This window comes from Anabrus simplex, chromosome 1 (genome assembly GCF_040414725.1).
Source record: "Anabrus simplex isolate iqAnaSimp1 chromosome 1, ASM4041472v1, whole genome shotgun sequence".
NCBI lineage: Eukaryota > Metazoa > Arthropoda > Insecta > Orthoptera > Tettigoniidae > Anabrus > Anabrus simplex.
Window position 1 is genome coordinate 502,685,052 of NC_090265.1, and position 133,993 is coordinate 502,819,044.

Below are 133,993 nucleotides of genomic sequence, written 5' to 3' on the forward strand. Positions count from 1 at the left end.
AGAAGAAGAAGAAGAAGAAGGAGAAAGAGAAGAAGACGAAGAAGAAGAAGTGTTTGGTCACACAATTATAGATGTATATTTATTAATACAGTTATCAATTTATATTTGAACGCACAGTTATGAGGTGTATTGACTCACGAAAGTTGACAGAAGATTTGTATTCTCTCAAAATAATATTTTGTTGAAGTAAGATAATGATCTGTAGTATTTTGTAGTAATTTGTCGCGTTCGTAAATTCAGAATGTAGACAGGAATGCTTGGAGACCAGCACAAATAATGAGACTTGCTATTATTTATTCAAAGGTACTTTTATTTTGTAAAGAACCTGAACTCAAATTATCACTGGGCTCAGCCACGGGCGAGTGCTTCTCGGAGCGCCGGTGAAATAGAACGTCTAGGGGGTTTGGGTAGTCCTTTTGAACCCTTCACTTTGGTGGCAGCTGCTTCTGTCATCGTAGCTGTTGTTTCCTTCCGGCTACCTCCTCCGCATGTGCCGACTACGTCATGGAAACCTTTACTGAAAGAAACAGAACGGATTTTTTTTAGCTAAGAGTAGGAAAGATCATGCTTGGGTACCAACACAAGGAGTGAGACTTCGAGTTAGATATTCAAAGATAATTTTATTAGAGGAAGAAGAAGAAGAAGAAGAAGAAGAAGTATTTGGTCACACAATTATAGAATATCAAATAATCTTTACCCACAAATCTCAAAATAATTGACTAGCATAAAATCTATATATTAAAATAGTGTGTTAAAAGAGTTTACTAAAAACAGCTTTGGCAAATCTGTCCGTCCGTTCTACTGGAGCGATTTCCTTCATTTTTGTTTTCTCTCTCTCCGGAATTACCTGACGATGAATCACGAGACATTGACAGGGCATTAATTTCAGCCAACTTGGAGTAATCTATACCAATATTATAAAGAGGAAAAATTTGTATATTTGTTTGCAACGGGTAGACTCAAAATCTACCGAACCGATTTTAAAAATTTCATCACCTCTAGAAAGCTACATTGCCAGTGAATAACATGGGCTGTATTTTATTTTCAAAACTTTTCGAAGGGGGTGACGGGAGGAGGTATAAAATTATTAAAATAATAGGCTAATGTAGGCGAAATCGAATTTGTCGTACAAGGACGAGACAAAGCTTATTTTAAGCCCCTTGGCGCAAGGAACAAAACTTGGTAAGCCTTACGGGCCCGAAAATCATGTTTTAAGGCCGTAAAACCAACCGTTATGGAGATATTGGCACCACACTATCCCTGCTCTAGGAATCGGATAAAGAAATGAACTGCCGTAACCATGGCAACGACAGCCCTAAGATGTTAACCTAGAAAAAAGGAATATTTACTTACCAATAATTCCTTACTATAGGGAGAAATACCAGATAGAGGAAATAAACATAGTAGGACTAATGATTGGAGCGAGGGGAACGATTCCCGCTTTTGCCGCTAATTTCTGGAAAAAGATATGTCTGTCAGTTACAACGTTACGGGAGATTGCCATCATAGCCTTAAGGGGCTCACTGATAATTCTAAGAAATCACTGTTACAATTAGGTTACCTTCAACATTTCTCAAGTACAGTATATCGATTTCTCTTCTAAAAATAAATGTAAAAGTATACTTTGTCGCAAGGCAGCCTCTGCATGAGAGGAAGTATTTCATAAAATAAAATACATCAGCGTGATTATCTACAATATATCACAAAAACCTAACATGTTACAGACATGAAAATTGGTATTTGGAATCTCCTTTAAAAATAAAAAGACACACATATTTGTTTCCAGAAAATCCAGTTAAGGGGCGAGGAGGGGGTGTGAAAAGAAGTGAGGAAGGAGTTGAATTCTTTATATAAGGATACATATATATCTCAGAAACTGAATATTTTACAGACGTTAAAACAGGTACTTGGAATCTCTTTTTAAAATAAATGCACACACGTTTTTGGAAAATCGGCTTAAGGGGGTGAAATAATAAAAAGCGGGTGAATTATTAAAATGATTATCTTCTTCTACCGATTTTCCCACACCTGTGCAGTTGCGGGTGCGAACTGTGTCGCACATGTGGATTTTACCCTGTTTTACGGCAGGATGCTCTTCCTGACGCCAACCCCGTATGTAGGGATGTAATTACTACTGCACGTTCATGTTGTGGTTGGTAATGTGGTGTGTTGAATGAATATGTGAAGAGGAGAGTCCCCGAGCCAGATTAATTAATCACAGGCGATTCAAATCCCCGTCCCATCCCGGAGTCGAACCCGGAACCCTGTGAGCCGAAGGCCTCAACGCTGACCACTCACTGTTTTAAAAATGAGTATATCTACAGCATATCTCATAAACTTAACATGTTACAGACGTGAAAACTGTTATTCGTAATCCCCTTTAAAAATAAAGAAACACGTACTTTTGTTTTCGGAAAATCAACTTAAGCTGGAGATCGAAAATAAGTGAAGACGGAGTTGAATTCTCTTTATGAGGATACTTATATCTAAAAAAACTGAGATGTTACAGGCGTGAAAATCGGTATTTGGAATCTCCTTTAGAAATAAAGAAACCCTTTATTTTTTCGACTTAAAACAGGACTGTTTCTCACATGTAGAATTCCATGTCGCACGTTCCAGATTTAGCTCTGTCAGTAGCCTGGTCATCTTAGCCCCAAAATTCAATGCCACAATGGTTTACAAGAGGCTCTGGGGTAAATGAAATGCAATTTTTCGATGAGTTTTTATTCTTTAGGGATTTTAAGATAATGTCTTAGTGCAGTAACGAGGAACAATTATTTTTTATCAACTTACGCAATCATGGCGAGCGAAGCGGTGGGTAACAGCTAATTATAAAATAAATCATTAAATGCTCACTCCAATAATTGCAGGTGAAAGCTTACCCTAACCTGCTACATTCTGTACTTATCTGGTTGCTAAGCGACTAACACTTTCATTAATATTCTGATATATGTGATTTTCACCCTTAGCAATCTTATTGTAAGCAAATATGTTTGATTACTACCCGTCAAACCAGAAAGTATACACTTCCTCTGATCACTGAAGAATACTATACCCTGCTAGATACTCTTTCATTCTCTAACCTTCCCAGCTTCCACCTAAATTCAACAGACGGCAGAGCGTTATGCTGTTAAGTGAAAAAAGTCTACGTACAAACAGACCCCATCATGGCATACACCTAAGACATTATCTGGGAACACCTATCGAAGGATAACCTAGCGACACTAGAAAGAGTGAAGGCCATGTATCTTTAAACAATTCTCTGTCTGAAAAAAGAAAAAAAAAAGAAAACCACTCCTTTGAGACTAACCTATGAGCTCACAAGACAACCGTTCTATATAGAAGAACTTCCTTCAACGACACAATACCAAGCTTTACATCAAGAACGGAGGGATAAAAAGAGCGAATACGTGGATAGATTTTTACCAGACAAATGGCATGATGACGTCAGAATGGATGAATTTTGACTAGGGACTGCGGCCTACCATAAAGCGCTTCTTATTAAATATTGATAAAACCATTGAAAAGGGCAGGCAAAACACTATGGCTACGAGTGGCATATAAAGGCGAGTTATCTGACCTGTTTATAACGGATGCTGGGAATTAGAACGGGTCCTATAGTTATTCATTAAAAGAGGAAAAGTATGTGGAAAATCTAGATCTGTGATGTGCTATTTCATCATGTCTTAATATTAAGTCAGTTAATTAATTAATTCATTTATTTGCGCCCATAACAGTTACACCTACCCTATTACAACAGCCGGTGACAGACTAATTTCTACTACACAATATTTAAAGAAATAGTAATATTAATAATTATATATACATACAATATTTACAATTATACAAAAACTCTACGAATAAATACCCTAAAACTATGAACATTTAGAACTATATGAATTAGGTACAGGCATTTGACGATTATTACTTACAGAAATTGCCATAATAATAATAATAATGATAATAAAATAATAATAAATACGTAATGATAACAATATTAATTAATAATTATCTATCGAAGGAACCGTGCTTTTTAAGGATAAATTTCTGAACCATATGAAATCAAAACAGGAGTCAGGCAAGGAGTTGGAATATCTCCGTTACTGTTTAATTTAGTTTTGGAAAAAGTTATTCGAATATGGTAAAAAGATACTAAAGGTACTGGTAGATGTCTCCAAAGTAAAATTCATCTTAATTGCCCAGCATTTGCTGATGATACTGCTATCCTATTCAACAATAGACAGTAAGCAGTCTGTAGAAAATCTCCATCAAAGAAAAAAAACCCCTCACATTTCTTATGAAAAGACAAAATATATGGAAGGGACTAGATCAGGTTTCAACAGTTAACCAACCGTTGATAACCAAATATGGAAATATCACTCAAGTAGACAAATTTAAGTATCTATGTGAAATTATAGAACCAGCAGGGTTAAATTAGCAAGTTAACGAAGAAATAACTGAAAAACTTCAAAGAGCATACAAAATTAGGCTGCTTGGAACAGATACAATAAAAAAAATATATCAAAAGAGGCAAATCATGACATTATAACACAGTAGTTGAAACAGAAACACTTTATGCATCTGAAACTATTCCATTTTTACATTCTGGTTCTAATATTTTTTTAAAAGGATTTTCCGTTTTTGGTTTTTCGATCATCTTTATTCCAGATTTGCCTTTAATATGGATTTGACCCTATTTTACGACCGGACGCCAACTATCTACGGCGTGATATATTCACTATTGCGTGTTCCTGTGGTGGTTTGTAGAGCGGTGTGTTGTATGCATAACAAGGGATATGCTGCTGTACACGAAGACAAAGACAAGCATCCAGTCCCCGTCAAATCTTATGGACTTTTGGATCACCCTGTACGCGTGTATTCTGGAATCCTCACTTCCTGAGTTCAGTTAATAAAATTGACAAAAAATATTTCTACGGCATTTGCATTATAAATATGAGCGTTCACCATTATATCGAAATCATTTCTTATAAACGTCTATTAACTTATTTTTGTTTGCGAAATTAACATTTCGTAGAGTTATAGCCCAACAGATGTTCATATATAAAATTGTCAACGGGGTGGTTGATTATCCACAGTTTCTTCAGTACATACACTTCAATGTCTAAAGCATCGACCCTTCTACAGCTTGCTTCCTCATCATTACAACATAAAAGTTCATCTGTTATAAAAATGTGTGAGCAATTTAATAAAGTGGCATTGAATTTGATTTTGGGATACCATTTTCTAAATATCATGTTCGCTTCAGAGCCTCCGTGGCTCAGGTGGCAGAGCACCGGCCCCTCACTGGTGGTTTCCATGGTTCAAATCCCAGGCACTCCATGTGAGATTTGTGCTGGACAAAGCGGAGGCAGGAGAGGTTTATCACCGAGTACTCCGGTATTCGCGTCATCTTTCATTCCAGCAGCACTCTCCAATATCATTTTATCTCATCTGCCATTCATTAAGCATTGCCCCAGAGGAGTGCGACAGGCTTCGGCAGCCGGCACAATTCCTATTCTCGCCGCTAGATGGGGGCTTCATTCATTCCATTCCTGACCCTGTCAAATGACTGGAAACAGGCTGTGGATTTTCATTTTCATGTTCATTTCAAAGAATTGTTTTCAAAAATAATGGACGGCATGAGAGACTGCGCATGACAGCACAGACTGTATATAGAACCTTAGATATACCTAGTGACTCTGAAATGTTTCTGTAACCAAAAATCCTAAAATTCGTAGCTCATATCCGTAGGATGTTTTCAACGTTGAGCTGCTTGCCAGAACGGCTAGAACTGTGCATTTTTAATACTTTTCTTGTTTCACTGCTAATTGACAGATAATATTTTTTATTCGTTATGCCCACTTTTTTTCTTCTCTTCCCATTATCTCTTCATCCTCTCGATATATTTCTCTTTAAGTTGTTCAGTCCATCCTGAATTTAGTCGGGTGGGCTTTACAGAAAATTTGTGTTTGTGAATTATGCTCCTGAATGTTATTTTATCTTGATTTGTTTCTTCAATAATGCCAATGTCCGGCTCCATGGCTAAATGGTTAGCGTGCTGGCCTTTGGTCACAGGGGTCCCAGGTTCGATTCCCGGCAGGGTCGGGAATTTTAACCATCATTGGTTAATTGCCCTGGCACGGGGGCTGGGAATATGTGTTGTCTTCATCATCATTTCATCCTCATCAGGTCGCCTACGGTAGTCAAATCAAATGACCCGTCCTGGCATCTCACGGCACTAAAAGCCATAGTCATTTCATTTCATTTTTACTAATGCCAATTTCATTTAGGTCTTCTCTGATTTCTTTTAGCCAATTATTGTGATTTTTCATTGATAAGGCTAAGTTTAAAATTTTCTTTGTGAGCCTCTTATTATCGATTCTATATGTGACCATAAAATTGTAATCGCCGTTTTCTACTCATTTAAATCCGTTTACCTCCATAAGTTTCACAAGCCGCTCCGTTTACAGCAGATGTTCGAAATGGCGTCCCCCTGTGTCACTGCAGGCATGGCATCCTCGCACAAAGTTCTGTCGTACCCGTTCGAATATCCTCGGTGAGGTCGATGGCGCTGGACAGCAACTCGTCAGTGATGCCGAATGATACCCGTGTACGGTATAAAATGAGTTGTCATAAGAGAGGACGTTAAATGCGCCTGCAATCACGGCATGTCATGCTTGGCCTCTTCGGTTCCTCCGACCTCAATTCGTGTGATTATTATTTGTGAATTTGCAAGTCTACGCGATCATCCGACCTCGTTAGGGATGCTAAAAGACAACATCCTACGGCAATTTCTCACCATATTAGGGATATGCTGTACAGTGCCGTTCACAACATTGTCTCTTGACTACAGGTATTGTTGATGAATGACGGACGACATGTTGAGTATGTGTTATAAAGAACATCGTCTTTGCTAAACCTCTATTGTTATGCTAATTATTGCTTGTGTATCGAAAGAAGCGCCATCTCTTGGTCATTTTGTGTATTTTATTTTGGTGTCAACAAAACCCCACGCCATGTGTGACAGTTATTACCTCTCTACCTCCAATATTCCGTGAGATATTGCCTCGTCAAATGTTAACGGACTTTTGATTCAACCTGTATATAGGTATAATGAATGTCTTCAAATATATCTGAAAAAAAACGGGGTTCGAACCTGGTTCTATTTTTGGCCTGAAAGACCTTACCGATTCATCCACAATGATGACGCATTCCTGGGTCACAGGAGATGCACTACTAATGTATGCCCCTTTAGACATTTAATTTCCATATCATATATCTAATTCATAAGCCTCCGTAGCTCAGATTGCAGCGCGCCGGTCTCTCACCGTCTGGTCCCGTGGTTCAAAATCCGATTATTCCTTGTGAGAATTTTGCTGGACAAAGCGGAGGAGGGACAGGTTTTTCTTCGGCTACTCCAGTTTTCCCTGTCATCTTTTACATCAACAACTCTCTCCAGTAGCATTTTATTTCATCTGTCAGGTATTTTTCATTGCCCCAGAGGAGTGTGACAGTCTTCAGCAGATGGCAGAATTCCTATCCTCGCCGCTAGATGGGGTCTTCATTCATTCCATTCCTGACCCGGTCGAATGACTGGAAACAGGCTGTGGATTTTTATATCTAATTAATGTTTACAACATTAATTTAAGTTCCACCACAACAGATCGTATTAAGCGGTACATGTTTCATAACAGTACCGTACGTAATAAACAGAATGTTTGTGGACGGGTAGCCTACTTCTATTTCCGCACAGAGATTGCATAATATTGTCCTTTGTCCTGTGCAAGTTCGGCTCGTTTTGCATTTCTGACATGCAGGTAATATAAGTAGAGCAATATCGATCTTAAAGGACTAAGAGTGTTAGGTTGGTTGCGAATCTTGATGAATGCTAAGGGGCTATTGGACTACACATTGTGCTACTAAAGATTTTATTATCATCATTTCTGTGTAACCTCAGTTACACTCTCGACTCCCATTTGCTACTACATATATTATGCCAATTTTGGTTGTACAGGGAGGGCCATAAGTCGCTTGATAAAAAAGCAGATGCATGCAGCGCGATAAAAGGGTCAGCACATAAACATTAGGGGGCTTTAAGTGTCCTTCATTCACGATGCACAAAGAACATCGTTTCAGTACAGGTAAACATATAGAGTCAGTAATCTCTTGTGATGTTACTTCGATGAATTCAGACTTAATAATTATTTTCACGTGATCCAGATCCCGTTTTGTTTTCTAAATAAACTCCATATTCCTTTATTCCCTACATTGAAAAGTCAATTGTGATTCGAAAAAGGGACGGCGCAGTTCAATATGTGGTTCTGCGTCTGTGGTTGTAGTCCGTGTACTAATTGTGTCATTTAAAAAGTCTCTCGTAATGGTACTGTAGTCATGGCATGCACCATCTTGTTTCCATACTAAGTTTCCTCAAATTTGTTGCAGACATCCCAACATTAGTCTGTTTTCCAGGTCAACCATCACTACATCCAGCATATCAAGGGTAATTTCAAAGTGAACAGTCTGGGAAGAATGTAAGGTCCCATAAGACCTGCAGCAAAAACATAGATAATATTAACTTTTAGTGTAAGTGTCAACTGACTTATAGCCCACTCTGTATTGCGGACTTTTCTACATTGTTTCTTTACATATGTTGGGAGATTTAAGATACGAGAATGTTCTCTAGTTAACAGGAAGAATTACCAACGTCATTACAAAGTACACACAGCACATCAACCCATAAATGTTTTAAATTTAATTTTTATAGTCATAACAATTTCAGATATAGTTATCGATTTCTCCCATGTATTTGAGAATGGTGCTTTACTTACTTCACAGCTCCAGTGGAGGAACCAAACAATCCACCTTTATTTTCCTCCTTCTCTGGAGTGGATGGAGCTGAAGAAGCTGCTGGAGCTGATGGACGAGACAGTACTGCTGTCCACAACAGGGCTATCACCAGGAACACCTGAAAGTTAAAGCATATGTTGGACGACTTTTCTTGGTGAAAATATTCCAAATCCGATTGAAAAGATAGGAAAATCTAGTCTGTAGTTAAAATTTGCTTGTAAAAAGTTCATATTTTTCTTAAACTACCATCTTCTCTTGTCATAGAAACACATACCATGTCGTAATCAACAGATTTTCCTCATTTTATTTACACAATCCTTCTCTCCTTGAACTTATTTTATCATCCGTTTTACCAGCTTGAAAATAACCTGTGGTAGAACTTCGTTCTAGAAGCCGTGTAGACACCATTTATTTATTTATGTATTTATTTATTTACTGTATTGATTTATATGGTGGGACTCAGGCTATGAAGCCTGCTATTCTGTCCGACCATCGCACTGGCTTTTGTATGTCTTCCAATGTCTCGCAGGGTCGGTCCTGCACAGAACTGGAAAGGGTACTATGTAGGGACTGTAAGCGGGGTGCGACAAAACTTCCCACCCCATTTTGCCAATGTCCCCCTTCGTGAACGGAACAGAGTGACGGTGTGCATCACCGTGTCGAGGGTTAACCTTCATTCTAGGACTTCTTTTTCGCAATACAGGATGGAATATGGGAAGTGTTTGGACGTAATGATGAGCATTTATGGTTTACTCAGGTTCAAGAATTCAACTAGAACGCATCTCAGCGGGTGATATCCATAACTTTCGCAGCGAAACAAAAATTTCTCTTTCTTCTCTGCAGCAAATTCCGATAGTGCTATTCAGTACTCTGCCGTTTTTTTTTCGGTGCATAACGATGAAGCCGGCTTTCATCACCTGTCAGAATACTCAGTAACACACCTCCTTAATTTCGATATTTCTCAAGAAAGTCTTGAGTGATCGTTCTTCTGTAAAGTGTGTGGTCGTCCGTCAATAAATACAGAGAACAGTGGTTTAAAATTTTTCGATATGTTGGACTTGAAGTAATTTTTGCACTTTTTCGTACTTCAGACGTGATAATTTCTATACAATCAGGCTACATACGTTCGAACAATAGTTTAACGCAATCGTATGTTCACATTATTGGGCTAAAAAATGTGTAACTACTTTAATGGTTTTCGGAGACGCCAGGGTGCCGGAGGAGTTCTTTAACATGCTAAAAGATCTTCGGACACGCGGCTGACATAATTGAGCACCTTCAAATACCACCGGAATGAGCCGGGATTGAACCGCCAATTTGAGTTCAGAGGGCTACTGTTCTTCGCCTGAGATACTTAGCCCCGCTTGGAAATGTTTGTGGGAAGAAAGATTGTAGAAGAGTTCCCACTCGATGGTGGAACTTTATCAAGTACGACTGTGTCTGGGATGAAACTGTTTGGTGTTGCCGAGGACACCAAGAGGTGTACAGAACTGAGCAACGGTCCCTTCGGGTACCATGGTCTGTAGAACTGAGGGAACAATAAGAGAGAAAGGCCGAGAGAGAATTGATCACGGTGATCGTTGAAGCGGACGTGATGCCTGTGTTACGTCACCACTAGTTTCTTACCAAGATGGCTGATGTTTGAAACCCAGGTTGCGTGTTGATTCCGGACAGTTTCTATTGCGGACACCCCATTAGTAGTCTCGATTGGGAACATAAAATATTTGGGAAGAGTGCCAGCTCGTTCCAGGGTTTTCTTTTCTACCCCTCTTTCTCCCACCCCCCGTGGGTGGGGGACGCAGATGAAGAATACACTCACGGTATCCCCTGCCTGTCGTAAGAGGCGACTAAAAGGGGACCAGGGGCTCTCAACATGGGAGCGTGGATTGGTGACCACGGGGCCCTTAATTGAGTCCTGGAATTGCTTCAACTTACTTATGCCAAGCTCCTCACTTTCATCTCTCCTGTTCGACCTCGCTTGATCAACTCTTGTTCTTCTCCGACCCCGACGCTATTAGATAGTTCGAGGCCTAGGGAGTCTTTCAATTTCACGCCCTTCGTGGCCCTTGCCTTTCTTCATCCGTTACTTCATTTTTCGAAGTGACGGATTCCTTCTTTTTCTTGTTTCTCTATCTCTCTCCCCTGTGGTTGGGGGACGCAGATGAAGAATACACTCTGGCTGTCGTAAAAGGCGACTAAAAGGGGCAACCAAGGGGTGACTGAATTAGAACCATGATACTACTTGTGATTAGTACAATGACGCCATTGGGTCACCTTTACTTGCGAGTAGTACCACTATGTTAGGTACACAATAGGTTTGTGATTAGTAGCAGCAGAGAGCGGTTCACTGTAGGTTTCCAGTACCTGCGATTAGTACCTCTATACGCGGAACATCACGGCCTTTCGATGCCCGTGATTTGTATCATTAAGTGAGAAACACGACGAGACTGGGCGTTGCCTATGGTTAGTACCATTATATGAGCGACTTTGTTGGTCTGCGTTGCCTGTGATTTGTACCCACTATGTGAGGAACACCAGGGGATAGTGCGAGTCCGTGTGATTTGGATTGACTACGAGTGGCGCCATTATGTGAGAAACACCATGGGTCTGCGTTACCTGTACAAAGTACAATACTTGTGAGTAGTACCATAATGTTTAGAACACCGTGAGTTTACGCTACCTTTGATTAGTTCCGCAACTTGAGAAGTACCATGGTCCTACTATACTAGCGATAAGTGCCATTATGAGGGACCGTTGACGTGGATATTGAAGCATCATCGATTCATGATTATGCTTTGGAAGCAGTCCCTTAGACAGTCACATAGTTTCTGGGAAGGCGAGGCATTGCGGGTCGGATCCACTGATTGTTTTAAATTTACATTCATCTGTTCATTCATCGTCACGCTTTGAATTCTGGTCAGTGTATGAATTTTGTACTTTTAAACTGTAGTTGCATTTCGTCTCATTTAGTACCATTAGGGGACGATGACCTACATGTTTTTTGGTATTTTTATAAATGGAATTTGTTTGTGGAGAGCCTTCGTGGCTCAGACGGCAGCGCATCCGCCTCTCACCGCTGGATACCGTGTTTCAAATCCCGGTCACTCTATGTGAGATTTGTTCTGGACAAAGCGGAGGCGGGACAGGTTTTTCTCCGGGTACTCCGGTTTTCCCTGTCATCCTTCATTCCAGCAACACTTCCATTATCATTTGATAGCATGTATTAGTCATTAATATCAACTTCGGTTTGGCGACTCCATTGTAATAACTGCCTATATGTGGTTCATTCATTACATCTCTGTAATGGACTGGAAAACAGGTTGTAGGTTTTCGTTTGCTCGTGGCGTCAACCTCTGTAGATCTTTTGCCATTACTTGCACCATATGATATGAACCTGCGTGTAGTTTTAATTGCGGAAGTGTAGAATGTTCAGTGTGAGGATGGAAACGTTAAGGACGAAACAAACACCCAGTTCCCAGGCCAGGGATATTAAGCACTTACAATTAAAACCCCCTGAACCGGCCGGGAATCTAACCCGGTGCCGCCGGGTGACAGGCAGAGGCTTTGCCCCCGACACCGCGGGGCCGGACGATCTAGATGTTAGGCCCGTTTAAACAACAAGCGTCACCACCCCTTCCACCCGTCTTACCAATCCAGTTCTCTTCTAGTTGTCATAAAGAACGTTTGCTCTACCATAGAGTTTTTTAGTTTGTTTATCTTTGTTCATTAATCATTTTTGTGCTATTATGGAATTTACCGAGACCGAGAAAGGTAAGCAAATGTACTTTATTGCATGGTTATAGTTACAGACAATTAAGAATGAGTAAAAGTCGTATTACCACACGGATTTTTTTGAAGGAGAAAACGAAATGCAAAGAAAAATTATTTAGTGAAGAAAAAAAAGGGCACGCGGTCCGGTTGATACTAACATTCAGCCTTTATACACTTGCGCTGGTAATAAAGGTACAATACAGATGCTTTATTTCACGAAGGCTTATCTGTATGAAACAGTGTCTGCGATCTAGGGGCATCCAGACTATTATGGAGTGTCGGCAATAGAGACTGTTCTTTGTAAAGAAGGAACCGGACAGGGAAAATCCTGAAAAGAGCTGGCTCTCTTCCCAAATATTTTGTGTCCGCAATAGAGACTGTTCTTTGTAAAGAGGGAACCGGAAAGGGAAAACCCTGAAAAGAGCTGGCACTCTTCCCAAATATTTTGTGTCCGCAATAGAGACTGTTCTTTGTAAAGAGGGAACCGGAAAGGGAAAACCCTGAAAAGAGCTGGCACTCTTCCCAAATATTTTCTTTCGCAATAGAGACTGTCCGCAGTAAGGAAGGAACCGGAAAGAGAAAACTCTGAAACGGACTGGTACTCTTCCCAAATATTTTGTGTCCGCAATAGAGACTGTCCGCAGTAAGGAAGGAACCGGAAAGAGAAAACTCTAAAACGGACTGGTACTCTTCCCAAATATTTTGTGTCCGCAATAGAGACTGTCCGCAGTAAGGAAGGAACCGGAAAGAGAAAACTCTGAAACGGACTGGTACTCTTCCCAAATATTTTGTGTCCGCAATAGAGACTGTCCGCAATCGGGACGACACCGAAACCAGGAGGTAAAGTAATTTTTTCCTTACCTTCTTTTAATTTTGCTATTTGCTTTACGTCGCATCGACACAGATATGTCTTAAGGCGACGATGGGATAGGAAAGGCCTATGAATCGGAAGGAAGCGGCCGTGGCCTTAATTAAGGTACAGCCCCAGCATTTACCTGGTGTGAAAATGGCAAATCATGGAAAACCATCTTCAGGGCTGGCGACATCGGGGCTCGAACCCTCTATCTCCCGATTACTGGATACTGGCCGCACTTAAGCGACTGCAGCTATCGAACTCGGTTCCTTACTTTCTAACTCCAACTTTTAGTTATTTCCTTGAATTTTCGAGCTTAATATTACTGTTAAGTAACAAGCGCTCTTACCTGCGTCTTCATGTCTGTGCTTTCCACCTAGAATTGCACAAGTGCTGTCGCAGCCTGGCTTTACATAGTCTTCCTCTCTAAGGGCCACGGGTGGTAATGATGTCATGGCGCTTTGTTTTATCTCTAGTAAGCAGCGGGTAGTTCCTTGAAAATTCTAGTGTGCTTTCAAGCCATTGCTTGGAAATGCTGGTTGTTAGAGTATCTTCTGTGGTTATCGTCTTCGGAAATTACCGCAACAGCCTTGAAAGGGCGGTAGTAAAACCTGTTCTGGTCGTAAACAACCAGAAATTGCGGTTGTGTCTTGATTGCGAACAGTCCAGATTTCGAACAAGGCAATAACCGTCCAGATTCAGAACACATAAATATACAGTGACTCGCATAATTATTCGGACAGACATGATTTATTACAGTTTCCTTTGTATTAGTGGTTTCAGTAATAATAAAGCAATAATATAAATTATATACAAGTTTCTGTATGGATAAAAACTAAACATCCATCATTCTTCTAATGAACACGTTCAGTGAATATATAATCATTAAAATCAAAATGAAAACCGATATTGCACAAAATTATTCGGACACTTTCCGTTTTACTTAAGCTTTAGTATCTGGTGGGCTTTCCTTTCATTTTAATTACTTCCTTGAGCCGACTTCGCATGCTCTCCACTGATTTCCGGATGTAATCGGGAGATATCTTCTGCCACTCTTCTTGAAGTCGATTTTTCAGTTGTTCTCTAGATGTGATTGTTGTTTTCCTTATTTCTTCATCCAGTTTGTCTCAAAGATTCTCAATCACATTCAAGTCTGGTGATTGAGGGGGAGGATGAAGTACATTTGGGCATTTAAACATTAACCACATCCTTACATTCCAGGCCATATGCTTTGGATCGTTATGTTGATAAAAGTTAAAATGTTCACCAATCCCCATCTTTTCGGCACTCTTTTTCATATTGTCCCTCAGTATTCTAAGGTATTGAAAGTGGTCCATTTTACCCTCAATAAAAACCAATTCACCAACTTCATTCGCCGACATGCACCCCCACACCATTACATGTCCATCACCATGCTTCACAGTTGCTTAAAGATTTTTCTCTTGAAGCTCAGTATTAGGACGCCGCCAAACAGTTACCCTCCCATCAGATTAAAATATATTAAATTTACTCTCATCAGCAAATATAACGTCATTCCACCACTCATTGTCTTCTTTAATATGCTCTTTGGCAAACAGCATTCTCTTTCTTTGATTTACTTGATTTATGAAGAGCTTCCTTCTTGCTGTACGGCCGTGGAAGTTACCTCTTCTGAGCACTCTGCGTATTGTTTCGGGATGCACTTTCTTTCCGATGTCTGCGACGATCTCCGTAGCGAGTTTTGGAGCACAAACTTGGGTTCCTTTTTCGTTTTTCTGATGATATAACACTCTTCCCTCACAGAAAATGTTCTTGGACGTCCCGTATGCGGTAGATATTCAATCCTATCTTCCTCCCGGAATCTTGTGATAATATCAGAGACTGTACTTTTCTTCATTTGTAAAATTTCAGCAATTTTACGACAAATTTACCTTTAGCATGGTGAAAAATTACTAGCTTCCGCTGTTCGATTGTGCTCTCTCTTCCTCTGCGGCCCATTTTCACTTACGTTGTACACAGCACTCTAACACACTGAATGTTTACGTTCACACTGTCCGTGGCTCTTCTACACACGACCTCTGCACGGCAACTGACTTGTGTCCGAATAATTTTGTTGGAGCTCGTTAACTGCGTTCTGAGGTTCCGAGGTCACTGGTTCTCTCCTGTTTTCTAAAAGTACACATTTGAACGTCGTGTTGAATCTGTCAAACTGGGTTCTGTCAGAAACTAGTTTGCGTGTACGATATTACTAACGTGTCCGAATAATTATGTGAGTCTATGTACCTTGTCCAGATTGCGAACAAGAGATTAGTGTTGACGCGAGATACATAAAACAGATACAATTTTCAAAAGTCTCATGTGTAATTTTTGTTCTAATAGTATTAAGTCAATATTAACTGGTACATTGGGATGTTTTAGATAATCTAACCATATTAAAAAAATATTTTTCGTATTGAAAATGTTTAATAATTTAGTTTGAGGTAATCTTACCATTTAGAAGATTATTTTTTATTGTATAACATAACTAGAGGACTAGTTTTTTATGGTGGATTAGTGAGAGTTGTATTATTAATAGGTTATTATTTTTATTTATATTTCATTTTTGCTAGTGGAAAGCCTCCGTGGCTCAAACGGCAGCGCGTCGGCCTCTCACCGCTGGATAGCGTGGTTCAAATCCCGGTCACTCCATGTGCGATTTGTGCTGGACAAAGCGGAGGCGGGACAGGTTTTTCTCCGGGTACTCCGGTTTTCCCTGTCATCTTTCATTCCAGCAACACTCTCCATTCTCATTTCATAGCATCTATCATTCATTAATAAATCACTTTGGGAGTGGCGACCCCATCGTACTAACAGCTTATATATGATTCATTCATTCCATCCCTGACCCGGTCAATGACTGGAAAACAGGTTGTAGGTTTTCATTTTCATTTTCATTTTGCTAGTGGCTTTACGCCGCACCGACACAGGTAGGTCCTATGGGGACGATGGGATAGGAAGGGAAGTTGGATGGAAGCGGCCGTGGCCTTAATTAAGGTATGAAAATGTGAAAATGGGAAACCACGGACTACCATCTTTAGGGCTGCCGACAGTGGGATTCGAACCCACTATCTCCCGGATGCAAGCTCACAGCCGCGCGCCCTTAACTTCACGGCCAACTCGCCCGATGTTATAATTAGGCTATGTCAATGAAGGTAGTGAGTAGTTGCATCGACAAGGTATTAGCCTTTAGAATATTTATTATTATTATTATTATTATTATTATTATTATTATTATCATTATTATTTAAAATAATACATAAGAAGTGAAATACTGTAGTCAATTAATTTGGAAACAAGTGGGTTTTTTCTTACATGCTTTTAACTTTTTCTTGTGTATTACCCAGTATTCCAATTGTGTGTACCAGAACTTGGTGTACCAACTGAGGGTTAATTTTTCTTCAGCCCGTCAAATTAGAATTTTGTTCATATCCAAGTCAACATTTCTAGTCAAGTGGGTTGGGCAGCTTGGTATTTCCCACTTGTTCGCAATGTAGGCTCATTAATGTGTGTCAAACCCAAATCATCCCCTTCATTTACCCACTTGTTCACAATCTGGACTGTTCGCAATCACGACGACACCGAAATTGCTTCTCGAGAAAGGTTTAATATGATGAAGTTGAAAAGCGTTACTCAGCAATAATTTCCTTATATTCTGGATCTTCATTTAACTTGTTGCTCTTCATGATAGAGAAGCAATTTATTTGAATTCTAATGGGAATTACGACCGAATAGTTTACACAACTACTTGTTTCCTGCTGAAGATTCAATTGTATCATGTTTTAATGTTCAGACAGAAGATCAGTAATTTTACACTCGTGCCTATACTGATATTGTCCGACTCGTTGGTAGAATGGTCAGCGTTGAGGCCTTCGATTCAGAGGTCCCGGGTTCGATTCCATACCGGGTCGGGGATTTTAAAGTGCATGTAATTCTTCTGGCTCGGGGCCTGGGTATTTGTGTTTGTTCCAACACTCCTATCTTCACCCTTGTGCGAAGCACTTCGCAACCGCGACTCAACAGCTGTAGGAAAAACGTTAAAGAAGCAGAAGCAGAAGAAGAATCTAGCCTGATCTTGTAGTTACAGTTCGTATGCAGGGTGTTGCGATACTTCTTCTTAGGCTTTTCCCAATTTATTGAGGTCTTCACTTCACGACGATTTGGCCCAGTGTTACGACCGGATACTCTTCCTGACGTCAACCCTGTTTCTGTAGTTGTTGGTAGTGTGGTGTGTTGTGTGCAGATGCAGATATGTATATTAAGACAAACACAAACAAACGTAGCTGTGGACTCTGCATTCGGGAGATAGTGGGTTCGAACCCCACTGTCGGCAGCCCTGAAGATTGTTTTTGTTGTTCGTGTTTTCCATTTTCACACGAGGCAAATGTTGGGGATGTAGGTCGTTAATTAAAGCCACGTTCGCTTCGTCGTCAGTTGTAGTCCTGTTCTATCCTTTCGCTGCCGTAAGACCTGTCTGTGTCGGTCCGACGTAACATATGATGCGAACATAAACACTCCGTGCTCGAGTCAGGTCAGCAGGGATCGAATGGTGGGCCCTCTGAACTTAAGGCATTTACACTGATCATTCAGTCAAGGTGAAGGGCTTAGGGTGCTTTAAAACTATCTGTGCAAATTGATACAGGAGCTAGAGAACAATAGGACAATATTATTTTAGATCGGAATTAGTGTCCGTTGAAGTCAGCAGTTGGCGCTAGAAAATACAAAGCTTACCTCGACTGCTGTTGACCTGAGTGCTATGCCTCCATTTCTTCCTTGGAAATATTTCAGTATGAGTATTAATTTTCAAAATTTTGACCAATTTTGTAATGTGTAGTGTTTACTAGTACCTTAAATAATTCATTTGGGATAAAATACTGCTGGTGACAATCTGGTGCCTCTTAAAACCGATAGTTATTGAAGAAATATTAAACAAAGAACGTTTCTGGCCAGCCCCGGGGTTTAGGGGAGGCCAGAAAGCCTCTCATCCAGAGGCCTCGAGTTCGATTTCCGGCCAGGACAGGAACTTTAACCTGGATATGAGGGCTGCTCAACGTAAATAATTGATAAAAATTGAGGAGCTGTCTGCAGGCAAGATTGTGGTCGTGCTCTGGAAAGCTATGAATAATGATTGAGAGGATTCGTCCCCCTGACCACGTGTCACCTCGAAATCTGCAGAACATGGGGCTGAGTAGCGGTCGCTTTGTAGACCAAGGCCCATCGGGGATGTACTATCCTGGGTGGGGATTGCAATTATTTTCGTTATTGTATTTCTTTATCATCTCAAGATACCACTATACTGAGCCGGTGTCAAACCACCCCTTATCTTGGGCAAAGAAAATCAGTGACTGAGTCACTTATCCCACCATTATTATTATTATTATTATTATTATTATTATTATTATTATTATTATTATTATAATTTCTATTAGCTAGTTTAAAGGGGGATTGCTAGCCGAGATGGTGAAAACATGTTCGAATCCCTGTCAGGAAATCCCCTCATAAAGCAAACAAAAACAGCAACAACAACAACAACAACTTCCACTTCTGGAGGGGCATATGGGCCTGAGGTTTTCTCAGCCTACACCATCAATGAGTACCAGGTTGATTCCTGGGAGCAAGGATAATCGGACTTCGAGCTAACAACTCCATTCCATTTTGTGACGAGTTCAAGAATAGTGAAAGCTTTCACCTTCCACTCCTCCAAGGGCCTTCATGCCCGTACGGAGATGACTACAGTAGTAGCTAGCAGAAACTATTGTGACGATTATAAAAAATTTAAGAAATAATTCCATCCGCAGTGTGATGTGAAAAATAAAGGCTTTTGAAAATTGAAACTCGAATAGTTTTTTAAAAGTCTTTTACTAAGTAGTTCCAGCCTGCCGACTGTTTATACCAGCCTTGCTTTTGCCGTTGCAGAGTGAATGAATGCAACTTTTTAATTCCATCTTCCTTCTTCATACTCGAAAATAATTATGGGAGGAATACCACGTGGAACCAGCTCATTAACGACAGATATACAAAGACGTTATAATGCACTTAACAGTGAGAGACGGAGAGCACAGAAAATACGCCTTTTCACACAGATTTTTAAAAGTTGCTGCTGGTTTAACGTAGAATTAAACCAGAAAGAAGGGCTAGGACTGGGAAGGCAGCTGCGAAGTTCTTAATTACAGCACTGTCCCACATTTCGCCCGATGTGAAAATGGGAAACCACATAAACTATCTCTAATCAATCAATCAATCAATCAATCAATCAATCAATCAATCAATCAATCAATCAATCACTGGGCCACGGCCGCTTCCTTCCAACTCCTAGGCCTATCCTATCCCATCGTCGCAATAAGACCTATCTGTGTCGGTGCGACGTAAAGCCGCGAGAAAAAAAATCAATGAATTAAGTAATGAATGAATGAATGAATGAATATTTTATTCGTATTCCATTCAGCTACGTAACCTGTACAGTGTAAAGAATACACTGACTGACAGAGCAAATGCAACACCAAGGAGGAGTGGTTCGAAAGGGATGAAAGTTGGGGAAAAACAGAGACGGCACGGAAGAATAATTGATGTTTACTTCAAACTGATATGCAGGTTACACAATGCGCACGGCATCGACTCAGTAGGATGTAGGACCTCCGCGAGCGGCGATGCACGCAGAAACACGTCGAGGTACAGAGTCAATAAGAGTGCGGATGGTGTCCTGAGGGATGGTTCTCCATTCTCTGCCAACCATTTGCCACAGTTGGTCGTCCGTACGAGGCTGGGGCAGAGTTTGCAAACGGCGTCCAATGAGATCCCACACGTGTTCGATTGGTGAGAGATCCGGAGAGTACGCTGGCCACGGAAGCATCTGTACACCTCGTACAGCCTGTTGGGAGATGCGAGCAGTGTGTGGGCGGGCATTATCCTGCTGAAACAGAGCATTGGGAAGCCCCTGAAGGTACGGGAGTGCCACCGGCCGCAGCACATGCTGCACGTAGCGGTGGGCATTTAACGTGCCTTGAATACGCACTAGAGGTGACGTGGAATCATACGCAATAGCGCCCCAAACCATGATGCCGCGTTGTCTAGCGGTAGGGCGCTCCACAGTTACTGCCGGATTTGACCTTTCTCCACGCCGACGCCACACTCGTCTGCTGTGACTATCACTGACAGAACAGAAGCGTGACTCATCGGAGAACACGACGTTCCGCCATTCCCTCATCCAAGTCGCTCTAGCCCGGCACCATGCCAGGCGTGCACGTCTATGCTGTGGAGTCAATGGTAGTCTTCTGAGCGGACGCCGGGAGTGCAGGCCTCCTTCAACCAATCGACGGGAAATTGTTCTGGTCGATATTGGAACAGCCAGGGTGTCTTGCACATGCTGAAGAATGGCGGTTGACGTGGCGTGCAGGGCTGCCACTGCCACCGCTTGGCGGCGGATGCGCCGATCCTCGCGTGCTGACGTCACTCGGGCTGCGCCTGGACCCCTCGCACGTGCCACATGTCCCTGCGCCAACCATCTTCGCCACAGGCGCTGCACCGTGGACACATCCCTATGGGTATCGGCTGCGATTTGACGAAGCGACCAACCTGCCCTTCTCAGCCCGATCACCATACCCCTCGTAAAGTCGTCTGTCTGCTGGAAATGCGTCCGTTGACGGCGGCCTGGCATTCTTAGCTATACACGTGTCCTGTGGCACACGACAACACGTTCTACAATGACTGTCGGCTGAGAAATCACGGTACGAAGTGGGCCATTCGCCAACGCCGTGTCCCATTTATCGTTCGCTACGTGCGCAGCACAGCGGCGCATTTCACATCATGAGCATACCTCAGTGACGTCAGTCTACCCTGCAATTGGCATAACGTTCTGACCACTCCTTCTTGGTGTTGCATTTGCTCTGTCAGTCAGTGTATTTTTCTAACATGTGTTGGTTGTAACTAGTAGATTATATTTCAATGTTAACTGGAACAGTCCAGAAAGTTTGTGACGCGAACTTTTAGAACTGGGTGTGTTGGCGTTTGTTAGTTGTATTCTAGAAATATGTTCTTACTGTTCTGGAAATGGAAGATTCGCGATCGTTGTTTTCGAGAAAGTGGTTCGAAGATCGCGACCACAGAAATAGTTGTGATTGGTGAATCTGGGCAAGCTCCTGTGTTCTGATTGGCTACTCCAGGGCCAGATTTCCCTTTGTTTCGTTGTCTGTATTTAGTCTTCGAGCCGTCTTGGTCTTGGCCTGCCGAAGTTTTGACGTCGTCAGCGTCTCCTCGCTACCAGCATGGGCTGCCTTAGGGAGGGCGCTGTTGTTTTCTGTCCGGTTTTAATTTGCATTTAGTTTTCGTGGGAGTATCACACAGGAGATTGCCTGATCGCCACTATTATGTTGCTCAGGTGTTTTGAAAGGTTATTTTAACTTCATTCTAAATTGTAATAGCACATTGCGTTTCCTCTTACCTTCAAGATTGTATTGCCAACTTGGTTTTGAAATTAGATGTACGGTATTTGCTTGACTCTTAGAACTTATAGGAAGCTCTTGTCAAGGAAGAACTAATTTGTGTATCTCAAAGAACATGTCATTATATTTTACAAACTGAGTAGCGGTATTTTCCTCATTGCTGAATTTGTATAAAGTCCATTTGGTTAAATACTATTTTTGAAAATCAAAGATCACCATTGATTTTTCCGAAAACCGCGACCTAAGCATCTCCAAGCCCTTGGTAGGTTCCCAGCTCCGTTCCATGTTCTTTGTTTGTTATCATCAAGTTGTCCTCACTGATATTTACTTGTGCTGTTTTTGCCGCAGTTCACTACATGGTTACGGTGTGTATACTGTTTAAGGTACCTTGTAATTTGATTTACTTTCCCCCCTTTAACTGTGTTCGTGTAACCGCTGAAGTAATGGTTACAAGTACCATGACCGGGCGAGTTGGCCGTGCGTGTAGAGGCGCGCGGCTGTGAGCTTGCATCCGGGAGATAGTAGGTTCGAATCCCACTATCGGCAGCCCTGAAGATGGTTTTCCGTGGTTTCCCATTTTCACACCAGGCAAATGCTGGGGCTGTACCTTAATTAAGGCCACGGCCGCTTCCTTCCAACTCCTAGGCCTTTCCTATCCCATCGTCGCCATAAGACCTATCTGTGTCGGTGCGACGTAAAGCCCCTAGCAAAAAAAAAAAACAAGTACCATGGGGCTATGTTATCTAGGAGCAGTGCGATTATGTGCGGCACACCACGGATCTGGGCGTTGCCTGTGAATAGTGCCATCGTGTGCATTCTACCAAGGCGGGGGCATGGGCGCTCGGTGGCATAGGCTAGTGTCTACCGAGTGCTGTGCTCGAATCGGTTGGTTCCACTATGCTTTCTTTTTGCTAGTTGTTTAACGTCGCTCCGACACAAGGGCGACGATGGGAAAGGAAAGGCCTAGGTGTTGGAAGTGGCCGTGGCCTTAATTAAGGTACAGCCCTATCATTTACCTGGTGTAAAAATGGAAAACCACGGAAAACCATCTTCAGGGCTTCGAACCTACTATCACTCGGATGCAAGCTCACAGCCGCGTGCCCCTGACCACACGGCCAACTCGTCCGGTGGTTCCACTACTTTTAAAATGAGTTTGCGTTACCTAGGAGTAGCACCACTATATGAGGAACACCATGGGTCTATGTTGCCTGTGATTAGTACCACTATGTGAAGAACACCACGGGTTTATGCATCGCCTGTGATTAGTCCACTATGTGAGGAACACCATGGCTCTACGTTGCTCGCACCCTTATGTGCGGGACACCATGTGTCTGTGTTGCCTGTGGGTGGTACCATAATGTGTGATTCACCGTGGGTCTACATTGCCTATGAATTTTAATTTTAATTTTGTAAAATGCTGTTTGTTCGTGGCGTCGACCTATAGAGATCTTTTGCCCCATGTTATATGAACCTGCGTGTAATTGGAATGGAGGAAGTGTACATTGTTGAATGTGAGGAAAGGAACGTTAAGGACGACACAAACACCCAGTCCCCAGGCCAGGGATAATAATCATTTACAATTCAAAACCCTTGACTCAGTCGGGAATCGAACCCAGGGCCGCCTGGTGACAGGCGGGCGCGTTGCCCCCTACACCGCGGGGCTAGACTTGCCTATGATAAGCACCGTTATGTGAGCAACACCACGAGTATATATGGCCTGTGCTTTGTACTTCTATGAGAGGAACATTACAGATACAGCCGGCGCCCGGGATTAGTCCTACGATGTAAGGAATACCATGGGCCTACGTTGCTTGTGAGTGGTGTCCACATGTGAGGAACACTATGGGTCTTTGTTACCTGTGAGCGGTGCCATTATGTGTGACATATCATGAATCTGCGTTACCCATGATTAGTACCACCCTGCAAGGAACACAATGAGTCTGCGTTACCTGTGATTAGTACCGCAATAGGAGGAACATCATGGTTCTAGTTTCCTGGTTTACCCACGGTATCCCCTGTTTGTCATAAGGGGGTTATGACATTAGAACCATGAGACTACTTGTCATTATGAGCGGCCGGTGACCTGGATTTTGGACCCCTTTACATAATAAGCATCGTCCCAGTAATTAATGAAATGGATCCACAGATAGTTTTGGTTTCACGATCATTTTTCATCATTCAGTCAGTGGATACCTTTTGAAGTTTTGATTTTCATTTCATTGCACTTCGTAACATTAGGGGCCGGTGACCTAGTTGTTAGGGCCCTTTGAACAACACACACCATCATCTTACCAATAATTGCGCCAAGTTTTCATGACATCGGGTGGCGAAGACTCGAACTGCAGCGTAACTTAGTTTGTTAAGAAGACCCACAGGTAGCGCAAGAAGTCAAAATAGAATTGCAGTGTTTACACTAGATATTTTTATTCACCTTTTCCGTAAAATTTCCGTCTCCGACTTTGGGTTCTTCCGCACAGCGGGTCACATTTTTGCTGTGAATTTCTCTCTATTTCATTACTGTAAGTTGGCGACACAGATACCTTTCCATACCAGAACGCAGGCAAAAAATATCAAAATTGCTAACTTTGCTGCGTTCATGAATAGCGTCGTCAAAATATTTGTGTGTGATTCTGACTCGGTGAGGAAAGCAACGGAAATCTACCTCACTCCTCATTTCCCTAGTACGCCTCTTCAGTGATGCCTAGGCCATCTATGACAGCTGATGGCAGACCTGTTGAGGATCCCACCAGCGGCATCGCTGACGGACTGAACATACATACGTAATCATATAGAGTGTAGCGGAATTCCAACCCAAATTTATATATGTGTGTAAAGTTCTCTTGACGTGGAAGGTTTGGCATTTTGTAAATTTCGGCTTCGCGGCAACCGAAATTGTGACCGAGTGTTTGTGCGCATGCGTTTGTAGGTGACAGTTATTTCTATGTGAGACAAGCACATATTACTTTCAGTAAAGTTCTTATTAGTTCATTTGCAGGTGTTGTTCGCGGTTTTGGAACAAATAGTTTCGGTGAGGAGGTCCCATAGATGTTTCTTTCATAAATCTTTTCTCTGAGAGGTTGTTAAGAAATGGAAAATGCATGTGGATTGAAGTATATATGTATAATAGTTTCTCAATTTGTAAATTTACTTCAATTGATAGGAAAATAAAATCTGTGGTGTAGTGGTTAGCACGATTAGTTGCCACCCCCGGAGGCCCGGGTTCTCGGCTCTGGAACGAAATTTGAAAAGTGGTACGAGGGCTGAAACGGGGTACACTCAGCCTCGGAAGGTCAGCTGAGTAGAGGGGTTTCGATTCCCGCCTCAGCCAAGTTCGAAGTGGTTTTCCGTGGTTTACCTCTTCTCCTCCAGGCGAATGCCGGGATGGTACCCAACATAAGGCTACGGCCGCTTCCTTCCCTCTTCTTTGCCTATCCCTTCCAATCTTCCCATCCCTCCACAAGACCACTGTTCAGTATAGCATGTGAGGGCCGCCTGGGCGAGGTACTGCTCCTGCTTCCCATTGTATCCCCCGACCCAAAGTCTCACGCTCCAGAACACTGTCCTTGAGGCGGTAGAGGTGGGAACACTCGCTGCGTGCGAAGGAAAACCTATCCTGGAAGGTAAACGGACTAAGAAAGGAAATAGGAAAATAAATGCACTCTCTTTACTTGCAACCTCGAAAGATTTGCTTACAAATTTTGAATTCGCTGGCACCACCGATATAATAATCACCAGCCACCACTGCTTATATCATCCCTAGAAGTTGTTGAATTTTGATAGAGCCAGTGTAACAGAGTATGAGCTGTATTATCTTAACAGCTGCCTCCGAGGATCAGAGTAAATTTCAGGGTGGTCTAATGGATCTAAGTTTCAGACTCAGAGAAGAGCGGGTTTTGCTAACCCGTCTCCCTTTACAGTGAAAGTGACTAGGCCTGCAACGTTTAGCCGCCCTCTGTGGTGCAGTCGGTTAGTCGTTGCATACCTTAGTGCCCAAAGACTAAGAAAGGTAATAGCCTTCATCTTCCACGCCTCAAGGATCCTGTGTGGAGACTGCTTTCCGATTTGCTTTGAATTTATCAATTCAGTTCACCTTCATCCCCTTCAAGGTGAATTTCTTTTCAGGCTTGTGGGTGTAGTAAGGATCTAAACGTTTGAGTTTCTTTCTAAAATTCGGATACACTTATTTGGAAAAAATTCCCAAGTAAACGCATGCTTTAGCGGGTAGGGAAGTGGATAAAACGGGTGTTCTGTAAATTATTGTTTCAGGAGACGCCAAATTAACAGACAATGGGGCATATGAGTTTCTTCAGAATTTAATAATAATGACATAAAAGTATACATTCATCATCATTGTTTTGTGCCTTTCAGCCTTTTCATTTTTTCTATTTGTTTTACATCGCACCGACACAGACAGTTCTTATGGCGACCATGGAATGGGAAGGTGGTGGTGGGTATTATTCTTTTAAGAGAAAGTACAACTGAACAACCATAATGCATTAACACCAGCCGGAGGGAAATATGGAGGGGGTCCAACACTTCGAAACATAATGGTATCGGCCAAAGAAAGACAAGGGCGACGAACGGAGTGGAAATGAAAGACTCGAACTCTAATGCCGGCGGGATTGGTAAAGAACAAGAGTTCATCAAGAGAGGTAGGATAGGATATATGAAAGTGAGGAGTCTGGTACAAGTAAGTGGAAGCAATACCATGACTCAGCTAAGCGTCCCGTGGTTGCTAACCCACACTCCCAAGTTAAGCGACCCATGGGCCCCTTATAGTCAAATCTTATGACGGCGAGGGTACACCGTGGGTGTTATTCTACCGCCCCCAGCCACAAGGGGAATTGTAAAAGGAAAGAGCTAAGATTTGGAAGAAAGCGACCGTGGACTTAATTATTATGGTACAGCCCCAGTATTTGCCTAGTGTCAAAATGGGAAACCAGCGGTAAACACAAAATTTAAACGCTGACACCTACCCCTGTTAACCTGCGGTGCTGAAACGCGGACTCTGATTAACAAGCGGGGATGAGTGGTCAGACGCTAGAAGCGAAGCCCAGCTCAGACACGCCAATCTCGTGTTGGTAGATTTACCAGCAGGTAAAAAGAACACCGCTGGACAAAGTTCTGGTACCTTGGCGCCTCTAAAAACAGTAAATTAGTGCTGCTTATAGCTATTGTTATTAGTTTTTAAGGGGCTTGAACCAGTAGGACTTGTAAAGGAAAAGACAGATATAAATACTTAATTTCATTAAAGAAGCCAGTTCATAGCAAATTACACTATATTCTACAATCGAAGAGTGTGAATTTGTTAACCGCAGGCAAGTGACGCTAAGGCCGCACTGCTGCACAACGGGGAATCCATTGCTAAGATCGGCCGCGGAACGATCTTTAATAGCGCTTTGAAGCCGTCCTTATTTCCAGTATATTCCACTTTGTAGTTAACACCGTCCGGTGCTGTCCACGAGTAGCTCCCAGTCACCTCTTGGGCTTCCTCCGGTGTACCCTCATCTCTGAGAACTCCACTTTCATCACGGACGATGCCATTGCTGGTTCGAAACCTGAAAAAGGAACATGTTGGTGTTTATTGACACTGTTAAAAATGCTCTAAAAATAAAAACATCTGAACATCTGTAGGAGAAGAAGGAATTACAGATAGCATATTATAGAAAAGCGTCACATCCCTCCATATGGGATTGTCGTCAGGAAGGGTATGCAGCCATAAAACATGTGGTGCCGACCTCAAATATTTAGGAAAAGGCCAGGAAGAAGAGAAAAATTGTTCTTGGCTTTGTTGAGACTATTGTGCTGCTCTTATTTTTCACGATTCTACTCATAAAACTCGTACTATGGCTGACGAAAACACAGACGACATCGACTACTTTCAGAATTTTGCGAGCACAGGACACATTTATTCAAGTTTATTCACATTTACAATAACAGGCAATTAGTGGCCTAGTTACATGAATGTACATCTCGATCACAGCATGTTGGGTTCCTATTTACCCATAACAGGCAATGAGAAGAAAGGTCATGCATAAAACATGGCGGTGTTCCCATCCTCGTATATAGCCTACAGCAATTATTACCTACTATAATGTTATAACGTAAGTCGTTGTCACGTAGCGACAATCCGTCCGTCAAGGACGATCCAATCTTGGTGCGGCTTTGTAATTAAATTAATTCCATAAAATTACTCATTATAAAAAGCTACCTATCCGATTTCGTTGAAACCACTTCCTAAATACGCTCGTGTTTGAACGAAACGCTGTGTCAAAACTTCAAGTCAATCGACCGACTACTTTTACAGTTTTGCGATCACAAACGTATGCATGCTGAATTTTTATATATAAAGACTAGCAAATGTACGGTATTCTACATTCTATACGATATCGAAGTAAATTACTGTGCACGAAGTGAATAACAATTCTTAAATTGCATGTCGCTTGGCGTTGTCCGAGAAACAGCATCGGGAGGTCCACAGACGTTGTTTCCAATGAAAAGTGCGAGTTGCGGAGTTGTGATGATAACGGCAGGTCCACTTGTCAAGGTAAGATTGTTTTAGAAACGTTGAATAGGTTAAAATTTGTGTAAGGCTTTCACACAGTGAGTTACTTTTCAGATACTTATGTGACAGCTTCAAACATAGAATTTGGCTCACATATGGCTACTGGGTGGGCCAACATTCAATAAGAATTTGATGATACTATCTTTTCTATAAGTGATTAAAACTAATTATTATACGTGTTCAAAGTGAAAAATGTAGGCAAAATCGAGAAATACAGCCAAGACGAACATATAAGAAAGAGAGAGAGAGAGAGAGAGAGAGAGAGAGAGAGAGAGAGAGAGAGAGCTACGACAAAATCCATAGGATTAAGGTTGTAGATCATTCCAAATTGAACAAAGATTGTGCCATTCGTTTTGTGATTCGACTAACTGTTTAGACACTAAACGCAGTATCTCGAAAGGAAGGTCTGCACAGTCATTAAAATTGCCTCCATATTTGGATAATTTTCGGGGGGTAAAAAGTAAAATTTTTAAACATCACGTAATTTTTCTGACGGTTACAGGCTAAAACGTATAATTTTGCCGATTTTCAATTTTCTATCTCGTCTGGCAGATTGTGCCGCCGTCTTGATGTGGGAGAGCGGGTTACAAATTAGGACTTTCAGGAAACTTTTAAGCCCATGAAACCTATAGGTTACCGTATTGTTTTGGATAAATATCCGGCTGCATTCTTATGCAAATTTGAAACTCCCAGCGTGTCCCCTTCAGAGAATTTTCGATTCTTCTATTGATCCTGAAGTCATCAGCTTTTCTGGTACCAAGTTTTATATTTCTAAGATTCCTGAAAGTGTCTCATAAATTCACGTCTGTTTTCATTTTTATACCTTAATTTGTATATGTAGTATATCTAGATCGCTCCAAACTGACTTCCGTTTATTAATATGGATTATATTTCACCCCCTTCTCTAGTGTTTCTAGGGGCGCCTTACTCCCACGGTATATTTTCAAGGTAGTAAGTCATACGTGTAACAATTTTGGTTGATAGCCACACTGGAACATACATACCTCCAATTTCTCGGTCATTTTCGACAATTTTCTTTTCACCTATTCTCAACCACTATGCTAATGAGGGCCTGTACATAGACTAAAATATCCGGAATACTACTATTCATCTCATCGACCCAGAAAACTATGGATTCAACACTATTTTCGATTATATTTTCATCTCAATCCCCCCTCCCCACTCAAGGAGACTAAACTTTGAGTTTAAAAAAATCGGGAGTGTTACTGTTCATCTCAGTGACCTCGTAAACTATGGATTCGACACTATTTTAGATTATTTTAATATCTCAATTCAGTCTCGCCCCCGCCCCAAAAGTTGCTGAACTTTGCCTTTTTTAAATCGGGAGTGTCACTATTCATCACAGCGACCCCGAAAACTATGGGTTCGACAATATTTCCGATTATTTTCTACCTAAATCCCCTGACCCTTCACCCTGAGTGTGCTACGGATGGATTACCCCCACTATGCTGGTCTCCAGAGAGTAAGTCATAAGTGTGTCAAGTTTGGTTGAAATTGCTCCAGTGGTTTAGGAGAAGATGTGTCTTTTACCCACACGATACATCCATTTTTATATATAGTAACTCGCTTTCGCTCGTTGGGGGCTCCGCCACCAAACCCCCGGGTACTCCACATTACAAATGGACATTTCGAAATAGACTGTGGCGAAACGGTATGTCACATCGACAAACGGACTGCGCCAACGGACGGACCTTTCACTGGCGGGCATGTTTGGTGCTAATATATTTTCTCGTATATTGGCGATTTATTGTATGGATAGGAGTAACCTTTTCGATCTGGGGCAAACTTCATAAGTAGAAAAATTATTTTATTCACTTAATAGTCAGATACAGTCTTGAAATTTTCATAGGACTAAATTTATAGATCTCTTCATTCCAGGGACAGAAAGTGCTATCAAGTTTTGGAACTACTGCTTAGGCAGAAATTACTTCGAAACGAAGGTCTGCATCGACATGCAATTAGCCTGAATATTTCGTAATTTTTCAGAGGTAAAAGTTAAAGGTTACAGTGTAACAACTATAATTTTGCCAGACTTCAATTTTCTGGTGCACCCGGAAATTGCGTCCGCCGTTTTGTTTGGCGGGGAGGGGTAAAAGTAAAAAATTAAACTTATTCGAATTTTTCACTGGGTTACAGCCTAATAGTTATTTGATTGCCGATAGGGCCAGAGAATGTGCACGCTAAATAGGGAAGACTTTCATTTGGAAATTTATTGCTGCAAACGGTAGGTCGTATCGAGAAACGGATTGAGGTATCAGACGACCCTTTTAGTCGCCTATATAATTGTCTTATACATGTTGTTGTACCTATGCTATTTATACCATAGAAAGAAGGGAACGTTTCGTTCCATGTCAAATTTCGTCCGCTTTTCACAAGTTGAACAATTATTTTTCCAACTTAGAAGACAGTTACATGTCTTGAAACTTGGCAGGCAGATCTACGATGAAACGACCTAGAATTCTGGTTATTTGAGTTTTTACCGTATCTTCATGTGCTTCACCAGAAATTGCTTAAGAAACATAAATTAGGCTGAAATTTGATTAGTGTTTCCACATGTTCCTTCCATTTTCCAATACATTCAAGGCAGCTAGAATGAAGAAAGTCGTTCTACGGATGGCCAATGATCGTGCAACGGACGGTGCTGAATTTCTGTCTTATGAGTGTGCGATTCAGTAAAATAAATTATGAAAATTTAACAAAATTGACCGAAACCGGAAAAATGAAGCTCAATCTGAGGTAGAAGGGGTCGAGATACGACAAAAAGTCGTAGGACCAAAGTTGTAGATCTCTTCATTTTACGAAACGAAAGTACAGTCCGTTTATTTATATCTAGTTGCTTTAGTTGCTTTACGTCCCACCGACACAGATAGGTCTTATTGCGACCATGGGACAGGAAAGGGCTAGGAGTGGGAAGGAAGCCTACGTGGCCTTAATTAAGGTACATCCCCAACATTTGCCTGGTGTGAAAATGGGAAACCACTGAGAACCATTTTCAGGGCTGCCGATAGTGGGGTTCGAACTTACTATCTTCCGAATACTGGATACTGGCCGCACTTAAGCGACTGCAGCTATCGAGCTCGGTACTTTATTGATAGCAATTACCGTTCAGTCACAAGATATCTCGTAACGAAAGTCTGCACCGTCATTAAATTTGGCTTTATATTTCGAATTTTTTTAATGGGTAAAATATCAAATATTTGGACTCCTTGCAATTTCTACGTGAGTTACGGGCTAGGAGCTAGAACTTTATCAAATTTTAAATTTTGCAGGGCACTGCATCATGGCGTCCACCATTTTGTTTGGAGGAGGGGCAAAATATATTTAAAAAGTATTTTTTTTTTGAATTTTTCCCTAGGTTGCAGTCTAATAGATACCACATTGCCAAATTTCAGGTTTCTAGCTGATGCCGAAGTGGGTAAATATTAATGCCAGTCAGTTAGCCTTTTGGCTTTGTACTTGAAGGCTAGTAGCTATAATGTTGCCACATTTCAAGTTCCAAGCCTATCTGGAATGGTCTAACCCGAAATTTGAGTCCGATAATTTGATTCGGTAGGTGGGGGTTAAATATGACAAATTTTAATTTTTTGGAACTTTTGCTGGGTTTACAGCCTAATAGCTATCACACTGCCGAATTTCAAGTTCCTAGCTCATCTGGAAGCTTCAAACCCAAAATTTGAGACGGCCAATTTTTGTTTTTAACTTTTTGGAATTTTTCCTTGGGTTGCACCCTAATAGCTATCAGATTGCCGAATTTCAAGTTCCTAGCTCACGTGAAAGTGGGCGAACGATAATGTCAGTGAGTGAGTGAGTGAGTGAGTGAGTCAGTTAGCCTTGTAGCTTTATATATTAAAGAAAGATATGATAGAGCCAGGCAATGTGCAAGCTAAATAGTGCAGACTTTCATTTGGAAATTTATTGCGGCCAAACGGTACGTTGTATTGAGGTACGGATTGCGCCATCAGACATCCCTTTTAGTCACCTACAGTACTGTCTTAGGCATTTTCTCGTATGTCGCCTATTTATACCATACAAGGAGGTGAACGTTTCTATCCATATAAAATTTGGTCCGCTTAACACGAGTTGAAAAATAATTTTTCCAGCTTAGCAGACAGCTACGGTCTTGAAATTTGTCAGGAAGGTCGACGATGAAACGACCTAGAATTTTGATTGTTTGTGGTTTTGCCATATTTCCATGGGATTCGCCATAAATTGCTTAGGAAACATAAATTAGGCTGATATTTGATTAGTGTTTCCACACATTCGTTGCGTTTTCCTATACATTAAAGGCAGCTAGAATAATGAAAGTCGGTCTACATATGGACAATGATTGTGCCAAGGAGCGTGCTGAATTTAGTGCATCTATCTGTCGTATGAGTGTCTGAATAAGTAAAATAATTTATGGAAATTTAATACAATTTTCCAAAACCGGGAACATGAAGCTCAATCTGAGGTAGAAGGGCCCGACATGCGGCATAAAGTCATAGGACCAAAGTTGTAGATCTCTTAATTTTAGGAGCCGAAAATGACATTCATTGATGGCAATTACCGTTCAGGCACAAGATAGCTAGAATCGAATGTCTGCACCGTCATTAAATTTGGCTAAATAGTTTGATTTTTTAATGCAATTTCTACGTCAGTTACAGGATAGGAGCTAGATCTTTGCCAAATTTTAATATTGTAGGGCACCGAATCATGGCGTCCGCCATTTTGATTGCGGGGTGGGGGGCAAAAATTAAAAACTCACACTTTTGGGAATTTTCCATTGTGTTACAGCCTAATAGCTATCAGACTGTCGAATTTCTAGTTCCTAGCACATCTGGAAGGCTCTAACATGAAATTGGAGTCCAGTATTTTGATTGGGAATTTGTGGGGGGCTAAATATGAAAAATTTGATCTTTTTCAAATTTTTCCTTGGGTTGCAGCTTAATAGCTATCAGATTGCCTAATTTCAAGTTCCTAGCTCATCTGGAAGTGGACAAACATTAATGTCAGTGAGTGGGTGAGTGAGTGAGTGAGTGAGTGAGTGAGTTAGCCTTGTGGCTTTATATAATAGGTACCTACATATAAGATGGAGGCGGGCAATGTGCACGCTAAATAGTGCGGACATTAATTTGGAAATTTATTACGGCCTAACGCTAAGTCATATCGAGGTACTGATTTCGCCATCAGACGACCCATTTAGTCATCTGCAGCACTGTCTGAGGCATTTTCTCTTATCTCGCCTATTTATACCATAGAAAGGCGTGAACATTTCGATCCATATCAAATTTCGTCCTCTTAACACCAGTCGAAAAATAATTTTGCCAACTTAGCAGACAGTTACAGTCTTGAAACTTGGCAGGCAGGTCGACGATGAAACGACCTAGAATTTTAGTTATTTGTATTTTACTATATCTCCATGGGATTCACCATAAATTCCTTAGTAACCATAAATTAGGCTGAAATATGATTTAGTGTTTCCATACATTCCTTCCATTTTCTTGTACATTCAAGGCAGCTAGAATAATGAAAGTCGGTCTGCATATGGCCAATGACCATGCGAAAAGAGTTCTGAATTTCGTGCATCTATCTGTCTTATGATTATGTGAATAAGTAAAATAATTTATGGAAATTCAACAAAATTTTCCAAAATCGGGAAAATGAAGCTCAATCTGAGGTAGAAGGGGTCGAGATACGACAAAAAAAATTAAAAAAAATAAAAAAATACAGGAACAAAGTATAGATGTCGTAATTTTAGGATGCGAAAGTGCAATCTGTTCATTAATAGCAATTACCGTTCAGCCACAAAATAGCTCGAAACGAAAGTCTGAACCGTCATTAAATTTGGCTTAATATTTCGACCTTTTTAATGGGTTAAATATTAAATAAATGTTCTTCTTGCAATTTCTACATCGGTTACAAGCTAGGATCTAGAACTTTGTCAAATTTTAATTTTGTAGTGGTCTGCATCATGGCGTTCGCCATTTAGTTCGGGGAAGAGTGCAAAAAATAAAAAAAAATAAAACTTTTGGGAATTTTTCCTTGCGTTACAGCCGAATAGCTATCAGATTGCCGAATTTCAAGTTCCTAGCCCATCTGGAAAGGCCTAACCTGAAATTTGAGTCCGATATTTTGATTCGGTCGGGGGGCATAATATTAAAAATTTCGATTTTTAAGAATGTTTCCTTGTGTTACTTCATAATAGCTATCAGATTACCGAATTTCAAGTTCCTAGCCCATCTGGAATGGTCTAACCCGAAATTTGTGTCCGATATTTTAATTCGGGGGGGGGGGGCTAAATATGAAAAATTTGCACTTTTTGGAATTTTTCTTGGGTTACAGCCTAATACCTATCAGATTGCCAAATTTTAATTTCCTGCTTCACCTGGAAGGGTCTAACCCTAAATTTAAGTCCGACATTTTGATTGGGCGGAGGGGGGCGGGGCGTGTGTAAATATAAAAAATGTGAACTTTTTGGAACTTTTTCTTGTGTTGCAATCTAATAGCTATCAGACTGCCGAATTTCAAGTTCCTAGATGACTTGGAAGTCGGCAAACATTAATGTCAGTCAGTGAATCAGTCAGTCAGTTAGCTTTGTGGCTTTAGATATTTAAGAAAGATAAGATAGAGCCAGGCAATATGCACGCTAAATAGTGCAGACATTCATTTAGAAATGTATTGCGGCCAAACGCTAAGTCATATCGAGGTATGGATTGTGCCATCAGACGTCCCTTTTAGTCGCCTACAGTACTGCCTGAGGCATTTTCTCGTATCTCGCCTATTTATACCATAGAAGGAGGTGAACATTTCGATCCATATCGATTTTTTTCCGCATAACACCAGTTGAAATTTTTTTTTTGCCAACTGGGCAGACAGCTACAGTCTTGAAACTCGGCAGGCAGGTCGACGATGAAACAACCTACAATTTTGGTTATTTGAGGTTTTGCCGTATCTCCATGGGATTCACCATAAATTGCTTAGGAAGCATAAATTAGGCCGAAATTTGATTAGTGTTTCCATATATTCATTCCAGTTTCCTATAAATTCAAGGCAGCTAGAATAATGAAAGTCGGACTGCATATGGCCAATGACCGTGCCAAGAAGCGTGCTGAATTTCGTGCATCTATCTGTCTTATGAGTATGTGAATCAGTAAAATAATTTATGGGAATTTAACAAAATTTTCGAAAACCGTGAAAATGAATTCAATCTGAGGTAGAAGGGGTCGAGATGTGACAAAAAGTTATAGGACCAAAGTTGTGATCTCTTAATTTTGGGAAACGGAAGTGCAATCCGTTCATTCATAGCAATTACCTTTTCAGCCACAAAATAGCTCAAAATGAAAGTCTGCACCATCATTAAATATGGCGTATATTTCGAAATGTTTAGTGGGTTAAATATTAAATATTTGCTCTTCTTGCAATTTCTAAGTCGGTTACAGGCTAGGATATAGAACTTTGCCAAATTTTAATTTTGTAGGGAACTGTATCATGGTGTTCGCCATTTTTTCGGGGAGGAGTGCAAAAATTAAAAATTTGAATTTTTTGAAATATTTCAAAGGTTGCAGGCTAATATGTATCACAATGCCCAATTTCAAGTTTCTAGCTCATGCCGAAGTGGGTGAACATTTATGTCAATGAGTGAGCCAACCGTCTTTATATATAGGCACCGTGCAGATAGATCGAAATGCTACTACTAGCGCTACATAGTGGCCCGTTCTGAAACAAGAGGTGAAGCGTAGTGCAAGAGTCTCAGTACAACATGTGTGACATTCGAACAAATTTCGGGTTTAAAGCAATACAATTCGGGGATCTAAGCGAATCATCATGCGATAAAGGAAGAAACCCGGTTGTCAGTGGCCACGTGAACGGCGTTGAAGAGTTAATTTCGAATGGTTTCGGATACATCACAGGAAAAGTTACCGCAAACGTCTGTCACTTTGCCGCCCTATATCGTGAAACTTGAGGTAGGCAAGTTGTAGTTAGGTAACAATTTATAAAGTTTATTTAGTAAGGATTACTTAATGCATGTTTGCTAAGTTGTACGCATTTTTATTTTGTGTTCAGGTTGACCAGAATCGTAATGTTTCTACCAGCGAATATTCCTGACTTGCCGGCGCCAGAGGAACTTGCAAACACGTAGCAGCGGTAGTGTATTATATAAATAATGAAAGTGTAGTCTCCAAAACAGTCCGTCCGCAGCAATGAGGAAAACCGAGCCCGAAAACTGTGTCAACAGAAAAATATAGAAAAGGCAAACGCGTAGAAGAACTGATCGGTAAAACGACTTTGGAGACATCTCTTCCCCCCTTCGAATTAACTGCGGATATTTTAAAACTGTTCCCTTGCAGTCTTCGTACAATGCTTCGAGCAGAAGCAAGTACCGAAATCGAACAATCGTGCAGGGCCGTAGTCAGCTCATTGATAGACAGGGTAGTGAATGATGTGAAGAGAGAAAAATGTGAGGAAATTGTGACTCAGCTATTACAAGTCTCTAACGACGTGCGCCTGCCACACAATTACACATTTCGCAATGTGAGTGACGAACTGCTTTTTGCCAGCTAAGTGTAGGTTGATACCGATCATATAATTAAAATCTCCCCGGACATTATCCCAGTCAGGAAGCTCTCGATGGTTTCAAGAAAGAAAGATAAGAATATCTGCTAGCACGAAAGCACATCGGATCAAAACTAGGCGACAATGTCATAACTTCGATACGTTTGCTCTCGCATTTGTAACTGAATCTCTAATTGGGGGAGCTGCATTGAACACTCTTTCTTACGGAAGTGAAATGGAAATTGAAGCAATAGAATGCTATGGACGTTCATTTGGTAATGGTGCTATTCGGTGTGGGTTAATAATCCACAAGAAACAACGTTGGATTTATGGATCTCCAGATGGCATAGTTCTCAAAGGAAATGTAGCTGACAGAGTGTTAGAAGTTAAGTGTCCATCTTCTTGTAAAGCTAAACCAATGAGTCGGGATGTGTGCGAGTACGTTATCTTTACTTTGACGAGCAAAATAACATACAGTTAAAGACAAGTCATATTGTACTGATGTACGTAACTGGCTTGGGAAAATGTGATTTATATGTATATAGCAAAGCACAACAGTTGAGAATACCTATTAATCAAGACAATAGGTATGTCGAGGAATTTCCCACCAAAATAATTACTTGCCAAAAATTAGTGTTATTCCTAATAATAATAATAATAATAATAATAATAATAATAATAATAATAAAGAATTTATTTGTCAATTCTTGCTTGTTGAACGTTGAACAGATCAAATTATAAACAAAGAGTATATAAAACAAACTGATGGTAAGACAATTTTCAAACTATTCTTTAATTATTAAAGATTGCAAATTCGTTAATACACAACATATATGCACGATGTCATCCACGTGTAGAAAAAGTTCTGTTGGCAATTGTTGTAATATAATGTATATTTTGATTCTTTAACTACACCATTCTACGTGAATTCTAACACTATCAATATTGTAAGTACTCCTCAGCTGTCATGTAAGAACGGTGGTGTCACGATTACGACACTGCGGCCAGATAAGTTAGTTCTGATGCCAGGAAATACTTTATCAGCCATGACCTCATCGCCATGTTGAAGGAAAGGTAATAAACCACTGTCGGTTCTTATGGATGAGTCGCTAACCCTTCCACCGTAACATTTAGATTTAAGGCGATCATACCACTAGGCGTGATTGCAATTAAAACTTTTGCAGTTTAGCAACTCTTGTATTGAGAATAGAAATACATTCTCTGATCTATTTGGGAAGGCTGTTCAACCCCAAATTCCGTACAGTCAATAATGACTCGACTATTACGGCAATTTCTCTTAAATGCTGGAGGCATTGCTTCTTGAACACTTTCCTTACTAGGTAGAATATGAAATGTTTCGTACGCAGTGCCAGTTGCATAAGCACGGTCGTAAAAATACGTGAAATTGTTGTCCCGTGAACACCGAATAGCACTCTCAAAGAATAATTGGACAGTCCGGTTTTCATTTTCACTAGGAAAATCAATAATGTGGTTTCTTCACATAATTTCGAAATGTTACAGTTTGGTAATAACGCAAGTAGCAAGAGAGAGACGTTGAAATTTACACCTGTTAAATCACGCATTTGTGTATGGAACTGTAGCCTTGAAAACCTGGACCCTTGATGTCTGCATGGTCGTCTTCCGTTCCACACATTTTATCATGTTTCGTAATGTCCCCTCCCAGACCGAAATTAAGTGGAATACATGCTTGTGTATTTAGGTCGGTTTCATTTTTTGAACAAGAAAACATGAAGTCTGAACAATGAAAATCAAATGCATCTGTTCCCACGGATGCATCCTTGGTTATGTTACTTGGGAAAACTGTACTTGAAAAATTTACATCTGATTCTTCCTTTTTAAATCGCTTGAGTTTTCTGTGAACGTGCTGTAATCTGGGTCCCAGCGACACATTTCTCTTCTTGTATTCATCCGGAAATATTGTCGGAACATAGGCTGGACTTAGTGGATGTCCAGATCTTCTGTTTCCGATGAAATGTGCACTACATATTCTTGAGTAAGTCTTAAGTTGCCAAACTGACCCATCAGTGCTAAAAACTAAAACCAAAATTAAATTAAATCGGATCAATTGAACTTATTGCAAACATGTGCAGTACGTATGTGTAGGCCTACTTATTTCTTTCGGTTAACTGCTTGTATCCATCGCCTCCTTCGGTCCACTTCTATCGCTCGTTTTGGAAAACAATAAAATTGTACTTCACTTCCCGTATTTGCATAAGTATTGGAACATCCGACAACACAACAATTGCGTTTACTTGATCTCCTTTTCTCTGCCATTATCATCGGAGTAACTACACGCTCAGTCATACCAGAACAGCTAATGCGAGTCTGGAGTCTGCCTCAAGTGTTGTTCCCCGTCCGGCCGCTAGAACGACATGAACGGTGCCTATATATAAAATAGAGGCAGGCAATATGCACGCTAAATAGTGCAGGCTTTCATTTGGAAATTTATTGCGGCCAAACGGTACATTGTATCGATATACGGATTGCGCCATCAGACGACACATTTAGTCGTTTACATTACTGTCTTAGGAATTTTCGCCCATCTCGCATAATTATACCATAGAAAGAGTTGGACGTTTCGATCAATATCAAATTTCGTCCGCTTTTCACCAGTTGAACAATCATTTTGCGACCTTAGCAGACAGCTACACTCTTGAACCTTGGCAGGCAGGTTGACGATGAAACGACCTAGAATTTCGGTTATTTGAGGTTTTGCCGTATCCCTATGGGATTCACGATAAATTGCTTAGGAATCACAAATTAGGCTGAAATTTGATTAGTGTTTCCACATATTCGTTCCGTTTTCCTATACATTCAAGGCAGCTAGAAAAATGAAAGTCGGTGTACATATGGCCAATGGTCGTGCCAAGGAGCGTGCTGTATTTTGTGCATGTATCTCTCTTATGAGTGTGAATAAGTTAAATAATTTATGGAAATTTAACATAATTTTCCAAAACCGGGAAAATGAAGCTCAATCTGAGGTAGAAGGGGTCGAGATAGACAAAAAGTTACAGGGCCAAGGTTGTAGATCTCTTAATTTTTGAAGTCGAAAAGTGCAATCCGTTCATTGATAGCAATTACCGTTTAGCCACAAGATAGCTCGAAACGAAAAGCTGCATCGTCATTAAATTTGGCTTAATATTTCGAAATTTTTAATGATTAATATATTAAATATTTGAACTTCTTGCAATTTGTACGTCAGTTACAGGGTAGGAGCTAGATTTTTGCCAAATTTTAATATTGTGTGGTATTGCTACATGGCGTCCTCCATTTGGGTTGGAGGAGAGGGGCAAAAATTAAAAATAGGTCTTTTTTGGAACTTTTCCGTAGCATACACACTAATAGCTGTAACTTTGCCAAATTTTCTCGTTTCTATCTCATCTTGAAGTAGTCAATCATTTATGTCAATCAGTGAGTCAGGCGTACGGCTTTATATAATAGAGATAAGATAGAGCCAGGCAATGTGCACTCTAAATAGTGCAGACTTTCATTTGAAAATTTATTGCGGCCAAACGGTAAGTCGTATCGAGGTACAGATTGCGCCATCAGACGTCCCTCTTAGTCGTGTACATTACTAATTTAGGCATTTTCTCCTATCTCGCCTAGTTATACCATAGAAAGAGGTGAACATTTCGATCCGTATCAAATTTCGTCCGCTTAACACCAGTTGAAAAATAATTTTGCCAAAGTTGCAGACAACTACAGTCTTGATACTTGACAGGCAGGTCAAAGAGAAAACGGCCTAGAATTCTGGTCATTTGAGGTTTTGCCGTATCCGCATGAGATTCACCATAAATTGTTCAGGAACCTTAAATTAGGCTGAAATTTGATTAGTGTTTCCATATATTCCTTCCATTTTTCTATACATTCCAGGCAGCTAGAATAATGAAAGTCGGTCTGCATATGGCCAATGACCATGCCAAGGAGCGTGCTGAATTTCGTGCATCTATCTGTCTTATTATTGTGTGAATGAATAAAATAATTTATGGAAATTTAACAAAATTTTCCAAAACCGGGAAAATGAAGCTCAATCTGAGGTATAAGGGGTCGAGATACGTCATAAAGTCATAGGACCAAAGTTGTAGATTTATTAATTGTAGGAAGCGAAAGTGCAATCCTTTTATTGATAGCAATTACCGTTCAGGCACAAGATAGTTTGAAACGAAAGTCTGCTCCATCACTAGATTTGGCTTAATATTTCGAATTTTTGAATGGGTAAAATATTAAATATTTGAACTTCTTGCAATTTTTACGTCAGTTACAGGGTAGGAGCTAGATTTTTGAAAATTTTGATATTGTAGGGTACTGCATCATTGCGTCCGCCATTTTTGTTTAGGGGGAGGGGTCAAAAATTAAAAATTGGAATTTTTTGGGAACTTTTCCGTAGCTTACACGCTAATAGCTGTAAAATTGCTAAATTTAACGTTTCTACCTCATCTGGAAGTGGTCATACATTTACGTCTGTCAGTGAGTGTGCCGTACGGCTTTATATAATAGAGATAAGATAGCCAGGCAATGTGCACGCTAAATACTGCAGACTTTCATTTGAAAATTTATTGCGGCCAACCGGTAAGTCGTATCGAGGTTCGGATTGCGCCATCAAACGTGCCTTTTAGTCGCCTACATTAATCTTAAGCATTTTCTCGTATCTCGCATATTTATACCATAGAAAGAGGTGAACTCTTCGATCCATATCAAATATCGTCCAGTATTCGGGAGATAGTAGGTTCGAATCCCACTGTCGGCAGCCCTGAAAATGGTTTTCCGTGGTTTCCCCAATTTCACACCAGGCAAATGCTGGGGCTGTACCTTAATTAAGGCCACGGCCGCTTCCTTCCCACTCCTAGCCCTTTCCTGTCCCATCGTCGCCAAAAAGACCTATCTGTGTCGGTGCGACGTAAAGCAACTAGCAAAGCAAATATCGTCCGCTTAACACCAGTTGAAAAATAATTTTGTCAACATTGCACACAGCTACAGTCTCGATATTTGGCAGGCAGGTCGACGATGAAACGGCCCAGAATTTTGGTTATTTGAGTTTTTGCCGTATCTCCATGTTTTCACCATAAATTGCTTAGGAATCTTAAATTAGACTGAAATTTGATTAGTGTTTCCATATATTCCTTCCATTTTCCTATGCATTCAAGACAGCTAGAATAATGCAAGTCGGTCTGCATATGGCCAATGACCGTGCCTAGGAGCGTGCTGAATTTTGTGCATCTATCTGTCTTATGAGTGTGTGAATGAGTAAGATAATTTATAGAAAATTAACAATATTGACCAAAATCGGGGAAATGAAGCTCAATCTAAGGTAGAAGGGGTCGAGATTCGACAAAAAGTCATAGGACCAAAGTTGTAGAAATCTTCATTTTAAGCAAGAAAGTTCAATCCGTTTATTGATAGCAATACACTAGCCAGCAATTAGAAATTTTCTCTCTCTTGTGGGAGTGAGTTAGAAGAGGTAAATATTAAGTGACAGCCAGTGGGAGGTACTTAATTAAGTCGGGTTAACCTAGGGAAACGTAATTCCCTAAATATTTGTTGGTGTATTCAGTGACGCCAGCCAAAAACCTTAACTTGTTTCGAAATTTTCAACGGTGAGAATAATAATATTAATCACATGACTCGTGACATACGCACCGAATATTTATATGGAAGAGCTTGTCATAATGCGATAATTTTTAGTTAATTATGACAGCAAAACATATTCCAATTGCTTAACGTATCATCACTTACGCGATGTGTATGGGTGCGTCATGAGTCTGGCCAGGCGAGCCTATGTTGGATTTTGCTAAGGCGTAGTCAACTATTTGAAATGTGCTAGGTGACGCTTTGATGATTATGATCAAACCTACGATCTTACAGGAATAAGATTCGATCAGTAGGATATGGAAAGTCAGAGCTATCTTTTGATATGCAAATCAATTCAGACAAACGGTTATTAGCGGAACGATGTCCGAGAAGTAGGCGTGATTTCCTCACACCCTTGATTTTTACCCTCTTCAGCATAAAAGAAGTTGGATTGACGACTATCTAGCTATTATCTACTGTGTTCTTGGACCATTCAGACGTGTCGTTTTTCGCACGGTCAAGTGAAGTCGTGCAACATTTTCATTTGTAGAGCAGTGTTACGCTTGTAACATATAAGTGGTGAAATACCTTAAATTACTCATATGCCTCAGATTGTGAAGAGTTTGTATATTTACGATATTCCGTACTATGTTGTATTCATCGAAGATAGTGAACCAGGAATAATCTACCTATAGCGAGCTGCGTGGTATCTCAGCTACTTTTATATATGTGTAAATAAATGTGTGTGTGTGTGTGTGGCGCAATTGAAGTACAATTGCTCAAATATAGTGAAGTGTCATGAATACGTAGTCAACATTACGACAATAGAGTTGAAAGGAGAATTTAATGAGAAAATAATGATTCGCCTATAATAATAATAATAATAATAATAATAATAATAATAATAAACGAGCATCATTTGCCGAATATATAAACGTGCTGAGTGAGTTGTCTTACATTGTTGAGGTATTGTAAACTAGGCAAAATTCAGATCCTTAATATCAAGTCGCAGTACTAGTGTGTGTACGCAATACTTCAATAACATTTACGTGTTAATAACTGTACATGCAAATTGTAGGATCAGGCTAACGAAACTGCAGAACATTATCGTTACCGGGTTGGCATACCTGACTGTGGTGCGTATCATATAATTAACGCAACTATAATCATATTTTTCGTTATTGCATATATGCATGAGTGATCGTCGATTTTGAGAGGAGAATCTACGAGTTGTCTACCTAGTCTTCGTCATAGTGCATCAGGAGTTTTCAAGACCATCCAACCCCTGGTCAAAATCTACAACATGGAGGACTCCATCATAGAGACGAATTCAAGACTCCACAACATCGAAGACGTCGAGATGATAGTCTAAGTCCACATGGATGTGCCCACCCCGGAGAAGAATGATCACAATAGATAAGTACATTTCAAAGTAAAATTTTGCATGTTAATTAGGTAAAATGTAAATGATGTTCGCAGGCTATTTCAAAGGGAATATAGTTTCTTAGTTTAATGTAGTAGGAATTTGTTCACTGGTATAAAAACCAGCATTTGGTTTAACCCCTTGGGAAGATTAATGCATGTTAATAAAAAGATTTTAGTACTGATTTTTTTCTGCGTGAAGTATTATAATGAACGGGAGTAGTATTCATTTAAATAATCTCAATTATTATCATGAGATGAGACGTTGTGTATCCTCAGAAAGTACGTAGACTACTTTATACTTCATGCGTAAGACAGTGTATTTTAGAAGTTAAAGATACAATACCGGATGTAAGTATGATTTTTAGATCATGGATATAATATGTAATTTTTTAAAATGTCCGGAAGAATAAATAAATATTATGCAAATATGTGTGTGTTTGGAATGTCAAAGTGTGAACGATGTTCAGATAATATGTCGCCAATTGATAGTTTGAAGCAAAATGGAGATGTGTCAGAGGTAATTTATGTAAAGTGTGAGGAGTCATGCCACATTAATGACGACAAAGTGAGGTTGAATAAAACCATATGGGAACAAAATGTGTTAGATTTGTACTCTAAGGTGCTGCATTAATCCGAATTTTAATATCGAGGTGGTTGAGGGAAGAGAGATATCCTTCCTTAACAGAGTTGAAAGGGAGACAGTGCAGATTATCGTAACGTTGAGTGAAAGTGCCAGCTGAATATGCCTCAAAGATTTACGGTAGGGTGTCTGAGGAGAATGACCAGACCGCAGGCTTCACAACTTTTGGGATGTTGACTGATTGTTCGTTTCTGGTAAGATACGACAAACACTCACACACAGAATAGTTAATTGTCATCGTTGTAATTGAACTAACATATTAGGAAACGGGAGAATTCCTCCCAACTTTTATTTCATTTATTTGATGCGATTTAGGGATTTAAAAACATGCGTCCAGCTACAAGAATACACGGGTCCGATCACATCTGAGGGCGACGAGTATCAACACCGTCATTTTGGTGATGGAAGGACCACTTCTTCTATATACTGTATTTGTGTATACATTAAAAGTGATATTACCGAGCTCGATAGCTGCAGTCGCTTAAGTGCGGCCAGTATCCAGTATTCGGGAGATAGTAGGTTCGAACCTCACTGTCGGCAGCCCTGAAAAGGTTTTCCGTGGTTTCCCATTTTCACACCAGGCAAATGCTGGGGCTGTACCTTAATTAAGGCCACGGCCGCTTCCTTTCCACTCCTAGCCCTTTCCTGTCCCATCGTCGCCGTAAGACCTATCTGTGTCGGTGCGACGTAAAACAACTAGCAGAAAAAAGTGATATTATATGTGTGTATTTTCAGATAAGTGTATTATTACATGTGAGATATGATATTATCATCAATGTGTTGTCCATAAGCTCAGCGTTGTTTCTGTATTGTATTATTCCATGGTATTATTCATAATCCGGGCGAAATATGCCTATGCGATTATTTACATAATTGTAAATAATAATAATATTAATTAGTAGGAATTTTAATGACTTTCAGATATTTTGAGATGTGCTTGTCATAGTTAGATCATTGCCTTATTCATGTGATCATATAATGACATGATCACAGAAGATCATGATACAGCGGACTTCAACTCATAAATATGAAGTCATGATGATTACATAACATGTAATTATAACTGTGCCTTTTTTATTGTGTATAATTAATTCACCAATCAATTAATGAGTGTATTTAACCATGTGTGTGAATAGTTGAAGTAATAATGAGGGAAATGCCTCTCAAATATTATGGGATTATTTGGTGCAGAATGCAAATTCTGGAAGGATTAATTTCACAGACTTAAATCCCTCATATTTCTAATTAATATTAAATTTTACGGCACTATCTATATTAGTATTTGTAAGTGTTATTTTCTCAGTTTAATATTATTTATATTTGTAAAAATTTAAAACTTTAAAAGTATAATGCTCCTACTTTAGTAGTGACGTTGTATTGCTCTTATATTTGAAATATTTGTAAATATTTCGTTTAAGGACGTACCATCGGCCCGTTTGCTCTAAAATCTAGTCGCGGTTACTGTGAGACTTCGATTCTGGGGTTGTTCTTCGAAGATCTCATCATGCACTTTCCATTCGGTTAATGGACTTACGAATTATAACTATTATTATTATTTTTATTATTATTATTATTATTATTATTATTATTATTATTATTATTATTATTATTATTATTATTATTATTATTATTCACTGAAGCCCTGGAAACGTGCGGTATATTCCATAAAATATAGAACATGCTCTTTTTTTACAAGAATACCTCCTTAGATAAGATACTCACCCCCAATTCCAAGATCCAAGCCCATTGAAGGTGTTGTGCGAACTCAGGATAAAAGCGTTCCGAGGATTCCATTGAGGCGCAGCGGAACACAAGGTCACGGCACTCAGAACGCTCACCAGCTGTACAATGCAATAATCTGTGTTCAAATTAACTACAAAGTAATAGTTTTGATGTGAAAGTCACGGTGGAAAACAAGGCAAAGGTTGGAAGTTGTTAAGGGATTCTTAGAGATTGTATTGAAATTATAAAAGTGGGTGATTGGATTGACCTTGGTGTTTCATAACATCTGACCCATTCTCTGTAGTTCATAAGAATGTTGTCAGTCGACAACCTCGACAAATGTTTGTCCGTACAGTGAAATAATTAGGGGGCATGATCAAATTTCTGACTTATCTGAGAAATAATAATTCAAACAGGTATTTCCGAACGTCACGAATTCATACCGAATGATTATATATAATAATAATAATAATAATAATAATAATAATAATAATAATAATAATAATAATAATAATAATAATAATAACATACATACCTAATCATTATAGACTGTTATGCCTTTCAGCGTTCAGTCTGCAAGCCTCTGTGAATTTACTAAACGTCGCCACAATCCTCGATTTGCAACTAGTGTTGTGGCCTCATTTAGTTCTATACCTCTTATCTTTAAATCGTTAGAAACCGAGTCTAACCATCGTCGTCTTGGCCTACCTCTACTTATTTTACCCTCCATAGCAGAGTCCATTATTCTCCTAGGTAACCTATCCTCCTCCATTCGCCTCACATGACCCAACCACCGCAGCCGGTTTATGCGTACAGCTTCATCCATCGAGTTCATTCCTAAATTAGCCTTTATCTCCTCATTCCGAGTACCCTCCTGCCATTGTTCCCACCTGTTTGTCCCAGCAATCATTTTTGCTACTTTCATGTCTGTTACTTCTAACTTATGAATAAGGTATCCTGAGTCCACCCAGCTTTCGCTCCCGTAAAGCAAAGTTGGTCTGAAAACAGCCCGATGTAAAGATAGTTTCGTCTGGGAGCTGACTTCCTTCTTACAGAATACTGTTGATCGCAGCTGCGAGCTCACTGCATTAGCTTTACGACGCCTTGATTCAATCTCACTATATTACCATCCTGGGAGAACACACAACCTAAATACTTGAAATTATCGACCTGTTCTAGCTTTGTATCGCCGATCTGACATTCAATTCTGTTGAATTTCTTATCTACTGACGTCAATTTAGTCTTCGAGAGGCTAATTTTCATACCATACTCATTGCACCTATTTTCAAGTTCCAAGATATTAGACTGCAGGCTTTCGGCACAGTCTGCTATTAAGACCAAATCGTCAGCATAGGCCAGACTGCTTACTACATTTCCACCTAACTGAATCCCTCCCTGCCATTTTATACCGTTCAGCAGATGATCCATGTAAACTACGAACAGCAAAGGTGAAAGATTACAGCCTTGTCTAACCCCTGTAAGTACCCTGAACCATGAACTCATTCTACCATCAATTCTCACTGAAGTCCAATTGTCAACATAAATGCCTTTGATTGATTTTAATAATCTGCCTTTAATTCCATAGTCCCCCAGTATGGCGAACATCTTTTCTCTCGGTACCCTGTCAAATGCTTTCTCTAGATCTACAAAACATAAACACAACTGCCTATTCCTCTCGTAGCATTTTTCAATTACCTGGCGCATACTGAAAATCTGATCCTGATAGCCTCTCTGTGGCCTGAAGCCACAACTGGTTTTCATCCAACTTCCTCTCAACGGCTGATCGCACCCTCCCTTCCAAGATGCCAGTGAATACTTTGCCTGGTATACTAATCAATGAGATACCTCGATAGTTGTTGCAATCCTTCCTGTTCCCTTGCTTATAGATAGGTGCAATTACTGCTTTTGCCCAATCTGAAGGTACCTTACCAACACTCCATGCTAAATTTACTACTCTATGAAGCGATTTCATCCCTGCCTTTCCACTATACTTCACCATTTCAGGTCTAATTTCATATATTCCTGCTGCCTTATGACAATGGAGTTTATTTACTATCCTTTCCACTTCCTCAAGCATAATTTCACCAACATCATTTTCCTCCTCCCCATGAGCTTGGCTGTTCACAACACCACCAGGATGATTTTCTTTTACATTCAGAAGATGTTCAAAATATTCCCTCCACCTCTCCAGTGATTCCCTGGGATCTATTATGAGTTCACCTGAATTACTCAAAACACTGTTCATTTCCTTTTTCCCTCCCTTCCTAAGATTCTTTATTACTGTCCAGAAAGGTTTCCCTGCTGCTTGACCTAGCCTTTCCAGGCTGTTACCAAAATCTTCCCAGGACTTCTTTTTGGATTCAACAACTATTTGTTTCGCTCTGTTTCTTTCATCTACGTACAACCTCCCTGTCTACATCGGCCCTTGTCTGGAGCCATTTCTGATAAGCCTTCTTTCTATGTTTACAAGCTGCTCTCACTTCATCATTCTACCAAGATGTTCGCCTTTTCCCATCTTTACACACAGTTGTTCCTAGGCATCCCCTTGCTGTTTCTACTACAGCATACCTGTATGCCATCCATTCACTTTCTATATCCTGAACCTGCTTACTGTCTACTGTTCGAAACTTCTCACTAATCATATCCATGTACTTCTGTCTAATGTTCTCGTCCTGGAGATTTTCTACCCTTATTCGTTTGCAGACAGATTTCACTTTCTCAACCCTAGGCCTAGAGATACTTAGTTCACTACAGATCAGATAGTGGTCTGTATCATCGAAAAATCCGCGGAAAACTCGTACATTCGTAACAGATTTCTTGAATTCGAAGTCGGTTGAGATATAGTCTATTATGGATCTGGTACTCCCTAGCCTCCCATGTGTAACCTTGCTTGAAGAATGTATTCGTAACAGCTAAACCCATACTAGCACAGAAGTCCAGCAAACGCTTCCCATTCCCATTAGCTTCCATATCTTCCCCACATTTACCAATCACCCTTTCGTATCCTTCAGTTCTATTCCCAACTCTCGCATTGAAATCGCCCACTAGCACTATTCTATCCTTGCTGTTGACCCTGACCACGATGTCACTCAATGCTTCATAAAACTTGTCAACTTCATCCTCATCCGCACCCTCACATAGTGAATACACGGACACAATTCTAGTCCTAATTCCTCCAAATGACAAATCTACCCACATCATTCGCTCATTTACGTGCCTAACAGAAACTATGTTGCGTCCAATTGTATTCCTGATGAACAGCCCTACCCCAGACTCTGCCCTTCCCTTTCTAACACCCGTCAAGTACACTTTATAATCTCCTATATCTTCCTCGTTATCTCCCCTTACCCGAATATCACTTACTCCTAGCACATCCAGATGCATCCTCTTTGCTGACTCAGCCAGTTCTACTTTCTTTCTTCCATAAGCCCCATTAATATCGATAGCTCCCCATCGAATTCCATTTCGTTCGCCAAGTTGTTTCCAAGGAGTCCCTCGCCTGTCAAATGGGAGTGGGACTCCATCACTCCCATAGGTCCGAGGCTTGCTTAAAATGTTCTGAGCTCGGTAGATTCATGAAGCAGGATGCTACCCTACTTACACATAGTCCAAGTGAGGATCTCTCCTCTAACGGGTTATGGACCACCGGTGGATTGTATAGTCCTAGCCGCCTGAGCACAAGGAGGGCCAAGACTCAGAATATGTCCGAGTTGCCCACTCCCATTCCATAGCAACTGGTATCCCGACTCTCAGGACCACTTACTAGGCCACTCAGCCGTTGCCCGTGGTTCACGAACTAGGACGTGACTACAGTAACCCACAAACATGAACCATAATAATAATAATAATAATAATAATAATAATAATAATAATAATAATAATAATAATAATAATAATAATAATAATTTTATTCGTAAAACAGATGTAATAGACGTGAATGTAGAGATAATGATAGCTGGTACAAGCAGGTGAGAAAACTGAAGGAGGATATGCGGAATGAGGAGAAAAAGGGTCGTAATGGAATGAACTCGGATGGACTCAGGCACGGTGGTGGAATCATGCGAAGTGAAGGAAGGGCGATAGTTAACATAGGAGAATAATTGGGTAAGAGAAACATAGGGAGACAAAGGGTAGATTCAGCTTTTGATGAATTACAGACGGGAGTTGCAGAACAAAACGAGTACGGCTCGTTGGCCGAATGTTTTTGCGTACTACCCTTCGGTTCAGATTGTCCATGATTTGATTCCCGACTGAACCGAGGATTTTATCTCGGTATGGTTAGGCTAATTCCTCTGGCCTAGGGACTGGGGGTTCTTGTTCGTCTTAATACACACCTCTATATATAACATATCTAGCTACGAACCACCATAGAACCCAATAGTAAACATTGTATATCACTCCACATACGACTGGCGTCTGGAAGGGCAACCGGTCGTGAAATTTTGTCAAGTCTATAACAAGAGTAGACCTCAATAAATTGGAAAAATGACCTGAAATAATAATAATAATAATAGTAATAATAATAGTAATAATAATATAAGGGGTGATCCAAAGGTTTCCATTCGACGACCGTACAGTCCTGAATCGGGATGCCAATCAAAATCGCCGTGAGCATTGTGGCACTCATCCCGCCGAAGCACCAGGTTGGAGATCCCCGTGTGGTAAAACACTGAGTCCTGCTGCGTGAAGAAGTCCGTAGCCACCTGCACCGGGCGAGTTGGCCGTGCGGTTAGGGGTGCGCAGCTGTGAGCTTGTATTCGGGAGATAGTGGGTCGAACACAACCGTAAGCAGCCCTGAAAATGGTTTTCCGTGGTTTCCCATTTTCACACCAGGCAAATGCTGGGGCTGTACCTTAATTAAGGCCACGGCCGCTTCCTTCCCACTCCTAGGCCTTTCCTATCCCATCGTCGCCATGTCGGTGCGACGTAAAGCAAATTATAAAAAGAGTAACCACCTGCTGTACATCCTCGTCCAACAAGAAGCGTCGACCCTCCAAGATTTTTTTAAGGGGACCGAAGGCGTGATAATGGGGATTGATCAAGATATGCGCCGGTCCGCCCCAATCGCCTCGTCTAACGCCCGCGTGTTGTTGTCCGTAATGAATGAGACTGGGCTCCTAGTCCCCAGGCCAGGGATATTAATCATGTACAATTAAAAACCCCTGACCCAGCTGGCAATCGAACCCGGGGCCGCCAGGTGACAGGCGGACGCGTTGCCCCCTACACCGCGGGGCCGGACTAATTCACAGATACTAGTAGATTGATCGCTGAAACGCATAGCACACCGTAATGAAGATGCGTATTATAATAACCTTCTTTTTGGCCTTTTCTCAGTAACCTGGGATTATAGATTCAGCCCAATTTTACGACCGAATGCCTTTGCTGATGACCCCTGCGTAGAGGGATGTATTCACTATTGGGTATTTATATGATGGTTAGTTGAGTGATATGTCATGTGTAGCTGAGGATTTGTATTAGGACGATCAGAAATACTCAGTCCTGGAGCTAGAGGAATTACTCAAACGAAGTATAATAATAATAATAATAATAATAATAATAATAATAATAATAATGTGATGAGACAATTGATGGACACCGAAAGGCGTGGGTGAATTCGTTTTCCCGGAAAACACCCGAAAACCAGAAGTTTAAGGAAACAGAGAGAGAACTGCCAAGATCATCAGGAAACCCCGGAGAAAGTATGACAAAGAATGCTTGATCCAGATCGAACAGGAATATCAGAAGAGAAACAGAGGAAACAAGAAATTCATGCTCTCATTTGTGGTCTTCAGAAAGGTCTATGATTCTGTAGATATGGAAACAATGATTCATATACTACAAGAAATGGGTCTAGATAGGAAAACAAGAGAATTCATTGAACAGACAGTGGCTGGTACAACACCCAAGGTCAAGTTCTGAGGGATTCTATCGGAAACTTTTGGGAATCAGGCGGGTGGATGGACTATCTCCCCTTCTACTCAATTGTGTTCTTGACAAAGTGATTGGAGAGCAGCGCCGCAAAATTCAAGGAATAGACGGTTTACGAATGAGATGCAGGAACAAAGGAATTGGAATTGACTGTTTAGCCCTTGCGGATGTAATTGTGGTTCTGTCAGAGTCAATACAGGAGGCACCAAAGAAATTGCCCATCTCCAGGAAGAAGCAAGTAAAGCAGGCCTGCGATCTCCTTCGAGAAGGCGCAATACGTGACCAACATCGTAACAGCACCCACATGGATGACAGTTGAGGGAGAAAGGATTCAGAAAGTGGAGAAATTCAAATATCTGGGAGAGTGGATAGACAATGATCTGTCAGAAAGAGAGGCGCTGTTAAGGAGAGTAAATAAGATGAACTTGGCATATAAACTAACTATAAACACTCACAACAAGAAGAATATCTGGATCAATGCAAATCTCAGACAGTACCAGATAGTGATTCGTTAAGAGGCTTTATATGCAGCTGAATGTCTGAACCTATTAAAAAAGGAAAAGTTTGGTCAAGAAGTTGGAACTAGTGGGGAGAAAGTTTCTGGGACTCCAGAGAACAGAGGATGGATCATACAGAAAAGAAGTATACCAAGAATTGTATCTCAAGCTGGTAACTATCTCAGATACCATCCGGAAGAGGAGAGCCTTGTTCTTCGGACATACCTGCTGAATGAACCCGGGAATACTGACCAATCAGATAATAAGATTTTTTTGAGATCAGAAAAACTATGGTATGCTGGTATCAGGAGGTGAAGAAGGACCTAGGAGAAATGGGAATACAAGGAACGGGAATCAGCAACAGGGATGCTTACAAGTCGATGATCTAGGCCACGAAGAGGTTTCTGGAAAAATTTAGATCCCGTACCCAAGCGTCATGGACAGAAAAGTCTGGTTCCATGGCTAAATGTTTAACGACCGAGCTCGATAGCTGCAGTCGCTTAAGTGCGGCCAGTATCCAGTAATCGGGAGATTGTGGGCTCGAGCCCCACTTTCGGCAGCCCTGAAGATGGTTTTCTGTGGTTTCCCATTTTCACACTAGGCAAATGCAAACCTTAATGAAGGCCACGGCCGCTTCCTTCCAATTCCTAGGCCTTTCCTATTCTATCGTCGCCATAAGACCTATCTGTGTCGGTGCGACGTAAAACAAATAGCAAAAAAAATAAAATGTATACGTGCTGGCCTTTGGTCACAGGGGTCCAGGATTCGTTTCCCGGCAGGGTCCGGAATTTTAACCATAATTGGTTAATTTCGCTGGCACGGGGGCTGGGTATATGTGTCATCTTCATCATCATTTCTTCCTCATTACGACGCGCAGGTCGCCTACGGGAGTGAAATCGGAAGACCTGCATCTGGGGAGACGAACTTGTACTCGGACACTCCCGGTACTAAAAGCCATACGCCATTTCATGTTTTCATGGACAGAAGAAATGATGAAGGATGAAGGAATACTGGACGAGGATTAACCCAGACACAGATGAAGCTGAATTCGAATTAACGTTGTCCATAGTCGGCCAAAAGGAAATAATAATAATACCGTGTGAGTTGGCCGTGTGGTTTGGGTCACCTAGTTGTTAGCTTGCATTCGGAAAATGGAGTGTTCTAATCCCACCGCCAGCAGCCCTGTTCGCCTCGTTCATTTATAAGAAAAGTGTTAGAGGACTTGAATTGAGAGAAAACAAAGTAAAAATACAGTTTCACCCCTTCCAGTACCTGTTAAATTATCGGCCTCAACGACCTCTTTACTCTTAGGTGAGTAGGGCCTACCGTTGTACAATTGTGCATTTAGCCTCCTCAGGATCATTACCGACACTCCTGTTTTTAGTGTAATTTCATGTCCTGGCAGGTCAGGTGCAGAAACAGGGTGGAAAAACTCAACTGCATATGAACTGCATCATCGTTGTGCACGACCGAGTTACCTGATGTGTATTGTAATTTCTAGCCCGGAATTCGCACCACGCTTTTCTCATTTATTTGCGCGACTTTTTTTCATATTTTGGAGTTGAAATAACTTATTCACAAAGCTGGTATTTCGAGCTCCATGGATATTGTGAATGTGTTGAAAAACACTGTTAGCTGAGTTATCCTGAGACTGAACGATGTTAGTCAATGTTGCAGGAAAGGTAATATTGTCACCAGAGCCCTATAACATTAATTTTCAGTTGAATCCTTCTTCTTCCTGACCGCCTAGTTGCACATGCATGCTGGCTGTGAGAAAAAGCCTCCCAGTCGACGGCCATAAGTAGAGTTTCTTCATTGAAGCTTGCACTTCGTGTGCTTTCGTCCCCATAGAGTTAGTAAATAATACACTAGAGGTAAATGACTGTAGAGAGCGGAGTATGTTGAAATCTCAGCTGTTTGACACAAAGCTCCTTCCACGGTACTCATCAGTGTAAATAGAGGACATTTAATACTGTGCGGATATTTATATGATTTAAATTTCTTACATTCTCAGAGACTACAGTATAGTAGTGATGTTTCTGTCCAGTAGAAAGAAAGCCAAAAAAAAAAAGAGGATAAATACAGGAGAAATTCTTGGTAAAAAAGGATTGTGTTCAGTTGCGATTAAGTAACACAAACAACTAACCGGTACTTTAAGATTGCGGGTACATGTATTTCGCTATTTTTTTGTGCATATGGCCAGGACTTTCGGAATAATACTTCCCAACGACAGAAAGCATTCTCTCGTTCGAAGTGAATGGGCGAATTTTTAGGCCTAACAGTGCCGGTGAGATTTTGGGGGCAAACTAGGCAAAATACTATTATAGCTGTTTTTTAAAACGTAATTAAAAGTGGAAATATGGAATGGAATCCGGGTGTTGTTTCAATCTATTATGGAGGTTTTTACTTAGCTTTTCCTGAAATGTTTGATTTGCTTTAACATATTAAGTTGTTTAATGACTTCTTTTAATGGATCGGAAAGTGGTAAATTTTATGATTGAAGGAAACTGATTTACAATAAGTTACTGTGCTTGTATATAGTCCTATATGATATTTAAAGGAATACTAATAATAATGAAAGTAGAGGACTAAAATGTTCACATGGTGTTGCTCATCTAGTCTATAATTATAATATCCGGTAAAGTATGAATGGGGGCTTCTACACATATTGTATGAAGGGAAAGTAACAAACTGTGTATTCACAAAATATGTTCAATAGTTGTTTCTACTATACCTAAAACACACACACTCTCTCACTCACTCACTCTCTCTCTCTCTCTCTCTCTGCAAAACATAGCAGTATGTACACTAGTGTCCACAAGTTAAGCATAAGTTACGAGTAAGCAGGGCAACAGGAAATAGACCGCAAATCGCACGACATATGAACCTACTAATTTTACGTGTTCGCTCTGTATAGGAAAGGAGTGTTCTCTGGTTTGACTAGCGGCGTAACCGGAAGGTAAACACAGACAGTGCCTGCACCCCATATTCCCTCAGTCGTGTTTGCCCTGTTATAGTGTGCGGACTGTAGCCTCGTGGTGAACGTGACAACATAATGGTACAACGACGCCATTTGGACCCCTTTTTGCAGGGTAGAATACTCGGCCGCCTGTAAGCAAGCCAGACACAGTCGCCGTATCCTTGAATGTGGTACAAAGTGTCATTTCCAGGCTTTGGAAACGATTTCGAGACACAGGAGTTGTTAGTCGTAGGCCAGTACCAGGTCGACCAAGGGTAACCACCCCACAGCAGGACGGATATCTGGCCTTAACCGCCCGACAAAATCGGAGTGCACCTGCAAGACAATTGTCGGCGGAGCTTGCAGGCGTCTCAAGAGATGCCGTTCCCCGGCAAACTGTATACCGGAGGCTCAGAACAGCAGGGCTGTTTGGCCGACGTCTAGCGGTGTGCGTCCCGCTCACTCCAGCACAGAGACGGGCCCGTTTACTGTGGAGCCGTCAACATCGAAACTGGACCATGAATGAATGGAGGCATGTACTCTTCACAGATGAATCCCGCTTCAGTTTGCAGAACGATTCCCGTCGCACATTAGTGTGGAGAGAACCTGGTAGCCGATACAACCACAGGAACATCGTGGAACGGGACCAGTATGGTGGTGGGCGGCATCATGTTGAATGGCCGAACGGACCTGCACATCTTCATGGGTTGCCCGAGGAACACTGTTAACGCTCGGAGATAGAGGGATGAGTTACTGAGACCACATTTTAGACTCTTCAGAGGTGCGGTTGGTCCAGACATCCTCTTAATGGACAATAATTCCCGACCGCACCGCGCTGCTCTGGTGGATGTATTTCTGGTTGGGAAAGACATTTATCGCATGGTCTAGCTAGCGAGGTCTGCGGATATTAATTCTATAGAACATGCCTGAAATACATTGGGGAGGTGAACTGCATTCCGTCAGCCTCCACCAAGGACCGTACAACACCTTCGCATTGCCCTTTCGAAGGAATGCGATCGACTGCCACAAGAGCTCTTGGACCAACTGATAGAGAGCATGCCACGTCGCTGCGAAGCATGTGTGGCCGTTAGGGACAACCACACACCCTGTTAACAGCATATTTTGTTGTGGAAGATATTACGAAGTTTTGTTAGTTGTTGTCAAAGGTGTACCTTAGCTATTAGATCCTTTCTGACACTATTTTTTTTGGACAATTTGGGTGACATATGGTGTGTGAGTCAGCTTTCGTTTGTTTAGGAATCCGTGTGATATTCCTATCAGGCGGTATGGACTCGTTTAGTGATTATGATTAACTTTTGGACCCTAGTGTATAATCACGATCACACGAATTCCGGGTGGAAAAGGAAACAGGTAACGTTTGGGCGAAGATTTTGAGCAACCCTGAGGATGAAGGAGAAGTAACCAAGGATACGTCACATGTGTTCGTCTTCCAGGAGGAGTGGTTTGTGACGTTGCGCACTCAGAGGTCACTCCCAGCTCCATTTTTTACGGGAACAGGTTAAGATGTTTCTATGGTTAATCATTCTGGCTATATTAGCTTTTACTAATCAAGGAAAACAATTAATTAATTGTATTTTAATTGCTATGAAATGTGCACGATGTAATCCCACCCCAATATTTTGTATTTAATTGTTTGATCAGCGCCGACTATAACTTCATAGGAACAGTTTTCGAAACGCCATTGCGTCTCTGATAATCATAATTATTTAATGCCAGGCTATTTTTACTTTGGTTTTTGAGGATTATTATTATTATTATTATTATTATTATTATTGTTATTATTACTACTACTACTACCACCGGGCGAGTTGGCCGTGCGGTTAGAGGCGCGCAGCTTTGAGCTTGTTTCCGGGAGATAGTGGGTTCGAATTCCACTGTCGGGAGGCCTGAAGATGGTTTTCCGTGTTTTCCCATTTTCACAGCAGGCAAATGCAGGGGCTGTACCTTAATTAAGACCACGGCCGCTTCCTTCCAACTCCTAGGTCTTTCCTATCCCATCGTCGCCATAAGACCTGTCTGTGTCGGTGCGACGTAAAACCACAAGCAAAAAGTTATTATTATTATTATTATTATTATTATTATTATTATTATTATTATTATTATTATTAGTAGTAGTAGTAGTAGTAGTAGTAGTAGTCGTAGTCGTATTTATCAGGGCCTATATTGACCTAAATAAGAGCCGTTCTTTCGTAGAGTGGTTGAGCGCGATGCCATTTGATAATGAAATCATAGTCGACATCGCTAACATGTCCGACTCGTTGGCTGAATGGTCAGCGTACTGGCCTTCGGTTCAGAGGTTCCCGGGTTCGATTCACGGCCGGGTCGGGGATTTTAACCTTCATTGGTTAATTTTAATGGCCCGGGGGCTGGGTGTTTGTGCTGTCCCCAACATCCCTGCAACTCGCACACCACACATAACACTATCCTCCACCACTATAACACGCAGTTACCTACACATGGCAGATGACGCCCACCCTCATCGGAGGGTCTGCCTTACAAGGGCTGCACTCGGCTAGAAATAGCCACACGAAAAAAAAAACATCGCTAACATTTCAGCCAGACTTTGCACACAAGAATTACAAAGAAACTGGAAAATTTGACCCTCAATGAGATACGTACACGTTAAGTCTATTGCCCTGAAGGAAGCCGTGTCGTTCCTCCCATCTTTCCTCTCTCCCTTCATTGTCGAGCCAGTGGAACGTATGGGCAGGCGGGGAAGCAAGTACCTTTCCCTCCGCATATGTTTCGTTCATGCTAGATATCCTCGTACGTTTTTTTCTCCACCTCCCCTCACTCTTCAGATGTATGCCTGTGTTTACGCGTCGAATGGATCTGACCAGTGAGAGAGAGTGTAAGCAGGTAATGGGCGGTTCTGAGGACTGAACTGATTTCTTGCCTGAAATGAATCTTTCTGGCCACGAGATACTAAATATTTCGAGTGTACCTATGTACAATTCAGGCTGTCGTGCACATCTATTGCATTCCAAGGAAAAGAAGTATATGTAATTTAATCCATCAGCTTAATCTCTAAAAACTGAATATTCATGACTATGAGCAACCAATTACACTACACCTGTAATTATTATCAGTAGGGGAAGTCCGTGTAATTTGGACTTGCGTGTAATATGGACCGATAATATTTTTAGTATTCGCAAATTTGGTCACCACTGTCTGAGGCAAGGTTAGCAAGACAGCCGAGGGTACCTTTCTTCCTGGAAATTGTTTTGGTAATGGCCTTGAGGTTGAAAGGAGAAGAGGAAAATTATCCCAATACATTCCTTGTAAGCTTGTAATAGTAAGTGTACTGTGAAATAGTTATTTCGGCCAAGAGGGTGTTCAGCTTTTACAAGTACTGATGAAATAAAGAGGTAGGTTTAAACATAGTTTCATTCATAAATGCTTCGCACATTATTTAGTGTTTTATTAGATCTTTGCATGTTGTGTAATTTGGACTGCTCGAGAGTGTGTAATTTGGATCGTTGGAGCAATTGTACCGTAATAATTACATTTCTTCGTAGTTTCACTGGTTATTCTCAAAGAACTTGTTTTATAACTAGAGGAAGAACCTGTGATGTAGAGGTAGCGTTACTGCCTCTTACCCGGAGGCCCCGGGTTCGATTCTCAGCCAAGTTAGTGATTTTTACCTGGATCTGAGGGCTGATCCGAGATCCACTCAGCCTACGTTATTACAGTTGAGGAGCTCTCTGACAGTGAAATGGCGGCTCCGGTCTTGAAAGCCAAGAATAACGGCCGACAGGGTTCGTCGTGCTGACCCCACGACACCTCGTAATTTGCAGACCTTCGGGATGAGCTGCGGTCGAGAAACTGTTCACTACAGACGCAAGAAAGAAATCACAAACAGTTTGCATTACATGTGACAAGTATTATGATAACGATTTGATTTAGTGCAATCGATGCAAAAATCGGAGTTATGAAAACGGCACCAAAATTTAGGATGAATTATTTCATCATTGTCCTACATGTCAAAAGTGGCGACCACAATTCATAGTGCCGTATTTTATTTCTTGTGATTTCATAATCACTGCATCAAATAACTTGTAAATGTTTAAATTTACCAGTCCAAATTACACGATCAGCTGATCCAAGTTACACTCTATCGGTCCAAATTACACGATCACCTGATCAAAGTTACACTCTATCGGTCCAAATTACACGATCACCTGATCGAAGTTACACTCTATCGGTCCAAATTACACGATCACCTGATCAAAGTTACACTCTGTCGGTCGAAATTACACGATCACCAGGAAGAAATTACACAACATTTTTTAAAATAACTGTTACTTTTTAAAAATCCTAAAAAATAATATTAACATTTATTTTCACCAAATCATTTGATACATTGTACTAAGTATCGTGTATAAAATTTGAGAAATTGACATTACTGTCCGTAGAGTTATGGACGTTTAAATTTAAGTCGACCAAATTACACGACTTCCCGTACTGTAAGAAATATGTCGAGAAATCAGCGTTACCTTTTGATATAATGAATAACTGTAAATCGGTTCTGGGACATTTCGTACCACGGAGTTTTCGTACCACCGGACATTTTGTACCACTTGCGAAGTGTCAGCTAATGATTTTAAAACATTTAGGAGAGGACATCCGTACCACTTGAAAGAGTGAGAAGTATTGCGAAGTTGAAACGATTTCCTAATGAATTTATTCATTTGTATATCCAATGTCCACTAAGGGAGCAGAAGCCTCCGCACGGTGTGACCACTGCTGATGTTAACCACCTGTCGGGTGCAACTCATCTGATTGACACACGTGTTAATTATTTCATCGCATTCGTCATTCGCGGGGACCTAGCTACTTCCACCTTACAGTAGTTTCCTGTTTCCGCGTGGCCTTCAAGGCCATATTGGCTAGTTCATCAGAATACTTTCTTTTACTTGATAGTGAAATAATTTAGTAGTTTATAAATATTCACAATAATATTATCCATCCTTATTTTTCGCCTTAAAATCGTCAGACTCCTTGACTGAATGGTAAGCGTTGAGGCCTTCGGTTCAGAGAGTCCCGGGTTCGATTCCTGGCCCGATCGGGATATTTTAATCGCGTTTGATTAATCCTTCTGGCTCGGGGACTGGGTATTTGTGTTTGTCTCAACTCTTTCCTCTTCATATTCAGACAATACACTACACTACCAACCACCACAGAAACACGCAACAATTAGGCTATTATAACCCTCGACCTGGAATTGGCGTCAGGAAGGGTATCCAGTCGTAAAACAGGGCCAAATCTACTTGTGCGACAAACTTCACCCCACGACCCCACAGGTGTGGAAAAGGCGGTAGAAGAAGAAGAAAAGGAGAAGAACAATTTATTCGCCAACAAATCGATTTTCGCAGGACATAAGATCAAATATGTTATTTTCTACAACTGTTGTTACTACCGTTTATTGATAGGACGTGTATTAACAAGGGTATTTGATGTAGTTTTAAAAGTTTCCCTAAACTACCATTTCACCCAGCGTGATTAAAATTATCTATAGCCAAGATTGTAATCTCTTATCCGTTGACCTTAGATATGATCACTTTTCATTAAAATATATTCATCCATTTTCCCATATTGTGCAACCATACGCACGCATAGACAGAGAGATAGACTTGACGGGAATATAAAAAAATTAAAAAAATCATTTCTTATTCTGGACGAGACCGACACTCAAATACCAATTTTTAAAATTCTGACCAAACTACAGGCAAAACTCTTACGTATGTATCTATGCATGTATGTATGTATGTATATGTATGTATGTATATGTATGTATGTATATTTATTTTGTCTTTGGCCCGAAGGCTTGTTGGATACCCAATAGCTCCGCTATCAGCTGTCATAAAGAGTTATACTAAATAAATAACGGGTGACGTAGTTTCCAGTTGTTTTCCTCACATAACCAGAATGTGCTATTACGAAATGCGCGCTGTTAGCCATCATTCCATTCATAACAGGTACCGACTGCAAGGAATGGCATTTCTACCATTGCTCATACCTTAGTCACTATCATATAGTGAGAGCTGAGGATTAGACTGAGACAGGTCAATGAAAGAACAACTGCAGAGTTTAAATTCAAAGTAACAGTACACATCACCAGTGGTAGTGATGCAATCTATGAGCAATATATTGCTAATTATAGATTTCCATAAAAGTATCTCCTAGTAGCAGGATGTAAATAATGACATCAACACAGTGCTCACCTGAACTATAGCCCTGTTCATCTCTCGAAGAGTTGCCGAATACTGAGAGGATACGGCAAGCTCGGCTCTCATTGTAATATATCTGCCACCTCCCTCCACCCCCTCCCCCAATATAAGTCGTTTCAAAACCTATAATTTCTCCTTGTATACACGCTGGCCATGAGGTCTTTTTTTTCTTGCACGTCATTGATGACCTTTCATTTTGCCGTATCCCTTATAGCTAGCAAACATTAAGTGTAAGGACAAATATCACCGATTTGGTGATGCCAGTCACTAACTTTCAGCTAACGGAACAAGGTGTAGAGTACCAAAGTGAGTTGGCCATGTGGTTAGGGGCGCGCAGCTGTGAGCTTGCCATTCGGGAGATAGTGAGTTCGAACTCCACTGTTTGCAGCACTGAAGATGGTTTTCCGTAGTTTCCATTTTCACATCAGAAAAATGCTGGGACTATACCTTAATTCCACTGCCGCCTCTTCCCCACTCCTAGTCCTTTCCTCTCCCATGGTCTTCATAAGACCTACCTGTGTCAGTATGATTAAAGCAGATTGTAAATAAATAAAAAGGAGAGTAACCATCTGCTCCATTAAAAACAATGGTCTGCTTGCCACAACACAGAGAAAGCCGCTAGAAGTGATATGAACGCTAGCAAGTGGCAACAGGTAATTAACAGAAGCAAACAATCACAAACATTGCCCATTTTACGTGTTTCTACTCTCATAATGTTTCTACCTCTTAATGGCTGAATGTTTAAAGACGAATTCTTAGCTGTTACTCCTGACTTTTGATTTAAGAGGAACAGGGCTCTCGTCAGTTCGGCAATTCTTTAGAAATCGTAAGGACATATTCAAATGAAAGCCATGCTCTTCGTTATCAACGTAGTTAAAATAACCTTTTCTCAGTGTGTCGAACAATAGATATTCCGTGCAAGGGGTTTCGCGGTTTGGGTCACGTAACTATCAGCTTGTATTTGGGAGATAGTGAGTTCGAGCCCCACTCACGGCAGCCCTCAAATCGGTTTCTCTCTGGTTCCTAATTCCTGATCAGACAAACGCTGGGGCCCAACCTTACTTAAGGCCATGGTCGCTCCCTTTCCGCTCCTAGCCCATTCCTGTACCATGGTAACCATAACACCTATCTTTGTCGGTGCGATATAAATTTAAAAAAACACAACAAAAGCACGTGATACAAATTCATAAAACACTAGCACATACCGAAACTAGTCCGCCTCTGTGGTGTAGTGGTTAGCGTGATTAGCTGCCACCCCCGGAGGTCCGGGTTCGATTCCCGGCTCTGCCACGAAATTTGAAAAGTGGTATGAGGGCTGGAACGGGGTCCACTCAGCCTCGGGAGGTCAACTGAGTAGAGGTGGGTTCGATTCCCACCTCAGCCATCCTGGAAGTGGTTTTCCGTGGTTTCCCAATTCTCCTCCAGGCGAATGCCGGGATGGTACCTAACATAAGGCCACGGCCGCTTCCTTCCCTCCTCCTTGCCTATCCCTTCCAATCTTCCCATCCCTCCACAAGGCCCCTGTTCAGCATAGCAGGTGAGGCCGCCTGGGCGTGGTACTGGTCATTCTCCCCAGTTGTATCCCCGACCAAGAGTCTGAAGCTCCAGGACACTGCCCTTGAGGCGGTAGAGGTGGGATCCCTCGCTGTGTCCGAGGGAAAAGCCGACCCTGGAGGGTAAACAGATGATGATGATGACATACCGAAACTAAATACATTATTAATGATATAATGACTTGTTTCGTTGAATAAGGACATCCTATATTTTAGATTTTAACTTGATATGGTTTGAAGGTTTACTGCCGGTATTAATATTAGAGGGCACGAGCCTTTGTGTATTTTGAGGATGGCTCGTTGGGTAGAGAGCTGAGGAAGTTTTGTGTTTTTAATCCCTTACTTATCTTGTTGTGAAACGTATTGATTTTGTCGCGACGAATCTTTTGTATTCCGTTGTTTATGAACTCGCTTGTGTTTTCTATGTATTCTTCTTCTTTCATGATGACCGTTGTGTTCCCTTTTGTGACAATTAGTTTCTCGTTTTTGTTTTGATTTAGCGATTTCTCGTAACGAGTTTTGAGTTTTGCAACCGGGTTCTGTTACGAAATTTTCATGTTCGATTTGTAACTCTGTTATATTGTTGTCTTTGTGTGGTGCGGTTAGATTTCGAGGCGTGTAGCTGTCAAATTGCATTCGGGACATAGGGGATGTGGTGTGAACCCCAATGTCCGTAGCCTTAAAGATGGTTCTCCGTTGTTTCCCATTTTCACAGCAGGAAAATTCTGGTGATGTACCTTAATTGAGTCCACGGCCGCTTGCAATCCTGTCGTCTAATGAAGACCTCTCTGCGTCTAGCTCTGCGGCCTCGGTTAGTTCCATACCTCTCGTCACTGGATCCTTAAGTCCGTTTCTTTGACTAAACGGTCAGCGTACTGGCCTTCGGTTCGCACGATCCCGGGTTCGATTCCAGGCCGGGTCTGGGGTTTTAACCTTAATTGGTTAATTCCAGTGGCACGGGGGCTGGGTGTATGTGCTGTCTTCATCATCATTTCATCCTCATCACGACGCGGAGGTCGCGTACGTGTGTCAAATAGAAAGACCTGCACCTGGCGTGCCGAACCCGTCCTGGGGTATCCCGGCACTAAAAGCCATACGACATTTCATTTTACTGGATCCTTAACAACCGAATGTAACCATGGCCACATTGGTCTCCCTCTAATTCTCTTAACCTCCATGGCCGAGTCATTCCCTGAGGTAACTAGTCCTCCTCCATTTGCCTCACATGACCCCTACCACCGATGCCGGTTTATACGTCAGCCTCATCCATCCGGTTAAATACTAACTTAGCATTTATCTCCTCACTTCTAGCACCCTTCTACCATTGTTCTCACCTATTTGTACCAGCAATCATTCTCGCTTCTATCATGACCGTTGTTTTCAAATTATGGCTACGATATCCTGAGTCCACCCAGCTTTCAACCCCGTACAGTAAAGTCAGTATGAACACAAACCCATGTAAAAAGAGTTTCATCCGAGAACTCGCTTCTTTCTTATATAATAGCGTTGACGGAAACTGCGAACTCATGCATTAGTTTCGCTGCATCGTGGTACAATTTCACTTAACCTAGTATCTTACCGTCCTGGGAGGCCTACCTGAAATGCTTAATCTGTACCAGTTTCGTGTTCCCTACCGCACATTAAATCCTCTTAGGTTTCTTCCCTACTAACTTCACTTTAGTCTTGGAAATTGTACCAGGCGGTACATCTCTACGACGCAAGTTCAAATCTTGCGCCAATTGAAACTTCTCTACTGGAGAAACTCAGAACTTTAACAACTGAACTAACTCTACGGTTTATCAGAAGATGTCACGGAGTGTTTTTGATTTGCCTTTGTTTTTCATTGATCAAGAAGTGTGCACATTCTCTAACAGATGTATCTACCAAAAACTATGGTAATACACTCTGGTGTAATGGAATGAACTCTCCTGAAGAAATGTTGTATTCATAAGTTTTGTCCTTACTGAATTTTGTTGTGTCACTCGTGGGTTGACAATATTAATCCTTTCTTTCCGCCTGTTTTGAATGTAGCCAATCAGGAATTTCTGTAATTCATTTTCGGCCAATCGGGGCTTTCTTCTCCAATGTTGTATGTAACTGTGTACTGTAGCCAATAAAAGTTTGAGGGCGGGTTGTTATCATTCATGAAAGGCCTCGAACTTTCCACGAGGGTATAAGAACTGCTGATTTTCTTGTCTCGGGGCAACTTCAGTAACATCTAGCTTAGTGTGTGGATATGTAGCAGGGGGCGGGAAGCGCCCCGTTCTTCAAGCAGCAGTTCTTCAACAAGGTAATGGCCTGTTAACATCTTTATTTCTTGCTAGCTCAGCAGTTTAACTCTCGGGGAGGGTTCGAAACCTTCAGGTGACCTACCACTTTAAAATGTAAATTATTCTTCTGTCTATGTAAAAACTACAAATCTCTTTAACTTTAAAGCAGGGATAGAGAGTGCTTTACCCTCTCGAGCACCCCTACATTTTGAAATCGAGGTGACTACGTTTTCATAACCGTTTCTACGCTTCCTTAATGTGTTAAGTTTCCTCATACGAGTCACCTCCAAAGATTGGGATTAGCCCCTGCATTATCGGCCTAGAGCCACATAGGTTTAATAAAAAACTTTAGTGTAGGAGTGCAAGTAGTCGCCTCCATTCAATTTTGTACTTTGGGCCATTTATTTAACCCGTTTTGTTGTCCTTCCTGAGAAGGCCCAGTAGATTGGGTACGAGGTACCCCTGTACCATTATATGTGTGCTTTGAAGGGCAATTAGTGTAAAGTCAGTTTATGGCCTCTTAAATAGGCTTGAAAATTTGAGAACGGGTCAGCTCTTTCTTGTGTGTGAAAGGTGCCTCTGTGGAGGCTTGAGTGTAAAAGTTGGGAGCAAGTACTCCGTGCAATTAGGGGTTTTCTGCCCGTTGGGTATGTGTGGTTGTGAGCTGAGGGGTCAGGAATTATAACTTGGGGCACGAAGCCCAGAACTGGTAAGAACCCGAAAATCGGGCTTTCCTTGTAAAGCTACTCTGGTACCTGATTTTGTTATTTCCCTAGTGGAAACTGGTTAAATTCTTTTGTGGACTTCTAGATTGTGTACCTGATTTAACTGATTGTTATTTGTTGTACGCTCAAAATTCTATGTCACCATTGTTAAGTTTTGAAAATATAACCTTTGTTGAAATTTTAATTCATCTTTCGAACTTGTAGTTAGACCCATTCCAACCCGCACCTTCTTTTACCTCTGCCTTCCACGGATAACTCCGTAACAGAAATATAATAATAATAATAATAATAATAATAATAATAATAATAATAATAATAATAATAATAATAATAATAATAATAATAATAATAATAATAATAATAGCATTCCCCCATCTATTTGGGGAGGGCACTAGATTTGTATTTCCCTCAGGGTTGCGAACATACGCCTATAATGGCTCTAACTGTATGTGGAGTGATATATCATTACTGTGTGTTTTCTTAGTGGTTTGGAGGATTATGTATTTACTGTATATGAAGAGATTTGTTCTAACACAAACACACTGTCTATGAGTTAGAGGAATTAGCCAGACGTGGCTAAAATTCCCGATGCTATTGAGAATCGAACCCACGATCCTCTGAATCGAACGACACTACGTTGACCATTCAGCCAAGGAGCCGGTCAAATCGAGCATTAACTCACTAAATCCGAAATTACTTCATACTCTCTCTTTCTCTATATATCATATTGAAAAGGTACCACTGCACAAATGTGAAAATAAAACAAGGTTTTTTAGTCCGGGCGATGTAGTTTGCTCGCTGGACGTTAAGAAGTGCAATAGACTTTGTACAGAAACCTGTATCAATTTCTGTCAATAACAGAATATGTCTCCTGAGGACATTGCTGTTCGTATTGGAAAGGTTAAGTAATTTTGGTTTTTAAGCTATGTATACCCTTACTAATACATTCATTGATGTGAATGTTGGTCTGTTTGACTTTATTTAACGTAAAACTACTTAACCAGTTAACCAATCGATTTTACATCTAGCAAGATTATTAGCTGGCACTTCCAATTAAACTGACGGATTACATTGTCGGTTTCTTTTTATTATGGACACTCGAGTTCGTTGTATAGTTACTAACGAACCGATAGGTCTATTGTAAAATGAGTTAAAGCAATATTATTCTTGTTTAATTCTGCATTACAGGGTATGAAACGTATTGTTTTTTGAAGTTCATTAATTATTTTTTATTCATGGTTGTTGTAAATATTGCCCGAGGTTTTGGCTTCTTTCCTAGGAACCGCGCACTTAAACACATATACATGGAAACTATTTACCTGATGGTAATGACATTTTTATATGTTATAGCCACATGTATTCGTAGTGTAATACTCAAGTTACAATTTTTTTCAACCTTACCAAAGAAAGTTATCATTTACCTACAACAACTTTTTCTCAGCCCAGGATAAACGTACAACAGGAAACTTGGGTTGTTTTGTAGTACTCAGTCATGGTTATCAGAAATTACAACAAATGAAGCCGTACAGTGTGATACTGAATTTATGCAGAGTAATATTGATGGGAAGTTGTGTGCGTCTATTTTTATTTCAATATCTAGGACCGTTTTTATATGGTGCCACTTATTTAAAGGTGTGCGCTGACGTGCTCACATTTTATATGCTGAGAAGCAAAGTAATGGGTGAACGGATATTGCTACCATCAAACGAGGTCCAATACGTATGTGTATTTATAATTCAATTTTGTACAGTAAATGCCATAAATCTTTTCTTCGTAACTCTTATGGTTTTCCAGGAAGTTGTGTATTTACGTGGCATTCCAATGACACAAATGTAACAACTTACTCGTTATAGACGGGTATGATCAGAAATCAGCGGTATTTCTAATAAATAGTTCGTCTTTCAACGACGAGTATGTTCTGGTAATAATAATAATAATAATAATAATAATAATAATAATAATAATAATAATTGCTATTATTATATTGAGTGTGTTTACGTTTTCATTACTTATTTAATGCATTTGATTTATTAAAGTAGTGTATGAATATTAAGGGAGGGGGATTGGGGGTCAAAAGGAAGTATCAGATTTTTTCGTTAATTCGAGCTGTATCATAAACTCTCCATAAGAAAGTTGTGCAAAATATAATTTCCCATATTTTATATTTCATGCGAATTGATACAATTCTTATATTTTTCACAAACTTACAAATATCTTGGAAAATATTTGTTTAATAATAGGGCCGTGATCTACGGGTAGCGCGTCTGCCTCTCACGCGGAAACCCACCAATTGTTATTTCCTGCAAGGTCAGGGACTTTTACCTGGAACTGAGGGTTGGTTCGAAGTCCACTCAGCGTACGTAATTACATTTGAGGAGCTATCTGACGGTGAGGTGGCGGTTCCGGTCTAGAAACCCAGAAATAACGGCCAAGAGGTTTCGTCGGACTGACCATGCGTCACCTCGTGATCTGTAGGCCTTCGGGCTGAGCAGCAGTCGCTTGGTAGACCGAGGTTCATAAGTGCTGTAGTGCCATGGGATTTGGTTTGGTATAATATGCACATTTATATTTCATCGACGGTGATCATAGTTGATGTAGAAATAATGTACAGTTGCCATGGTATCGAACTAACCAGTGATGGTGATGGTTGTTAATGGTCGTTTTATAAAAAGAAAGTACGCGTGTCGTTTCTCTCTATTGACTAGGACGATATTGATGTTGAATATGGGAAAGAGATGAAAGACATACAGGAATGATTAATCGAAGAATATAGGAGGAGGAGGAATGAAAGATTACAGGGGGGTAGAGTGGAAAGTGTAGTTCTTGAATGAACTAATATAACGAAGCTGGTGTTCTACAGTGTCCTGTGCCCCTTCTGCTGTCTCTAATCTCCACTAAATTTGCTTCAGTTACAAATCAAACCCGTCAACGACACAAACCAGCTAGTTGTCATAAAAGGGAAAACTATGAAATATATGTGAGAACAACAACAATAAATAAATAAATAAATACGATTCAGTAAAGTATATAAACTACCTTGATGTTTTATAGAGTTATGATACTGCCTTCAAAACAAGACACTGGACTTTAGTGGGTTAACTTTGGCATAGCTCAAGGCGCTTTATGTTCAAGTCAACAGGCTGTTTAACTCTGGCTACAATATTATCATTGATTACCTTTATGCTTAACTAGCAAGATACCCGTGCTTCGCTACGGTATTATACTGAAATTTATAATTGAATGTTGTTTTAGATATATAATCAGCCGAAATTCGCGATCTGAATCGTTTTCTGCGAGAATCCGCCAGAATTCGCGATCTGACTCGTTTTCTAATAGATTATGGCAAGTTTCCTCCCATTTTTCAATCTTTATTTCCAGCAATCGATTTCGTACTTCCCAGGCTAGCTCCAGGTATTCCACCCTGTCAGTTGGGTCCCTAAATCTTTGCCATCTTTTCTTATAAGCATTTTTAATATGGAACAAATCCTTCAGGAGATCCGGCGTGGTGTCGTCTTGGGTGCCTTGGCGGTACTGAACCCGCGGCCAGACTGCATTCTTAGTCATTACCCGTCCAGGACCCGTTTCCACCGCGGTCCGCACATTTGACGACGGTCCAGAACATTATTATTATTATTATTATTATTATTATTATTATTATAGATGTTCTGGACCCCACAGCAAGATGCAAGACCGCTACTTGGCGGTAAATTACATCTGCTGCCATTGTTATTGTTGAGAATGTGACCAGCACCAATGTCGCGCGTAGGCAAGTGTGCGGGATTTCTGGCGATACGAATGACATACTTCCGTGCATTATTGACCTTATTATAGAGGTGAACAACTGGACGGTCAATCTCATTCCTATCGTTTATTTCAAATGTGTTTAAATTTTTATTCATATGCCAGGAGAATCTACTGTAATATAAGAACGTTCTCCGAAGGAAAAGTTGGCTGTTGAAAACGAACCCAGGAAAGATTAAAAAGATCGGTTTATGATCAGAATAAGTACATCGAAAATATACAGCCTGTTTCCAGTCATTCGACAGGGTCAGGAATGGAATGAATAAAGCCCCATCTAGCGGCGACAGTAGGAATTGTGCCGGCTGCCGAAGCACTCCTCTGGGGCAATGATCGATGAATAACAAATGAAATGAAATATTGGACAGTGTTGCTGGAATGAATGATGACAGGGAAAAGCGAAGTATCCGGAGAAAAACCTGTCCCGCCTCCGTTTTGTCCAGCACGAATGTCACATGGAGTGACCGGGATTTGAACCACGGAACCCAGCTGTGAGAGGCCGGCGCGCTGCCGCCTGAGCAACGGAGGCTCCTTATAAGTACATTATGAACAGCAAAATCAATTGGTCTCACCTCCTTTTACACCCCACCGCCGTTAAGTTTATTTACCCCCCCTCAAAAAAAAATTAAAAGGAGGAGTGTTTCTTTATGTTTAAAGGAGATTCCAAACCCCAATGTTCACGTCTATTACCTTGAGTTTTGAGATATAAGTATCCCCATAAAAATAATTCGCTTTTTTTACTTCCTTTCACACTTCCCCCCCCCCCCCCTTAAATGAATTTTCCGGCAAAAAATACTTGTTTCTTTAATAGTAAAGGATCTTCTAAATAGCAATTATCACGACTCTAACTTCTTCAGTTTTTGATTTATGTGTCCTCATGAAAGGAATTCAACTCCTTTCCACTCCCGCCCCCAAGATGGTTTCCCCCACAAAACGCGTATTTCTTTGTTTTTAAAGGAGATCAAAATACCAATTTTCACGTCCGTAACAACTTTAGTTTTTATTATATGTATGTATTCTCATACAATTAAGTCAATTCATTTTAGAATTCTCCCCCCCCCTTTCATTGGATTTTCCGAGAATACGCGTTTCTTTATTTTTAAAGGAAATCCATATACAAATTTTTAGTTCTGTAATATATTCAGTTTCTGAGATATATGTATCCTCATTAAAGGCATTCAACCCACTATTCACCCTTTTACACCCCTCCTATTGGGATTTACAGAAAACGAAAAAATACTTATTCCTTTACTTTTAAAGGAAATTCTAAATACCCATTTTTACATCTGTAAACTTTTAAAGTTTTAAGATCTAGACACAATCATTTTAAAAATTCACCCCCCTCTTCACCCCCCATTATCCGGATTTTTCAAAAACGAAAATATACGTGTTTCCTTATTTTTAAAGTGGATCCCCAATACCAATTTTCAGGTCTGTAATATCTTCAGGTTCTGAAATATAAGTAGCCTCGTTAATGGCATTCAACCTCTTTTTCACCCTTTTCCACCCTTCCGATCGGGATTTTCCGAAAAAAAAAAAAAAACGTGTTTCTTTATTTTTAAAGGAGATTCTAAATACCATATTTTACATCTATAAACTTTAAAAGTTTTGAGATATAGATACACTCATTTTAAAATTTCACCCCCCTTTCACCCCCATTATTTGGATTTTCCAAAAACAAAATATTCGTGTTTCTTTATTTTTAAAAAGAGATCAAAGGTACCAATTTTCAGGTCTGTAATATCTTCAGTTTCTGAGATATAAGTATCCTCATTAAAGGCATTCAATCCATTTTCACCCCTCCTATTGGGATTTTCCGAAAACAAAAAAATACGTGTTTCTTTATTTTTAATTAAGATTCTAAATACCTATTTTTATATCTGTAAACTTTAAAAGTTTTGAGATATAGATGCACTGTTTTTAAAAATTCACCCCCCTTTTCACCCTCCCATTAATTGGATTTTTCAAAAACAAAAAAATACGTGTTTCTTTATTTTTAAAAGAGATCAAAAGTACCAATTTTCAGGTCTGTAATATCTTCAGTTTTTGAGATATAAGTACCGGTATTCTGATTAAAGGCATCCAACCCCCTTTTTTTTTTTTTACCTTTTTTCACCCCTCCTATTGGGATTTTCGGAAAACAAAGAAAAATACGTATTTCGTTATTTTTAAAGGAGATTATAAATACCAATTTTTACATCTGTAAACTTTCAAAGTTTTGAGATATAGATACACTCATTTTAAAATTCCAACCCCCTTTTCACCCCCTTAGCGAAGGAATATCCAAAAATCCTTTCTTAGCAAGCACCTACATCTTAATATGAATCTATGCCCAAAATTTCATTTCTTTATGTCCAGTAGTTTTGGCTCGGCGATGATGAATCAGTCAGTCAGTCAGTCAGGACAAGCTATTTTATATATATAGATTTGTTTCATGCCAGGTCGTGGTTCTTCAAAGTAGTGTATGATTTCGTTGTACAATGAAAATAATTATTATTACAGAATTATAATTCCAATAGAAGTTTCCCGTCCTTGTGGTCCGTGGTATGATTGTATTCGAAGCTTCTGATATTTCCCTGTATACTGTGCGCGGTATTCATTATCCTGACACCAGTCTTAAAAGCATAAGCTGTTACATTCGTTGAAAAATTAGGACACATGACGTTTTTACAATTCTTTTAACAGGTGTTTTTAACAAAAATTAATAATAAAACAGAAAATCACGTGACAAAGTTTATTAAAGTTTCTGCTAGATCCAAAACATATTACATTTCCCCACTCTAGCTGCCTTTACAGCTTATTTACAACCATGTGAATATTGAGCGAACAAAATAAAAAATATGCTGCATAAATAAGAATTGAATACTGCTGGAATAAAGAGATTCAGAACGAATAAAATGTATTTTACAAAAGGGTAAATGAAAGAGTGAGACACATTTATACAGAGTTTACTATGCCACAATATAAGAGCGAAAGAACATTATTCGGAGACTGCAGAAGTATTTAAAAATCCAGGCATGCAACTTAATGTTGTAAACATCCGGGATGTGAGCTGTTATTTTAGGTAATAAATAAACTATAATAAAGTATGAGAATATATTCCTTTATTTCTAAAATTTACAATCCTTTTCTTAATCATCGTTATCCGGTCGATTAGATTAGCAGTTTGCTTTCTTCTACCACTACGAACGCTAATATGAGTCACTGCATTGTTTCACTTCAGCACCAATACGAGCGCTAATATGAGTCACTGCATTGTTTCACTTCAGCACCACTACGAGCGCTAATATGAGTCACTGCATTGTTTCACTTCAGCACCACTACGAGCGCTAATATGAGTCACTGCATTGTTCCACTTAAGCACCACTACGAGCGCTAATGTGAGTCAATGCAGAGTTTCACTTAAGCACCACTACGAGCGCTAATGTGAGTCAATGCAGAGTTTCACTCCAGCACCACTACGAGCGCTAATATGAGTCACTGCATTGTTTCACTTCAGCACCACTACGAGCGCTAATGTGAGTCAATGCAGAGTTTCACTTCAGCACCACTACGAGCGCTAATGTGAGCCAATGTAGATTTTCACTTAAGCCCTTATGACTACATTCGGTGTGGACATATTTCGAAAGGCCAAAAAATGCTGACGGTATTGGAAAAAGGAACACATTGTGCAAAGAATGATGTAAATCAGTTAATTTTACTAGGATTTTAATTAAAAAGAAAATGAGTAAAGAAACAAACGATTTTAGGCTGTTATCGGAAAGATTTCCTTTCATGTGTTTTACTGTGGACTTATAATATAACAAATGTAACAACGTAATTGTTTTATAACCTCAAAGTTAGTTTAGTAAGAATATTTTCAAATGATTTATCGCGTACCTTTAACTTCAGTGTTTGGCATTTCTTCTAAATGCATAATGACTTAATGTTTTCCTGCATTTCGCAGTTTTATTCCTTCAGGACGACGTAACGTAACATCCCCTGGATCAAGTGCTGTTGGTTCCTTCTGAACAACTGTTTGGGGCGATGCGTGTTTCAGCATCGGGATTCCTCTAATTTAAGGGTTTCACGAGATGACGATACATGGTGGAATTTTATTTTTGATTGTGATAATTGCTGTTAACTTGTAATGAACACCATGCTTTCTAGTAATGTTTCTCAACCTATCCAAGAAACTCTGATAGCGAATTTGGTTGGATTCAGGTACCGTTCAGTGGATGTTCCAATATCCGATAGGATAGTAGACTGGTGCATAACCTTAATTAAATGTAAATCTGGAATTCTACTTGTTGAAGGTCAGATTTTCCACGGATCGTGTAGATTAACTCTCAGTTATCGTTTGGATCAATGGTGCCCGATATTCAGGTTTATTCTCGTTTTCTGAATTTTGCTGTCCACGAAATTTACACTACATTTTCATTCTTAGAAAGATAATAATAAATCATTTCAGTAAAACTTCACCACTCACGTTCTGCATTGTGACTGCGTTAAAACATGTTGTAAAAACTTTAAGTGATTTCCTTGCCAATTTAATAAATGAATTATCGTGATTTAAATTGAATAAATATTGTAGTAAGCACATTTCTGCTTCTCATTTCAAGTAGTTATGCTTTCCTCTGAACCCTATCGTTTAGTCGATGTAGTGACAGAAAAAAAACTCGTAACGACCCCAAGATCCAAGTGTACGATATTGATTTACCGAAGCAGCCGAGGCAGATGACCAACGACGGAACGGTAAGTTCATGGGTTCAGTAAGGAAAGCAAGAACCAAAGAAAAAGAAGAGAAAGACACAGAGGGAAGCAAGATATTATGGTTGATGATTGTGTATATGAGTTATGGTCAGAGAGAGCATAATAACAAGAATCGCTCCTTTACGCAGTATTTGACGGTATTTATCAAAATTTTCCATCTTATTCTATCGGTGATTTTTAGTTCTAGATATGAGGTTTCCAACGTATGTTTAAGGCGACGACAATACGCTAACTGGACTTCAGTTTTACTCGTGAGTTCTTGAGGGGATCAGCGATGTGCTTCTTATCCAAGCGAAATGTGAGGATTCGTTTTTTAGAATTTGTTTTACGTCGCACCGGCACAGATAGGTCTTACGGCGACGATGGTATAGGAAAGGCGTAGGAGTAGATAGGAAGCGGCCGTGGCCTTTAATCAAGGTACATCCCCAGCATTTGCATGGTGTGAAAATGGGAAACCACTAAAAGCCGTCTTCAGTGCTGCTGACAGTGGCGTTCGAACCCACTATTCTCCTGTATGCAAACTCACAGCTGTGCGCCCCTAACCGCACGGCCAATCCGCCCGATGAAATGTGAGTTTTAAGGGAGTGAAGTCATATTTTCTTTCTATCTTGACGTCAAGACTCCGCTTTCTTTACCAAGTGGACTGAGAGATTTCTGATAAATCTCTGGGTGGTTGACACTTTCTTCGTTCTTCTCCCGGTTAGCTGAAGATTTTTGTGAATATTACGGGAACAAACTGTCTGATGGGGGATGTTTGAGGATTGAGTGCTGTTGTTTCCGATAAACGCTGGAGGTAAAACCCTCTCTTTCAGTATTTCTCCTTTATTCTGTAAGATTTTTCATGAAATTGTAAGTTTAATATTCCTATGGTCTAAAATATTTTCGTTGGATCTTCAGAGGAGTCAAAATTTATTTTTTCTTTATCGTGTATGTTGCCGGTCTTCAGTGAATTTTCGAAGGGACTCAAATGTCATATTTATGTCTGTGAAGATTAGGTTATTTCATTAATTCTAAAGGGTATAATTTTACAATTGAAGGGATGATAATTGAATATACAGCATTCTTAAATCAGTCTTGAAATCGTTTCAGAGCCAGAAATTGGATCTGGCTGAAAGAGAACTTCCACACTTCAACCTTATTATTTCATGTACGTTCCTCGAGCCAGGATCTGGCACACTGTAGGACGTTTTAAGAGGATGGGTAAGATCGACTTTGCTGGGGTCTAGGTGTTGCCTGACGGGTTTGAAACTAACCTGAAGCCTATATGCTCACTATATTTGTGTGATAATGAACAATAAATAAGTACTAATCAATATCCACCATCATTTTCTTATGGAAGAAAACATATGATTCCAGCGTTAAAAGGAGCATTTATTTAAAATTTGAAGGTTAAATATGTGGAATAAAAATTCATTACATGGAATTGTCTCTATAGATTATTTGCTACTCTTATCATTGGGATAAGGAAATCGATGGTTAGGTTAGGTCTCAGATCAGGTAGATATTTCCTTTTTCACACTGTATTTTAAAGGTTTGTCAGCATAGTTTTATTCCTGTACACAGATCAGTTAGTAATGTACTGAAACTCACCAGGATGTTGTACTTGGCGGCATGAAGAGGAAACTACGCCTTCATATTCACGTATCCCTCTCCAAGTGGGGCTCATGGTCTCAATGTTTGACCTATTAAAGCAGCAACTGAAGAGGAAATGTTCACTGACCTCTCACCAAGGGTTTGGAATTCCGGCAATGGATATGAGACTTTGCAATGAAGGAACCACCACCACCACCACCACCACCACCACCACCACCACCACCACCACCACCACCACCACCACCACCACCACCACCACCACCACCACCACCACCACCACCACCACCACCACCACCACCACCACCACCACCACCACCACCACCACCACCACCACCACCACCACCACCACCACCACCACCACCACCACCACCACCACCACCACCACCACCACCACCACCACCACCACCACCACCACCACCACCACCACCACCACCACCACCACCACCACCACCACCACCACCACCACCACCACCACCACCACCACCACTACCACCACCACCCGTTTTTCCCCACCGCTGTATGTTGCTTTGTTTCACGTGCCATAATCCTGAGTTTGGTGTTGTAAACTGTGGGGTCAACTCGTGCACCATTACAATAGCGAATATGAAGTGACAACCACACCTCCTCCCCCTCACCCAACTACTGGATATTTCATTATTGACACTTAATTTTGACGGGCTTCTCCCTTTCGTCTTTCTTATCGGACCGCTAGGATCACCCCATGCTCTGTTCCGATCCCGGCAGTATGAGATTTGCGAAACTTTATTATCCTCACCATTCTTCAGTCAATATTGTATTTCTTTCCAGTGATCGGTACGTTTATTCATTTTCATATAACTAGAGTTAAAAGGGGCTGGTTCTCTATTTGCATTTCCCATTAAAAAAAGGATCACCTTCACTACAAGGGCAACGACCGGCGTGAAACTGAAAGACTCCGTAGGCCTTGAACCCTAATGCCGGCGGGGTCGGTAAAGAACAAGTGTTCATCAAGTGAGGTGGGATAGGATAGAAGAAAGTGAGGAGTCTTGTACAAGTAAGTGGAAGCAATACAATGACTTAGCTAAGCGTCCCGTGGTTGCTAACGCATACTCCCTAGTTAAGTGACCCTGGGACACCTTATAGTCGCATCTTACGACAGCCAGGGTATACTGTGAGAGTTATTCTACCGCCCCCACCCACAGGGGGAAATGAAAAAGGAAAGGGCTAAGATTTGGAAGAAAGCAACCGTGTGCAGCCCCAGTATTTGCCTGGTGTGAAAATGGGAAACCAACCAAAACTCGCGCAGTAAACACAAAATTAAAATGCTAAGACACCTACCCCTGTAACCTGCGATGCTGAAACGCGGACTCTGATTAACAGGCGGGGATCAGTGGTCAGAGGTTAGAAGCGTAGCCCAGCTCAAAAACGCCAATCTCGTGTTGGTAGATTTAACAGTACGTAAAATGAACTCCACTGGGCAAAGTTCTGGTACCTTGGCGTCTCTAAAAGCCGTAAATTAGTTAGTGCGGCTTATAACTATTATTATTAGTTTTTAAGGGGCTAGAACTAGTAGGACTTGTGAGGGAAAAGAGAGACATAAATACTTAATTTTATTAAAGAAGAAAATTCATAGCAAATTACACTGTATTCTATAATCGAAGAGGTTTGAATTTGTTAACCGCAGGCAAGTGACGCTAAGGTCGCACTGCACAACGGGGAACGCATTCCTGAGATCGGCCGCGGAATTTTGTCGGGTGTTACGATCTTTAATAACGCTTTGAAGCCGTCCTTATTTCCAGTATATTTCACTCCGTAGTTAACACCGTCGGTGTCTATCCACGAGTAGCTCCCAGTCACCTCTTGGGCTTCCTCCGGTGTACCCTCATCTCTGAGAACTCCACTTTCATCACGGACGATGCCATTGCTGGTTCGAAACCTGAAAAAGGAACATGTTGGTGTTCATTGACATTTTTCAAAATGCTCTAAAAATAAAAACATCTGAACACCTGTAGGAGAAGAAGGAATTACAGATAACATACTAAAGAAAAGCGTCCCGTCCTTCCACATGGGATTGTCGTCAGGAAGGGTATCCAGCCATAAAACGTGTGGTGCCGACCGCAAGTAATTAGGAAAAGGCCAGGAAGAAGAGAAAAATTGTTCTTGGCTTTGTTGAGACTTTTGTGCTGGTCTTCTTCTTCTTCTTCTTCTTCTTCTTCTTATTATTCTTCTTCTCAATTCAACTCATAAAACTCGTACTATGGCTGACGAAAACACAGACTAGATCAAATGCTTCTAGAATTTTGCGAGCACAGGACACATTTATTCATGTTTATTCACATTTAAATTAACAGGCAATGAGTGGCCTAGTTACATGAAAGTACATCTCGATAACAGCATGTTCGATTCCTATTCCCCAATAATAGGCAATGAAAAGAAAGGTCATGCGGTGTGTTCCAATCCTCCTATGTACAGCAATTATTACCTACTATAATGATATAGCGTAAGTCGTTGTCGCCTAGCGACAATCTGTCCATCACGCTCGATCCAACCTTGGTGCGGCTTTGTAATTAAAATAATTACATAAATTACTCATTATAAAAGCTACCTATCCGATTTCGTTGAAACCACTTCCTAAATACGCTCCTATTTGAATGAAACGTTGTGGCAAAACTTCAAGTCAATCGACCGACTACTTTCACAGTTTTGCGATCACAAACGTATGCATGCTGAATTTTTATATACAAGAATACCAAATGTACGGTATTCTACATTGTGTACGATATCGAAGTAAATTACTGTGCACGAAGTGAATAACAATTCTTAAATTGCATGTCTCTTGGCGTTGTCCGAGAAACAGCATCGGGAGACCCACAGACGTTGTTTCCAATGTAAGGTGCGAGTTGCGGAGTTGTGATGATAACGGCAGGTCCACTTGTCAAGGTAAGATTGTTTCAGAAGCGTTGAATCGGTTGAAATTTGTGTAAGGTTTTCACACAGTGAATTACTTTTCAGATACTTACGTGACAGCTTCAAACGTAGAATTTTGCTCACATATGGCTACAGGGTGGGCCAACATTCAATAAGACTTTGATGATACTATCTTTTCTATAAGTGATTCAAACCAATTATTATACATGTTCAAAGTGAAAAATGTAGGCAAAATCGAGAAATACAGCCAAATCGAACATATGAGAGAGAGAGAGAGAGAGAGAGAGAGAGAGAGAGCGCGCGCGCTACGACAAAAACCATAGGATCAAAGTTGTAGATCATTCCAAATTGAACAAAGATTGAGCCATTCGTTTTGTGATTCGACTAACTGTTTAGACACTAAACGCAGTATCTCGAAAGGAAGGTCTGCACCGTCATTAAAATTGCCTCCATATTTCGATAATTTTCGGGGGGTAAAAAGTAAAATTTTTAAACATCTCGTAATTTTTCGTACGCTTAAAGGCTAAAACGTATAATTTTGCCGATTTTCAATTTTCTATCTCGTCTGGCAGATTGTGCCGCCGTCTTGATGTGGGAGAGCGGGTTACAAATTAGGACTTTCAGGAAACTTTTAAGCCCATGAAACCTATAGGTTACCGTATTGTTTTGGATAAATATCCGGCTGCATTCTTATGCAAATTTGAAACTCCCAGCGTGTCCCCTTCAGAGAATTTTCGATTCTTCTATTGATCCTGAAGTCATCAGCTTGTCTGGTACCAAGTTTTATGTTTCTAAGATTTCTGAAAGTGTCTCATAAATTCACGTCTGTTTTCATTTTTATACCTTAATTTGTATATATAGTATATCTAGATCGCTCCAAACTGACTTCCGTTTATTAATATGGATTATATTTCACCCCCTTCTCTAGTGTTTCTAGGGGCGTCTTACTAGAACAGTATATTTTCAATGTAGTAAGTCATACGTGTAACAATTTTGGTTGATAGCCACGCTGGAATATACATACCTCCAATTTCACCTATTCTCAACCCCTATGCTAATGGGGGCCTGAACATAGACTAAAAATATCCGGAATATTACTATTCATCTCATTCCCCCCTCCCCACTCAAGGAGACTAAACTTTGAGTGTTACTGTTCATCTCAGTGACCCCGTAAACTGTGGATTCGACACTATTTTAGATTATTTTAATATCTCAATTCCCTCTCGCCCCCGCCCCAAAAGAAGCTGAATTTTGACTTTTTTAAAATCGGGAGTGTCACTATTCATCACAGCGACCCCGAAAACTATGGATTCGACAATATTTCCGATTATTTTCTACCTAACTCCCCTGACCCCCACCCTGAGTGTGCTACGGATGGATTACCCCCACTATGCTCGTCTCCAGAAAGTAAGTCATAAATGTGTCAAGTTTGGTTGAAATTGCTCCAGTGGTTTAGGAGAAAATGTGTCTTTTACCCACACGATACATCCATTTTTATATATAGTAACACGCTTTCGCTCGTTGGGGGCTCCGCCACCAAACCCCCGGTACTCTACATTACAAATGGGCATTTCGAAATAGACTGTGGCGAAACGGTATGTCACATCGACAAACGGACTGTGCCAACGGACGGACCTTTTACTGGCGGGCATGTTTGGTGCTAATATATTTTCTCGTATATTGGCGATTTATTGTATGGATAGGAGTAACCTTTTCGATCTGGGGCAAATTTCATAAGATGAAAAATTAATTTATTCACTTAATAGTCATATACAGTCTTGAAATTTTCATAGGACTAAATTTATAGATCTCTTCATTCCAGGGACAGAAAGTGCTATCAAGTTTTGGAACTACTGCTTAGGCAGAAATTACTTCGAAACGAAGGTCTGCAACGACTTGAAATTAGCCAGAATATTTCTTATTTTTCAGTGGTAAAAGTTAAAAGTTAAAGTGTAACAACTATAATTTTGCCAGACTTAAATTTTCTGGTGCACCCGGAAATTGCGTCCGCCGTTTTGTTTGGCGGGGAGGGGTAAAAATAAAAAATTAAACTTATTCGAATTTTTCACTGGGTTACAGCCCAATATTTATTTGATTGCCGAGAGGGCCAGGGAATGTGCGCGCTAAATAGTGAAGACTTTCATTTGGAAATTTTTTGCTGCAAACGGTAGGTCGTATCGAGAAACAGATTGCGGCATCAGACGACCCTTTTAGTCGCCTATATAATCGTGTTATACATGTTGTTGTATCTATGCTATTTATACCATAGAAAGAAGGGAACGTTTCGATCCATGTCAAATTTCGTCCGCTTTTCACAAGTTGAACAATTATTTTGCCAACTTAGAAGACAGTTACATGTCTTGAAACCTGGCAGGCAGATCTACGATGAAACGACCTAGAATTCTGGTTGTTTGGGTTTTTACTGTATCTCCATGTGATTCACCATAAATTGCTTAAGAAACATAAATCAGGCTGAAATTTGATTAGTGTTTCCACATGTTCCTTCCATTTTCCCATACATTCAAGGCAGCTAGAATAAAGAAAGTCGTTCTACGTATGGCCAATGATCGTGCAACGGACGGTGCTGAATTTCTGTCTTATGAGTGTGCGAATCAGTAAAATAAATTATGAAAATTTAACAAAATTGACCGAAACCGGTAAAATGAAGCTCAATCTGAGGTAGAAGGGGTCGAGATACGACAAAAGTCGTAGGACCAAAGTTGTAGATCTCTTCATTTTACGAAATGGAAGTACAGTCCGTTTATTGATATCTAGTTGCTTTAGTTGCTTTACGTCGCACCGACACAGATAGGTCTTATTGCGACGATGAGACAGGAAAGAGCTAGGAGTGGGAACGAAGCCTACGTGGCCTTAATTAAGGTACAGCCCCAGCATTTACTTGGTGTGAAAATGGGAAACCACGGAAAACCACTTTCAGGGCTGCCGTTAGTGGGGTTCGAACCTGCTATCTCCCGAATACTGGATACTGGCCACACTTAAGTGACTGCAGCTGTCGAGCTCGGTACTTTATTGATAGCAATTACCGTTCAGTCACAAGATATCTCGTAACGAAAGTCTGCACCGTCATTAAATTTGGCTTAATATTTCGAAATTTTTTAATGGGTAAAATATAAATATTTGGATTCCTTGCAATTTCTACGTCAGATACAGGCTAGGAGCTAGAAATTTGCCAAATTTTAAATTTTGTAGGGCACTGCATCATGGCGTGCACCATTTTGTTTGGGGAAGGGTTTTCTTTCTTTTTTTTGGAATTTTTCCCTAGGTTTCAATCTAATAGATACCACATTGCCAAATTTCAGGTTTCTAGCTAATGCCGAAGTGGGTAAACATTAATGTCAGTCAGTTAGCCTTCTGGCTTTGTACTTGAAGGCTAGTAGCTATAATATTGCCAAATTTCAAGTACCTAGCCCATCTGGAATGGTCTAACCCGAAATTTGAGTCCGATAATATGAGAAATTTTGACTTTTTGGAACTTTTGCTGGGTTTACAGCCTAATAGCTATCACACTGCCGAATTTCAAGTTCCAAGCTCATCTCGAAGCTTCAAACCCGAAATTTAAGACAGCCAATTTTTGTTTTTAACTTTTTGGAATTTTTCCTTGGGTTGCACCCTAATAGCTATCAGATTGCCGAATTTCAAGTTCCTAGCTCACGTGAAAGTGGGCAAACGATAATGTCAGTGAGTGAGTGAGTGAGTGAGTCAGTTAGCCTTGTAGCTTTATATATTAAAGAAAGATATGATAGAGCCAGGCAATGTGCAGACTTTCATTTGGAAATTTATTGCGACCAAACGGTACGTCGTATCGAGGTACGGATTGCGCCATCAGACATCCCTTTTAGTTGCCTACATTACTGTCTTTGGAATTTTCTCGTATGTCACCTATTTATACCATAGAAGGAGGTGAACTTTTCGATCCATATCAAATTTGGTCCGCTTAATACCAGTTGAAAAATAATTTTTCCAGCTTAGCAGACAGCTACAGTCTTGAAACTTGGCAGGAAGGTCGACGATGAAACGTCCTAGAATTTTGGTTGGTTGTGGTTTTGCCGTATTTCCATGGGATTCACCATAAATTGCTTAGGAAGCATAAATTAGGTTGATATTTGATTAGTGTTTCCACATATTCGTTGCGTTTTCCTATTCATTAAAGGCAACTAGAATAATGACAGTCGGTCTACATATGGACAATGGTTGTGCCAAGGAGCGTGCTGAATTTCGTGCATCTATCTGTCTTAAGAGTGTCTGAATAAGTTAAATAATTTATGGAAATTTAACATAATTTTCCAAAACTGGTAAAATGAAGCTGAATCTGAGGTAGAAGGGCTCGAGATGCGACAAAAAGTCATAGGACCAAAGTTGTAGATCTCTTAATTTTAGGAGCCGAAAATGCCGTTCATTGATAGCAATTACCGTTTAGGCACAAGATAGCTAGAATCGAAAGTCTGCACCGTCATTTGGCTTAATAGTTCGAATTTTTTAATGGGTAAAATAGTAAATATTTGAACTTCTTGAAATTTCTACGTCAGTTACAGGATAGGAGCTAGATCTTTGCCAAATTCTATATTGTAGGGCGCTGAATCATGGCGTCCGCCATTTAGATTGCGGGGTGGGGGGCAAAAATTAAAAATTGAAACTTTTGGGAATTTTCCATTGGGTTACAGCCTAATAGCTATCAGACTGCCGAATTTCTAGTTCCTAGCTCATCTGGAAGGCTCTAAAACGAAATTTGAGTCCGGTATTTTGATTGGGAAGTTGTGGGGGGCTAAATATGAAAAAACTGAACTTTTTCAAATTTTTCCTTGGGTTGCAGCTTAATAGCTATTAGATTGCCTAATTTCAAGTTCCTAGCTCATCTGGAAGTGGGCAAACATTAATGTCAGTGAGTGAGTGAATGAGTGAGTGAGTGAGTGAGTGAGTCAGTCAGTCAGTTAGCCTTGTGGCTTTATATAATAGGTACATATAAGATGGAGCCAAGCAATGTGCACGCTAAATAGTGCGTACTCTAATTTGGAAATTTAATGTGACCAAACGCTAAGTCATATCGAGGTACTTATTTTTCCCACAGACGACCCATTTAGTCACCTGCAGCACTGTGTAAGGCATTTTCTCGTATCTCGCCTATTTATACAATAGAAAGGCGTGAACGTTTCGAACAATATCAAATTTCGTCCGCTTAAGACCAGTTGAAAAATAATTTTTCCAGCTTAGTAGACAGCTACAGTCTTGAAACTTCGCAGGCAGGTCGACGATGAAACGACCTAGAATTTTTATTATTTGTGTTTTGCTATATCTCCATGGGATTCACCATAAATTGCTTAGGGACCATAAATTAGACTGAAATTTGATTAGTGTTTCCATATATTCTTTCCATTTTCTTGTACATTCAAGGCAGCTAGAATAATGAAAGTCGGTCTGCATATGGCCAATGACCCTGCCAAGCAGTGTTCTGAATTTCGTGCGTCTATCTGTCTTATGATTATGTGAATCAGTAAAATAATTTATGGAAATTGAACAAAATTTTCCAAAATCGGGAAAATGAAGCTCAATCTGAGGTAGAAGGGGTCGCGATACGACAAAAAAAAAAGGCCCAAGGTATAGTGGTCGTAATTTTAGGATGCGAAAGTGCAATCCGTTCATTAATAGTAATTACCGTTCAGCCACAAAGTAGCTCGAAACGAAAGTCCGAACCGTCATTAAATTTGGCTTAAAATTTCGAACTTTTTAATGGGTTAAATATTAAATAAATGTTCTTCTTGCAATTTCTACATCGGTTACAGGCTAGGATCTAGAACTTTGCCAAATTTTAATTTTGTAGGGCACTGCATCATGGCGTCCGCCATTTAGTTTGGGGAACAGTGCAAAAATAAAAAAATAAAACTTTTGGGAATTTTTTCTTGAGTTACAGCCTAATAGCTATCAGATTGCCGAATTTCAAGTTCCTAGCCCATCTGGAAGGGCCTAAACCGAAATTTGAGTCCGATATTTCGATTCGGTCGGGGGGCTAAATATTAAACATTTCGATTTTTAAGAATTTTTCCTTGTGTTACTTCGTAATAGCTATCAGATTACCGAATTTCAAGTTCCTAGCCCATCTGGAAAGGCCTAACCTGAAATTTGAGTCCGATATTTTGATTCGGTCGGGGGGCTAAATATTAAAAATTTCGGTTTTTAAGAATTTTTCCTTGTCTTACTTCATAATAGCTATCAGATTACCGAATTTTAATTTCCTGTTTCACCTGGAAGGGTCTAACCCAAAATTTGATTACAACATTTTGATTGGGCGGAAGGGGGGGGGGGAGGAGGCGTGTGTAAATATGAAAAATGTGAACTTTTTGGAACTTTTCCTTGGGTTGCAATCTAATAGCTATCAGACTGCCGAATTTCAAGTTCCTAACTGACTTGGAAGTCGGCAAACATTAATGTCAGTCAGTAAATCAGTCAGTCAGTTAGCTTTGTGGCTTTATATATTTAAGAAAGATAAGATAGAGCCAGGCAATATGCACGCTAAATAGTGCAGACATTCATTTAGAAATGTATTGCGGTCAAACGCTAAGTCCTATCGAGGTATGGATAGCGCCATCAGACGTCCCTTTTAGTCGCCTACAGTACTGCCTGAGGCATTTTCTCGGGTCTCGCCTATTTATACCATAGAAGGAGGTGAACATTTCGATCCATATCGATTTTTTCCGCATAACATCAATTGAAAAATAATTTTGCCAACTTAGCAGATAGCTACAGTATTGAAACTCGGCAGGCAGGTCGACGATGAAACAACCTAGAATTTTGGTTATTTGAGGTTTTGCCGTATCTCATGGGATTCACCATAAATTGCTTAGGAAGCATAAATTAGGCCGAAATTTGAATAGTGTTTCCATATATTCATTCCAGTTTCCTATAAATTCAAGGCAGCTAGAATAATGAAAGTCGGACTGCATATGGCCAATGACCGTGCCAAGGAACGTGCTGAATTTCGTGCATCTATATGTCTTATGAGTAGGTGAATCAGTAAAATAATTTATGGAAATTTAACAAAATTTTCGAAAACCGTGAAAATGAAGCTCAATCTGAGGTAGAAAGGATCGAGATATGACAAAAAGTTATAGGACCAAAGTTGTGATCTCTTAATTGTAGGAAACGGAAGTGCAATCCGTTCATTCATAGCAATTACCTTTTCAGCCACAAAGTAGCTCGAAAGGAAAGTCTGCACCATCATTAAACATGGCGTATATTTCGAAATTTTTATTGGGTTAAATATTAAATATTTGCTCTTCTTGCAATTTCTACATCGGTTACAGGCTAGGATATAGAACTTTGCCAAATTTTTAATTTTGTAGGGAACTGTATCATGGCGTTCGCCATTTTTTTGGGGAGGAGTGCAAAAATTAAAAATTTGAATTTTTTGAAATTTTGCAGGATAATATGTATCACATTGCCCAATTTCAAGTTTCTAGTTCATGCCGAAGTGGGTGAAAATTTATGTCAATGAGTGAGCCAACGGTCTTTATATATAGGCACTGTGCAGACAGATCGAAATGCTACTACTAGCGCTACATAGTGGCCCGTTCTGAAACAAGAGGTGAAGCGTAGTGCGAGAGTCTCAGTACAACATGTGTGACGTTCGAACAAATTGCGGGTTTAAAGCAATACCATTTGGGGATCTAAGCGACTCATCATGCAATAAAGGAAGAAACCCGGTTGTCAGTGGCCACGTGAACGGCGTTGAAGAGTTAATTTCGAATGGTTTCGGATACATCACAGGAAAAGTCACCCGACAAACGTCTGTCACTTTGCCGCCCTATATCGTGAAACTTGAGGTAGGCAAGTTGTAGTTAGGTAACAATTTATAAAGTTTATTTCGTAAGGATTACTTAATGCATGTTTGCTAAGTTGTACGCATTTTTATTTTGTGTTCAGGTTGACCAGAATCGTAATGTCTCTACCAGCGAATATTCCTGTCTTGCCGGCGCCAGAGGAACTTGCAAACACGTAGCTGCGGTAGTGTATTATATAAATAATGAAAGTGTTCTCTCCAAAACTGACCGTCCGCAGCAATGAGGAAAACCGAGCCCGAAAACAGTGTCAACAGAAAAATATAGAAAAGGCAAACGCGTAGAACTGATCGGTAAAACGACTTTGGAGACATCTCTTCCCCCCTTCGAATTAACTGCGGATATTTTAAAACTGTTCCCTTGCAGTCTTCGTACAATGCTTCGAGCAGAAGCAAGTACCGAAATCGAACAATCGTGTGGGGCCGTAGTCAGCTCATTGATAGACAGGGTAGTGAATGATGTGAAAAGAGAAAAATGTGATGAAATTGTGACACAGCTATTACAAGTCTCTAACGACGTGCGCCTGCCAGACAATTACACATTTCGCAATGTGAGTGACGAAATGCTTTTTGCCAGCTAAGTGTATGATGATACAGATCATATAATTAAAATCTCCCTGGACATTATCTCAGTCAGGAAGCTCTCGATTGTTTCAAGAAAGAAAGATAAGAATATCTGCTAGCACGAAAGCACATCGGATCAAAACTAGGCGACAATGTCATAACTTCGATACGTTTGCTCTCGCATTTGTAACTGAATCTCCAATAGGGGGAGCTGCTTTGAACACTCTTTCTTACGGAAGTGAAATGGAAATTGAAGCAATAGAATGCTATGGACGTTTATTTGGTAATGGTGCTATTCGGTGTGGGTTAATAATCCACAAGAAACAACGTTGGATTTGTGGATCTCCAGATGGCATAGTTCTCAAAGGAAATGTAGCTGACAGAGTGTTAGAAGTTAAGTGTCCATCTTCTTGTAAAGCTAAACCAATACTAGATGAGTCGGGATGTGTGCGAGTACGTTATCTTTACTTTGACGAGCAAAATAACATACAGTTAATGACAAGTCATATTGTACTGATGTACGTAACTGGCTTGGGAAAATGTGATTTATATGTATATAGCAAAGCACAACAGTTGAAAATAGCTATTAATCAAGACAATAAGTATGTCGAGGAATTTCCCACCAAAATAATTACTTGCCAAAAATTAGTGTTATTCCTAATAATAATAATAATAGTAATAATAAAAAATAATTTATTTGAAAATTTTTGCTTGTTGAACGTTGAACAGATCAAATTATAAACAAAGATTATATAAAACAAACTGATGGTAAGACAATTTTCAAACTATTCTTTAATTATTGGAGATTGCAAATTCGTTAATACACAACACATATGCACGATGTCATCCACGTGTAGAAAAAGTTCTGTAGGCAATTTCTGCAAAAAGTTGTATATTTTGTCTCTTTAAATACACCTTTCTACGTGAATTCTAACACTATCAATATTGTAAGTACTCCTCAGCTGTCATGTAAGAACGGTGGTGTCACGATTACGACACTGCGGCCAGATAAGTTAGTTCTAATGCCAGGAAATACTTTATCAGCCATGACCTCATCGCCACGTTGAAGAAAAGTTAATAAACCACTGTCGGTTCTTATGAATGAGTCGCTAACCCTTCCACCGTAACATTTAAATTTAAGGCGATCATACCACTAGGCGTGACTGCAATTAAAACTTTTGCAGTGTAGCAACCCTTGTGTTAAGAATAGAAATACATTCTCTGATCTACTTGGGCGGACTGTTCAACCCTAAATTCCGTACAGTAAATAATCACTCGACTACTACCGTATTTTCTCTTAAATGCTGGAGGCATTGTTTCTTGAACACTTTCCTTACTATGTCAGAATATGAAATGTTTCGTACGCAGTGCCAGTTGCATAAGCACGGTCGTAAAAATACGTGATATTGTTGTCCGTGAATACCGAATAGCACTCTAAAAGAATAATAGGACAGTCTGGTTTTCATTTTCACTAGGAAAATCAATAATGTGGTTTCTTTACATAATTTCGAAACGTTACAGTTTGGTGATAACGCTAGCAGCAAGGCAAGGACGTTGAAATTCACACCTGTTAAATCACGCGTTCGTGTATTGTTGCTTATGGAACTGTAGCCTTGAAAACCTGGACCCTTGATGTCTGCATGATCGTCTTCCGTTCCACACATTTTATCAAGTTTCGTAATGTCCCCTCCCAGACCGAAATTAAGTGGAATACATGCTTGTGTATTTACGTCGTTTTCATGTATTGAACAAGAGAACATGAAGTCTGAACAATGAAAATCAGATGCATCTGTTCCCTCGGATGCATCCTTGGTTATGTTACTTGGGAAAACTGTACTTGAAAAATTTACATCTGATTCTTCCTTTTTAAATCGCTTGAGTTTTCTGTGAACGTGCTGTAAGCTGGGTCCCAGCGACACATTTCTCTTCTTGTATTCATCCGGAAATATTGTCGGAACAAAGGCTGGACTTAGTGGATGTCCCAGATCTTCTGTTTCCGATGAAATGTGCACTACATATTCTTGAGTAAGTCTTAAGTTGCCAAACTGACCCATCTGTGCTAAAATTTAAAACCAAAATTAATTTAAATCAGAACAATTGAAATTATTGCAAATATGTGCAGTACGTATGTGCAGGCCTACTTACTTCGTTTGGTTAACTGCTTGTATCCATCGCCTCCTTCGGTCCACTTCTATTGCTCGTTATGGAAAATAATAAAATTGTTCCTCACTTCCCGTATTTGCATAAGTATTGGAACAACCGACAACACAACAATTGCGTTTACTTGATCTCCTTTTCTCTGCCATTATCGTCGGAGTAACTACACGCTCAGTCGTACCAGAACAGCTAATGCGAGTCTGGAGTCTGCCTCACGTGTTGTTCCCCGTCCGGCCGCTAGAGCGACATGACGGTGCCTAGGGTCAGGTTCTGAAATACGGCCACCAAAGTACTGTATATTCGTATATTTAATTCGAATGTGAGAAGGAGTACAAAGGAAAATTAAAGTGGAAATGAAAGGTACATGAAAGGTGCCTATATATAAAGAATAGAGCCAGACAAAGTGCAAGCTAAATAGTGCAGGCTTTCATTTGGAAATTTATTGCGGCCAAACAGTACATCGCATCGAGGTATGGATTGCGCCATCAGACGACACATTTAGTCGCCTACATTACTGTATTAGGCATTTTTCCTATCTCGCCTAGTTATACCATAGAAGGATGTGAACATTTCGATCCATATAAAATTTCGTCCGCTTTACACCAGTTGAACAATAATTTTGCCAACTTAGTATACACTACATAGTCTTGAAACTTGGCAGGCAGGTCGACGTTGAAACGACTTAGAATTTCGGTTATTTGAGGTTTTGCCTTATCTCTATGGGATTTACCATAGATTGCTTAGGAATCATAAATTAGACTGAAATTTGATTAGTGTTTCTATACATTCCTTCTATTTTCCTATACATTCAAGGCAGATAGAATAAGGAAAGTCGGTCTACATATGGCTAATGATCGTGCCAAGGCGCGTGCTGAATTTTGCGCATCTGTCTGTCTTATGAGTGTGTGAATCAGTAAAATAATTCATGGATATTTAGCAAAAATGACAAAAACCGGGAAAATGAAGCTCAATCTTAAGTGGAAGGGGACGAGATGCGAAAAAAAGTCATAGGACCAAAGTTGTAGATCTCTTAATTTTAGGAAGCGAAAATGCAATCCGTTCATTGATAGCAATTACCGTTCAGGCACAAGATAGCTCGAAACGAAGGTCTGCACCGTCTTTAAATTTGGCTTAATATTTCGACTTTTTTAGTGGGTAACGTACTAAACATTTGAACTTGCAATTTTTACGTCGTTACAATCTAGGATCTGGAACTTTGCCAAATTTTTAATTTTGTAGGGCACTGAATCATGGCGTCCGCCATTTTGTTTTGGGGGAGAAGGACAAAAATTAAAAACTAAATGCTTTCGGAATTTTCCCTTGGGTTACAGCCTAATGCCTATCAGATTGCCGAATTTCTAGTTCCTAGCTCATCTGGAAGTGTCTAACCCGAAATTTTCAGTTCAATACTTTGATGGGGTGCGGGGCTAAATATGAAAGATTTGAATGTTTGACAATTTTTCCTTGCTTTACAGGCTCTTACCTATCAGAATGCCGAATTTCAAGTTCCTAGTTTTTCTGGAAGGGTCTAAGACGAATTTTGAGTCCGATATTTTGTTTGGGCTTTGGGGGGTGGGTAAATATGACAAATTTGACCTTTTTGGATTTTATCCTTGGGTTTCATCTTAATAGCTATCAGATTGCCGAATGTTAAGTTCCTAGCTCACCTGGAAGTGGGCAAACATTAATGTCAGTCAGTGAGTCACTCAGTCAGTTAGCCTTGTGGCTTTATATACAGAGTGAAGCGAAATTCGCGCACTCGGGCGTCGCAGTGTGACTCCTCACATGCCAGCAATAAAAAATATCTGTCACAAAAGTTCGTCCTGCGAGTATATCAGGCAGAAAAAGGACGTTGAAGAGTGACAATCTGGTAACACTGTAACCACGTGTACGGTAAGTACCTCTGTCAGCAATTATTATCCGTGCTGTACAGTTGGTGCAGTGGATAGAGTTTTGGGTTGGCATACAGGAGGTCGAGGGTTCAATCCTTGGTTGAGGTGCAATTGTTTATTTGCTAATTTCCATCGGACATTACATACTGTAATACAGTAAGACACCGTACCTTAGGTCACATGTATCCTACATTCACAACATTTTGTAACGCTGAACACAACAAATACTTTGCTAGGCCTACTGGTAACGTAAGCCCTAACGAAATGTAATGGACCTGAACGAGGCAAGAATAATAGTTGCTACTAATCTATGAGATCATTAGAGGAGGGTACAAAGAAAACAGGTTTCGCATCTAGTTCAGGAAGTGGTGCGAATAAATTCACGTCCACGACGTGGAAAGGGCGTCTTTCAAAGCTAACCAATGAAAACAATTGTTCGTCCATTTGTAGGATCGTAGTATGTAAGTGTAAACGGTTTCTAGAGGACCCGCTGAAATCGCTGTTGACGTTGACCATAGTAGCTGGACTACATTTATGAAATAAGAAACATACGCTTCAACCGAGGATCGATCCCTCGTACTCCTGAATGCTAACCCCAAAAACTGTATCCACTGCACCAACTTTACAGCATAAAGAATAGGTGCTGACAGAGGTTGTTACCCTACATGTGGTTACAGTGTTGGCAGATTGCCACGCTTCAACTTCCTTTTTCTGCCGGATATACTCGAAGGACAAACTTTTTGTGACATATATTTTTTTTATTGCTGACAAGAGAGGAGTCGCGTTGCGACGCCCGAGTGCGCGAATTTCGCTTCAGCCTGTATATATGAAGATAAGATAGAGCCAGGCAATGTGCACGCTAAATAATGCAGGCTTCCATTTGGAAATTTATTGCGGCCAAACTCTAAGTCGTATCGTGGTACGAATTGCGCCATCAGATGTCTCTTTTAGTCGCCTACAGTAGTCTGAGGCATTTCTCGTATCGCGCCTATTTATATCACAGAAAAGGAAGAACGTTTCGATCCGTATCAAATTTCATCCGCTTAACACCAGTTGAAAAATAATGTTGCCAACTTAGCAGACAGGTACAATCTTGAAACTTGGCAGGCAAGTCAACAATGAAACGACCTAGAATTTTGGTTATTTGAGGTTTGCCGTATCTCCATGGGATTCGGCATAAATTGCCTAGGAAACATAAATTAGGCTGAATTTGTCTAGTGTTTCCATGTAGTCCTTCCAATTTCCTATATATTCAAGGCACCTAGATTAATGAAAGTCGGTTTGCATATGGCCAATGACCGTGCCAAGGAGCGTGCTGAATTTCGTGCATCTATCTGTCATATGAGTATGTGAATCAGTAAAATAATTTATGGAAATTTAACAAAATTTTCCAAAACCGGGAAAATGAAGCTCAATCTGAGGTAGAAGGGGTCGAGATACGACAAGAAGTCATAGGACCAAAGTTGTAGATCTCTTAATTTTAGGCAACGGAAGAGCAATCCGTTCATTGATGGCAATTGCCGTTCAGCCACAAAATAGCTCGAAACGAAAGTCTGCACCGTCATTAAATTTGGTATAATATTTCGAATTTTTTAGTGGGTAAATATTAAATATTTGCTCTTCTTGCAATTTCTACGTCGCTACAGTCTAGGATATAGAACTTTGCCAATTTTTAATTTTGTAGGGCACTGCATCATGGAGTCCGATATTTCGTATGGGGGAGGGGGCAAAAATTAAAAATTAAAACTTTTGGGAATTTTCCCTTAGGTTACAGCTTAATAGCCATCAGATTGCCGAATTTCAAGTTCCTGGCACATCTCGAATGGCGCTACCCGAAATTTGAGTCCGATATTTTGTTTGGGGGATAATTATGAAAAATGTGCACTTTTTGGAATTTTTCCTTGGGTTTCACCCTAATAGCTATCATATTGCCGAATTTCAAGTTTCTAGCTCATTTGGAAGAGTATAACCCGAAATTTGAGTCCGATATTTTGAATAGGTGGAGGGGGGCTAAATATGAAAAAAATTAACTTTTTGGAATTTTTCCTTGGGTTGCACCCTAATATCTATCACATTGCCGAATTTTAATTTCCTACTTCATCTGGAAGAGTCTAACATGAAATTTAAGTCCTACATTTTGATTGGACGGAGGGGGGGGGGGAGGGGTTAAAATATAAAAAAAATTAAACTCTTTCAGTCAGTCAGCCTTGTGGCTTTATATATACAAGGTTATTCACCTAACATGTTACACGGAAATAACTTCTAAACCATAAAAGGTATCGGCATTCTGTTTTCATATTCGTAAATGGTACCCAGGGTCCTGTAAAATAACGTGCTACTTAGTCTCATGATGTAATAAATAACCTAGCTATTGATACTAACTCCATATTTTTAAATGGAACGGCACAAATTCATTTTTAAAATTGGACAATTACTTTTTGAGATATAAATAAGAACAGCATGCGCGGTTTTGCTAGCCGCATCAGACGGCGTGAAGTCGGACAAGGACATATTGACGCGGAAGCAGTTTCTTGGGAGTGAGTTCAGCCACAGAATGGATACCAGGCATGTAAGCACCTCGTACACATGTGAAGGGTTTGCAAAGTGTGTATAGCAGGCGAACTCATGATAAGACAGGGAGGGTTGATGTTTAAAAGGAATAAAGTAAGAACTTTGGCTTGGAAGGACCATAACGAAAGCTATAATTGTCACTGGTTTTAGTGTACAGTACATACTACTGTATGAGTTGAGAAATAAACATAGCACAAAACACAGGGATAGCTCTTTCTAGAAAAGCAAATTAATGTCCGAGGTACGTGATTATGACACTCGAAGGGGGTACAGAGAATAGTGGTTATTATTTCATTCCCGCGGCTTGGACATCGTCGTCGTCTAGCCCCAGGTGCTTGTGTGTGTGTGTGTGTGTGTGTGTGTGTGTGTACTGTATGCATGTCTGTTAGAATATGTCTGATAACCTGTGTTATTGTGGTGTCTGTAGTAGTGTACTGTATTTGTAATGCAGGTGGGGAATTGGGACGGAGGCGGCCGTTGTCGTAAGTAAGGAATCATCCCGACATTTGCCTGGAGTAGCGGTGGGAAACCACGAAAATACTTCCAGGATAGCTGAAATGGGTACCGAACCCATCTCTTCTCCGTTTTGCCTCACGAGTCTGAGTGTACCCCGTTCCAGCTCTCCAACCAGAATTAAATTGCTTATCAGAGCAGAGAATTGAACCCGGAGCATCGCGGCGACAGCTACGAATGCTAGCCGCTACACGTGACTAAGAAACACGACAGGCTGCGGAGACGAGTGGCTGTTTGTTGTTATTTCATTTCCGGGGATTTGACAGGGTGGTCATGAAGCGCTGTTTGCTTGGGGTGTGTGTACTTCAAAGTGCACCTCGTTTTGTGCTGGGTTATTTCAGGCGAAGGAGCAGTGTTACCAATGCTGGATTATTTGGGCTGGGATAGGTTAGACATTAGGAGACAAACAGCTCGACTTATTATGTGGGATGTTCACAGCTGATCGTGGTGTGATGGCAGCAACACTATAGTTTATTTATTTTACACGCATTAATCTCCGCGGAGCTCAGCGCGACTGTAGTAGTGTGCATTCGGGAGAGCGCAGGTTGGAGTCCTACCTCGCCCAACCTGAAAGTGAATTTCATAGCGTCCCATATTCAACACCAGGCAAGTGCCGGATAGGTACCTTTGGGATAGGCCACGACGGACGTCCTTTCCAAATCCTTCCCATTCCCATCCGTGGGAAACGACTCTAAACTGAGCGCAACCGGTTAAACCTGGATATCAAAACGAAACAAAACAAAACAACTTTAATCTCCCTTCCCCGTTGTGTGTTTGCCATTCAAACAATAACGTTGCACACCCAGGGTATGTTACGTTACATCACATTATGTTTACAGTACATGCCTGGTTTCCGTCCTGTGGCTGGAATCAATGCCAAGATGCAGCTTGCGTGCAAATACGTCCTCGGCCGAATACACGCCGTCTGATGCGGCACACAAAAGCCCAAAGGCGGTTTTTATTGATATCTCAAAAAGTAACTGACCGATTTTGAAAATACTTGAAACATTTGAAATATTTGAACTTGTACTCAATTGAACTTTTAGACCAGTTGTATGAATTTGTGCCATTCCCTTTAAAAATATAGATTTAGTATCAATATCTCGGTTATTAATCATCCCATGGGACTAAATAGCACGTTATTTTACACGACCATGGCTACCATTTACGAATATGAAAACAGAATGCCGATATCTTCAATGGTTTGGAAGTTATTTCCGTGGAACATGTTAGAAGAATAACCCTGTATAAGATATAAGATACGATGAGATAGAGCCAGGTAATTCGCATGCTAAATAGTACAGGCTTTCATTTGGAAATATATTGCGGCCAAACAGTACACCGTATCGAGGTACAGATTGCACCATCAGACGACGCATGTAGTCGCCTACATTACTGTCTTAGTCATTTTCTCCTATCTGCCCTAGTTATACCATAGAAAGAGGTAAACTTTCGATCAATATCAAATTTTGTCCGCTTTTCACCAGCTGAACAATAATTTTGCCAACTTAGCAGACAGCTACAGTCTTGAAACTTGGCAGGCAAGTCGACGATGTAACGACCTAGAATTTCGGTTATTTGGGGATTGCTATTTCTCCATGGGATTCACCATTAATTGCTTAGGAAACATAAATTAGGCTGAAATTTGATCAATGTTTCCACATATTATTTCCGTTTTCCTGTACATTGAAGGCAGCTGGAAGAATAAAAGTCGGTCTACATATGGCTAATGTTCGTACCAAAGAGCTTGCTGAATTTCGTGCATCTATCTGTCTGATGAGTGTCTTTATCAGTAAAACAGGTGCTGCCTGGCCGGGGCGGTAAAGCGTGCTCGGTTCGCCGCGAAGGAAGGGGGTTCGAATCCCAGCCAGGAAGTCATAAAATTTAAGAAACGAGATTTCCACTTCCGGAGGTGCATATGGCCCTGAGGTTCACTCAGCCTACACCAAAAATGAGTACCAGGTTGCACCCGCTCATGTAGCGGTCAGTGACAAGTTATCCCGGTGGCTCACTATTTCATCTCAGGGTATCCAATTCCGCTCATAAAATCTGTGATTTTATATATGATTATTTTACGTGGTTTCGAAAGAGAAATTGGTCGTTGGGATACGCTTCACGGGAGTATCTATACGCACAAGAACGAACCTGAGACCGATAACTTCTAAGGGATATCGCTTTTCGTTTGTAGAACATATCAATTGCTTACATCTAGAAGACTTATCGACTAACTTACAACTAGACGTTACCCGAACAGAAATTAAAACACAGACACTTACTAAAGAAAAATATATATGATTATTTATTGACTAAAATAATGTTCGAGATATAGTGAAATCTGGGTAGTATTAATTCTGTATTATTTAATTATTTGAAAAACTAGAGTCAGCGCTGGCTCAAATAAAATAAAATAATGAAAGCTTAAAAAAATATTAACATTCTCACATAACTAATGTTCAAATTCCAATTAAAATATATCTGAATATTCGTAGCCATGTTCCGAAAGTATTACATTTTCTCCAATTATATTCGCGATCACTGAGCATTCATGGAATCAAATAAAATTTAAATATTGTAAATACTGCTCTGTTAATTATTAAAATTATCCTCACGACATATAAGACGTCATACTGTGGAAAAATGAATGATTTGTTAACTTGAAAACGTAATAAAATTACATAGGAAAAAGTTAAATTGTAAACGCAAATCTGCTCATATTTTCACGTAATTATTTCCCAAATATACTCTTTTGTGAGTATTAAACTGTAAAAGTGTCCTCCAACTTTCCATTCATAAGTTATAGTCTTTCACAGATTATATTCATTCATAGATCTGAACTCTGACTATTTGGTCACATATTTTGAGTACGCACAAGTAACAAACTTACGGGCTAAGGCAATACCACCCTAAAGCCTACGACATATGGCTCCTAACTAACCATAGTAATATACTTCATATTTAAAATTTCCCAAATTGAAATAATTATTGCATGAAAAGAAATAAACATCTAACTAATTATTCAAGTAGTTTCTGATCTACACACTCCTCTATTATTGGCTCAATGTACTCTTGCCATCTGCACTGTCTCAATATTTCATATAAATATACGTGATACTGAACTTGTATGGATAGTATAGAATGAAATTATTTCGTATTATCCTGTAACGTCACCGCACCACGAAATATTAGATGTATACTCAGACATGAGTCTATTAAATCGTATATTAAACACTCACTCATACGCAGTACCTGTTATTCACCAAAGTCAGACATAAATATAACTGTCACGATACACAATTCTACGTAATACATATTTATCTTACCTTAGAATGGTCATCTGCGCGTTATTCTCTCCTTGTCATATACTTTCAAATACGGCACAGAAACTCACCTCGTATTTCTAATATATCATTATCACGTCGAATAGCAATTCTTACACTTCCCGTAGAATATAAACAAACCTCTATACTTAAACCATTCATCAATATACTCCAATAAATAATCACATTTCAACACTATTCCAAAGACACTTTAACATAATACCGGCTTCCATATGGCCGTATGCATATAGCCATTACTCCCAAAACTATATGCTAAATATTCTAGAATTGCTTTGTAAAAGTACGCAGTTAATAACCTTTATCTTAACGTCAGTAGTACGAGTTCAATGCCGTCTTTCTATGATGAAAGGAATACTTAATTTGACAATAATCATCGCATCGCGCAGGTATTTCGTGACGTAATCTATATTCAGGTAAGCGAGATTAATCGAAATTTCACTAGTAAGTTAGACTCATTGCTACTAGGTATTCACAAGCAACACTTCTTTCTCTAATCCAAACTAGTTCCACTGTAGATATGCTAGTGCGGTAACCCGTATATGTCATATTAGCATACTAATTCTACACTTCCATCTTATCTTAAAGCCTTAAGTATTTCACACTTCACTTATATTACATACGCGTTCTTAATTACTTCAAAAATCACCAAATATTCAGCACATGCCAAAATAGATTGAGGGTGCAGATTACAAGAAACTACTCTACTAAAGAAATGTATGGACTTAGCTCGTCAGTTGCTACGCTTGGTCTGGTGGTTGCTCCATCCTTCGGTTGCAGCTAGACCCTCAGATCGGATCTGGATCTCTGGTTGGATTGCACGTTCATGGTCATCAGCTGGTCACATAGCTCGTCGGACCACTCCTTCTCGTCCGGTCATTTGGCTGGCCGGTGCTCATCCACGTCATCATGTCCACTGGTTGGCCGGTCCAATCATCCACAGCAGGTCATCTGGCTCGACGGTACATATCCCCAGTTCGGTCCATCTTGTTAAATTAGCAGACAGTCATCATCTTATATCTGTAGACAACGAAAAGAATTCCATGTGCGCAGTAATTAGTCATGATGTTTTCCATATTTCTAATATTTAAGGTAATCGTCGAAGTTTTTCTTTGCTCTGAAAAGATTCCTCCGTAAATAGTTATTAGGTTTACTGCTACGGTATTTACTATCTTCTCGTATAAAGTTATTCAAAATTATAAAATGGAGAATTCCGATTCTTTCGATCGCTGAGTTGGTGCTCACTAAACCAAGTCCGTCGTATATCACCAAAAATTATATTTATATACTTTTCTCGCCTCTTCTACTAGTATACACCAGTGAATAATTTACTCGTATGCTATCGCCGATATATATAGTTAATATTCTTCTTCAATAACTAAGTATATTCTTCGAATATGTAGTTCCGCTCGTTTCTGCGTCTTGTCTCCGCGAAAGTAATTTTTTGAGAGTGAGTTCTTAAACAATCCTCCCGCTGCTATATTTTTTTAAAACAATTCAAAATGAACCTCTACTGTTCTACAGTGTCTTCGAAATGTATCCTTTCCATGACGTACATAGCCTCCTATTCGCTGCATTGACATGAAGTTCATTGCCTTAGTAGATCGCATGGGCCATACCTTCCTACGCCGCCATTTTGTTGTTGGTCTTCGAGATGCGAACGGGCACAAGGTTAATCCCTGGGGGCAAATGCGGCTGGGCGTACAGCTAACCACTCTACCCCATCACGTGCCGAGGTTAACAATGATGGAAGCCTTTACCTTTTTCTTCTCGGAGGGCCTTCATGGCCTGTACGGAGGTGACTTTGCTTTGCTCGCTTTTTTTATCAGTAAAATAATTTATGGAAATTTAACAAAAATGACCAAAACTGGGAAAATGAAGCTCAATCTGAGGTAGAAAGGGTCGAGATACTTCAAGAAGTCATAGGGCCAAAGTAGTAGATCTCTTAATTTCAGGAGCCGAAAGTGCAATCCGTTCATTGATTCAATTACCGTTCAGGCACAAGATAGCTCGAAACGAAAGTCTGCACCGTCATTAAATTTGGCTTAATATTTCGACTTTTTTAGTGGGTAAAATTTTTAATATTTGAACTTCTTGCAATTTCTACGTTGGTTAGAAGTTAGGATCTAGAAATTTGCCACATTGAATTTTGTAGGGAACTGCATCATGGCGTCCGCCATTTCATTTGGGGGAGGGGTGCAAAAATTAAATAATTGAGAATACCTATTTATCAAGACAATAAGTATGTTGAGGAATGTCCCACCAAAATGACAAAGTTCTATTTCAATAATTACTTGCAAAATATTAGAGGTATTCCTAATAATAATAATAAAAATTGAGAATTGATTTGTCAATTCTTGCTTGTTGGACGTTGAACAGGTCAAAATGTAAACACAGAATATATAAAACAAACTGATGCTAGAACAATTTTCAAACTATTCTTTAATAATTGGAGATTGCAAATTCGTTAACACACAACACATGCACGATGTGATCTACGCGTGGAAAAAGTTCTGTTGGCAATTTTTGTAATATAATGTATATTTTGATTCTTTAAATACACCTTTCTACGTGAATTCTAACACTATCAATATTGTAAGTACCGAGCTCGATAGCTGCACTCGCTTAATTGCGGCCAGTATCCAGTATTCGGGAGATAGTAGGTTCGAACCCCACTGTCGCCAGCCCTGAAAATGGTTTTCCGTGGTTTCCCATTTTCACACCAGGCAAATGCTGGGGCTGTGCCTTAATTAAGGCCACGGCCGCTTCCTTCCCACTCCTAGCCCTTTCCTGTCCCGTCGTCGCCGTAAGACCTATCTGTGTCGGTGCGACGTAAAACAACTAGCAAAAAAAAATATTGTAAGTACTCCTCAGCTGTCATGTAAGAACGGTGGTGTCACGATTACGACACTGCGGCCAGATAAGTTAGTTCTGATGCCAGGAAATACTTTATCAGCCATGACCTCATCGCCACGTTGAAGGAAAGGTAATACACCACTGTCGGTTCTTATGGATGAGTCGCTAGCTCTTCCACCGTAACATTTAGATTTAAGGCTATCCTACCACTAGGCGTGATTGCAATTAAAACTTTTTCAGTGTAGCAACTCTTGTATTGAGAATAGAAATACATTCTCTGATCTACTTGGGGAGGCTGTTCAACCCTAAATTCCGTACAGTCAATAATGACTCGATTATTACCGTAACTTCTCTTAAATGCTGAAGGCATTGTTTCTTGAACACTTTCCTTACTATGTCAGAATATGAAATGTTTCGTACGCAGTGCCAGTTGCATAAGCACGGTCGTAAAAATACGTGAAATTGTTGTCCCGTGAACACCGAATAGCACTCTGAAAGAATGATAGGACAGTCTGGTTTTCATTTTCACTGGGAAAATCAATAATGTGGTTTCTTTACATAATTTCGAAACATTACATTTTGGTAATAACGCAAGCAGCAAGGCAAAAGCATTGAAGTTCACACCTGTTAAATTACGCATATGTGTATTGTTCCTTATGGAACTGTAGCCTTGGAAACCTTCACCCTTGATGGTCGTCTTCCGTTCCACACATTTTATCATGTTTCGTAATGCCCCCTCCCAGACCGAAATTATTTGGAATACATGCTTGTGTATTTACATCGTTTTCATTTATTGAACAAGAAAACATGAAGTCTGAACAATGAAAATCAGGTGCATCTGTTCGCACGGGTGCATCCTTGGTTATGTTACTTGGGCAAAATGTACTTGAACATTTTACATCGGATTCTTCCTCTTTTAATCGTTTGAGATTTCTGTGAACGTGCTATAAGCTGGGTCCCAGCGACACATTTCTCTTCTTGTATTCATCCAGAAATATTGTCGGAACATAGGCTGGACTTAGTGGATGTCCAGATCTTCTGTTTCCAATGAAATGTGCACTACATATTCTTGAGTGAGTCTCTAGTTGCCAAACTGACTCATCAGTACCAAAAATTAAAACCAAAATTAAATTAAATCGGAACAATTGAACTTATTGCAAATATGTGCAGTACGTATGTGTAGGCGTACTTACTTCGTTCGGTTAATTGCTTGTATCCATTGCCTCCTTCGGTCCACTTCTATTGCTCGTTTTGGAAAACAATAAAATTGTTCTTCACTTCCCCTATTTACATAAGTATTGGAACATCCGACAACACAACAATTGCGTTTACTTGATCTCCTTTTCTTTGCCATTATCATCGGTGTAACTACACGCTCAGTCATACCAGAACAGCTAATGCGAGTCTGGAGTCTGCCTCACGTGTTGTTCCCCGTCCGGCCGCTAGAGCGACATGCACGGACCAAGGACCAAGAGAAAATTTTTCATTCCGCTTCCCTAAGGGAAGGGGCGGGCCACCTAGAAGGTTACGCCTTCTCTCTGGCCAGGAGATTTGGCGGGGTTGGAGGATTTGATGGATTTGGAAGAGAAGGATTGAGATTTGCTAAGTTGAAATATTTGGGACGGGGTCTCGACCTCTTGGCCAAGTGTTTATTGATCTTCCAAATTTACATTACAGTTTACATGTGACAGATACAGTTTGGTTACAATTGTGATTTTACATGAATAGATGTTTCATTTTTCATTATTTTTTTGAGTACTGGTGACTCCTAAAATATTTTGAAATATATCGAAATATATCCCTTACCCCGGCTCTTTTTTGATTGGGGGTTATTAGGATATTTACAATGGTGTTATTAAAGGTTATTTACAAAACATTTGTTGATTGCAGAGTTATTTACAATGTTATTTACAGTTGCTGGTACTGTTATTGCAGGTTTTTTTACAATGCATTTGTTAATTACATAGTTATTTACAATGTTATTTACAGTTGTTGATACCAATGTATTTACAGTTGATGATTATTAGAATATTTACAATGATGATATTTACAATTACTGGTTATTTGCATGTTTACGAGATTTGTTGTTGGGTGTTGTTACAAGGGTTGTACGAGGCTTGAAGTTTTTATTTACTGCTTCTGAAACATACAAGAGTACGTTAATACATGGGCTTATAATTTAGCATATATTCTGGTGATGGGGAGGAGGTCGCCGGGAGCTCTTAAGGAGGTGGGTTTTTGGGGACTTGGGGGCTTATAGGATGGGGTTTTGCGTCACAGCTTCCTTTTTCTTACGTGGCACCCTCATCGGGTGGGGGGTGGACCGGAAAAGGTGGAACGGTGTTTGGGTAAAGTGGGGATTGGGGGTGGGTCTCCTCGTAGGAGTTGGTTAAGGGCTGGGTTATCCCTGTCTGAGGCTCGGCGGTAGGATCGCTGGAACTGTGTGAGGACGTAGGAGTCTAGGGTTGGGAAGGGGAATATTGCGAGTAGGTCAGCCGTGGAGTATCGAAAGGGGAGTCGGAGGGCGTGACGGATTGTGCGGCGTTCTATAGATATGATGATGATGATGATGATGATGATGATGGTTGTTGATTAAAGGGGCCTAACATCGAGGTCATCGGCCCCTAATGGTACGAAATGGAAAAACAAAAATGTCAAATTCATCCACTGACCAAAACAAATAATAATGTCATGAATGAATGGATGGACATGAACCCAACCAAAAAAGGAAACAAACAAACAAACAAAATACAGTGGATCAGACTCAAACAAAGATCATACATAATTGATTACTGACCAAGGAACCACTCAAAAAGCACGATGATGCTGGATGTCTAAAGGGGTGCAAAATCCATGTCTAAGGCCCCACAGAATGGTACATGTCCCGAGTAAAGTAGAACCATGGTATTTGTCATGTTGGGGTACTAATCAAAAGTAGCGAAACTCACGGTGTTCCACACAAGGCGGTACTACTCACAAGTATTGTACTTCGTACAGGGAACGCAGACCTATGGTGTTTCTCACACAATGGCGCCACTCATAGCCAACGCAAACCAATGAGTTTCCTCACCTAGGTATAGTAGGCACGGATGCCGGTCCCACGGGCTCCGTGGTGTTCCTCGCAGAGTGGATACAAATCAAAGGCAACGCAAACCCACGGTGTCGCTCATATAGTGGTACAACTCACAGGCTACGCCCAGACCCGCGGTGTTGCTCACATGGGTACGACGCACGGGTACTGGAAACCCCCAGGCCAAGCTCATGACTACTACTAAACACAAACCCATTTCGTACCGAACATAGTGGTACAAGTAGCAAGTACAGGCAACCCATGGTGTTCCCCGCGTGATGGTACGAATCAAGAGCAGTTGCATGGTTCTAATTCATTCATCCCTTGGTCGCCCCTTACAGTCGCCTCTTACGACAGGCAGGGGATACCGGGGGGTGAATTCTTCGTCTGCCTCCCCCACCCATTCTATTGATAGTAGGGGGTGGTATAGATTCGGGTGGGAGTGCCTATATATAAAGAATAGAGTCAGGAAATGTGCACGCTAAATAGTGCAGGCTTTCATTTGGAAATTTAATGAGGCCAGACGGTACATCATATTGAGGTACGGATTGCGCCATCAGACGACACATTTAGTCGCCTACATTATTGTCCTAGGCATTTCCCCTATCTCCCCTAGTTATACCGTAGAATGAGGTGAACATTTCGATCCATATAAAATTTCGTCCGCTTTACACCAGTTGAACAATAATTTTGCCAACTTAGTAGACAGTATACAGTCTTGAAACTTGGCAGGCAGATCGACGATCAAACGACTTAGAATTTCGGTTATTTGAGGTTTTGCCCTATCTTCATGGGATTTACCATAAATTGCTTAGGAATCATAAATTAGACTGAAATTTGATTAGTGTTTCTATACATTCCTTCTATTTTCCTATACATTCAAGGCAGATAGAATAAGCAAAGTCGGTCTACATATGGCTAACGATCGTGCCAAGGCGCGTACTGAATTTTGCGCATCTGTCTGTCTTATGAGTGTGTGAATCAGTAAAATAATTCATGGATATTTAGCAAAAATGAAAAAAACCGGGAAAATGAAGGTCAATCTTAAGTGGAAGGGGACGAGATGCGACAAAAAGTCATAGGACCAAAGTTGTAGATCTCTTAATTTTAGGAAGCGAAAATGCAATCCGTTCATTGATAGCAATTACCGTTCAGGCACAAGATAGCTCGAAACGAAGGTCTGCACCGTCTTTAAATTTGGCTTAATATTTCGACTTTTTTAGTGGGTAACGTACTAAACATTTGAACTTCTTGCAATTTTTACGTCGTTTACAAACTAGGATCTGGAACTTTGCCAAATTTTTAATTTTGTAGGGCACTGAATCATGGCGTCCGCCATTTTGTTTAGGGGGAGAGGGACAAAAATTAAAAACTAAATCATTTCGGAATTTTTCCTTGGGTTATAGCCTAATACCTATCAGATTGCCGAATTTCTAGTTCCTAGCTCATCTGGAAGTGTCTAACCCGAAATTTTCAGTCCAATACTTTGATGGACTGCGGGGTAAATATGAAAGATTTGAATGTTTGACAATTTTTCTTTGCTTTACAGGCTCTTACCTATCAGACTGCCGAATTTCAAGTTCCTAGTTCTTCTGGAAGTGTCTAAGACGAAATTTGAGTCCGATATTTTGTTTGGGCTTTAGGGGGAGGGTAAATTTGACAAATTTGATTTTTTTGGATTTTATCCTTGGGTTACATCTTAATAGCTATCAGATTGTCGAATTTCAAGTTCCTAGCTCACCTGGAATTGGGCAAATATTAATGTCAGTGAGTGAGTGAGTGAGTGAGTGAGTCAGTCAGTCAGTCAGTCAGTTAGCCTTGTGGCTTTATATACAGAGTGAAGCGAAATTCGCGCACTCGGGCGTCGCAGTGCGACTCCTCACATGGCAGCAATAAAAAAATGTCTGTCACAAAAGTTCGTCCTGCGAGTATATCCGGGGGAAAAAGGACGTTGAAGAGTGGCAATCTGGCAACACTGTAACCACATGTACCGTAAGTACCTCTGTCAGCAATTATTATACATGCTGTACAGTTTGTGCAGTGGATAGAGTTTTGGGTTGGCATGCAGGTGATCGAGGGTTCGATCCTAGGTTGAGGCGCAATTTTTTATTTGCTAATTTACATCGGACATTACATACTGTAATACAGTAAGACACCGTACCTTAGGTCACATGTATCCTACATTCACAACATTTTGTAACGCTGAACACAACAAATACTTTGATATGCCTACTGGTAACGTAAGCCCTAACGAAATGTGCTGGACCTGAACGAGGCAAGAATAATAGTTGCTACTAATCTATGAGATCATTGGAGGAGGGTACAAAGAAAACGGGTTTCGCATCTAGTTCAGGAAGTGGTGCGAATAAATTCACGCCTACGACGTGGAAAGGGCGTCTTTCAAAGCTGACCAATGAAAACAATTGTTCGTCCATTTGTAGGATCGTAGTATGTAAGTGCAAACGATGTCTAGAGGACCCACTGCAATCGCTGTTGACGTTGAAGTTTCCAGATAATATACCACCTGGACTACATTTATGAAATAAAAAACATACGCTTAAACACAGGATCGACCCCTCGACCTCCTGAATGCCAACCCAAAACTGTATCCACCGCACCAACTGTACAGCATAATGAATAGGTGCTGACAGAGGACGTTACCCTACATGTGGTTACAATGTTGCCAGATTGCCACTCTTCAACTCCCTTTTTCTGTCGGATATACTCGAAGGACGAACTTTTGTGAGAGACATTTTTTTTATTGCTGGCATGTGAGGAGTCGCGTTGCGACGCCCGAGTGCACGAATTTCTCTTCAGCCTCTATATAAGAAGATAAGATAGTGCCAGGCAATGTGCACGGTAAATAATGCAAGCTTTCATTTGGAAATTTATTGCGGCCAAACTCTAAATCGTATCGTGGTACGAATTGCGCCATCAGATGTCTCTCTTAGTCGCCTACAGTACTGTCTGTGGCATTTCTCGTATCGCGCCTATTTATATCACAGAAAAGGAAGAACGTTTCGATCCGTATCAAATTTCATCCGCTTAACACCAGTTGAAAAATAATGTTGCCAACTTAGCAGACAGTCCGATATTTTGAATCGGTGGAGGGGGTGCTAAATATGAAAACAATGACCTTTTGGAATTTTTCCTTGGGTTGCACCCTAATTTCTATCACATTGTCAAATTTTAATTTCCTACTTCATCTGGAAGATTCTAACACGAAATTTGAGTCCGACATTTTGATTGGGCGCCGGGGGGGAGGGGTTAAATATAAAAAATTTGAATTTTTTCAGTCAGTCAGCCTTGTGGCTTTATATATACAAGGTTATTCACCTAACATGTTACACGGAAATAACTTCTAAACCATAAAAGGTATCGGCATTCTGTTTTCATATTCGTAAATGGTACCCTGGGTCCAGTAAAATAACGTGCTACTTAGTCTCATGAGGTAATAAATAACCTAGCTATTGATAATAACTCCATATTTTTAAATGGAACGGCACAAATTCATTTTTAAAATTGGCTAATTACTTTTTGAGATGTAAATAAGAACAGCATGCGCGTTTTTGCTAGCCGCATCAGACAGTGTGAAGTCGAACAAGGACATATTGACGCGGAAGGAGTTTCTTGGGAGTGAGTTCAGCCACAGAATGGATACCAGGCATGTAAACACCTCGTACACATGTGAAGGGTTTGCAAAGTGTGTATAGCAGGCGAACTCATGATAGGACAGGGAGGGTTGATGTTTAAAAGGAATAAAGTAAGAACTTTGGCTTGGAAGGACCATTACGAAAGAAACATGGATTTCGAAATGAAACGAAACGAAACGAGACGAGACGAGACGAAACGAAACGAAACGAAACGAACTTACTTTAATCTCCCTTCCCCGTTGTGTGTTTGCCAGTCAAACAATAACGTTGTACACCCAGGGTATGTTACGGTACATCACATTATGTTTACAGTAAATGCCTGGTATTCGTTCTGTGGCTGGAATCAATGCCAAGAAACAGATTGCGTGTCAATACGTCCTTGGCCGAATGCAGTCCGTCTGATGCGGCACACAAAAGCCCAAAGGCGGTTTTTTATTGATATCTCAAAATGTAACTGACCGATTTTGAAAATACTTGAAATATTTGAAATATTTGAAGTTGTACTTAATTGAACTTTTAGGCCAGTTGTATGAATTTGTGCCATTCCCTTTAAAAATATGGATTTAGTATCAATATCTCGGTTATTAATCATCCCACGGGACTAAATAGCACGTTATTTTACACGACCATGGGTACCATTTACGAATATGAAAACAGAATGCCGATATATTCAATGGTTGATATGTTATTTCCGTGGAACATGTTAGGTGAATAACCCTGTACAAGATATAAGATAGGATGAGATAGAGCCAGGTGATTCGCATGCTAAATAGTACAGGCTTTCATTTTGAAATTTATTGCGGCCAAACAGTACATCGTATCGATGTGCGGATTGCACCATCAGACGGCACATTTAGTCGCCTACATTACTGTCTTATTCATTTTCTCCTATCTGCCCAGTTATACCAAAGAAAGAGGTGAAACTTTCGATCCATATAAAATTTTGTCCGCTTTTCACCAGTTGAACAATAATTTTGCCAACTTAGCAGACAGCTACAGTCTTGAAACTTGGCAGGCAAGTCGACGATGAAACGCCCTAGAATTTCGATTATTTGAGGATTTGCCATATCTCCATGGGATTCACCATTAATTGCTTAGGAAACATAAATTAGGCTGAAATTTGATCAGTGTTTTCACATATTATATCCGTTTTCCTGTACATTGAAGGCAGCTGGAAGAATGCAAGTCGGTCTACATATGGCCAATGATCGTACCAAAGAGCGTGCTGAATTTCGTGCATCTATCTATCTGATGAGTGTGTTCATCAGTAAAACATGTGCTGGCTGGCCGGGGCGGTAAAGCGTGCTCGGTTCGCCGGGAAGGACGTGGGTTCGAATCCTCGTCAGGAAGTCATAAAATTTAAGAAACGAGATTGCCACTTCCGGAGGTGCATATGACCCTAAGGTTCACTCAGCCTACACCAAAAATGAGTACCAGGTTAATCCCTGGGATCAAAGGAGGCCGGGCGTACAGCTAACCACTCTACCCCATCACGTGCCGAGGTTAACATTGGTGGAAGCCTTTACCTTCCACTTCTGCGAGGGCCTTCATGGCCTGTACGGAGGTGACTTTGCTTTGCTTCGCTTTTTTTATCAGTAAAATAATTCATGGAAATTTAACAAAAATGACCAAAACTGGGAAAATGAAGATCAATCTGAGGTAGAAAGGGTCGAGATACGACAAGAAGTCATTGGGCCAAAGTAGTAGATCTCTTAATTTCAGGAGCCGAAAGTGCAATCCGTTCATTGATTCAATTACCGTTCAGGCACAAGATAGCTCGAAACGACAGTCTGCACCGTCATTAAATTTGGCTTAATATTTCGACTTTTTTAGTGGGTAAAATTTTTAATATTTGAACTTCTTGCAATTTCTACGTCGGTTACAAGTTGGGATCTAGAAATTTGCCACATTTGAATTTTGTAGGGAACTGCATCATGGCGTCCGCCATTTCCTTTGGGGGAGGGGTGCAAAAATTAAATAATTGAGAATACCTATTTATCAAGACAATAAGTATGTCGAGGAATGTCCCACGAAAATAATTTCTTGCAAAAATTACAGGTATTCATAATAATAATAGTAATAATAAAGAATTGATTTGTCAATTCTTGCTTGTTGGACGTTGAACAGATCAAAATGTAAACACAGAATATATAAAACAAACTGATGCTAGAACAATTTTCAAACTATTCTTTAATAATTGGAGATTGCAAATTCGTTAACACACAACACATATGCATGATGTGATCTACGCGTGGAAAAAGTTCTGTTGGCAATTTTTGTAATATAATGTATATTTTGATTCTTTAACTACACCATTCTACGTGAATTCTAACACTATCAATATTGTAAGTACTCCTCAGCTGTCATGTAAGAACGGTGGTGTCACGATTACGACACTGCGGCCAGATAAGTTAGTTCCGATGCCAGGAAATACTTTATCAGCCATGACCTCATCGCCACATTGAAGGAAAGGTAATAAACCACTGTCGGTTCTTATGAATGAGTCGCTAACTCTTCCACCGTGACATTTAGGTTTAAGGCTATTATACCACTAGGCGTGATTGCAATTAAAAGTTTTGCATTGTAGCAACCCTTCTATAGAGAATAGAAATACACTATCTGATCTACTTGGGGAGGCTGTTCAACCCTAAATTCCGTACAGTCAATAATGACACGACAATTACCGTAACTTCTCTTAAATGCTGAAGGCATTGTTTCTTGAACACTTTCCTTACTAGGTCAGAATATGAAATGTTTCGTACGCAGTGCCAGTTGCATAAGCACGGTCGGAAAAATACGTGAAATTGTTGTCCCGTGAACACCGAATAGCACTCTCAAAGAATAATAGGACAGTCCGGTTTTCATTTTCACTAGGAAAATTAATAATGTGTTTCTTTACATAATTTCGAAACATTACAGTTTGGTAATAACGCAAGCAGCAAGGCAAAAGCGTTGAAATTCACACCTGTTAAATTACGCATCTGTGTATTGTTCCTTATGGAACTGTAGCCTTGAAAACCTGGACCCTTGATGTCTGCATGGTCGTCTTCCGTTCCACACATTTTATTATGTTTCGTAATGCCCCCTCCCAGACCGAAATTAAGTGGAATACATGCTTGTGTATTTACGTCGTTTTCATTTATTGAGCAAGAGAACATGAAGTCTGAACAATGAAAATCAAATTCATCTGTTCCCACGGATGCATCCTTGGTTATGTTACTTGGGCAAACAGTACTTGAAAATTTTACATCTGATTCTCCCTCTTTTAATCGCTTGAGTTTTCTGTGAACGCGCTGTAAGATGGGTCTCAGCGACACATTCCTCTTCTTGTATTCATCCGGAAATATTGTCGAAACATAGGCTGGACTTAGTGGATGTCCAGATCTTCTGTTTCCCATGAAATGTGCACTACATATTCTTGAGTAAGTCTTAGGTTGCTAAACTGACCCGTCAGTGCTAAAAATTAAAACCAAAATTAAATTAAATCGGATCAGTTGAACTTATTACAAACATGTGCAGTACGTATGTTCGGTTAACTGCTTGTATCCATCGCCTCCTTCGGTCCACTTCTATCGCTCGTTTTGGAAAACAATAAAATTGTACTTCACTTCCCGTATTTGCATAAGTATTGGAACAACCGACAACACAACAATTGCGTTTACTTGATCTCCTTTTCTCTGCCATTATCATCGGAGTAACTACACGCTCAGTCATACCAGAACAGCTAATGCGAGTCTGGAGTCTGCCTCACGTGTTGTTCCCCGTCCGGCCGCTAGAGCGACATGCACGGTGCCTATATATGAGATAGAGCCAGGCAATGTGCACGCTAAATAGTGCAGGCTTTCGTTTGGAAATTTATTGCGGCCAAACGTACATCGTATCGATATACGGATTGGGCCATTAGACGACACATTTAGTCGCCTGCATTACTGTCTTTAGGCATTTTCCCCTATCTCACCTAGTTATACCGTAGAATGAGTTGAACATTTCGATCCATATCAAATTTCGTCCGCTTAACACCAGTTGAACAATAATTTTTCGAACTTAGTAGACAGTATCCAGTCTTGAAACTTGGCAGGCAGATTGACGATGAAACGACCTAGTATTTCGGTTATTTGTGGTTTTGCCCTATCTCCATGGTATTCACCATAAATTGCTTAGGAAACATAAATTAGGCTGAAATTTGATTATTGTTTCCACATATTAGTTCCGTTTTCCCATTCATTCAAGGCAGCCAGAATAATGAAAGTCGGTCTATATATGGCTAATGATCGTGCCAAGGAGCGTGCTGAATTTCGTGCATCTATCTGTCATATTAGTGTGTGAATCAGTAAAATAATTTATGGAAATTTAACAAAAATGACAAAAAGCGGGAAAATGAAGCTTAATCTGAGGTAGGAGGGGTCAAGATACGACAAAAAGTCATAGGACCAAAGTCGTAGATCTCTTAATTTCAGGAACTGAATGTGCAATCCGTTCATTGATAGCAATTACCGCTCAGGCACAAGATAGCTCGAAACGAAAGTCTGCACCGTCATTAATTTGGCTTAATATTTCGACTTTTTTAGTGGGTAAAATATTAAATATTTGAAATTCTTGCACTTCCTACTTCGGTTATAAGCTAGGATCTAGAACTTTGCCAAATTTTAATTTTGTAGGGCACTGAATCATGGCGTCCGCCATTATGTTTAGGGGAGGAGGGTAAAAATTAAAAACCAAAACCTTTGGGATAAATTCCTTGGGTTACAGCGTAATATTTATCAGATTGGCGAATTTGTAGTCCCTAGCTCATCTTGAAGTATCTAAAACGAAATTTTCAGTCGGATACTTTGGTTGGCAGGGGCGTGGGAATAAATATGAAAATTTTGAATGTTTGAGAATTTTGGCTTTTTTTACAGATTGCCGAATTTCAAGTTCCTAGTTCATCTGGAAGGGTCTAAAGCGAAATTTGAGCCAAAGATTTCGTTGGGCTTTGAGTGCGGGATAAATATGAAAAATTTGACCTTTTTGGAATTTTTCCTTGGGTTGTATCTTAATAGCTATCAGATTACCGAATTTCAAGTTCGTCGCTCATCTGGAAGTGGGCAAACATTAATGTCAGTCAGTTAGGATTGTTGCTTTATATCTATAAGATATTACACGGCATACACCTGTCTGGATCCATGGCTAAATGGTTAGCGTGCTGTCATTTGGTCACAGGGGTCCCGAGTTCGATTCCAGGTAGGGTCTGGAATTTTAAGCATAATTAATTAATTCCTCTGGCACGGTGACTGGGTGTATGTGTCGTCTTCATCATCATTTCATTCTCATCACGAATTGCAGGTCGCCTACGGGGGTCAAATCAAAAGACCTGCATCTGGCGAGCCCAACTTGTCCTCGGATATTCCCAGCAGTAGAAGCTATACGCCATTTCATTTTTTACGGCATAAACCCAAAATTTACATCATGAATTTGTTAACAATACTTTCTAGAATTATATAATAAAATTCTTCCGGGCTGTTATGCCGTGGTCCACTCCTCTCGCTTCTCCCAGACGTTTCGACTACTGCTGCGGTAGTCATCTTCTGTGGCGTCGTGTAGATACGCTCTCCTGTATCCCGCTGGCGACTGCAAAAGTTGTTTGGGAAGCAGCTGTATTTATATGTAAGTGTGTGGCCTCCAATTGGTTCGCGCTGTGCAAACCGACATCTGATTGACTATCTGAAAGCACGACCTCCGATTGGGTCGCGCCGAGCAGCTTGACGTTTGGTTGGCTATCTGAACACACGACCTCTGATTGGTTCGCGCCGGGCATGGATTCTGACTGGGTCGCTCCGAGAAGTCTGTCGTCTGATTGGATCTCGGAGTGCACGACCTCCGATTGGGTCGTGTCGAGCAATGGATCCTCTGGTTGGTTGACTGTAATGTCCCTGATGTTAGTAAACTTCGGCCGTACGTTATATAAAGGGGTGTACCAGGCCTTGCTGAGTTTCAGTCCTTCCTCCTTTCTATTAAAGTTATCTGGATGTTTATGTATTTCGATTGCTTCCCTGTAGAGACGGGCGTGAAAGTGGGATGTTGTGGCCAGTATGTCAGTATCCTCGTAACGGATCTCATGATTTCCGTCAAGCAGTGCATGCTCCGCTACTGCTGATTTGTCGTATTGTCCCAAGCGACAATTCCTTTTGTGCTCCGTCAGGCGAGTATTGACACTTCTGCCAGTCGTGCCAATATAAACAGCTCCACAGCTGCAAGGTATCCTATAGACCCCAGTAGATGTTAAAGGGTCACGTGGATCTTTGGCAGAACGTACCATGTTCCGTAGCTGTTGGGTCGGCTGAAAAATGGTTTTAACTTCGTGACGTTCAAGGAGCCTTCCAATACGATCCGTGACGTCCCGTATATACGGCAAATAAGCGATACCTTTCTTCCTGGGTTCTTCTCGCTTACTATTCGCTGGCTGTCTTCTGGGGTGGAGTGCTCTCCTGACCTCTTGTACCGGTAGCCATTAGTTTGTAAGGCTAGATCAAGATGCCGTAGTTCCTTCTCGATGTACTCTGGTTCACAGACACGGAGGGCGCGATCCACCAAAGTCTTCATCATGGCGCGCTTCTGCCCAGGATGGTGATTCGAATTTTTGTTTAAATATCGGTCTAGAATTCTTCGCCACTTACTTCCAAAATTCGTTAGTGATACCCGAAATTGCTTCTGATTTACCTTTTTATTTAGCTTTCTCTAAATCTTCTCTTACTTCTTATCTAACGTAGGTCCGGTATACACCAGCCTTCACCACCCAAGAACTTCTTATAATACTCCACCCAGTTAGCGTGACTTATTTGCGCCTGCCGAGCAACTTTCTGCATCCCACATATCCGCTTAATTGTACTCCACACTTTTCTATTTTCATTATGTTTTGAATTCCTATTCAGCTCAACAGTTCCTTGCTTCTGCCATTCAGACTTAGTTATATACAATATTTCTCTACATTATTTCCTTCTGTTACAAAATTCAATCCTTTGAGTTTCTCCACCGTGCTTCCTATACATCTTCAATGTTTTCATTACTTCGTACTATTGTCCGACTCGTTGGCTGAACGGTCAGCGTACTGGCCTTCGGTTCAGAGGGTCCCGGGTTCGATTCCCGGCCGGGTCGGGGATTTTAATCTTCATTGGTTAATTCCAGTGGCCCGGGGGCTGGGTGTTTGTGCTGTCCCCAACATCCCTGCCACTCGCACACCACACATAACACTATCCTCCACCACACTAACACACAGTTACCTACACATGGCAGATGCCTCCCACCCTCATCGGAGGGTCTGCCTTATAAGGGCTGCACTCGGCTAGAAATAGACACACGAAATTATACTTCGTACTTTTTATGCCTGCATTTATCATTGTACGATCCTTTTCTTATCCTCTTAATCTCCTTTACGCACATCTTCTCTCCCCTCAACTTACACACGTTTCATGTTCCACACATTCCTTTTTCATAACATAAGAATTACCTTGTACATCCGCTTCGAGAATCGTATTTACGCATTTGAACTTTCTCTTATACGTATCATAATTTCCACATCTTGGTATATTTTCAACACTACTAGTTGATGTTTCTCAGCCATTTATGAGTTCAAGTCAAACTGCGGATTTCAGAGTGCGAAAAATAACTTTAAGCGGTAATGTGTTGCAAATCGTTCGAACAGGGTTCTGATACGGCTTCGACCTCTGATTCTAATGTAGAATACCTACCATCTGTTAAGTATCTTTGAAATAAAGTAGTCGCTATGTCATTTTATATCACTGGGAAAGTACATGTTCTCCCCGGGGGCTCCAGTAGCGTGGAACTCGTATCACAACACTCGGCTGCTTTAGATTTAACACGTTATCAGTAAACATTTTGACATTTGACTTTCGTTATTATGGAATTTTTGGAATGCTTAAATGTCGCTTCATTTTCTACGATGATTTCGATAGTTTGGAGGCCATATATTGTCCACATGTCGTAACAATTTGTGAATGGAAGACCTTTCTCAATTCAGTCAGTCATCATTGATCTACATTTAGGCTCATGTTGGGCATTTTTAGAACTTCTTTTATTAGAACACAGTATCCCTGCTGGTACTTTTCGTAAAAGGTTGAAAAGACTGCAACTTTCCTGGAACTGATGGTAATGGACTGAGTGGTAAAAAGGTCATGGGATGACACTGAATGTGCTTCTCCGCGAGCCCTTAAAACGGCAGCAGTACGGCGGGGCATTGACTCTACAGTATAAGGTGTTGTAATCGTTCTGGAGAGATCTGAACCCACGTACCTTGCACTGCTACCCACAATTGGTCTTGTGTAGTTGGTGCGGGGTTCATGGAGCGTACGCCAGCATCGACAGCATGCCATGAATGCTAGAAAGTATTAAGATAGAGGGATCTGGAGGGCCAATCCATGGTCGTAAATTGACTGGAGTGCTCCTCCAAACACCTGCTTGCAACCAAGGAGCGGTGATATGACGCATAGTCCTGTTGAAACATGGCCTCTCGATCAGAGTATTCTAGGGCCAGAAATGGATGCAGTTGTTCTGAAGGGATGTCCACATAGCGTGCACCAGTCTGCGCTCCCTGCAGCCGGGTATTGGGGCCTAATTGCGACCATGAGAACGCCACCTAGACCAGAATTGAGCCTGTACATAACCTTGTTGACACGCAGGACCCGTAGCTTCATGGGGCGTACACCACACACTCTCGTGCCCATCAGCTGGATACAACTGCAATCAGGATTCAGCGGCCTATACCACTGTTCCCATACCACCCATACCACTGTTCCATTTTCCACTGCCGAGGTTCGCGGGCACATGCATGTCGCTGAGGTGTCAGCAAAGGGACACGAATAGTTCGTCAGATGGTGAAGCCTAAGCGGTCCAGTTGCTTCCTTTCAGTCCTGGTTGGAATGGGTTCCTGACTCCCAACATTCAACTGGGCGATGATCTGACGCGCAGTAGCCCGTCAAGCACCCAGTATGTTTCTGCGGAGGTGACGTGATGTCCGTTCTTTAAACACCTGTGGTCTTCCCGTGTGGCGGTTTACGTGGATGGTAACATTCTCTCTACGATATTGAAGATCCACTCTCGACACTGTTGACTTCGGAAAACCGAATTCGCGTGTAATCTCCGCAATGCCATGACCCATGCGCCATACACCGATCATCATCTCATTTTCAAAGTCAGTTAACTCGCGATGTGTTGCCATCTTCACGACACTGATGTCTGTGACAGCCTGCTCAGCTACGCCGCAGCTAGCCGCAACGCTCAGGTTTTATACACAGCACATTTTCTAATGGGATACCCGTTTTCGTGACTTTTGAGCACTCAGTGTACATTCAATCAAAATGTTCCTTGATCTTATGTTTGGGGAGTGTATCTTCTTTCCTAAAAGGGTGTGAACATAAGCTTCGGTGATGACACAGGAAGATTATCTTCATAAAAATGCGATTACTCGAAGCGGACGTATAAGATAATTCTTATGTTATGAAAAAGGATGTGACGAGTACGAAACATGTGTATGAACACGTGAAGAGTACACAGAAGTTACTGGAAAAGTTGCACAGAGCAAGAACCCTGATAAACACAGCAGATGTAACAGCAAGTACTTGCTCGTTCTCACAGCCTCGAAGAAAGAAAGGTGATTGACTGATATTTCGTAAAGCAGCAAGTCAAGAATTAAGTTAGGTAATAATAATAATAATAATAATAATAATAATAATAATAATAATAATAATAATAATAATAATAACTAGCCGAAACCCGTCGAAACATGACGTTCAATGGGGAAAATATTTAGTAAAATATTTTCGTACATAAAGCATTCTTTATACAATTACTGTTTGGCAGTATTGCTATTTTAAGCACGTCAAATGTTAGTACTATTGACATTGCAACATATTCCATGGCTGAAAATTGGTTGAGGTAAATTGAAACCTGCACGTTCCAGTGTTTCTCCTTGAGCTTTATTGATCGTGATACGAAATGCCATGCGAATCGGAAATTGGTGCCACTTAAAAGAAAATCAACACGAGGGATTATAGTTCTCTGCCTTTTTTCAATGCACAGTGCACTGATCGGCCGTTGGGAAGAAGAATGGTGGCTATTCCCTTCCACCTACTATTATAACACGAAGCCCTAAATTGAAGATGACCGGGCGAGTTGGCCGTGCGGTTAGGAGCGCGCAGCTGTGAGCTCGCATCCGGGAGATAGTGAGTTCGAACTCCACTGTCGGCATCCCTGAAGATGGTTTTCAGAGGTTTCCCATTTTCACACCAGACAAATGCTGGGGCTGTACCTTAATTAAGGCCACGGCCGTTTCCTTCCCATTCCTAGGCTTTTCCTGTCCCATCGTCGCCATAAAATATATCTGTGTCGGTGCGACGTTAAGCAACTAGCAAAAAATTAATTGAAGATCCCTTGTGAGTGGGGATGGTAGAATAACACACACGGCATCCCCTGCATGTCGTAAGAGGGGGTTAAGAGGGCCCAGTGGCTCTGAACTTGGCAGCGTGGGTTCGCGATCACGGGGCCCTTAGATAAATCCTGGCATTGTGTCCACTTACTTGTGCCATGCTCCTCACTTTCATCTCTCCTACCCGATCTCCCTTGGTAAACTGTTGTTCTTTACCGACCCAGACGGTGTTACATACGGAGGCCTAGGGAGTCTTTCATTTTCATGCCCTTCATAGCCCTTGTCCTTCTTTGGCCGATACCTTCATTTTCCGAAGTATCGGACCCCTTCTAATTTTTGTCTCTTATTACTGTTATATAGAGGACTAGCGAGATAACCGTGCTTCGCTACAGTATTATAATGAAATTTATAATTGAATGCTTAGCGTTTTATATATAATCCGCCGAAATTCGCGATCTAACTCGTTTTCTGAGAGAATCCGGCAAAATTCGTGATCTGACTTGTTTTCTGAGAGATTATGGCTAAGTTCCTTCCATTTTTCAATCTTTCTTTCCAGAAATCGATTTCGTACTTCCCGGGCTAAGTCCAGGTATTTCACCCGGCCAGTTGGGTCTCTAAGTCTTTGCCATCTTTTCCTATAAGCATTTTAATACGGATCAAATCCTTGAGGAGATCCGGCGTGGTGTCGTCTTGGGTTCCTTGGCGGTACTGAACCCGCGGCCGGACTGCAATCGTAGTCATTACCCTGCCAGGACCCGTTTCCAGCGCGGTCCGCACATTCTGACGACGGTCCAGAACATTATTATTATTATTATTATTATTATTATTATTATTATTATTATTATTATTATTATTATTATTAACAATTACGCGATCAATATCATTCATATCGGTTATTTCAAATGTGTTTAAATTTTTATTTATATGCCAGGAGAATCTACTGTAATCTATATGTAATCCAAAAGAAAAGATGGTCTTCAAAAACGAACCCAGGAATGATTAAAATTGATCAGGTTATGATCAGAATAAGTACATTATGAACAGTAAAATCAATTGGTCTGAACTCCTTTTCCACCCCACTGCCGTTAAGTTGATTTACCCCCCCCCCCAAAAAGAAGGCGTGTTTCCTTATGTTTAAAGGAGAATTCAAATACCAATGTTCACGTCTGTTACCTTCAGTTCTGAGATATAAGTATCCGCAAAAAGAGAATTCACTTCTTTTCACTTCCTTTCACACTCCCTCCCCTTAAGTGAATTTTCCGTTAAAAATACTTGTCACTTTAAAGGATCTTCTAAATACCAATTACCATTGAGATATATGTCCACATAAAATGAATTCAACTCCATTTCAACCCCGCCCCCCAAAATGATTTCGCCCCAAAACGCTTTTTTCTTTGTTTTTAAAGGAGATCCAAATATCAATTTTTACGCCTGCAACAACTTCAGTTTTTATTACATTTAAGTATCCTCATGCAATTAATTCAATTAATTTTTCACCTCCCCCTCTTCATTGGATTTTCCCAGAATACGTGTTTCTTTAATTTTAAAGCAGATTCCAAATACCAATTTTTACGTCTGCAAAATCTTTCGTTTTTGAGATAATAGTATCCCTATACAAATAATTCAACTAATTTTTCAATTTCCCTCCTCCCTTTAGGAGGATTTCTGAAAACAAAAAGAACGTATTCCTTTATTTTTAAAGGAAATTCCAAATACCAAATTTCACGTCTGTAACATCTTCATCTTTTGAGATATCAGTATCCTAATTAAAAGAAATCAACCCCATTTTCAGTCACTTTTATCCCTCCACCCAGGTGAGTTTTCAGAAAACAAAAAATACATGTTTCTTTATTTTCAACAGAGATAAAAAGTATTATTTTTCACTTCGGTAACATGTTAAGTTGTGAGATATACTGTAGAAATGCTCATTTTAAAATTTCAACCCCTTTTTAGTTTCCCTTAAGTGGAGTTTCCAAAAGCAAATCACCTATGTTTCTTTACTTTTAAAGGAGATTCCAAATACACATTTTACGTTTCTGAGATATACTGTAGATATAGTTTTTCTAAAAATTCACCCCAATTTGTCACTCCTGTTTTACCCCATTAATTAGATTTCCAAAAACAAAAAATACGGGGTTCTTTATTTTCAAAGGAGATCTCAAATACCAATTTTCAGGTCTGTAATATCTTCTGTTTCTGAGATATAAGTATGCTCATTGAAGGCATTCAACCCCTTTTTCACCCCTCCTATTGGGATTTTCTGAAAACAAAAAATACGTGTTTCTTTATTTTTATAGGAGATTCTAAATGCCAGTTTTTACATTGTACACTTTGAACGTTTTGGGGTATATATATATATATATATATATATATATATATATATATATATATATATATACTCATTTTAAAAATTCATCCCCCTTTTCAACCCCCATTATTGGATTTTCCAAAAACAAAACAATATGTGTTTCTTTATTTTTAAAGGAGATCCCAAATACCAATTTTCAGGTCCGTAATATCTTCAGTTTCTGAGATATAGGTATCCTCATTAAAGGCATTCAACCCCTTTTTCACGCTTTTCCACCCTTCCTATTGGGATTTTCCGAAAACAAAATAATACGCGTGCCTTTATTTTTAATGAAGATTCTAAATACCAATTTTTACATCTGTAAACTTTCAAAGTTTTGAGGTATAAATACACTAATTTTAAAAATTCACTCCCCTTTTCACCCTCCCATTAAGTGGATTTTCGAAAAACAAAAAAAATACGTGTTTCTTTATTTTTAAAAGAAAATAAAAGTACCAATTTTCAGGTCTGTAAAATCTTCAGTTTCTGAGATATAAGTAGCGGTATCCTGATTAAAGACATTCAACCCCTTTTCACCCTTTTTACCCCTCCTATTGGGATTTTTCGAAAACAAAAAAATGTGTGTTTCCTTATTTTAAAGAAGATTCTAAATACCAATGTTTACATCTCTAAACTTTTAAAGTTTTGAGATATAGATACACTCATTTAAAAATTCACCTCCCCTGTTCACCCCCTTAGAGACATAATATCCAAAAATCCTCTCTTAGCGAGCACCTACATCTTAATATGAATGTACCTCCAAAATGTCATTTCTGTATGTCCAGTAGTTTTGCCTTGGTTGTGATGAATCAGTCAGTCAGTCACTTAGTCACTCAGTCAGGACAAGTTATTTTATATATATAGATGTGTGCCCAGTTGTACTTCCTCTTAGAACAGTAATCACCACAACCACCACCACCAATACCACTACCACCACCTAAACTGAAGTACTTTTATATTAAGCATCGGTATATTTTTACAGTGCGCATGGGAGCATCGATGAAAAGTGCTAAACCAGCTCACTCTACCTTCACTTTCAATGAAGACGTCTACTGCATTGCCATTATCTTCAAGAAATATAATTCCAAAATTTCCTTTCAAACTAACAATAGAAGCAAGGAAGTGATTTATAACTCCAAATTGTTAAACAGAACTAATATATTCTGAAGATCTGCCGTATACAGTTTTAAACGCAATACCTGTGATTCTTCTTACATTAGACAAACAGGACGCAGCTTCAAAATTAGACATTCAGAACACGTTAACGCGATAATATACAATAAATTTTCAGCAATAGGGCAACACATACAGGACGAAAAACATTTCACTACGTTAGACCAAGACAATGAAATTATCAGTACCCTAAAATGGCCCTCTTCTTATATCACTGAAAATTGTTTAATACACCTTGATCATTTTTTAAATCCTAACCAATACCTTAATAATTTGTCTGAAAACCGAACGTCCTTTTTGACTTCCTTATTTTAGTTTTCAAAAGCTTCAAGTTGACAATTAGGCGATCGATCTTCCATGTTATACACAACACCTTCTCGCGCTACTTGCCCCTACCATAACACCCTCCCCCCTGATCCACCTTAAACTGCTTCCATTATTCCCTAACCCTCCTCCTATCTCCTGCCTGTGTTCAATTTCTGTTCTTACTTTCTCTTATACTTCATGGCAAACTAAACAAGGCGAGCCTCATAGTATTACTTATCTTACCATATTTTCACTGTTTTTATTTTTTATTTCTAAATTATTTCATTTTTCTTTAGATCTCATTAATCCATATCAGTACTGACAGGTTCATATCCAACAATATATTCTAGGAGTTTTTATATACCAGGTGGCTCACAGACGCCGAATTTTCTACTTATAAATGTCCCGCATGCATAAGTGATGTGTGGTGTGCCTACCAACTGATTTAACAGGGGAACTACTGCCAGCGGGCAGGTTACGTCAGAATATGAAGAGATAAGAAACGGAGTCACACTCGCAGTATGTTACTCAGCGCTGGCGGTCGAATGCACCCCTTGCAATAGTAAACATCGTTTTCGACCGCATAGTTCTAGGCTGGTGTATGGTACAGCCGTACTATATTTACTGTCTGCTTATCGCCAATGGCTAGTGTGTTCAGCAGCGACGAATACATAGACATTATTTTAATCTGGACAACCCGGTCGGAATGCAACCGAAGCTCCAAACAGACGTATGCATTCTACACAAGTATTTCACCGAACAGTATCGTTTTTGTTTCATACAAGCAACTCTTTTATCGAGTGGAATGTCTACACATGTATAAATTAACAAGTGATTAAACTTCCTTTTCTGCGTCTTTGGCGTGTTAACAAACAGTAGCGGCGATTAGGGGGTGGGGCGTGAAGGGAAAAGTCGCCCCCGCCCCTCGCCACTTTGTGGAGTAAACATTACATATTCACTTTAGCCACCTGGAACTAGGAGTTATTATTATTTGTTTTGCTAATTGCTTTACGTCGCACCGACACAGATAGGTCTTATGGCGACGATGGGATAGGAAAGGCCTAGGAGTTGGAAGGAAGCGGCCGTGGCCTTAATTAAGGTACAGCAACAGCATTTGCGTGGTGTGAAAATGGGAAGCCACGGAAAGCCATCTTCAGGGCTGCCCACAGTGGGATTCGAACCCACGATCTCCCGGATGCAAGTTCACAGCGAATTATTTGTAAAAGAAACGTTATCTGTACAAGCCTTTGTGTCTTATCTGCTAATTCTTTCCTTTATTTTCCTTAATTATGAACATAATGTTTGGCGGAAATAAGCACCAAATGCCGTTCGTCGCGGCTAACCGATTTGTATAGCGCTACGGCAAGTAGTGGAGACTTTGATGTGCTGTGGGGAGGGGTAGTAGGAGTATAATGTTTTTGCCAAGGTCGTGGACACTGAGTTATAATTCACCGATATGCCGCACGCATTCGTCAGTCTGGCAGTCTCTTCAGTGTCTGTTAGTTCCTTAGTGTGTATTAAAATACTAAATAACTTTTAATTGCATGGTCATGCCGTACTTCTATTTAACTGTACCGGCTGAGCTAGCCGTGGAGTTAAGGCCGCGCAGCTGCGAGCCCGCACCCGGGAGATAGTGGTTTCGAATCCCACTGTCGGCAGCCCTGAAAACGGTTTTCCGTAGTTCCCCATTTTCACACCAGGCAAATGCTGGGGCTGTACCTTAATTAAGGCCACGGCCGCTTCCATCTCATTCCTAGGCCTTTCTCGTCCCATCGTCGCCATAAGACCTATCTGTGTCGGTGCGACGTAAAGCAAAATAGTAGAATATTTTTTTACAATTGGTTTTACGTCGCACCGACACAGATAGGAATTATGGCTACGATGAGACAGGGAAGAGCTACGCGTGGAAAGGAAGCGGCCATGGCCTTAAATACGGTACAGCCCCAGCACTTGCCTGATGTGAAAATGGGAAATCATAAGTTATAAGTGACTAAGTTTGTTTGAAATCGCTCCCGTAGTCCCGAAAAGTATGGATTCAACACTAATATTGTTATATTTCGTCCCCTTGTCTAAGGCTTCTATGGGTGTCTTTCCCCCACACTATTTTTTTCTAGATAGTAGGTAATATTTGTACCAAGTTCATCTGTGAATTATATTGGAACGTACACACAAACATCCTTAAACTCGGTCATTTGGACATTTTCTTTTCTTCACTTCTTCTCACCCGCCTGCCAATTGGGGATCAACTTGGACTTAAACGACTACCGGAGTGTCACTATTCATTTCAGCGACCCCGAAAACAATTTTGATTTGACCCCATTTTCGATTATTTTTATATCCCGCCCTTTCCAACACCTACCCCTAGGGATACTAATTTGTCATAACCCCAAGCAATTTATCTCCTGATAGTAATTAATAAGTGTACCAGGTTTTTTTGAATCGCTTCAGTAGTCCGGAAAAGTATTATTGTTCGCTTTTAGTTACGCATATAAATCACCCCTCCTCTAGAGGTTCCAGGGGTGCCTTATCGTAAACAGTACTTTCTCCAGATAGTAAGTCATACTTTTATCAATTTTGGTTGAAAGCTACGCTGTAACATACATAGGCTACGGTACGCCCATTATTTCGGTCATTTTTGAAAATTTGTGTTTTACCCCTTCTCCCCCTATGCCAAATGGGATGAAATATGATTTATAAAAAATCCTGAGTGTCATTATTAATCTCAGGGACCCCGAAATTATGGATTCGAAACTATTTTCGTTTATTCTTACTTAACACTTCCCCCGCGCCCCAAACCCGGGGACTGAACTTGGACTTATAAAATATTCGGAGTGAGACGAATTATCTCAGTGCCCACGAAAACTACCAATTCCACACTATTTTAGATTACTTTGTATATCACTCTCCCCTCTCCCCTCTTCCCCACTTCGAAGGGGATGAACTTGGACTTTAAAAAATCCGGAATATCACTATTCACCTCAGTGACACCAAAACCTATGGATTCGACACTATTTTCGATCATGTTTATGTCTCACTCTCCCATAATCCCCACCATATAGGGGGATGAACATGGAGTCATAAAAATCGGGAGTGCTACAATTCACCACAGCCACCCCGAAAACTAAAGATTCTATACTATTTTCGATTAATATTTATATTACAAATCCCCTCAACCCCCACAATAAAGGGGCCTGAATTTGGACTTTAAAAAAAACCGGAGTGCCACAAATCATCTGAGCGGCCATGAAAACTGTGGATTAGACACTATTTTCGGTTATTTTTGAATAGCTCTCCTCCCTCGCACCCTCTCCCCGAAGGGGCTGACTTGGTTAAAAAGATCTGGAATGTCACTGTTCATATCAGCGACCTCGAAAAGTATGGATTTGACAATATCTTCGATGATTTTTATGTTTTACCCCCTCTCCACCCCCACCCGTAAGGATGTCTGGGGTATATTACCCCCACGTGATTTGTCCCATGATACTAAACCTCCGGAGTGTCGCTATTCATCTCAGCGACACCGAAAAGTATGGATTCTACACTACTTTCGAAGATTTTTATATCTCACCCCCCTCGCCCCACCGCCCCTAAAGTGTATCAGGGATGTCTTAACCTCACGTGGTTTGTCCCATTACACTAAAATTCTGGAGTCTCACTATTCATCTCAGCCACCCCGAAATGTATGGATTCGACACAATTATCGATTATTTTTATATATCATTCCCCCATCGATCCCCCACCCAGAAGGGGGCTAAAATAGGGCATTAAAATTTCCGGAGTGTCACTATTCATCTCAGCGACCGCGAAAAGAATGGATTCAACACTACTGTCGATGATTTTTATATTTCACCCCCTCGCCCCCTACCCCTAAGGGTAGCTGGGGTGTCTAATCCCCACGTGGTTTGTCTCATGATACTAAAAATTCGGAGTGTCGCTATTCATCTCATTAACCCCGAAAAATGTGGATTTGACATTATTTTCGACTATTTCTATATATCACAACCCCCTCGCCCCCACCCCAAAGGAGTTGAATTTGGACTGATAAAACATTCGGAGTCTCACCGTTCCTCTCAGCGACCCCGAAAACTATGGATTCGACACTATTTTCGATTATTTGTATATCACTCCCCCATCGCCCCCCACCCCGAAGGGGGCTAAACTTTGACATTAAAAAATTCTGGAGTGTCACTATTCATCTGAGCGACCCCTATTCGACACTATTTTTGAATATATTTATATCTCACCCCCTCTCCAATCCCACCCGTAAGGATGCCTGGGGTGTCTTACCCCCACGTGATTTGTCTCATGATACTAAAATCCCGGAGTGTCGCTATTCATCTCAGTGACACCGAAAAGTATGGATTCAACACTACTTTCGAAGATTTTTATATTTCACACCCCTCGCCCCACCGCCCCTAAAGTGTGCCTGGGATGTCTTAACCCCACGTGGTTTGTCTCATTACACTAAAAATTCGGAGTGCCGCTATTCATCTCAGCGACCCAGAAAACTGTGGATTCGACACTATTTTCGACTATTTTTATATACCACTCCTCCCTCGCCCCTACCCAAAAGTGGGCTGAACTTGGACTTCTAAAAATCAGGAGTCTCACTATTCATCTCAGTCACCCCGAAATGTATGGATTCGACACAATTTTTGATTATTTTTATATATCATTCCTCCATCGTTCCCCCACCCCAAGGGGGCTAAAATTGGACACAAAAAATTTCCGGAGTGTCACTATTCATCTTAGCGACCCCGAAAACTATGTATTCGACACTATTTTCGATTATTTTTATATCACACCACCATCGCCCCTCACCGAAGGGGGCTAAATTTGGACATTAAAAGGATCTGGAGTGTCACTATTCATCTCAGTGACCCCTAAAAGTGTGGATTCGACACTAGTTTGATGATATTTATATCTCACCCACCTCGCGGTTCCTGGAGTGCCTTAAACCCACGCGGTTTTACTCCTGATACTAAACATCTGGAGTGCCAGTATTGACCTTGGCGACCCCGAAAGCTAGGTATTTGACTTTATTTTCGATTCATTTTTATATCGCTCCCCCCGCTCCCATCCCAAAGGGGGCTAAACTTGGACTTTAAAAATATTCAGATTATCACTATTCATCTCAGCGACCACGAAAAGTTTGGATTTGACACTATTTTCGAATATTTTATAAGTCACCCTCTCGCCCCCCCCCCCCGCCCGAATGGGTACAGGGGGTGTCTTACCCCCACGCGGTTTGACGGAAGAAATCCGGAGTGTCACTGCTCATCTCGGCGACCCCGAAAAGTATGGATTCGACTCTTGCCCCCCACCCCAGAGGGGGCTGAACTTGGACTTCTCACCCCCACCCCAAAGGAGGCTGAACTTGGACTTTTAAAAAATTCCGGGGTGTCGCTATTCATCTCAGTGACCACGAAAAGTATGGATTCAACACCATTTTCGGTTATTTTGATATATCACATCCCTCTGGGCCTCCACCCCAAAGAGGGCAGAACTTCGAATTTAAAAATTCCCGGGTGTCAAGTATTCATCTCAGCGAACCCGAAAAGTATGGATTCGACACTGTTGTCGATGTTATTCGTATCTCACCCCACTCGCTCCCCGCCCCTAACGGTTCCTGGAGTGCCTTACACACACGCGGTTTTTCTCCTGATACTAAAAATCCGGGGTACCAATATTCACCTTGGCGAACCCGAAAACTATGTATTCAACACTATTTTATATAACACTCCCCCCATCCGACCCCAAAGGGGGTTGAACGTGGACTTTAAAATATTCAGATTGTCACTATTCACCTCAGCGACCCCGAAAATAATGGATTCGACACTATTTTCGGTCATTTTGATATATCACTCACCCCTCGCCCCACCCCAAAGGGAGCTGAAATTGGACTTTAAAACAAAATCCGCAGTGTCACTATTAATCTCTGCGACCCCGAAAAGTATGGATTCGACACTATTTTCGATAATTTCCTTATATCACTCCCCCCTCGCCCCCCACCCCAAAGCTCGCTGAACTTGGACTTTAAAAAATTCCGGATTGTCACTATTCATCTCAGCGAACTCGAATATCACTCCCCCCTCGCCGCCCACCCCAAAACTGACTGAACTTGGACTTTAAAAAATTCCAGAATGTCACTATTCATCTCAGTGACCACGAAAAGTATGGATTCCAATATTTTATATGTCCACCCCTCCCCCCCACCCCACCTCAACGGGTACGTGGGGTGTCTTACCCCCACGCGGTTTGTCAAAAGAAATCCGGAGTGTCAATATTCATCTCAGCGACCCCACTTTCGGTTAATTTATATGCAACTCCCCCTCGCCCCCCAGCCTAAAGGGGGCAGAACTTAGACTTTAAAAATTTCCGGAATTTCACTATTCATCTCAGCGACCATAAAAAGTAAGTCGAATATTTTATATGTCACCCCCCTTGCGCTCCCTCCCGCCCCTATGGATACATGGGGTGCCTTACCCCCACGCGGTTTGCCAAAAGAAATCCGGAGTGTCACTATTCATCTCATACTATCTGTGTGACTGACTTCATTAGATATTTATATCACTGGTGTATTTACTTAAGTACGTAGAAATGATTTGTCATGTTTGGAATTATAGTGTAAGTATCTTCTTTTCTTCATGGGGCCTCTAAATATTAGTTCCTAATTAGCGTCGACCTCTAAGATCTTTTGCTACCATGTTTTTCCTTTATTCCCACCTAGATATACCTGCTCCCTTCACAAAGCTGCAGGTTTAGTGTAAGTATACTTCCGCTAGATAGTACCACAAATATAAATATTATTGAATGTATTTGTTTGATCCGACATTTCGTAACTATTACAAATGATCAAGGAAATACGCGATGCATAAAATAAACTACTATAATTATCGAGAATTATAATTCTCAGAGCTTGTCACTCATGTCGCACATCATATAATGAATCTGAGTATAAATGTTGAGAAATTTCTTTCAAGTCATGGGTGTACCATCTTGACAATTGTGTACAGTATATAGATTGTTTTCTGGTTATAATGAACGTAAAAATGAACCAAAATATCGGCACTAATAACATCAGTGATCCTACTACTCCATGATTTGATAGAAAATAGTTTAAACTATAGGTAACAGACTCCGCAAAATGCTGAAACCTAAGCCAGTACGTAAAAACGGAGGCCCGTCGGCAACCGCTGGTCGCTGTACTACGGAGATCTCCGGGGCTATTATTTTTATACTTCACTCCCTTTCCATCTCCGCCCAAAGGAGTGCTATGAGCGTCTTACACAACAATTTATATTTTCCAGATAGTAAGTCATAAATTTAGTGTATCAATTTTGGTTGACAGCTATGCCCAAACGTACATGCAAAATCTAGCTGCTATAGAATCCTGGAGCTGACATTGCCATGGTTACGGCCGTTCGTTTCTTTATCCGATTCATAGAGCAGGGGTAGTGTGGTTCCAATATCTCCATAGGGCCTAAAACATGGTGTTGAGCTTTGTCTCGTCCTTGTACGACAAATTCGATTTCGCCTACTTTAGCCTATTCTTTTAATACTTTCATATCTCCCCCGTCCCCCCCCCCATGGAATTGTTTTGAAAATAAAATACAGCCCATGTTATTCAATGGCAATGTAGCTTTCAATAGGTGAAGTAATTTTTTAAATCGGTTCAGTAGTTTTTGAGTCTATCCGTTACAAACAAATATACAAATTTTTCCTCTATTGATAATATTAGTATAGAAGTATAGATTACATCTCTACACACACACACACACACACACGCACACACACACAAACACACACACACACGCGCGCGCGCGCGCGCGGTTATCATCGGGAAGGGCATCCAGTCGTAAAACAGGGCCAAATCCACATTTGCGACACATGATTTTGTGATTTATCGTAGATAATTTCGCTGCTGTAGAATTCTGGAGCTGACGTTGCCATGGTTACGGCATTTCATTACGTTATCCGATTCCTAGAGCAGGGGCAGTGTGGTGCCAATATCTCCGCAACGGTTGGTTTTAGGGCCTTAAAACATGGTTTTCGGGCCCGTAGGGCTTACCGAGTTTTGTTCTTTGCGTCAAGAGGATTAAATTGAGCTTTTTCTCGTCCTTATACGACAAATTAGATATTTTGCCTATATTAGCCTATTATTTCTATATCTCCCCCCGTGCCCCCCTCGAATTGTTTTGAAAATAAAATACAGCCCATGTTACTGGCAATGTAGCTTTCTATAGGTGAGTAATTTTTAAAATCGGTTCAGTAGTTTTTGAGCCTATTGGTTACAAACAAACAAACAAATTTTTCCTCTTTATAATATTAGTATAGATTCTCCCCCTGTCCCACAGATACTTGAACCCAGGACTTCAGAAGGCGCAGTTCGACCAAGTTATATTGTTGCTCTGAAAATTGCAAAAAAATAAATAAAAAAAATTGGGGGACCCTTTATTGACGGTGAATTTGTAAAAGGATGTTTAATAGAACGCTCAGAAGTATTGTGTCCTCGTGCTGTGGCCCACTTTGAGGCGATAAGCTTGTCAAAACAAACCATCTCTCGTCGTGTACAGGAACTTGGTGCCGACCTGACAGAGCAATTGCGGAACAAATGCGGCATTTTCGAGAAGTTCTCGAGTGCTATCGAAGAGACTACTGACAAAAGTGACAAGGCACAGCTGTCTCTTTCGTCATCGGAGTCGGAAAACATTTCACTATTACTGAAATTCAGTGCAGGCTACGATAGCATCAAAGACAACTCGCAAATGTAGCAAATATTGAGCGTGTACGTGTTGTTACGAGTGGAGACCGAAGCAGTAGCCACGATTGGGAATTAAAAGTGCAGGGGCAAAAAAAAAAAATGAAATAAAATAAAATAAAATTACAGACAACAAACAGTACCTGGGTCTGAGGGATGTAGCGGACGGGTGAAGGGGTTGGGTATAATATACATCAAACCTAACAACATACGAAATGGTAAGGTTTTATATGTTCTCTGAGTGAATTTCGACAGAGAGGTAAAGGTGGCAGTTTACCAAACTTAAGTGCCGTAATAATAGTTTAAAAAAAGATATTGATTCAATACTACACAATAAAACTTTCACCATAAATAAAACTTTCGCATTTATTGCAATTAAATAGGTGTATGGCGCGATTATACAATTATAATCATTTAGCATTTGACTACACACTAACGACACTAAAGAGACCACCAGACTGACGAATGCGCGTGGCAAGCGGGTGAATCATACCTGTGTGCATGACCGTGGCAAAAAATAAAATAATAAAACATAATACGTATACCCTTGTTACCCTTCCTCACAGCACGTACAAATTCTCGACTACTGGCTGTGGCGCTATACAAATCCGTTAGCTGGGACGAATGACATTGTGTGCGTATTTCCGCTAATAATTTTGTTAATAATCAAAGACAATAAAGGAAAGAATTAGCTGATAAGAAAACAGGTCTTGTAAAAATTGCTCTTTTAAAATTTTTCCTAGCTTCATCCGGCTAAAATATGAATAAAAATGTAATATATTTTCTAAAAAAAAATGGTCGGGGATGATCCCCCCCACCCACGCCACCCTTCACCCAATAATTGCCGCTACTGGACCGAAGAAAGAGTGTTGTGGAGAAAGCAGCAGAGGTTGGAATATCTGTTGGAAGAGTTCACACAATTCTCACAAATATTTGAACATGCATTACATATCTCAAAAGTTGGTCCCATAAATGTTGTCTTCTGAAAACATTGAATGAAGAACGGTTATTTCTGGGGACTTGATCAGTATGGTCTGTTTCTGTGAGAAAAGCAATAGCAAACTACTTCACTAGTATGCCTCAATATAGCGGCACCATTCGATTTTACAGTTTACATGTTACGACATACACATCGGTAATAATAATAATAATAATAATAATAATAATAATAATAATAATAATAATAATAATAATAATAATCGTATGGTCTCAGCTACAGTGTGCAGACATTTCAATTTGACGCCATCTGGCTGTCTGCTCGTCAATTAGGACGTTCCGTTTTACTCTAGGCCCACTAGATGGTAGACCGAATAAACCGAAACTCTGTTGGGCGTCTATGGCTGAGATTTAATTAATTTTGTCGGGTAAACACCAAATGTGTCCACAGAGATCTTTTAAACGCCGACATCGTACGACTACCTTTGCCGGGTTTGAACCCGCTCTCTTGGGATCCGGAGGCCGACACTCTACCACTGATCCACAGACGCAGCTACATCGATGGTGATCTCTTAATAAAAATGCCTGTGTTATATACTTTCGGAAGTTTGTGCGCCATGTTTCAAATGATCATTTTGTGCATCTGCTGTATTCGTCCATTAGTAAATGTTTGTTGTGATATTTTCTGGACAGCCAGCTCTTCTATGGCATGGCTCAGGGTCGCGGAGACTGCCAGCTGATGTGCTGCACTCGCTTCAGGAAAATGCATCATTTTTGAATCTTGCGATTTCGATATTAATCTTCGACATGCATCAATTGCCAAGAAAACAAGAATAATGTTATATATTTACATCTCCAGAGACAACTTAATTCGACATTTAACAGCCGTGTTTGTCGTCCTAGTGGACTTATTTACGCATCTGTCGACAGAGTGGAGAATTCGGGTTCAGATACCAAAAGGATTTCTAGCTCCTTTGTGTTAGAATCGTGATCATTTTAAGAGAATATAGCCACCAAGAGCACTATGAAATTTGTCCGGCTTCTTGGCTGAATGTCCAGTGTAGTGTCTTTGGGTTCAGAGGGCCCCTGGTTCGATTCCCTGTCAGGCCGGGGATTTTAACAGTCTCGTAGGCTGGGTGTTCGTGTTTGTCTTAATACATACATCTTCATTCATATAGAACTACTAATCACCATAGAAACACGAGACCCGAGTGACTTGGCCGTGCGGTTATGGTCGCGCAGTTGTGAGTTTGCATTCGGGAGCAGCCCTGAAGATGGTTTTCTGCGGTTTCCCATTTTTACACCAGGCAAATGCCAGAACTGCACCTCAATTAATGCCACGACCGCTACCTTCCCGATAGTAGCTCTTTCATATCCTTTCATCGCCAAAAACCTTTGATGTGTTAGTACGACTTTAAAAAGTAGGAAAAAATAGAAACATAAAATAGTGTAATAAGGATGGCGTCAGAAAAAGCATCTGGTATCTGGTCGTATAACTGGGCTTAACAAGTACATAGTCCTAACCCCATTAAGTTTCGGAAAAAAGCCACGAATAATAATAAGAAGAAGTATTTTGTCACACAATTATGGATGTATATTTATTAACACAGTTATCAATTAATATTTGACCGCACAGTTATAAGGTGTATTAACTCATGAAAGTTGACAGAAGGTTTGTATTTTCTCTCTCAAAATAATGTTTGTAGTATTTTGTAGTAATTTGTCTCGTTAGTAAATTCAGAATGTAGTCCGACTCGTTGGCTGAATGGTCAGCATACTGGCCTTCGGTTCAGAGGGTCCCGGGTTCGATTCCCGGCCGGGTCGGGGATTTTAATCGCTTCTGATTAATTCTTCTGACTCGGGGACTGGGTGTTTCTGTCCGTCCCAACATTCTCCTCTTCAAATTCAGACAACATACCACACTACAAACCCCCACAGAAAC

General features: G+C 40.5%; 2 protein-coding genes across 2 annotated transcripts; both read right to left on the minus strand.

The window, feature by feature from the left end:
- Positions 1-289: 289 nt before the first annotated feature.
- On the minus strand, positions 290-13,904 carry LOC136868000 (uncharacterized). The gene is made up of 3 exons (XM_067144746.2): positions 13,821-13,904; positions 8,829-8,965; positions 290-517 (listed from the first exon to the last, which is right to left on the minus strand). Exons 1-3 carry the CDS (start codon positions 13,830-13,832, stop codon positions 349-351), a joined length of 318 nt encoding a protein of 105 aa, XP_067000847.2. The 5' UTR covers positions 13,833-13,904; the 3' UTR covers positions 290-348.
- A 13,328-nt stretch (positions 13,905-27,232) lies between these two features.
- LOC137500930 (endocuticle structural protein SgAbd-6-like) lies at positions 27,233-62,119 on the minus strand. The gene is made up of 3 exons (XM_068227688.1): positions 62,048-62,119; positions 46,419-46,537; positions 27,233-27,482 (listed from the first exon to the last, which is right to left on the minus strand). The coding sequence occupies exons 1-3, from the start codon at positions 62,117-62,119 to the stop codon at positions 27,233-27,235; spliced, it is 441 nt and encodes a 146-aa protein (XP_068083789.1).
- Between the last annotated feature and the right edge of the window lie 71,874 nt (positions 62,120-133,993).

Coding starts and splice junctions, on each gene's coding strand:
- LOC136868000 (XM_067144746.2), bottom strand. Junction 518..8,828: donor TCCTCCACTGGAGCTGTGAA/GTAAGTAAAGCA, acceptor TGTTTCTTTCAG/TAAAGGTTTCCATGACGTAG.
- LOC137500930 (XM_068227688.1), bottom strand. CDS start 62,119: ATGAGAGCCGAGCTTGCCGTATCCTCTCAGTATTCGGCAACTCTTCGA. Junction 46,538..62,047: donor TGAACAGGGCTATAGTTCAG/GTGAGCACTGTG, acceptor TGCATTGTACAG/CTGGTGAGCGTTCTGAGTGC. Junction 27,483..46,418: donor CTTGGATCTTGGAATTGGGG/GTGAGTATCTTA, acceptor TTCCTTTTTCAG/GTTTCGAACCAGCAATGGCA.